The 144,179-nt window shown below is 45.2% G+C and overlaps 4 protein-coding genes across 6 annotated transcripts; 2 read left to right on the top strand and 2 right to left on the bottom strand.

Moving 5' to 3' along the window:
• Positions 1–49,526: 49,526 nt before the first annotated feature.
• On the top strand, positions 49,527–59,874 carry cyb5r4 (cytochrome b5 reductase 4). Its single transcript, XM_072461113.1, has 15 exons — positions 49,527–49,781; positions 50,419–50,572; positions 50,648–50,748; positions 50,827–50,911; positions 51,337–51,415; positions 52,641–52,698; positions 52,772–52,865; positions 53,658–53,690; positions 54,140–54,262; positions 54,832–54,972; positions 55,838–55,981; positions 56,962–57,112; positions 57,219–57,305; positions 58,013–58,174; positions 59,518–59,874. Exons 1-15 carry the CDS (start codon positions 49,692–49,694, stop codon positions 59,570–59,572), a joined length of 1,557 nt encoding a protein of 518 aa, XP_072317214.1. The 5' UTR covers positions 49,527–49,691; the 3' UTR covers positions 59,573–59,874.
• A 1,251-nt stretch (positions 59,875–61,125) lies between these two features.
• cnih4 (cornichon family member 4) lies at positions 61,126–66,143 on the top strand. The gene is made up of 5 exons (XM_072461110.1): positions 61,126–61,208; positions 62,998–63,066; positions 63,165–63,277; positions 63,788–63,928; positions 64,435–66,143. The coding sequence occupies exons 1-5, from the start codon at positions 61,140–61,142 to the stop codon at positions 64,460–64,462; spliced, it is 420 nt and encodes a 139-aa protein (XP_072317211.1). The 5' UTR covers positions 61,126–61,139; the 3' UTR covers positions 64,463–66,143.
• Positions 66,144–69,330: 3,187 nt separating this feature from the next.
• On the bottom strand, positions 69,331–104,365 carry LOC140374257 (WD repeat-containing protein 26-like). The gene is made up of 13 exons (XM_072461103.1): positions 103,718–104,365; positions 101,663–101,762; positions 99,447–99,503; positions 98,417–98,553; positions 94,166–94,263; positions 93,138–93,294; positions 92,329–92,467; positions 89,915–90,055; positions 87,869–87,988; positions 83,076–83,221; positions 81,111–81,319; positions 75,574–75,768; positions 69,331–74,712 (listed from the first exon to the last, which is right to left on the bottom strand). Exons 1-13 carry the CDS (start codon positions 104,053–104,055, stop codon positions 74,690–74,692), a joined length of 1,860 nt encoding a protein of 619 aa, XP_072317204.1. The 5' UTR covers positions 104,056–104,365; the 3' UTR covers positions 69,331–74,689.
• A 5,387-nt stretch (positions 104,366–109,752) lies between these two features.
• adcy3a (adenylate cyclase 3a) lies at positions 109,753–141,301 on the bottom strand. Of its 3 annotated transcripts, none has more exons than XM_072461093.1 (21): positions 140,601–141,301; positions 136,016–136,165; positions 133,833–133,963; positions 133,609–133,720; positions 132,535–132,662; positions 129,946–130,104; positions 128,268–128,433; positions 126,584–126,703; positions 124,774–124,916; positions 123,779–123,820; positions 122,404–122,565; positions 119,185–119,272; positions 115,672–115,788; positions 115,039–115,280; positions 114,216–114,297; positions 113,978–114,136; positions 112,592–112,738; positions 111,671–111,784; positions 111,451–111,577; positions 111,243–111,367; positions 109,753–110,135 (listed from the first exon to the last, which is right to left on the bottom strand). In XM_072461093.1, exons 1-21 carry the CDS (start codon positions 141,273–141,275, stop codon positions 109,956–109,958), a joined length of 3,369 nt encoding a protein of 1,122 aa, XP_072317194.1. In that variant the 5' UTR covers positions 141,276–141,301; the 3' UTR covers positions 109,753–109,955. The 3 variants fall into 3 exon arrangements, with proteins under 3 accessions (XP_072317194.1, XP_072317196.1, XP_072317195.1); XM_072461095.1 differs by lacking the exon at positions 123,779–123,820 and adding an exon at positions 115,511–115,601 and having other exon boundaries at positions 115,039–115,225; XM_072461094.1 differs by lacking the exon at positions 123,779–123,820.
• Positions 141,302–144,179: the final 2,878 nt, after the last annotated feature.

Genomic DNA, 144,179 nt, shown 5'->3' with positions numbered 1-144,179 from the left:
TCATGATGGTGATGACACGCCCACTCGGCCTGTTTGTGCTGCAGGGAACTTGGTGCTCTCAGTAGTCGACTTGTGACTGTGGTGATGGTACTTCCTGTGATTTTTTTCTTAATATTTTAGACTAAATCAAAGACCTTTCTGGGTAAAGTCTTGGCACCAGCTGCAACTAAAAGGGCCAAAAAGACCAGGGAAATGGCCCAGAGTCTAACCTGTATCAAAACCCCTTTTGGGCTCAGACCTGGCACCAGCCTGGCCCCAAAAGGGCCAAAAGGTTAGCCTCTGGGGCCATTTCCCTTCTCCTTTTCTATAACTACTTTACTATACTATAATATCTTTGCAATCCTTTTGGAGGATGCTGGACATAAAAATGAAGAAAAGGAAGAGACTTTGTGGTGAAAATGACAGAGTGGCACATTTCTGAACTGCTCTGTGAAAGGAAACAGCAGAAGTCACTGATTTGTAGTAAATATTCATGATTATGTTTTTTTTTTTGTGTGAAAATGTTTGAACAGTGATGTTGATGCACGGTTCATTTTGTGCACCAGTAAAATATAAACCTATGATATGAATCTGAAAAAAACAAACATATTTTATGTTTCTAATTAAGAAGTGTTCAGTGAATGTGCTGCTGAGACTGATCGAGTTCAGCACCTCCAAAAGATTAAGAACCACTGCTCTGTATTATACTTCTATGTACTATACTTCTATGTACTATACTTCTATATACTATACTTCTATATACTATACTTTTATATACTATACTTCTATATACTATACTTCTATATACTATACTTTTATATACTATACTTCTATATACTATACTTTTATATACTATACTTCTATATACTATACTTCTATATACTATACTTTTATATACTATACTTCTATATACTATACTTTTATATACTATACTTCTATATACTATACTTCTATATACTATACTTTTATATACTATACTTCTATATACTATACTTCTATATACTATACTTCTATATACTATACTTTTATATACTATACTTTTATATACTATACTTCTATATACTATACTTCTATATACTATACTTTTATATACTATACTTCTATATACTATACTTCTATATACTATACTTTTATATACTATACTTCTATATACTATACTTCTATATACTATACTTTTATATACTATACTTTTATATACTATACTTCTATATACTATACTTCTATATACTATACTTCTATATACTATACTTTTATATACTATACTTCTATACACTATACTTCTATATACTATACTTTTATATACTATACTTCTATATACTATACTTCTATATACTATACTTCTATATACTATACTTTTATATACTATACTTCTATATACTATACTTTTATATACTATACTTTTATATACTATACTTCTATATACTATACTTTTATATACTATACTTTTATATACTATACTTCTATATACTATACTTCTATATACTATACTTTTATATACTATACTTCTATATACTATACTTTTATATACTATACTTTTATATACTATACTTCTATATACTATACTTTTATATACTATACTTCTATATACTATACTTCTATATACTATACTTCTATGTACTATACTTCTGTACTATACTTCTCTGTACTATACTTCTATGTACTATACTTCTCTGTACTATACTTCTCTGTACTATACTTCTCTGTACTATACTTCTATGTACTATACTTCTCTGTACTATACTTCTCTGTACTATACTTCTCTGTACTATACTTCTCTGTACTATACTGCTGTACTGCTATACTACATGTATACTACATGTGTACTACATAACCCAGGTTGTGGATAGAAGCACATTCCTAGTTGTGTTTAGTCACTTACAAAGGCAATGGAAATGTGTTTATGGTCTTAATCCTCGTCTTCATCACAGCTCGTCCTTCTTAGTCTTCTTCTTGTCTTTGTCTTGTTTTTGGAAAATCTTTCCGTCTTTTCCTGTTTTCCAGCTCAGTTTGACGTTGAGGTTCTTTTCTTTGAACTTCTTCTCCATCTGAAGAAAAAGGAGAGAAGTAAATTTTTCTGAGACTGAGAAATGAGAAGAATAAACACAGACACTGGAACTAAAGACCATAAAGGAAAACACACAGATTGATTCATTTGTGCAGGATTTTAAACCAATGGCTTTTGTGATGCAGAAAGAAAAGCCTGAAAAGGATTCTATAAACGACTTGAACAAAGCTGCAGTGAATCAAAGTCAGATCAAAATCACCATCGATGGCGTTGTAAACGTGTCATTTAGAGCTTCAAACATGTTCTGAAACTCATGGGATTCTTGTGTTAGTTTAACACTTCATGTTTCTCTCTCTCAAACGTTAAAGCTCCTGGATGTGTTCCATCCCATTGTTTTATAAATATAATACTACACAACTACAAAGAACTACACGTACTTCCTGTTTGAGGAGTTCAGGGTCGAGTGAGTTGAGATCTACAGCTGAGAACAGACTTATTTTCACCAAAGTCTTCAGAATCTTCTCATCTGCAATAACAAAGTTTAAAAAAGTCATTTCAGAGGTAACAGTCTGTGTGGGAGGGGCTTCATGTGGGAGGGGCTTCATGTGGGAGGGGCGTCGTGTGGGAGGGTTGTCATGTGGGAGGGTGGTCGTGTGGGAGGGGCTTCATGTGGGTGGGTTGTCATGTGGGAGGGGCGTCATGTGGGAGGGTGGTCGTGTGGGACGGGCGTCATGTGGGAGGGTGGTCGTGTGGGAGGGGCGTCATGTGGGAGGGTGGTCGTGTGGGAGGAGCGTCATGTGGGAGGGTGGTCGTGTGGGACGGGCGTCATGTGGGAGGGTGGTCGTGTGGGAGGAGCGTCATGTGGGAGGGTGGTCGTGTGGGAGGAGCGTCATGTTGGAGGGTCGTCAGGTGGGAGGGTCTTCATGTGGGAGGGGCGTCATGTGGGAGGGTCGTCATGTGGGAGGGTCTTCATGTGGGAGGGTCTTCATGTGGGAGGGGCGTCATGTGGGAGGGGCGTCATGTGGGAGGGTGGTCGTGTGGGAGGGGCGTCATGTGGGAGGGTCTTCATGTGGGAGGGTCTTCATGTGGGAGGGGCGTCATGTGGGAGGGTCGTCATGTGGGAGGGTCTTCATGTGGGAGGGTCTTCATGTGGGAGGGGCGTCATGTGGGAGGGGCGTCATGTGGGAGGGTGGTCGTGTGGGAGGGGCGTCATGTGGGAGGGTGGTCGTGTGGGAGGGGCGTCATGTTGGAGGGTCGTCAGGTGGGAGGGTCTTCATGTGGGAGGGGCGTCATGTGGGAGGGTCGTCATGTGGGAGGGTCTTCATGTGGGAGGGTCTTCATGTGGGAGGGGCGTCATGTGGGAGGGGCTTCACTCACCTCCGTGGCAGACAAAGGGTTTCTTCAGGTCACAGGCGTCGCTCTCCCATCGGCCTTGAGCTCTCAGAGCAGCACATTTATGGTTCAGTGGATTTACATCAGAGTTCCAGTTCCTGAAGGAGGCGTCGCTTCCATCTGACCACGCCCACGAGTCCCGGGACAGACCAATCCAATAGTCGGAGGAGGAACGGTCTGGATATTTGTCTATGAACTGTCTTATCTGGTCCAGTCCACTTATCAGGTCAGTGTGGTGTTCTCTGCAGAACTGCTGAGCCTCTGTCCAGGGTCTGACCTCCTGGATCACGACACTGGAGCTGGAGGACTCTGTAGAACAAGAGATTTGATTAGAAATAATACAGTGGATTTTACTGTAATTATTGTTCAAACTCTTATATATAAGTATAATATAAACTTGTACAAACAGACCACACAATAGTAACATTTTAAATGAATAAAGGATTTACTATAAGATTTATTTTATTTTGAAGTGTAATAAAAGTAAAAACAGTCTTCACCGTTGTAGCAGATGAAAGTAAATGTCCAATCACGTGGTGCATCAAACCATTTGTTACTGGGATGAAGCGCCACATAGTTTTCAGCTCCTATATTATCATTAGGTTCCCCTGTCAACCACTCAGCTTCAGCCTCAGTTTCATTGAACTGGACCTCGGGCTGAGACCAGAGCCACTTCCTGTTTGGGTCCAGGGCGTCGTCGCTGGTTTGATGAAGTCCGATCCACACGTCTGTTCCTCCGTCTGTTCCTCCGTCTGTTCCTTGGTCTGGTTCTGTCAGTCTCTCCAGCTCCTTCAGGTTCTTCATGTTCCTCACTGTTGCCAGGTCTGTGTAGAACTCTCTGCAGAACGTCTGAGCTTGGTTCCAGGTCTTAGGGTCTTTTATAAAGAGGTACTTGAGGTCTTCAGACGCAGAGAGAGCCATCTGACCTTTGAAGAAGAAGAAAACATGACACGTTACACGCGCTTCTCCCTCCTCTTCTCTCTCCTCTTCTCTCTCCTCTCTCCTCTTCTCTCTCCTCTTCTCTCTCCTCTTCTCTCTCCTCTTCTCTCTTCTTTTTTTTCCTTCTCTTTCATTCCTAAATAAAACTAAATCGAACATTTAAATTTTGCTCTTTCTTTCTTTCTCTCTTTCCTCTTCTCACATTTGTCCTTAAAGGTGCAGTTTGCTCATGTTTGCTCATAAAACACCTGGTTCTTCTTTGGTGGTTGATCACATAGTTTAGTTCAAATGGAGTTCTGATGGAGCCGGGCATGAACAATGACATCAATCATCTATTTACACTATGACTTTTTAAACTTTTCAAACAGAAAAAACATCAAAACAGAAAAATGATAAACTCACTGAGCAACAGCACGAAGATCCACGAAGACTGGTCCATGTTCACCTGGAGAGACAAAACCAGGTCTAAACCAGGTCTAAAGCAGGTCTAAACCAGGACTAAACCAGGTCTAAAGCAGGACTAAACCAGGTCTAAAGCAGGTCTAAACCAGGACTAAACCAGGTCTAAAGCAGGACTAAAGCAGGTCTAAAGCAGGTCTAGACCAGGACTAAACCAGGACTAAAGCAGGTCAAATGTACCTGAAGCTGTCTTGAAGTGTCTCTTGTGTTCTTCGTCTTCGCTTTATCAATCATCTCTTCTTCTGATTTTGAATATGGAAATACTCGCTTGCGACGCAATCAACCTTTCGTCCTCTCTTGTTTCCACAAACATCGATATTTGTTTAAGTCATTACATTATTTCCAAGTCATTTGTTTCTAGATTTCCAGTGACCTTCATGTCACACAAGTCATTAAAGGTACAGTGTGTAGCTCTCCTGAAGCAGGGCTCACCAGCTGCTGGTTTCTATGGAGATGTTTTTTTTTTACCAAGAGCCAAGTTACAGGTCAGATCTGTGGAGAGGCGACCCCGCTCACAGATAGAAGTGTTTAAAGCCACACAGAACACTCCAGGCAAAGCAGCGTCATCTCCATGGAGACGAGCAGGTGAAAGAGGCCACACCCCAGAAAAGTGACACAGTGCACCTTTAAAAGGATTGAACTATTTATAGAAACTGTCTATGATCAAAACACTGACCTTTTGTACTTTTAAAGTGAATCCTGCCAAAAGAAAGAACATTACACTCTATTCATTTTATTTAGTTAGTTTAATAATTACGTTTCAGTTTGTTTAATCGTTGTATTTAGTTTAATCATTATATGTAGTTTGTTCAATAATTATAATTTGTTATCCTTAGGCAGATTTGTATCATTAGAAAAACTAGTTTAGCCACTTAAGTTTCAGATGTGAGATCAATATGTGTAGAAACAAGTATTTTACCACTTTTTGTAATACTTTATCCAGGCGTTAGTTAAAAGGGCCTTTCCCTCCTCCAAATCTATTCAAATCTATTCAAATTGGATTCATGTGGAAAACATTTGACTTTTGACTTCTTCAGCCTCCAAACATCAATAGGGCTCTAATGAGGCTGACAACGAGAGGAATCCATTTCTTTACAGAGACACTACATTATGTTATTGAAATTCTATTTCTAACTATCCACACTTGAAGGGGTCCACCCACACTTGAAGGGGGTCTACCCACACTTGAAGAGGTCTACCCACACTTGAAGAGGTCTACCCACACTTGAAGGGGGTCTACCCACACTTGAAGAGGTCTACCCACACTTGAAGGGGTCTATCCACACTTGAAGAATACCCACACTTGAAGGGGGTCTATCCACACTTGAAGGGGGTCTATCCACACTTGAAAGGGTCTACCCACACTTGAAGGGGGTCTACCCACACTTGAAGGGGTCTACCCACACTTTGAAGAGGTCTACCCACACTTGAAGTGGGTTTATCCACACTTGAAGTGGGTCTACCCACACTTTAAGGGGGTCTACTCACACTTGAAGGGGTCTACACACACTTGAAGGGGTCTCCACACACTTGAAGGGGGTCTACCCACACTTGAAGAGGTCTACCCACACTTGAAGGGGTCTACCCACACTTGAAGTGGGTCTACCCACACTTGAAGGGGGTCTAGTCACACTTGAAGGGGTCTACACACACTTGAAGGGGGTCTAACCACACTTGAAGGGGGTCTACCCACACTTGAAGAGGTCTACCCACACTTGAAGGGGTCTACCCACACTTGAAGAGGTCTACCCACACTTGAAGGGGTCTACCCACACTTGAAGTGGGTCTACCCACACTTGAAGGGGGTCTAGTCACACTTGAAGGGGTCTACACACACTTGAAGAGGTCTACCCACACTTGAAGGGGTCTACCCACACTTGAAGAGGTCTACCCACACTTGAAGGGGTCCCCCCACATATGAAGGGGGTCTACCCACACTTGAAGGAGGTCAACCCACACTTGAAGGGGGTCTACCCACACTTGAAGAGGTCTACCCACACTTGAAGGGGTCTACCCACACTTGAAGGGGGTCTACCCACACCTGAAGGAGGTTTACCCACACTTGAAGGGGGTCTACCCACACTTGAAATGGGTCTACCCACACTTGAAGGGGTCTACCCACACTTTGAAGAGGTCTACCCACACTTGAAGTGGGTCTACCCACACTTGAAGGGGGTCTAGTCACACTTGAAGGGGTCTACACACACTTGAAGGGGGTCTACCCACACTTGAAGGGGGTCTACCCACACTTGAAGAGGTCTACCCACACTTGAAGGGGTCTACCCACACTTGAAGAGGTCTACCCACACTTGAAGGGGTCTACCCACAATTGAAAAGATCTACCGACACTTGAAGGGGGTCTACCCACACTTGAAGTAGGTCCCCCCACACATGAAGGGGGTCTACCCACACTTGAAGGAGGTCTACCCACACTTGAAGGGGGTCTACCCACACTTGAAGAGGTCTACCCACAATTGAAGGGGTCTACCCACACTTGAAGGGGGTCTACCCACACTTGAAGTGGGTCTACCCACACTTGAAGGGGTCTACCCACACTTTGAAGAGGTCTACCCACACTTGAAGTGGGTTTATCCACACTTGAAGTGGGTCTTCCCACACTTTAAGGGGGTCTACTCACACTTGAAGGGGTCTACACACACTTGAAGGGGTCTACACACACTTGAAGGGGGTCTACCCACACTTGAAGAGGTCTACCCACACTTGAAGGGATCTACCCACACTTGAAGTGGGTCTACCCACACTTGAAGGGGGTCTAGTCACACTTGAAGGGGTCTACACACACTTGAAGGGGGTCTACCCACACTTGAAGGGGGTCTACCCACACTTGAAGAGGTCTACCCACACTTGAAGGGGTCTACCCACACTTGAAGAGGTCTACCCACACTTGAAGGGGTCTACCCACACTTGAAGTGGTCTACCCACACTTGAAAAGATCTACCGACACTTGAAGGGGGTCTACCCACACTTGAAGTAGGTCCCCCCACACATGAAGGGGGTCTACCCACACTTGAAGGAGGTCTACCCACACTTGAAGGGGGTCTACCCACACTTGAAGAGGTCTACCCACAATTGAAGGGGTCTACCCACACTTGAAGGGGGTCTACCCACACTTGAAGTGGGTCTACCCACACTTGAAGGGGTCTACCCACACTTTGAAGAGGTCTACCCACACTTGAAGTGGGTTTATCCACACTTGAAGTGGGTCTACCCACACTTTAAGGGGGTCTACTCACACTTGAAGGGGTCTACACACACTTGAAGGGGTCTACACACACTTGAAGGGGGTCTACCCACACTTGAAGAGGTCTACCCACACTTGAAGGGGTCTACCCACACTTGAAGAGGTCTACCCACACTTGAAGGGGGTCTACCCACACTTGAAGAGGTCTACCCACACTTGAAGGGGGTCTACCCACACTTGAAGTGGGTCTATCCACACTTGAAGGGGTCTACCCACACTTGAAAGTGGTCTATCCACACTTGAAGTGGGTCTACCCACACTTGAAGGGGTCTACCCACACTTGAAGGGGGTCTACCCACACTTGAAGTGGGTCTATCCACACTTGAAGGGGTCTACCCACACTTGAAAGGGGTCTACCCACACTTGAAGAGGTCTACCCACACTTGAAGGGGGTCTACCCACACTTGAAGAGGTCTACCCACACTTGAAGGGGTCTACCCACACTTGAAGAGGTCTACCCACACTTGAAGGGGTCTACCACACTTGAAGAGGTCTACCCACACTTGAAGGGGGTCTACCCACACTTGAAGTGGGTCTACCCACACTTGAAGGGGTCTACCCACACTTTGAAGAGGTCTACCCACACTTGAAGTGGGTTTATCCACACTTGAAGTGGGTCTACCCACATTTTAAGGGGGTCTACTCACACTTGAAGGGGTCAACACACACTTGAAGGGGTCTAAACACACTTGAAGGGGGTCTACCCACACTTGAAGAGGTCTACCCACACTTGAAGGGGGTCTACCCACACTTGAAGAGGTCTACCCACACTTGAAGGGGGTCTACCCACACTTGAAGTGGGTCTACCCACACTTTAAGGGGATCTACTCACACTTGAAGGGGTCTACACACACTTGAAGGGGGTCTACCCACACTTGAAGAGGTCTACCCACACTTGAAGGGGTCTACCCACACTTGAAGAGGTCTACCCACACTTGAAGAGATCTACCCACACTTGAAGAGGTCTACCCACACTTGAAGGGGGTCTACCCACACTTGAAGAGGTCTACCCACACTTGAAGGGGGTCTACCCACACTTGAAGTGGGTCTATCCACACTTGAAGGGGTCTACCCACACTTGAAAGTGGTCTATCCACACTTGAAGTGGGTCTACCCACACTTGAAGGGGTCTACCCACACTTGAAGGGGGTCTACCCACACTTGAAGTGGGTCTATCCACACTTGAAGGGGTCTACCCACACTTGAAAGGGGTCTACCCACACTTGAAGAGGTCTACCCACACTTGAAGGGGGTCTACCCACACTTGAAGAGGTCTACCCACACTTGAAGGGGTCTACCCACACTTGAAGAGGTCTACCCACACTTGAAGGGGTCTACCACACTTGAAGAGGTCTACCCACACTTGAAGGGGGTCTACCCACACTTGAAGTGGGTCTACCCACACTTGAAGGGGTCTACCCACACTTTGAAGAGGTCTACACACACTTGAAGTGGGTTTATCCACACTTGAAGTGGGTCTACCCACATTTTAAGGGGGTCTACTCACACTTGAAGGGGTCAACACACACTTGAAGGGGTCTAAACACACTTGAAGGGGGTCTACCCACACTTGAAGAGGTCTACCCACACTTGAAGGGGGTCTACCCACACTTGAAGAGGTCTACCCACACTTGAAGGGGGTCTACCCACACTTGAAGTGGGTCTACCCACACTTTAAGGGGATCTACTCACACTTGAAGGGGTCTACACACACTTGAAGGGGGTCTACCCACACTTGAAGAGGTCTACCCACACTTGAAGGGGTCTACCCACACTTGAAGAGGTCTACCCACACTTGAAGAGATCTACCCACACTTGAAGGGGGTCTATCCACACTTGAAGAGATCTACCCACACGTGAAGGGGGTCTACCCACACTTGAAGTGGGTCTATCCACACTTGAAGTGGGTCTATCCACACTTGAAGGGGTTTACCCACACTTGAAAGGGGTCTATCCACACTTGAAGTGGGTCTACCCACACTTGAAGTGGGTCTACCCACACTTGAAGGGGGTCTACCAACACTTGAAGTGGGTCTATCCACACTTGAAGGGGTCTACCCACACTTGAAAGGGGTCTACCCACACTTGAAGAGGTCTACCCACACTTGAAGGGGGTCTACCCACACTTGAAGAGGTCTACCCACACTTGAAGGGGTCTACCCACACTTGAAGAGGTCTACCCACACTTGAAGGGGTCTACCACACTTGAAGAGGTCTACCCACACTTGAAGAGGTCTACCCACACTTGAAGGGGGTCTACCCACACTTGAAGGGGGTCTACCCACACTTGAAGTGGGTCTATCCACACTTGAAGTGGGTCTACCCACACTTGAAGGGGGTCTACCCACACTTGAAGGGGGTCTACCCATACTTGAAGAGGTCTACCCACACTTGAAGTGGGTCTATCAACACTTGAAGGGGGTCTAACCACACTTGAAGAGGTCTACCCACACTTGAAGGGGTCTACCCACACTTGAAGGGGTCTACCCACACTTGAAGTGGTCTACCCACACTTGAAAAGATCTACCGACACTTGAAGGGGGTCTACCCACACTTGAAGTAGGTCCCCCCACACATGAAGGGGGTCTACCCACACTTGAAGGAGGTCTACCCACACTTGAAGGGGGTCTACCCACACTTGAAGAGGTCTACCCACAATTGAAGGGGTCTACCCACACTTGAAGGGGGTCTACCCACACTTGAAGTGGGTCTACCCACACTTGAAGGGGTCTACCCACACTTTGAAGAGGTCTACCCACACTTGAAGTGGGTTTATCCACACTTGAAGTGGGTCTACCCACACTTTAAGGGGGTCTACTCACACTTGAAGGGGTCTACACACACTTGAAGGGGTCTACACACACTTGAAGGGGGTCTACCCACACTTGAAGAGGTCTACCCACACTTGAAGGGGTCTACCCACACTTGAAGAGGTCTACCCACACTTGAAGGGGGTCTACCCACACTTGAAGAGGTCTACCCACACTTGAAGGGGGTCTACCCACACTTGAAGTGGGTCTATCCACACTTGAAGGGGTCTACCCACACTTGAAAGTGGTCTATCCACACTTGAAGTGGGTCTACCCACACTTGAAGGGGTCTACCCACACTTGAAGGGGGTCTACCCACACTTGAAGTGGGTCTATCCACACTTGAAGGGGTCTACCCACACTTGAAAGGGGTCTACCCACACTTGAAGAGGTCTACCCACACTTGAAGGGGGTCTACCCACACTTGAAGAGGTCTACCCACACTTGAAGGGGTCTACCCACACTTGAAGAGGTCTACCCACACTTGAAGGGGTCTACCACACTTGAAGAGGTCTACCCACACTTGAAGGGGGTCTACCCACACTTGAAGTGGGTCTACCCACACTTGAAGGGGTCTACCCACACTTTGAAGAGGTCTACCCACACTTGAAGTGGGTTTATCCACACTTGAAGTGGGTCTACCCACATTTTAAGGGGGTCTACTCACACTTGAAGGGGTCAACACACACTTGAAGGGGTCTAAACACACTTGAAGGGGGTCTACCCACACTTGAAGAGGTCTACCCACACTTGAAGGGGGTCTACCCACACTTGAAGAGGTCTACCCACACTTGAAGGGGGTCTACCCACACTTGAAGTGGGTCTACCCACACTTTAAGGGGATCTACTCACACTTGAAGGGGTCTACACACACTTGAAGGGGGTCTACCCACACTTGAAGAGGTCTACCCACACTTGAAGGGGTCTACCCACACTTGAAGAGGTCTACCCACACTTGAAGAGATCTACCCACACTTGAAGGGGGTCTATCCACACTTGAAGAGATCTACCCACACGTGAAGGGGGTCTACCCACACTTGAAGTGGGTCTATCCACACTTGAAGTGGGTCTATCCACACTTGAAGGGGTTTACCCACACTTGAAAGGGGTCTATCCACACTTGAAGTGGGTCTACCCACACTTGAAGTGGGTCTACCCACACTTGAAGGGGGTCTACCAACACTTGAAGTGGGTCTATCCACACTTGAAGGGGTCTACCCACACTTGAAAGGGGTCTACCCACACTTGAAGAGGTCTACCCACACTTGAAGGGGGTCTACCCACACTTGAAGAGGTCTACCCACACTTGAAGGGGTCTACCCACACTTGAAGAGGTCTACCCACACTTGAAGGGGTCTACCACACTTGAAGAGGTCTACCCACACTTGAAGAGGTCTACCCACACTTGAAGGGGGTCTACCCACACTTGAAGGGGGTCTACCCACACTTGAAGTGGGTCTATCCACACTTGAAGTGGGTCTACCCACACTTGAAGGGGGTCTACCCACACTTGAAGGGGGTCTACCCATACTTGAAGAGGTCTACCCACACTTGAAGTGGGTCTATCAACACTTGAAGGGGGTCTAACCACACTTGAAGAGGTCTACCCACACTTGAAGGGGTCTACCCACACTTGAAGGGGGTCTAACCACACTTGAAGGGGGTCTAACCATACTTGAAGAGGTCTACCCACACTTGAAGGGGTCTACCCACACTTGAAGGGGGCCCACCCATACTTGAAGGGGGTCTATCCACACTTAAAGGGGTCTACCCACACTTGAAGGGGTCTACGCACACTAGAGGGGGGTCCACCCACACCTGAAGGGGGTCTACCCACACCTGAAGGAGGTCTACCCACACTTGAAGGGGGTCTACCCACACTTGAAATGGGTCTACCCACACTTGAAGGGTTCTACCCACACTTGAAGTGGGTCTACCCACACTTGAAGGGGGTCTAGTCACACTTGAAGGGGTCTACACACACTTGAAGGGGGTCTACCCACACTTGAAGGGGGTCTACCCACACTTGAAGAGGTCTACCCACACTTGAAGGGGTCTACCCACACTTGAAGAGGTCTACCCACACTTGAAGGGGTCCCCCGACATATGAAGGGGGTCTACCCACACTTGAAGGAGGTCTACCCACACTTGAAGGGGGTCTACCCACACTTGAAGAGGTCTACCCACACTTGAAGGGGTCTACCCACACTTGAAGGGGGTCTACCCACACCTGAAGGAGGTTTACCCACACTTGAAGGGGGTCTACCCACACTTGAAATGGGTCTACCCACACTTGAAGGGGTCTACCCACACTTTGAAGAGGTCTACCCACACTTGAAGTGGGTCTACCCACACTTGAAGGGGGTCTAGTCACACTTGTAGGGGTCTACACACACTTGAAGGGGGTCTACCCACACTTGAAGAGGTCTACCCACACTTGAAGGGGTCTACCCACACTTGAAGAGGTCTACCCACACTTGAAGGGGTCTACCCACACTTGAAGAGGTCTACCCACACTTGAAAAGATCTACCCACACTTGAAGGGGGTCTACCCACACTTGAAGTAGGTCCCCCCACACATGAAGGGGGTCTACCCACACTTGAAGGAGGTCTACCCACACTTGAAGGGGGTCTACCCACACTTGAAGAGGTCTACCCACACTTGAAGGGGTCTACCCACACTTGAAGGGGGTCTACCCACACTTGACGTGGGTCTACCCACACTTGAAGGGGTCTACCCACACTTTGAAGAGGTCTACCCACACTTGAAGTGGGTTTATCCACACTTGAAGTGGGTCTACCCACACTTTAAGGGGGTCTACTCACACTTGAAGGGGTCTACACACACTTGAAGGGGTCTACACACACTTGAAGGCGTTCTACCCACACTTGAAGAGGTCTACCCACACTTGAAGGGGTCTACCCACACTTGAAGAGGTCTACCCACACTTGAAGGGGGTCTACCCACACTTGAAGAGGTCTACCCACACTTGAAGGGGGTCTACCCACACTTGAAGAGGTCTACCCACACTTGAAGTGGGTCTACCCACAATTGAAGGGGTCTACCCAAACTTTGAAGAGGTCTACCCACACTTGAAGTGGGTTTATCCACACTTGAAGGGGTCTACCCACACTTGAAGGGGTCTACCCACACTTGAGGGGGGTCCACCCACACCTGAAGGGGGTCTACCCACACCTGAAGGAGGTCCACCCACACTTGAAGGGGGTCTACCCACACTTGAAATGGGTCTACCCACACTTGAAGGGGTCTACCCACACTTGAAGTGGGTCTACCCACACTTGAAGGGGGTCTAGTCACACTTGAAGGGGTCTACACACACTTGAAGGGGGTCTACCCACACTTGAAGGGGGTCTACCCACACTTGAAGAGGTCTACCCACACTTGAAGGGGTCTACCCACACTTGAAGAGGTCTACCCACACTTGAAGGGGTCCCCCCACATATGAAGGGGGTCTACCCACACTTGAAGTGGGTTTATCCACACTGGAAGGGGGTCTACCCACACCTGAAGGAGGTTTACCCACACTTGAAGGGGGTCTACCCACACTTGAAATGGGTCTACCCACACTTGAAGGGGTCTACCCACACTTTGAAGAGGTCTACCCACACTTGAAGTGGGTCTACCCACACTTGAAGGGGGTCTAGTCACACTTGAAGGGGTCTACACACACTTGAAGGGGGTCTACCCACACTTGAAGGGGGTCTACCCACACTTGAAGAGGTCTACCCACACTTGAAGGGGTCTACCCACACTTGAAGAGGTCTACCCACACTTGAAGGGGTCTACCCACACTTGAAGAGGTCTACCCACACTTGAAAAGATCTACCCACACTTGAAGGGGGTCTACCCACACTTGAAGTAGGTCCCCCCACACATGAAGGGGGTCTACCCACACTTGAAGGAGGTCTACCCACACTTGAAGGGGGTCTACCCACACTTGAAGAGGTCTACCCACACTTGAAGGGGTCTACCCACACTTGAAGGGGGTCTACCCACACTTGACGTGGGTCTACCCACACTTGAAGGGGTCTACCCACACTTTGAAGAGGTCTACCCACACTTGAAGTGGGTTTATCCAGACTTGAAGTGGGTCTACCCACACTTTAAGGGGGTCTACTCACACTTGAAGGGGTCTACACACACTTGAAGGGGTCTACACACACTTGAAGGGGGTCTACCCACACTTGAAGAGGTCTACCCACACTTGAAGGGGTCTACCCACACTTGAAGCGGTCTACCCACACTTGAAGGGGGTCTACCCACACTTGAAGAGGTCTACCCACACTTGAAGGGGGTCTACCCACACTTGAAGAGGTCTACCCACACTTGAAGTGGGTCTACCCACAATTGAAGGGGTCTACCCAAACTTTGAAGAGGTCTACCCACACTTGAAGTGGGTTTATCCACACTTGAAGTGGGTCTACCCACACTTTAAGGGGGTCTACTCACACTTGAAGGGGTCTATACACACTTGAAGGGGGTCTACCCACACTTGAAGAGGTCTACCCACACTTGAAGGGGTCTACCCACACTTGAAGAGGTCTACCCACACTTGAAGAGATCTACCCACACGTGAAAGGGGTCTACCCACACTTGAAGTGGGTCTATCCACACTTGAAGTGGGTCTACCCACACTTGAAGTGGGTCTATCCACACTTGAAGGGGTCTACCCACACTTGAAAGGGGTCTATCCACACTTGAAGTGGGTCTACCCACACTTGAAGGGGTCTACCCACACTTGAAGGGGGTCTACCCACACTTGAAGTGGGTCTATCCACACTTGAAGGGGTCTACCCACACTTGAAAGGGGTCTACCCACACTTGAAGAGGTCTACCCACACTTGAAGGGGGTCTACCCACACTTGAAGAGGTCCACCCACACTTGAAGGGGTCTACCCACACTTGAAGAGGTCTACCCACACTTGAAGGGGTCTACCCCACTTGAAGAGGTCTACCCACACTTGAAGGGGGTCTACCCACACTTGAAGTGGGTCTACCCACACTTGAAGGGGTCTACACACACTTGAAGTGGGTCTATCCACACTTGAAGGGGGTCTACCCACACTTAAAGTGGGTCTATCCACACTTGAAGGGGTCTACCCACACTTGAAAGGGGTCTACCCACACTTGAAGAGGTCTACCCACACTTGAAGGGGGTCTACCCACACTTGAAGAGGTCTACCCACACTTGAAGGGGTCTACCCACACTTGAAGAGGTCTACCCACACTTGAAGGGGTCTACCACACTTGAAGAGGTCTACCCACACTTGAAGGGGGTCTACCCACACTTGAAGTGGGTCTACCCACACTTGAAGGGGTCTACCCACACTTTGAAGAGGTCTACCCACACTTGAAGTGGGTTTATCCACACTTGAAGTGGGTCTACCCACACTTTAAGGGGGTCTACTCACACTTGAAGGGGTCTACACACACTTGAAGGGGTCTACACACACTTGAATGGGGTCTACCCACACTTGAAGAGGTCTACCCACACTTGAAGGGGGTCTACCCACACTTGAAGAGGTCTACCCACACTTGAAAGGGGTCTACCCACACTTGAAGCGGTCTAACCACACTTGAAGTGGGTCTACCCACACTTGAAGGGGTCTACCCACACTTGAAGGGGTCTACCCAAACTTTGAAGAGGTCTACCCACACTTGAAGTGGGTTTATCCACACTTGAATTGGGTCTACCCACACTTTAAGGGGATCTACTCACACTTGAAGGGGTCTACACACACTTGAAGGGGGTCTACCCACACTTGAAGAGGTCTACCCACACTTGAAGGGGTCTACCCACACTTGAAGAGGTCTACCCACACTTGAAGAGATCTACCCACACTTGAAGGGGGTCTATCCACACTTGAAGAGATCTACCCACACGTGAAGGGGGTCTACCCACACTTGAAGTGGGTCTATCCACACTTGAAGTGGGTCTACCCACACTTGAAGTGGGTCTATCCACACTTGAAGGGGTTTACCCACACTTGAAAGGGGTCTATCCACACTTGAAGTGGGTCTACCCACACTTGAAGGGGTCTACCCACACTTGAAGGGGGTCTACCAACACTTGAAGTGGGTCTATCCACACTTGAAGGGGTCTACCCACACTTGAAAGGGGTCTACCCACACTTGAAGAGGTCTACCCACACTTGAAGGGGTTCTACCCACACTTGAAGAGGTCTACCCACACTTGAAGGGGTCTACCCACACTTGAAGAGGTCTACCCACACTTGAAGGGGTCTACCACACTTGAAGAGGTCTACCCACACTTGAAGAGGTCTACCCACACTTGAAGGGGGTCTACCCACACTTGAAGGGGGTCTACCCACACTTGAAGTGGGTCTATCCACACTTGAAGTGGGTCTACCCACACTTGAAGGGGGTCTACCCACACTTGAAGGGGGTCTACCCATACTTGAATAGGTCTACCCACACTTGAAGTGGGTCTATCAACACTTGAAGGGGGTCTAACCATACTTGAAGAGGTCTACCCACACTTGAAGGGGTCTACCCACACTTGAAGGGGGCCCACCCATACTTGAAGGGGGTCTATCAGCACTGAAAGGGGTCTACCCACACTTCAAGGGGTCTACCCACACTAGAGGGGGGTCCACCCACACCTGAAGGGGGTCTACCCACACCTGAAGGAGGTCTACCCACACTTGAAGGGGGTCTACCCACACTTGAAATGGGTCTACCCACACTTGAAGGGTTCTACCCACACTTGAAGTGGGTCTACCCACACTTGAAGGGGGTCTAGTCACACTTGAAGGGGTCTACACACACTTGAAGGGGGTCTACCCACACTTGAAGGGGGTCTACCCACACTTGAAGAGGTCTACCCACACTTGAAGGGGTCTACCCACACTTGAAGAGGTCTACCCACACTTGAAGGGGTCCCCCCACATATGAAGGGGGTCTACCCACACTTGAAGGAGGTCTACCCACACTTGAAGGGGGTCTACCCACACTTGAAGAGGTCTACCCACACTTGAAGGGGTCTACCCACACTTGAAGGGGGTCTACCCACACTTGAAGGAGGTTTACCCACACTTGAAGGGGGTCTACCCACACTTGAAATGGGTCTACCCACACTTGAAGGGGTCTACCCACACTTTGAAGAGGTCTACCCACACTTGAAGTGGGTCTACCCACACTTGAAGGGGGTCTAGTCACACTTGAAGGGGTCTACACACACTTGAAGGGGGTCTACCCACACTTGAAGGGGGTCTACCCACACTTGAAGAGGTCTACCCACACTTGAAGGGGTCTACCCACACTTGAAGAGGTCTACCCACACTTGAAGGGGTCTACCCACACTTGAAGAGGTCTACCCACACTTGAAAAGATCTACCCACACTTGAAGGGGGTCTACCCACACTTGAAGTAGGTCCCCCCACACATGAAGGGGGTCTACCCACACTTGAAGGAGGTCTACCCACACTTGAAGGGGGTCTACCCACACTTGAAGAGGTCTACCCACACTTGAAGGGGTCTACCCACACTTGAAGGGGGTCTACCCACACTTGACGTGGGTCTACCCACACTTGAAGGGGTCTACCCACACTTTGAAGAGGTCTACCAACACTTGAAGTGGGTTTATCCACACTTGAAGTGGATCTACCCACACTTTAAGGGGGTCTACTCACACTTGAAGGGGTCTACACACACTTGAAGGGGTCTACACACACTTGAAGGCGTTCTACCCACACTTGAAGAGGTCTACCCACACTTGAAGGGGTCTACCCACACTTGAAGAGGTCTACCCACACTTGAAGGGGGTCTACCCACACTTGAAGAGGTCTACCCACACTTGAAGGGGGTCTACCAACACTTGCAGAGGTCTACCCACACTTGAAGTGGGTCTACCCACAATTGAAGGGGTCTACCCAAACTTTGAAGAGGTCTACCCACACTTGAAGTGGGTTTATCCACACTTGAAGGGGTCTACCCACACTTGAAGGGGTCTACCCACACTTGAGGGGGGTCCACCCACACCTGAAGGGGGTCTACCCACACCTGAAGGAGGTCTACCCACACTTGAAGGGGGTCTACCCACACTTGAAATGGGTCTACCCACACTTGAAGGGGTCTACCCACACTTGAAGTGGGTCTACCCACACTTGAAGGGGGTCTAGTCACACTTGAAGGGGTCTACACACACTTGAAGGGGGTCTACCCACACTTGAAGGGGGTCTACCCACACTTGAAGAGGTCTACCCACACTTGAAGGGGTCTACCCACACTTGAAGAGGTCTACCCACACTTGAAGGGGTCCCCCCACATATGAAGGGGGTCTACCCACACTTGAAGTGGGTTTATCCACACTTGAAGGGGGTCTACCCACACCTGAAGCAGGTTTACCCACACTTGAAGGGGGTCTACCCACACTTGAAGGGGGTCTACCCACACTTGAAGGGGTTCTACCCACACTTGAAGAGGTCTACCCACACTTGAAGGGGGTCTACCCACACTTGAAGGGGTCTACCCACACTTGAAAGGGGTCTATCCACACTTGAGGTGGGTCTACCCACACTTGAAGGGGTCTACCCACACTTGAAGGGGGTCTACCCACACTTGAAGTGGGTCTATCCACACTTGAAGGGGTCTACCCACACTTGAAAGGGGTCTACCCACACTTGAAGAGGTCTACCCACACTTGAAGGGGGTCTACCCACACTTGAAGGGGTCTACCCACACTTGAAAGGGGTCTACCCACACTTGAAGAGGTCTACCCACACTTGAAGGGGGTCTACCCACACTTGAAGAGGTCTACCCACACTTGAAGGGGTCTACCCACACTTGAAGAGGTCTACCCACACTTGAAGGGGTCTACCACACTTGAAGAGGTCTACCCACACTTGAAGGGGGTCTACCCACACTTGAAGTGGGTCTACCCACACTTGAAGGGGTCTACACACACTTGAAGTGGGTCTATCCACACTTGAAGGGTGTCTACCCACACTTGAAGTGTGTCTATCCACACTTGAAGGGGTCTACCCACACTTGAAGGGGGTCTACCCACACTTGAAGTGGGTCTATCCACACTTGAAGTGGGTCTACCCACACTTGAAGGGGGTCTACCCACACTTGAAGGGGGTCTACCCATACTTGAATAGGTCTACCCACACTTGAAGTGGGTCTATCAACACTTGAAGGGGGTCTAACCACACTTGAAGAGGTCTACCCACACTTGAAGGGGTCTACCCACACTTGAAGGGGGTCTAACCACACTTGAAGGGGGTCTAACCATACTTGAAGAGGTCTACCCACACTTGAAGGGGTCTACCCACACTTGAAGGGGGCCCACCCATACTTGAAGGGGGTCTATCAGCACTGAAAGGGGTCTACCCACACTTCAAGGGGTCTACCCACACTAGAGGGGGGTCCACCCACACCTGAAGGGGGTCTACCCACACCTGAAGGAGGTCTACCCACACTTGAAGGGGGTCTACCCACACTTGAAATGGGTCTACCCACACTTGAAGGGTTCTACCCACACTTGAAGTGGGTCTACCCACACTTGAAGGGGGTCTAGTCACACTTGAAGGGGTCTACACACACTTGAAGGGGGTCTACCCACACTTGAAGGGGGTCTACCCACACTTGAAGAGGTCTACCCACACTTGAAGGGGTCTACCCACACTTGAAGAGGTCTACCCACACTTGAAGGGGTCCCCCCACATATGAAGGGGGTCTACCCACACTTGAAGGAGGTCTACCCACACTTGAAGGGGGTCTACCCACACTTGAAGAGGTCTACCCACACTTGAAGGGGTCTACCCACACTTGAAGGGGGTCTACCCACACTTGAAGGAGGTTTACCCACACTTGAAGGGGGTCTACCCACACTTGAAATGGGTCTACCCACACTTGAAGGGGTCTACCCACACTTTGAAGAGGTCTACCCACACTTGAAGTGGGTCTACCCACACTTGAAGGGGGTCTAGTCACACTTGAAGGGGTCTACACACACTTGAAGGGGGTCTACCCACACTTGAAGAGGTCTACCCACACTTGAAGGGGTCTACCCACACTTGAAGAGGTCTACCCACACTTGAAGGGGTCTACCCACACTTGAAGAGGTCTACCCACACTTGAAAAGATCTACCCACACTTGAAGGGGGTCTACCCACACTTGAAGTAGGTCCCCCCACACATGAAGGGGGTCTACCCACACTTGAAGGAGGTCTACCCACACTTGAAGGGGGTCTACCCACACTTGAAGAGGTCTACCCACACTTGAAGGGGTCTACCCACACTTGAAGGGGGTCTACCCACACTTGACGTGGGTCTACCCACACTTGAAGGGGTCTACCCACACTTTGAAGAGGTCTACCCACACTTGAAGTGGGTTTATCCACACTTGAAGTGGATCTACCCACACTTTAAGGGGGTCTACTCACACTTGAAGGGGTCTACACACACTTGAAGGGGTCTACACACACTTGAAGGCGTTCTACCCACACTTGAAGAGGTCTACCCACACTTGAAGGGGTCTACCCACACTTGAAGAGGTCTACCCACACTTGAAGGGGGTCTACCCACACTTGAAGAGGTCTACCCACACTTGAAGGGGGTCTACCAACACTTGCAGAGGTCTACCCACACTTGAAGTGGGTCTACCCACAATTGAAGGGGTCTACCCAAACTTTGAAGAGGTCTACCCACACTTGAAGTGGGTTTATCCACACTTGAAGGGGTCTACCCACACTTGAAGGGGTCTACCCACACTTGAGGGGGGTCCACCCACACCTGAAGGGGGTCTACCCACACCTGAAGGAGGTCTACCCACACTTGAAGGGGGTCTACCCACACTTGAAATGGGTCTACCCACACTTGAAGGGGTCTACCCACACTTGAAGTGGGTCTACCCACACTTGAAGGGGGTCTAGTCACACTTGAAGGGGTCTACACACACTTGAAGGGGGTCTACCCACACTTGAAGGGGGTCTACCCACACTTGAAGAGGTCTACCCACACTTGAAGGGGTCTACCCACACTTGAAGAGGTCTACCCACACTTGAAGGGGTCCCCCCACATATGAAGGGGGTCTACCCACACTTGAAGTGGGTTTATCCACACTTGAAGGGGGTCTACCCACACCTGAAGCAGGTTTACCCACACTTGAAGGGGGTCTACCCACACTTGAAGGGGGTCTACCCACACTTGAAGGGGTTCTACCCACACTTGAAGAGGTCTACCCACACTTGAAGGGGGTCTACCCACACTTGAAGTGGTCTACCCACACTTGAAAGGGGTCTATCCACACTTGAGGTGGGTCTACCCACACTTGAAGGGGTCTACCCACACTTGAAGGGGGTCTACCCACACTTGAAGTGGGTCTATCCACACTTGAAGGGGTCTACCCACACTTGAAAGGGGTCTACCCACACTTGAAGAGGTCTACCCACACTTGAAGGGGGTCTACCCACACTTGAAGGGGTCTACCCACACTTGAAAGGGGTCTACCCACACTTGAAGAGGTCTACCCACACTTGAAGGGGGTCTACCCACACTTGAAGAGGTCTACCCACACTTGAAGGGGTCTACCCACACTTGAAGAGGTCTACCCACACTTGAAGGGGTCTACCACACTTGAAGAGGTCTACCCACACTTGAAGGGGGTCTACCCACACTTGAAGTGGGTCTACCCACACTTGAAGGGGTCTACACACACTTGAAGTGGGTCTATCCACACTTGAAGGGGGTCTACCCACACTTGAAGTGTGTCTATCAACACTTGAAGGGGTCTACCCACACTTGAAAGGGGTCTACCCACACTTGAAGAGGTCTACCCACACTTGAAGGGGCTCTACCCACACTTGAAGAGGTCTACCCACACTTGAAGGGGTCTACCCACACTTGAAGAGGTCTACCCACACTTGAAGGGGTCTACCACACTTGAAGAGGTCTACTCACACTTGAAGGGGGTCTACCCACACTTGAAGTGGGTCTACCCACACTTGAAGGGGTCTACCCACACTTTGAAGAGGTCTACCCACACTTGAAGTGGGTTTATCCACACTTGAAGTGGGTCTACCCACACTTTAAGGGGGTCTACTCACACTTGAAGGGGTCTACACACACTTGAAGGGGTCTACACACACTTGAAGGGGTCTACCCACACTTGAAGAGGTCTATCCACACTTGAAGGGGGTCTACCCACACTTGAAGAGGTCTACCCACACTTGAAAGGGGTCTACCCACACTTGAAGCGGTCTAACCACACTTGAAGTGGGTCTACCCACACTTGAAGGGGTCTACCCAAACTTTGAAGAGGTCTACCCACACTTGAAGTGGGTTTATCCACACTTGAAGTGGGTCTACCCACACTTTAAGGGGGTCTACTCACACTTGAAGGGGTCTACACACACTTGAAGGGGGTCTACCCACACTTGAAGAGGTCTACCCACACTTGAAGGGGTCTACCCACACTTGAAGAGGTCTACCCACACTTGAAGAGGTCTACCCACACTTGATGGGGTCTACCCACAGGGGGTCTACCCACACTTGAAGGGGGTCTACCCACACTTGAAGGGGTCTACCCACACTTGAAGTGGGTCTATCCACACTTGAAGTGGGTCTATCCACACTTGAAGTGGGTCTATCCACACTTGAAGGGGTCTACACACACTTGAAGGGGGTCTACCCACACTTGAAGAGATCTACCCACACTTGAAGGGGGTCTACCCACACTTGAAGGGGGTCTACCCACACTTGAAGAGGTCTACCCACACTTGAAGGGGGTCTACCCACACTTGAAGGGGTCTACCCACACTTGAAAGGGGTCTATCCACACTTGAAGTGGGTCTACCCACACTTGAAGGGGGTCTACCCACACTTGAAGTGGGTCTATCCACACTTGAAGGGGTCTACCCACACTTGAAAGGGGTCTACCCACACTTGAAGAGGTCTACCCACACTTGAAGGGGGTCTACCCACACTTGAAGAGGTCTACCCACACTTGAAGGGGTCTACCCACACTTGAAGAGGTCTACCCACACTTGAAGGGGTCTACCACACTTGAAGAGGTCTACCCACACTTGAAGGGGGTCTACCCACACTTGAAGTGGGTCTACCCACACTTGAAGGGGTCTACCCACACTTTGAAGAGGTCTACCCACACTTGAAGTGGGTTTATCCACATTTGAAGTGGGTCTACCCACACTTTAAGGGGGTCTACTCACACTTGAAGGGGTCTACACACACTTGAAGGGGTCTACACACACTTGAAGGGGGTCTACCCACACTTGAAGAGGTCTACCCACACTTGAAGGGGGTCTACCCACACTTGAAGAGGTCTACCCACACTTGAAGGGGGTCTACCCAGACTTGAAGTTGTCTACCCACACTTGAAGTGGGTCTACCCACACTTGAAGGGGTCTACCCAAACTTTGAAGAGGTCTACCCACACTTGAAGTGGGTTTATCCACACTTGAAGTGGGTCTACCCACACTTTAAGGGGGTCTACTCACACTTGAAGGGGTCTACACACACTTGAAGGGGGTCTACCCACACTTGAAGAGGTCTACCCACACTTGAAGGGGTCTACCCACACTTGAAGAGGTCTACCCACACTTGAAGAGATCTACCCACACTTGAAGGGGGTCTATCCACACTTGAAGAGATCTACCCACACGTGAAGGGGGTCTACCCACACTTGAAGTGGGTCTATCCACACTTGAAGTGGGTCTACCCACACTTGAAGTGGGTCTATCCACATTTGAAGGGGTCTACCCACACTTGAAAGGGGTCCATCCACACTTGAAGTGGGTCTACCCACACTTGAAGGGGTCTACCCACACTTGAAGGGGGTCTACCCACACTTGAAGTGGGTCTATCCACACTTGAAGGGGTCTACCCACACTTGAAAGGGGTCTACCCACACTTGAAGAGGTCTACCCACACTTGAAGGGGGTCTACCCACACTTGAAGAGGTCTACCCACACTTGAAGGGGTCTACCCACAGGGGGTCTACCCATACTTGAAGGGGGTCTACCCACACTTGAAAGGGTCTACCCACACTTGAAGTGGGTCTATCCACACTTGAAGTGGGTCTATCCACACTTGAAGTGGGTCTATCCACACTTGAAGGGGTCTACACACACTTGAAGGGGGTCTACCCACACTTGAAGAGATCTACCCACACTTGAAGGGGGTCTACCCACACTTGAAGGGGGTCTACCCACACTTGAAGAGGTCTACCCACACTTGAAGAGGGTCTACCCACACTTGAAGGGGTCTACCCACACTTGAAAGGGGTCTATCCACACTTGAAGTGGGTCTACCCACACTTGAAGGGGTCCACCCACACTTGAAGGGGGTCTACCCACACTTGAAGTGGGTCTATCCACACTTGAAGGGGTCTACCCACACTTGAAAGGGGTCTACCCACACTTGAAGTGGTCTACCCACACTTGAAGGGGGTCTACCCACACTTGAAGAGGTCTACCCACACTTGAAGGGGTCTACCCACACTTGAAGAGGTATACCCACACTTGAAGGGGTCTACCACACTTGAAGAGGTCTACCCACACTTGAAGGGGGTCTACCCACACTTGAAGTGGGTCTACCCACACTTGAAGGGGTCTACCCACACTTTGAAGAGGTCTACCCACACTTGAAGTGGGTTTATCCACACTTGAAGTGGGTCTACCCACACTTTAAGGGGGTCTACTCACACTTGAAGGGGTCTACACACACTTGAAGGGGTCTACACACACTTGAAGGGGGTCTACCCACACTTGAAGAGGTCTACCCACACTTGAAGGGGTCTACCCACACTTGAAGAGGTCTACCCACACTTGAAGGGGGTCTACCCACACTTGAAGTTGTCTACCCACACTTGAAGTGGGTCTACCCACACTTGAAGGGGTCTACCCAAACTTTAAAGAGGTCTACCCACACTTGAAGTGGGTTTATCCACACTTGAAGTGGGTCTACCCACACTTTAAGGGGGTCTACTCACACTTGAAGGGGTTTACACACACTTGAAGGGGGTCTACTCACACTTGAAGGGGTCTACCCACACTTGAAGAGGTCTACCCACACTTGAAGAGATCTACCCACACTTGAAGTGGGTCTATCCACACTTGAAGGGGTCTACCCACACTTGAAAGGGGTCCATCCACATTTGAAGTGGGTCTACCCACACTTGAAGGGGGTCTACCCACACTTGAAGAGGTCTACCCACACTTGAAGGGGTCTACCCACAGGGGGTCTACCCACACTTGAAGGGGGTCTACCCACACTTGAAGGGGTCTACCCACACTTGAAGGGGGTCTACCCACACTTGAAGTGGGTCTATCCACACTTGAAGGGGTCTACCCACACTTGAAGGGGGTCTACCCACACTTAGATAGGATGTCATGTCATCCTATCTATGCTATTTTACTGTGTGCAGATGATACATGTGAATATAAGAATATGTGTTACTGATACATGTGAATATAAGAATATGTGTTACTGATACATGTGAATATAAGAATATGTGTTACTGATACATGTGAATATAAGTATATGTGTTACTGATACATGTGAATATAAGTATATCTGTTACTGATACATGTGAATATAAGAATATGTGTTACTGATACATGTGAATATAAGTATATGTGTTACTGATACATGTGAATATAAGTATATCTGTTACTGATACATGTGAATATAAGAATATGTGTTACTGATACATGTGAATATAAGTATATGTGTTACTGATACATGTGAATATAAGTATATCTGTTACTGATACATGTGAATATAAGAATATGTGTTACTGATACATGTGAATATAAGAATATGTGTTACTGATACATGTGAATATAAGAATATGTGTTACTGATACATGTGAATATAAGAATATGTGTTACTGATACATGTGAATATACTTATATTCACATGTATCAGTAACACATATTCTTATATTCACATGTATCAGTAACACATATACTTATATGTGTTACTGATACATGTGAATATAAGTATATCTGTTACTGATACATGTGAATATAAGAATATGTGTTACTGATACAACTCTTCTGAAGCAGGGCTCTTCAGCTGCTTGTTTCTATGGAGATCTTTTTTTTACAAAGAATATTGCAGAGCCAAGTTACAGGTCAGATCTGTGGACTGGCGACCCCGCTTACAGATAGAAAGCAGATGATGGTACAGTTCTACACGGCCATCATTGAGTCCATCCTCACCTCCTCCATCACGTGTGGTACGCTGGAGCCACAGCCAGGGACAAACTACAGCACATTGTGCGCTCTGCTGAAAAAGTGATCGGCTGCAGACTTCCATCTCTGCAAAATGTTTAAAGCCACACAGAACACTCCAGGCAATGCAGCGTCATCTCCATGGAGACAAGCAGGTGGAAGAGGCCACACCCCAGAAAACAGCTTTTAGAGGATTGGACTATTTATAGAAACTGTCTATGATCAAAACACTGACCTTTTGTACATTTAAACTAAATCTGTTCAACTTTAATAATTATATTTAGTGTAATAATAATAATTATGCCGCGTTCAGACCAGGGCGGCCAAAGCGTCCAGTTTTCATTCAAAGTCAATGTAAACGTGCGTCGAACACGATTTTTGCTTTTTTGCGGCGCAATTCCTGCTTTTTTGGCGTGAAGCGCGGCGTGGAGCGTGGCGCAGCGGGGGCGCTTCTGCATTTTCCGCTCTAGATGCTGTGACGGCCGTATAAGCTTCAAGGCGTTAAAATTGTTCTCCGCAAATAAGTTCAGATTTGTCCATCTTTTCTGCGGCATGGCGGTGCAGAAGCCGATCAGAGATGACGCTTCAGTGACGTACGTACGCATTTCCCTGCCCGAGAAGAAGAACCCTGGCACCACAACAATGACAGACGATAAACTATAGTGCGGTGTGTCAACACAAGGAGCTTTATGGCGTGTCTTTGGTGGAATACAAGAAGGACCGAGCCTGGAGGAGGATCAGAGGAGACTGGACTGTGGGGTAAGTTATTATAACTTTGAGACGATTCAAATCTACGTGTTGATAGTGTTGTGTTGATGCGGTCCAAATAATTTGCGCTGGTTTGTGTTTGACGAGTTCATGTGTTTATTTCGAGGACATCTGCAGAAGAGTAGGGACACATTATATGAAGGAGACAGAAGAAGCAGCAGCAGGGCTGTCAGAAGAGTTGTTGTTCTGCTCAACTAGCAGAGAACTAGGCTACGAGCTAATGCTAACAAGAGATCTCATCCACTTTGAAATGAGACTTTAAAAATACTTTGATGCATTGGAGATCACATTACGTAGATACAAAACTTAAATAACTGACTCGAACAGCGAAATGAGTGACTACAATCTAATGTCAGGACTATTTAATTGTCCGACAGCCTCAAAGAAATGTTCACGCAATCAGCTGTGCCAGAGCCAGAGTCCTGGAGCCAGAGTCCTCCAGCTTTGAGAGGGAGGTCCTGGAGCCAGAGTCCTCCAGCTTTGAGAGGGAGGTGCTGGAGCCAGAGTCCTCCAGCTTTGAGAGGGAGGTGCTGGAGCCAGAGTCCTCCAGCTTTGAGAGGGAGGTGCTGGAGCCAGAGTCCTCCAGCTTTGAGAGGGAGGTGCTGGAGCCAGAGTCCTCCAGCTTTGAGAGGGAGGTGCTGGAGCCAGAGTCCTCCAGCTTTGAGAGGGAGGTGCTGGAGCCAGAGTCCTCCAGCTTTGAGAGGGAGGTGCTGGAGCCAGAGTCCTCCAGCTTTGAGAGGGAGGTCCTGGAGCCAGAGTCCTCCAGCTTTGAGAGGGAGGTCCTGGAGCCAGAGTCCTCCAGCTTTGAGAGGGAGGTTCTGGAGCCAGAGTCCTCCAGCTTTGAGAGGGAGGTCCTGGAGCCAGACTCCTCCAGCTTTGAGAGGGAGGTCCTGGAGCCAGAGTCCTCCAGCTTTGAGAGGGAGGTGCTGGAGCCAGAGTCCTCCAGCTTTGAGAGGGAGGTCCTGGAGCCAGAGTCCTCCAGCTTTGAGAGGGAGGTCCTGGAGCCAGAGTCCTCCAGCTTTGAGAGGGAGGTGCTAGAGCCAGAGTCCTCCAGCTTTGAGAGGGAGGTGCTGGAGCCAGAGTCCTCCAGCTTTGAGAGGGAGGTGCTGGAGCCAGAGTCCTCCAGCTTTGAGAGGGAGGTCCTGGAGCCAGAGTCCTCCAGCTTTGAGAGGGAGGTGCTAGAGCCAGAGTCCTCCTGCTTTGAGAGGGAGGTGCTGGAGCCAGAGTCCTTCAGCTTTGAGAGGGAGGTCCTGGAGCCAGAATCCTCCAGCTTTGAGAGGGAGGTCCTGGAGCCAGAGTCCTCCAGCTTTGAGAGGGAGGTGCTAGAGCCAGAATCCTCCAGCTTTGAGAGGGAGATCCTGGAGCCAGAGTCCTCCAGCTTTGAGAGGGAGGTGCTGGAGCCAGAGTCCTCCAGCTTTGAGAGGGAGGTGCTGGAGCCAGAGTCCTCCAGCTTTGAGAGGGAGGTGCTGGAGCCAGAGTCCTCCAGCTTTGAGAGGGAGGTGCTGGAGCCAGAGTCCTCCAGCTTTGAGAGGGAGGTGCTGGAGCCAGAGTCCTCCAGCTTTGAGAGGGAGGTGCTGGAGCCAGAGTCCTCCAGCTTTGAGAGGGAGGTCCTGGAGCCAGAGTCCTCCAGCTTTGAGAGGGAGGTCCTGGAGCCAGAGTCCTCCAGCTTTGAGAGGGAGGTCCTGCAGCCAGAGTCCTCCAGCTTTGAGAGGGAGGTTCTGGAGCCAGAGTCCTCCAGCTTTGAGAGGGAGGTGCTGGAGCCAGAGTCCTCCAGCTTTGAGAGGGAGGTCCTGGAGCCAGAGTCCTCCAGCTTTGAGAGGGAGGTGCTGGAGCCAGAGTCCTCCAGCTTTGAGAGGGAGGTTCTGGAGCCAGAGTCCTCCTGCTTTGAGAGGGAGGTGCTGGAGCCAGAGTCCTCCAGCTTTGAGAGGGAGGTCCTGGAGCCAGAGTCCTCCAGCTTTGAGAGGGAGGTGCTGGAGCCAGAGTCCTTCAGCTTTGAGAGGGAGGTGCTAGAGCCAGAGTCCTCCAGCTTTGAGAGGGAGGTTCTGGAGCCAGAGTCCTCCTGCTTTGAGAGGGAGGTGCTGGAGCCAGAGTCCTCCAGCTTTGAGAGGGAGGTCCTGGAGCCAGAGTCCTCCAGCTTTGAGAGGGAGGTGCTGGAGCCAGAGTCCTCCAGCTTTGAGAGGGAGGTGCTAGAGCCAGAGTCCTCCAGCTTTGAGAGGGAGGTCCTGGAGCCAGAGTCCTCCAGCTTTGAGAGGGAGGTGCTGGAGCCAGAGTCCTCCAGCTTTGAGAGGGAGGTCCTGGAGCCAGAGTCCTCCAGCTTTGAGAGGGAGGTCCTGGAGCCAGAGTCCTCCAGCTTTGAGAGGGAGGTGCTAGAGCCAGAGTCCTCCTGCTTTGAGAGGGAGGTGCTGGAGCCAGAGTCCTTCAGCTTTGAGAGGGAGGTCCTGGAGCCAGAATCCTCCAGCTTTGAGAGGGAGGTCCTGGAGCCAGAGTCCTCCAGCTTTGAGAGGGAGGTGCTAGAGCCAGAATCCTCCAGCTTTGAGAGGGAGGTGCTGGAGCCAGAGTCCTCCAGCTTTGAGAGGGAGGTCCTGGAGCCAGAGTCCTCCAGCTTTGAGAGGGAGGTGCTAGAGCCAGAGTCCTCCAGCTTTGAAAGGGAGGTGCTGGAGCCAGAATCCTCCAGCTTTGAGAGGGAGGTGCTGGAGCCAGAATCCTCCAGCTTTGAGAGGGAGGTCCTGGAGCCAGAGTCCTCCAGCTTTGAGAGGGAGGTGCTGGAGCCAGAATCCTCCAGCTTTGAGAGGGAGGTCCTGGAGCCAGAGTCCTCCAGCTTTGAGAGGGAGGTGCTGGAGCCAGAGTCCTCCAGCTTTGAGAGGGAGATCCTGGAGCCAGAGTCCTCCAGCTTTGAGAGGGAGGTGCTGGAGCCAGAGTCCTCCAGCTTTGAGAGGGAGGTGCTGGAGCCAGAGTCCTCCAGTTTTGAGAGGGAGGTCCTGGAGCCAGAGTCCTCCAGCTTTGAGAGGGAGGTGCTGGAGCCAGAGTCCTCCAGCTTTGAGAGGGAGGTGCTGGAGCCAGAGTCCTCCAGCTTTGAGAGGGAGGTGCTGGAGCCAGAGTCCTCCAGCTTTGAGAGGGAGGTGCTGGAGCCAGAGTCCTCCAGCTTTGAGAGGGAGGTCCTGGAGCCAGAGTCCTCCAGCTTTGAGAGGGAGGTCCTGGAGCCAGAGTCCTCCAGCTTTGAGAGGGAGGTCCTGGAGCCAGAGTCCTCCAGCTTTGAGAGGGAGGTCCTGGAGCCAGAGTCCTCCAGCTTTGAGAGGGAGGTCCTGGAGCCAGAGTCCTCCAGCTTTGAGAGGGAGGTGCTAGAGCCAGAGTCCTCCAGCTTTGAGAGGGAGGTGCTAGAGCCAGAGTCCTCCAGCTTTGAGAGGAGGTGCTGGAGCCAGAGTCCTCCAGCTTTGAGAGGGAGGTTCTGGAGCCAGAGTCCTCCAGCTTTGAGAGGGAGGTCCTGCAGCCAGAGTCCTCCAGCTTTGAGAGGGAGGTGCTGGAGCCAGAGTCCTCCAGCTTTGAGAGGGAGGTCCTGCAGCCAGAGTCCTCCAGCTTTGAGAGGGAGGTGCTGGAGCCAGAGTCCTCCAGCTTTGAGAGGGAGGTGCTGGAGCCAGAGTCCTCCAGCTTTGAGAGGGAGGTCCTGGAGCCAGAGTCCTCCAGCTTTGAGAGGGAGGAGCTGGAGCCAGAGTCCTCCAGCTTTGAGAGGGAGGTGCTGGAGCCAGAGTCCTCCAGCTTTGAGAGGGAGGTCCTGGAGCCAGAGTCCTCCAGCTTTGAGAGGGAGGTCCTGGAGCCAGAGTCCTCCAGCTTTGAGAGGGAGGTGCTGGAGCCAGAGTCCTCCAGCTTTGAGAGGGAGGTTCTGGAGCCAGAGTCCTCCAGCTTTGAGAGGGAGGTCCTGGAGCCAGAGTCCTCCAGCTTTGAGAGGGAGGTGCTGGAGCCAGAGTCCTCCAGCTTTGAGAGGGAGGTGCTGGAGCCAGAGTCCTCCAGCTTTGAGAGGGAGGTGCTGGAGCCAGAGTCCTCCAGCTTTGAGAGGGAGGTGCTGGCAGCGCTCTGGGACTGACCCTCCTCATGTTCAATCTGCTTCCTCTCCTGCAGAGGGTTCCAGCTCATTCAAAAGAATGTGTAAAATAACAAATAGTTCATTTGATTTCAATCTGGAACCATTGGAGCTGAAGATGAGATGAATGAGCTGCATCTTCTATAGGAGAGGAAAGACTTATTTTTCCTCTGTGTCCCCCACTCTTCTACAACTCCACGCTATGGTCATTTTTGTTCCTGTTCAGTATATATATATATATATATATATATATATATATATATATATATATATATATATATATATATATATATATATATATATTATTATTTTTTTATATAGTTATTGTTCTATGTTTCCACAAAATAAATTATTTTATATTATAAAATTTGTGTCCTGTTTACATGCACCTTTTTCATATATATAATACTGGGTAGTTTGTGGGAAAATCAGTGGCTATTTAAAGATGTACTTTACCACAATTTAAGATCACAAACAAAAACAAACAAGGACAAGATGAGATAATCCTTTATTAGTCCACACAGTGGGTAAATTTCAGTGTTACAACACAAAAGTAGGTGCAGACGTAAACAAAACAGATAACTTAAGAGCTGAGAAGCTTCTCACTGTTTTATTCATTTAACTTTGTCTCATTCTGTGTAAACGACATGGCATTTGGGCTCAATCTTGAGTGAGTATGTGATCTTTGCTATAAATATGAAAAACACTTTATCAAAAACACTTCTCTGTGTTGTGGACGTCCAGTCCTCTGTATTGTGGACGTCCAATCCTCTGTGTTGTGGACCTCCAGTCCTCTGTTGTGGACCTCCAGTCCTCTGTGTTGTGGACGTCCAGTCCTCTGTGTTGTGGATGTCCAGTCCTCTGTTGTGGACCTCCAGTCCTCTGTGTTGTGGACCTCCAGTCCTCTGTTGTGGACCTCCAGTCCTCTGTGTTGTGGACCTCCAGTCCTCTGTGTTGTGGACGTCCAGTCCTCTGTGTTGTGGACCTCCAGTCCTCTGTGTTGTGGACCTCCAGTCCTCTGTGTTGTGGACCTCCAGTCCTCTGTTGTGGACCTCCAGTCCTCTGTGTTGTGGACGTCCAGTCCTCTGTTGTGGACCTCCAGTCCTCTGTGTTGTGGACCTCCAGTCCTCTGTGTTGTGGACCTCCAGTCCTCTGTGTTGTGGACCTCCAGTCCTCTGTGTTGTGGACCTCCAGTCCTCTGTTGTGGACCTCCAGTCCTCTGTGTTGTGGACCTCCAGTCCTCTGTTGTGGACCTCCAGTCCTCTGTGTTGTGGACCTCCAGTCCTCTGTGTTGTGGACCTCCAGTCCTCTGTGTTGTGGACCTCCAGTCCTCTGTGTTGTGGACCTCCAGTCCTCTGTTGTGGACCTCCAGTCCTCTGTGTTGTGGACCTCCAGTCCTCTGTTGTGGACCTCCAGTCCTCTGTGTTGTGGACCTCCAGTCCTCTGTGTTGTGGACCTCCAGTCCTCTGTGTTGTGGACCTCCAGTCCTCTTTTGTGGACTTCCAGTCCTCTGTGTTGTGGACCTCCAGTCCTCTGTGCTGTGGACCTCCAGTCCTCTGTTGTGGACCTCCAGTCCTCTGTTGTGGACCTCCAGTCCTCTGTGTTGTGGACGTCCAGTCCTCTGTTGTGGACCTCCAGTCCTCTGTTGTTGACCTTCAGTCCTCTGTGTTGTGGACGTCCAGTCCTCTGTTGTGGACGTCCAGTCCTCTTTGTTGTGGACGTCCAGTCCTCTGTTGTGGACCTCCAGTCCTCTGTTGTGGACCTCCAGTCCTCTGTGTTTTGGACGTCCAGTCCTCTGTTGTGGACCTCCAGTCCTCTGTTGTGGACCTCCAGTCCTCTGTGTTGTGGACGTCCAGTCCTCTGTTGTGGACCTCCAGTCCTCTGTTGTGGACGTCCAGTCCTCTGTGTTGTGGACGTCTAGTCCTCTGTTGTGGACGTCCAGTCCTCTGTGTTGTGGACGTCCAGTCCTCTGTTGTGGACCTCCAGTCCTCTGTGTTGTGGACCTCCAGTCCTCTGTTGTGGACCTCCAGTTCTCTGTGTTGTGGACGTCCAGTCCTCTGTGTTGTGGACGTCCAGTCCTCTGTTGTGGACCTCCAGTCCTCTGTTGTTGACCTTCAGTCCTCTGTGTTGTGGACGTCCAGTCCTCTGTTGTGGACGTCCAGTCCTCTTTGTTGTGGACGTCCAGTCCTCTGTTGTGGACCTCCAGTCCTCTGTTGTGGACCTCCAGTCCTCTGTTGTGGACGTCCAGTCCTCTGTGTTTTGGACGTCCAGTCCTCTGTTGTGGACCTCCAGTCCTCTGTTGTGGACCTCCAGTCCTCTGTTGTGGACCTCCAGTCCTCTGTTGTGGACGTCCAGTCCTCCTGGAGTGGCTGGGAAGTCCCACGTTATGTTTCACACTCGGCAAGACATGTGAATTGAATTAATGCAAATGTTATGTATTGTCTCCTTCCTGAAACCACTGTTTCTTTGATGTCCCATTTGCTCCTGTATTCCTTTGTACCTGAGAGAACAGTGACCAGGAACTTCTGTGTGTGTGGTCATGTGACTACGGGTGTAAATATGTAGGACATGGGACAAGAGGGAGCTCGGATCATATAATGAACCAGAGAGAGAGAAACGCCTGATTAAATCACCTTAACATTGAGACAAAGCAACTCGCTTCATTGCCTTATTTCTGCTACTACAGACCTCCAGTCCTCTGTGTTGTGGACCTCCAGTCCTCTGTGTTGTGGACCTCCAGTCCTCTGTGTTGTGGACCTCCAGTCCTCTGTGTTGTGGACCTCCAGTCCTCTGTGTTGTGGACCTCCAGTCCTCTGTGTTGTGGACCTCCAGTCCTCTGAGTTGTGGACCTCCAGTCCTCTGAGTTGTGGACCTCCAGTCCTCTGTTGTGGACCTCCAGTCCTCTGTGTTGTGGACCTCCAGTCCTCTGTGTTGTGGACCTCCAGTCCTCTGTGTTGTGGACCTCCAGTCCTCTGAGTTGTGGACCTCCAGTCCTCTGAGTTGTGGACCTCCAGTCCTCTGTGTTGTGGACCTCCAGTCCTCTGTGTTGTGGACCTCCAGTCCTCTGAGTTGTGGACCTCCAGTCCTCTGTTGTGGACCTCCAGTCCTCTGTGTTGTGGACCTCCAGTCCTCTGTGTTGTGGACCTCCAGTCCTCTGTGTTGTGGACCTCCAGTCCTCTGAGTTGTGGACCTCCAGTCCTCTGAGTTGTGGACCTCCAGTCCTCTGTGTTGTGGACCTCCAGTCCTCTGTGTTGTGGACCTCCAGTCCTCTGAGTTGTGGACCTCCAGTCCTCTGAGTTGTGGACCTCCAGTCCTCTGTTGTGGACCTCCAGTCCTCTGTGTTGTGGACGTCCAGTCCTCTGTGTTGTGGACCTCCAGTCCTCTGAGTTGTGGACCTCCAGTCCTCTGTTGTGGACCTCCAGTCCTCTGTTGTGGACCTCCAGTCCTCTGTGTTGTGGACCTCCAGTCCTCTGTGTTGTGGACCTCCAGTCCTCTGTTGTGGACCTCCAGTCCTCTGTGTTGTGGACCTCCAGTCCTCTGTGTTGTGGACCTCCAGTCCTCTGTTGTGGACCTCCAGTCCTCTGTGTTGTGGACCTCCAGTCCTCTGTGTTGTGGACCTCCAGTCCTCTGTGTTGTGGACCTCCAGTCCTCTGTTGTGGACCTCCAGTCCTCTGAGTTGTGGACCTCCAGTCCTCTGAGTTGTGGACCTCCAGTCCTCTGAGTTGTGGACCTCCAGTCCTCTGTGTTGTGTGGATATTGATCAAATTATTGTCATGTCTGTGTCCTATTTATCATGAGTCAAGACGATCTTGCTGCATATGGGTCACAATGAACTATTCTGTGTATTTTAACTATTCTGTGTATTTTCTAATCATCTGTGGACTAGTCTAAACAATCTTAAAGCAGACGTCATAGCGAAGGTCAGGCCATGTTTATCAGACCCAAGCAACAGCGATATAAAACACAGCTAAATCTTGTGAAGAGTCGAATCTCAGCTGCAAGACGAACAACACGCTGCTGTTTTGCCGGTTTTTCCATGTTTTCATCAAATAAAGAACTTGAGAACGATCTTCGCCTCTCGCAGTCTGTATAGACTAAACTTCGACAGAATTGGTGGAGGATGCGGGTCTCTCATTGTGCTTGGAAAGGAAACATCTGAATTTTGCTCTAAACGATTCCCTTCTGGATGTCGGCTGACGACGCATAGCGTCCAGTAACGGTTCAGCTGGGAATGATGGGAGAACAAGGACACCGAGCCGAGAGAGAGACAAGAGGAGTCGATTGCCAGTTTATTTTTGACTCACAATTGTGACTGGGACATTCAACAAAAGTAAGGCAGGTATTTATTACGAAAATCTGCACATTGAAAATGCTAAATTTGCCAAAACGTGACCTAAATTTTCCAAATTGTATGAATTTAGTGAATGTTAGCTCATTAGTTTAGACAATCAGTTGGACTGATTTAAAAGGGAGTTGGACTCCTCAAAAAAACAAAAAACAAAAACGTGGGAACTAAGAAAGCTACTACTTGGCTTAAAGCACTCTACTGACAAAATTAACTACCCTCTGTGGCTAGGTGATTTTTTTATTTATCTAGTTATTTTTTTTTTTTTTTTTCAATTTTGTATTCTATTTAAATTTTTGTTTTAAAATTAAATTTATTTTTTTATTTTAATTTTAAATCTTTAATTTTAAATTTCAAAAATACTTTTTTTCCCTAAACGTATTTTATTTCATTATTATTGTTATAATTATTGTTATAATTATTTATTTGTTTTATTTTTTTGTTTGTTTTTGAAATACCACTGACCACTGATAATCAAAAATTAAAAATTAAGATATAGATAAATTAAATAAAATGTACCTTATTCCATTCAAAATGAATACTTTTTGAAGGATCTCGAAAACACAATCCGTGCAAATGAACAAAACCCAAAGGAAGCAAAAAAGCAAATAACACAAATGAAGAACCTCTTCCAAAAATATGCAGAGAAAAGATTGATTAATCACGATGATGAAGCAGTGGCTCCCACAGAACAACAATGGAATTGTATTCATGAATATCATCAATCTAAGGTCCTGCTTTACAAAACACATCAGATTTGGACAGTGAAAGGAAAAACTGTTGACAAAAAGAAACTGAAAGAACATGAAGAAAAATTATCATTTTCAGGGAAACTACATAAAATGGCAAAAGACATTTTAATCAGAAGAGAGAGACTATTTTTGGCCAATATTCAGGTGAAACCAGAAGAGCATCAAACAATCAGAAAAAACAAAATGAAACAGAAAAACAGAGCCGATAAGCGCATTCCTTTTGGAGCGAATAACAAAGATGAAGACTCTAGAACAGATGAGGAGAGCGAGCAGACTGGGGTACAAGGTCGACGTCACAGCTATAGTGCCCCCCCCACCTCTGGCCAAAGGAGAACTGCAGTGCCCCTCCGCTGAAAACAAACATCATAGCGCATATGCACAACTGGCGAAAGAACTGAAGAAAATTATGACAGAAAAGGAACAAGAAAAACCAGCTCTACTCTTCTACTACTACTTCTACTCCAGCGGCTCCTCCCCTGCAGTGCTCATCCATGGATTTATCTATGATAAAAGGTACAACCAGAACCATACCACAGCTGCCAACGAAACATGCTGTAGTCTCGGGTACTCTGACTATGGTCCCGTCAGAACCCACTCAAGAACAAAGACAGATGCAGGATTTGAAGGAACAGGTGTTAGCTCTGACAACATTGGTTTCCAGCCAAAATCACATCCCCAAATTCATGCTCGAGCAAACAGTGGCTCAAAAAGAACAACTTGCCACCAATTCATGGTCACCACCTGGATTGGCTTCGGACTCAGATGAAGAAAGAAGATTACAACAACTACTGGAAGGAAAGGAACGGGAAGTGGCGGCTGAGCTACGCAGGAAACAAGAAGAAAAACAGCTTGGACGAAAGGGGGAACCAGTCACAGTCCTAGGAACTGGGCTAATAGAAGCTAAAAGTAAGCAGCAAGTACAGCAGAAACTCCACATTCAAAGAGGAGTGGAACAACAGAAGAAAACAGGTTCAGACTCACTTATGTCAACACCAAATCAATATGTGGTGGGAGCATTCACAGGAATGGTGGCTGAGCACGGATACGATGACGCTTTCCTGAGTGGAGAACTTCACCCGCTCCCCGTCCACAAGGGTACCAAGGAAGAAGATGATGAGGTTTCTAGCACTGAAGAAGCTCCTCCTCTCATTGCACCTCTCCGAATGACTGCAAGTAACCAAGAAGTGTACCAACCATTCGCACTGAAAGATCTAGAAGGGCTGATGTTAAAACTGCCCAAACTGACACAAGGTGCACCGGCCTTCCTCAGAGCATTGACCACGAATACAGCGGGAGAAACACTTTGCTGGGGAGATGTGTCTGCAATTCTTATAAGAGCAACAGATGAGAATACGGCGGCCGGGATCCGTTCTGAAGTATCCAAACATATTCATGCTCCAGTTAGATCATCCACATCATTTGCCACCATAAAGCCTCAGTTAACTCAGGTACTTAAAGGAATGTATCCCACCTGCCTTCCTGACGCACTGTTGGCTCTGGAAATGAAAAATGGTGAAGACTACTTTGCATATAAGCAAAGAGCTAAAGCACAGTTCCATGATGCAACTGGAGAGCCCATACAACCTGGTACTGGCAACACTATCATGTTCTTTTCTACTCTGGTGAAAGGACTACCCAAATGTGTCCAGGATCATTTGGCTGATGTTGTTGGTCTTTACTCAAAGACAGAAAAAGAGTTTGATGCCAACTGCCAACATCACGTTGCTAAGTACCTGAAGGAAAAAAAAGGACGGAATGAGGATATGGAAAAAATGAAAATGGCAAAGATCAAATTACAACTCAAAAAGCTCCAAGAAGAGGTGAATGATAAAAAGAAGGAAAATAAGTCTGCCAAGGTAATGGCTGTGGCAACAGAAGATAATCCAGTGTCAGACAGTACCCAACAGATTGCTATGGCGGTTAAAATGGTCATGGGACAAGTACAACCCATTATGGCACAACCACAGGCCGTCCCATCCGCCACAGGACCAAAGAACAACACACCTGCTTCAGAAATCATCTACAATCAAGGACGTGAACGTAATTCATTCTCTCATGGAAGAGGACGTGGGGCAGGAGCTGGAAGAGGACAAAACAGGTTCAGCGTGACTCCTGATCAGTGCTTAAACTGCTTTGGAACTGGACATTGGGCTCGAAACTGCCCCCAAGGGCAAACACAAAGAGGTCAACACCAAATGGCCCCAAACCAACCTGGCCAATTTCAAAGACGGCAAAGGATGAATATAAGTCAACCCATGTCAAGCCAGAATCATCTACCACCACCCTTCCCCCTTGTGGTCTCCCTGGTTATACCACATCTTTGGGCCCTGGGCTGGCACTGTTTCTGTTTTTCACCATTATTATTGTTATTGCCTGTGTATTGATTATTATTGGATAATGTGCTGTCTTAGATCACTTATAGAACGCTTGATTGCATCTGCTCTTACTAAATAACCTGCACATCTTTTGACCTTGATTAAACACGCTATTACTCTGCCAAACACAAATCTAACTCTGATAGTGACAAGACTCCTATACTTTTTCCTGAATCTGACTAATCTGATTACTACAACCCACCATGTGTTTACGCTAACGGGGGATGCTCCTTGTCTCACACCGATTTTTATTAAACGTTTTTTAAGGATTTGCTTGATTATATAATGATATAAGTCAGACTTGGGAGTCGGACTTGGGGGTCGGACTTGGGGGTCGGACTTGGGGGTCGGACTTGGGGGTCAGACTTGGGGGTGAGACTTGGGGGTGAGACTTGGGGGTCAGACTTGGGGGTGAGACTTGGGAGTCGGACTTGGGGGTCAGACTTGGGGGTGAGACTTGGGGGTGAGACTTGGGGGTCAGACTTGGGGGTGAGACTTGGGAGTCGGACTTGGGGGTCAGACTTGGGGGTGAGACTTGGGGGTGAGACTTGGGGGTCAGACTTGGGGGTGAGACTTGGGAGTCGGACTTGGGGGTCAGACTTGGGGGTGAGACTTGGGGGTCGGACTTGGGGGTCAGACTTGGGAGTCTCTCTGGTCCTACATCAGGTCAACAGCCTCTGACCTCAGCGTCGTCACAGAGGTTCAATAAACAGATAAATGCCGTGTTTAAACTGGTTTTGATCTGAAATGTGTTTTATCCTTGAGCGTCCTGAAGAGGGCGATACGTGCTTTTATCTCCACACGTCTTGACCACTGCAATGCTCTGGACACTGAGCTGACCACGCCCACATCAAGTTAAAAATACACTTTTATTCACTAACATTTAACCTCTTTATTATTGCTATATTTCATATTGTATTTAATTTGTTTGTATTTGGTTTGTAGATATTTATCAATTTAACTGTTTAAACATATTTTACGTTTGAGACTTTGTTGGTTAAAATTCACAGAACAAATAAAGTTGTGTTGGATTGATACAGAGCAGTTTAAAGGGTTTGAAAGAAATACTTTTACTGCAGTTTCACAATAAGGCCACAAGAGGGCAGTGCAGACTAACCGGAAATTCATCTGACTAATAAAACCAGGACTAAACCAGGACTAAACCAGGACTAAACCAGGTCTAAACCAGGTCTAAACCAGGACTAAACCAGGACCTAACCAGGACAAAACCGGGTTTAAACCATATCTGTCGGCTCTACCTCCTGAGGAGACTCAGGTCTTTTGGAGTGACAGGGCCACTCCTGAAGACCTTCTATGACTCTGTGGTGGCATCAGCTCCTGTAGGTGTGGCCTGCTGGAGCAGCAGCATCACAGAGAGGGAGAGGAAGAAGCTGGACAAAGCTCTGTCCTGGGCTGCGCTCTGGACTCGGTGCAGGAGGTGGACCATGAGTGTCGCCCCCTGCAGGACACTCTGTCCACTCTGGAGAGCAGCTTCAGTGAGAGACTGATCCACCCTCGCTGTGTGAAGGAAAGGTTTCGCAGGTCTTTCCTTCCTGCTGCTGTCAGACTTTATAACAAACACTGTTAGTCCTGAACACTCGCAATACTGACCTAACCATGTGCAATTCTGTCATATGTGCAATTACTGTCGTGATTGTATTATCTTGTCTTACGCTAGCTGTTTATTTATTTATTGTTATCTTTATTTATTTTCCTCTCCATCCCTTGTTGGGAAATGGGAGGTTTTGTCTATTGGAGTTTTTGTTTATAAGAGTTCTTCTATTGAGAGTGTTTTTTTTTAAACTTCTTATAAGTGATCTGTTCTTTTCTTCTGTATCTACCTGCGTTGCAACAATGAAATTTCCCCATGTGTGGACAATAAAGGAATATCTTGTCTTATCCAAACCAGGTCTAAACCAGGTTTAAACCAGGTCCAAACCAGGACAAAACCAGGTTTAAACCAGCTCTAAACCAGGACTAAACCAGGTCCAAACCAGGTCGAAACCAGGTTTAAAGCAGGTCTAAACCAGGTCCAAACCAATTTTAGACCAGGTCTAAACCAGGTTTAAACCAGGACTAAACCTTACCCGCTCGTCACTCCCCATCCCGTCAGGTCCACTCTCCATAGACTTCCATTCTTTAGCCTGGACTCTGGCGTACTGCACGATGCAGGAGTGTTTTCAGAGTTTTTAGAGGAATGCAGCGCTTTGTGCTGCTGTCGTCAACTATTGTAGACTTTTTTCTGTCATAGCAGGAGTAAGTCTGCATGATCCGTGCCTTCAGCAGCGCTGCAGGACCAATAGGCCATGCCACGCCCTGCTGGGGCTCAGGCCTAATCAAGCAATTAATTAATTAATTTAGCACAGCAAGTTTCAGACTAGTTTCAGTGGGACTGGGTGTTATCTTTTATGAAGAATGAGAATATGAATCAAATTTCTCAGATTAAGCCTGACTCGTATTTTGTTTCCCCATCTGTGTGATGTGACTACAGAAATAGCACTAGGGGGGAATGTTTTTACATATTTTCCTGTATCTTTCCCAGGCTTGTGTCCTCATTGTCACTCATTTGTTGTTCATATTTTCTGGGATTTTGTGGGTCAAATGATATTTTTAATGCTAGTTTCTGCCACAGTGAAGCGAGCGCGTGCACACAGCTCGTCACCATAACCGGAAGTTGCTTTGACCCAGTTTTATCAGATAAATATTAGATTTATTCTTAACTTCCCTGTTTGTATTGGTTCCATCAGGCCGGGCTCCTCCCACTAAAGCCCAAACCTGTGACACGTAGTTCCAGCTGAGTCAGTTCTTTCTGATCAGATTGTGTGGTGAGTGAGTCACAGTCTCAGACAGAGCAGTGCCTCCAGTTAGATTCACTCCCCACAATGTTCACATCACATGAAACCTAAAGAGAATTATCAAGTCAACCACTTCCCCAACATGTTTTCTGTTTAGCCTCTATTATAATTGTCAATAAGCTCGTATTAATATAAGTGTATTTTCATTTTTATACAGATTGTGAAATGTTAAAAGTTTGACATTTGTCTGTGTTTGAAAGACAATAAAAATAACACCATCATGTTGGCTTTAGAACACACTTTATTAGACTTTATGTTAATAATCTTACATTTTTCAAACAAATCCACGTCTAAAACAGATTTAAAAATAAATGATAAAATAAAATGAACAATCTCTGAATTATATTTTTAACAAGGAAAAAGTGTAAAATGTATAATGTCTTAAGAACAGGTGCTATAATAATAATAATCATAAATATAGCCGCAAGCGGCAATGATCGGCCCTCGCCACGCCGCCGCCACGCCGCAAGAGGAGAGGGCGCTAACGCGCCCCAATTGTCCTTTTATTATGCCTACTGCTGAATCTGTGACGCTGTCACATCTTCTCCCCTTTGTTTTACCATCAAAAAGCAATTTTATTTTGAATTCTTGGCAAAATGTGCGGCTTTGCCGCACAGACACCGTGACTCTTTGAATAAAAATGTGGATAACTTTTGATGGTCGACCCCTGAAGATGAGTCTCACCAAATTTCACGTTGATAGGGCTAACGCCCTGGGAGGAGTTGGTGAAAGTCTAAAGTGTAAACATGTTCTGGTGATTTCCCCATTGGAATAACATGGGAGGTTTTGGTCATCGCTACAGCAAAGCCATAACAATTATGACATGAGTCATTGACTTTTTTGATAAAGATGCTAAAATTGAGGTGTGTCAAATTTCATATAATTTCGCAAAACTAAACATTTAACCTCCATATAAAATCTGTAGGGGGCGCTGTGGCGCCAAATTAATTTATTTCACTTCAATTAGGTTTAGTGCAAAGAGTTTAACAACTGATTCTAATTTGACGCAATTCAGACTTTATCTGCGCAAACGGGAGAAATGTTAAATTTGGGAGATTTCTGAAATTCTAGCTAAAGTTTGCGGCTTCGCCGCTCAGAGACCGTGACAGGTATCAATGTAATTTGGATAACTTTTGATGTCCCACTCCTCAGTACCATTTTCACCAAATTTCAGCTTTTTAGAGCCAACGCCCTGGGAGGAGTTCATAAAAGTACGACGTTTGGAAAAACTCCCTAGTCATGCTTAGCCATTTTTGAACCAATATGGCCGACATTTGGTTGGGCGGACAGCGTTGCTGTAGTAATATTTTTTACTTCTCTTGTCACCATCTACCTCTGCGCCAAATTTTATGATTCTACGATCAGATTTTTTTGGGGTTATTTCCTATCTCTCAATGCATTTTTGGTACATTTGGGGGCGCTGACACGCCAATTTTTTTTATTTTAGAAAAGGGAAATAGCCAGAATGTAGAGAGGCACGATTTTTAGAGGTGTGCATATTTTTGTGACTTTTCGTCAATGTTCACTGGGTGAAAAATAGGGGGGTTGGTCCCAATATTCCGATGCGAAATATTCCGATGCGAAAACAATGTTTCCCATTTTTCAAATATCATAAACTATACATTTTCGGAAAGCGCTCGCGCTTTCCTACCTCATGGTGTGGGTCCCTGGTCACTGACGGGTACTTTCGTTAATTTTGAGTGGGCTCCGCCCACTTTGTGTTTTTGGCCCTCTATACAGTAATAATGTTCAATTTTTGCATTACATGCTTATATGCACGGAACATGCAAGAGATGGGGAACGTATTCGTGAGCTACTTAGCGCAAATGAGTGCTTTATATGGGGATGACGACCGCGAATGTAAAGTGCTCGTTTAGTGCTCACTTTTGCACGGGCTTCGCCCGTTTACAACGGCAATGTTCCATTTTCCTACTACTAATTAGTATGCACGGGGCGTGCGTGAGTGAAGGAGTGCGTTAGTGAGTGTTTGGAAGTGGGTGAGCGCTTCGTGCTCGATTTCGTGCGCACCACGTGCGCACTTTCGCAGCCGTGCTTCGCACGGCCTTACGAGACTAATAGGCCTCTCGCCAGCTTGTGGCGCTCGGGCCTAATAATAAAGGCACAATGATGAAACAAACATAAAAACATAAAAAGTCCAACATTTAAGTCCCATTTAATCCAAAGTTCCTGAAATTTGTCCGTTTTCAAATAAGGTCTTTCCATCTGTCTAATGTCCCAATTCAATTTATTTCCACAGCACAATTCATGCAAAAAGCTATTCAAAGAACTTTAAGAAGATACAATATACAATCACAATATGCTCTGGTGTCGCATGTGTAAAAACAATAGGCCACAAGCTCTTTACAAAACCATCCATCCATCCATCTTCTGCCGCTTTATCTGGGGCCGGGTCGCGGGGGCAGCAGTCTGAGCAGGGACTCCCAGACTTCCTTCTCCCCAGACACTTCCTCTAACTCCTCCGGGGGGATCCCGAGGCGTTCCCAGGCCAGCCGAGAGACATAGTCTCTCCAGCGTGTCCTGGGTCTTCCCCGGGGCCTCTTCCCGGTGGGACATGCCTGAAACACCTCCCGAGGGAGGCGCCCAGGAGGCATCCGAAACAGATGCCCGAGCCACCTCAGCTGGCTCCTCTCGACGTGGAGGAGCAGCGGCTCTACTCCGAGCTCCCCCCGTGTGGCCGAGCTCCTCACCTTATCTCTAAGGGAGCGCCCAGCCACACGGCGGAGGAAACTCATTTCGACCGCTTGTATCCGCGATCTTGTTCTTTCGGTCACTACCCAAAGCTCATGACCATAGGTGAGGGTAGGAACGTAGACCGACCGGTAAATAGAGAGCTTTGCCTTTCGGCTCAGCTCCCTCTTTACCACAACGGTCCGATGCAGCGACTGCATCACTGCAGCCGCTGCACCGATCCGCCTGTCGATCTCACGCTCCATCCTTCCCTCACTCATGAACAAGACCCAAAAATACTTCCTCCACTTGGGACAAGGACTCCCCAACCACCCAGAGAGGGCAAGCCACCTTTTTCTGGGTTGAGAACAATGGCCTCGGATTTGGAGGTGCTGATTCTCATCCCAGCCGCTTCACACTCGGCTGCAAACCGTCCCAGTGCATGTTGCAGGTCCGGGTTTGATGGAGCCATCAGGACAACATCGTCTTCAAACAGCAGAGATGAGATCCTGTGGTCCCCAAACCGGACACCCTCCGACCCCTGACTGCGCCTAGAAATTCTGTCCATAAAAATTATGAACAGAACCGGTGACAAAGGGCAGCCCTGGCGGAGTCCAACATGCACTGGGAACAGGTCTGACTTACTGCCGGCAATGCGAACACAGCTCCTGCTCCGGTCATACAGGGACCGGACAGCCCTGAGCAAAGGGCCCTGGACCCCGTACTCCCGGAGCACCCCCCAAAGAACACCCCGAGGGACACGGTCGAAAGCCTTCTCCAGATCCACAAAGCACATGTGGACTGGTTGGGCAAACTCCCATGAGCCCTCGAGCACCCGATGGAGGGTATAGAGCTGGTCCAGTGTTCCACGACCGGGACGAAAACCACTCTGCTCCTCCTGAATCCGAGGTTCGACTATCGGTCGGATTCTCCTCTCCAGTACCTTGGAATAGACCTTACCCGGGAGGCTGAGGAGTGTGATCCCTCTGTAGTTGGAACACACCCTCCGGTCCCCCTTCTTGAACAGAGGGACCACCACCCCGGTCTGCCAATCCAGAGGCACGGTCCCCGAACGCCACGCGATGTTGCAGAGACGTGTCAACCAAGACAGTCCTACAACATCCAGATACTTTAGGTACTCAGGGCGGATCTCATCCACCCCCGGAGCCCTGCCACCGAGGAGTTTGCGAACAACCTCAGTGACTTCAGCTTGGGTGATGGATGAGCCAGCCTCCGAGTCCCCGGTCTCTACTTCCTCTTCGGAAGACGTGACTGAGGGATTAAGGAGATCCTCAAAGTATTCCTTCCACCGTCCGACGACATCCCCAGTTGAGGTCAGCAGGCCTCCACCCGCACCGTAAACGGTGTTGGTGAGACACTGCTTCCCCCTCCTGAGGCGCCGGACGGTTTGCCTGAATTTCTTTGGTGCCGACCGATAGTCCTCCTCCATGGCCTCCCCGAACTCCTCCCAGGCCCGGGTTTTTGCCTCTGCGACAGCACGAGCCGCGGCTCGCTTGGCCTGCCGATACCCGTCGATGACCTCCGGAGACCTACAAGCCAGAGTGGCCTGATAGGCCTCCTTCTTCAGTCTGACGGCATCCCTTACTTCCGGTGTCCACCACCGGGTTCGGGGGTTGCCGCCACGACAGGCACCGGAGACCTTGCGACCACAACTCCGAGCAGCCGCATCAACAATGGAGGCGGAGTACATGGTCCACTCGGACTCAATGTCCCCAACCTCCCCCGGGACATGGGAGAAGCTCTCCCGGAGGTGCGAGTTGAATACCCTACTGACAGAGGGCTCCACAAGACGTTCCCAACAGACCCTCACAATGCGCTTGGGTCTGCCAAGTCTGTCCGGCTTCCTCCTCCGCCAGCGGATCCAACTCACCACCAGGTGGTGATCGGTTGACAACTCTGCCCCTCTCTTCACCAGAGTGTCCAAGACACGCGGCCGGAGGTCTGATGACACGACAACAAAGTCGATCATTGACCTCCGGCCTAGGGTGTCCTGGTGCCATGTGCACTGATGGACACCCTTGTGCTTGAACATGGTGTTCGTTATGGACAATCCGTGGCTAGCACAGAAGTCCAATAACTGAACACCGCTCGGGTTCAGATCGGGGAAGCCGTTCTTCCCGATCACCCCTCTCCAGGTGTCACTGTCATTGCCCACGTGGGCGTTGAAGTCCCCCAGTAGAACAACGGAGTCCCCGGTCGGTGCACTGTCCAGTACCCCTCCCAAGGACTCCAAGAAGGCCGGGTACTCTGCACTGCTGTTCGGCCCGTAGGCCGCCACAACAGTGAGAGACCTGTCCCCCACCCGAAGGCGGAGGGACGCGACCCTCTCGTTCACCGGGGTAAACTCCAACACGTGGCGGCTGAGCTGAGGGGCTATCAGCAAGCCCACACCAGCCCGCCGCCTCTCCCCGCGGGCAACACCAGAGAAGTGGAGCGTCCAGCCCCTCTCGAGGAGATGGGTTCCAGAGCCCAAACTGTGCGTGGAGGTGAGGCCGACTATATCTAGTCGGTATCGCTCAACCTCCCGCACAAGCTCAGGCTCTTTCCCCCCCAGCGAGGTGACATTCCATGTCCCCAGAGTTAGTCTCTGTGTCTGGAGATCTGGTCGCCGAGGCCCCTGCCGTCGACTGCCGCCCAGATCTCTCTGCACCGGCCCCTTATGGATCCTCCTGCGGGTGGTGGGCCCACGGGAGGGCGGCCCCACGTCGCTCTTTCGGGCTGTGCCCGGCCGGGCCCCGTGGGGTAAGACCCGGCCACCAGGCGCTCGCCATGGAGCACCCATCCCAGGCCTGGCTCCAGGATGGGGCCCCGGTGACGCCGATCCGGGCGACGTAAACGGCCTTGTTCGTGTCGTCGTCATAAGAGGCTTCTGAACCGATCTTTGTCTGACCCGTCACCTAGGACCTGTTTGCCTTGGGAGACCCTACCAGGGGCATGAAGCCCCGGACAACATAGCTCCCGGGATCATTCGGGCACTCAAACCCCTCCACCACGTTAAGGTGTCGGTTCAAGGAGAGGTCTTTACAAAACCATTATATAAATACAATAAATAAATCTAATTCCCCGCTGCAGTTTTCAGTTCAAAAGCAGCTCTTCTTCTTTGCTTCTCCACAGGGAGCGTCTCCTGAGCTTTTAATGTGAAATGTGAGCAGGGAATCCTCTTAGCAACAGAAGAAGAAGAAGCAGCAGAAGAAGATTAGAGCTGGTGAGACCGGGGCCTTGAGCTGCCACACTCACACCACACGATGTAAAGAAACAGAATGTGTTTGTCGTTTTACCATGAACGACAGAACACAGAGCGAGGAAGAGGAAGACGAGGACGACAGTGACAGTGACAGTGACTCGAGCGAACAGCGAGGGCCCATATCAGCCTTCTGCAACAAACTGTTTACAGGTGAATATGTAGCAGGTCTTTATTGGACAAATGTAGAGAACCGGCCATAAAAAGAGTGTTTGGATGTAATAGACAGAAAATAAAGTCAGTTTGCCTATTTACAATATGTAGATTTTCTAATACGTCTTATAGTTCCATATTATAATGCTCAAGTTTAGAGGTTTGGAATGAGTTAAATTGTAGTTGTTGTGTTGAACTTGTGATTTGAACCTTTAGAATATAAATATGCGTGAGATAAAGTACTTGAAGATGTCTCACAGCGAGAATAAGACAACGTTATTGATATCACAAATACAGCTCTATAATGTAATAAAACTGTGCATTGAAAAAAAACAAAATACAATAGGAATTAGAATGGTCATATTTAGCCTTCAATTGAGAACAGTGATTTAAAAATACAAATGATCAAATGTAGTAAATAACTAGATTATTGACGTTTGATGTTGGGCAGTACATTATAAAGTTGATTACGGTTAAGCTATCTATACAATATTGACTTAGCTGATTGAAATATGCCCACCAAAATAATAATATGCAAACTGTACATTAGAAATAGAGCTGAGATACTGTCAAATAATGTTACCTGCTTTAAAAATACAGACAAATAATCAGAAGTTGATACATTTCATGACTCTCAGCTCCTCTAGTGTTTGTTTGTTTGTTTGTTGTTGTTGTAAATTATCATTAATATATATATATATTTTTAGTTCATGAGATGTGCGTTTTCTTTTTGTTTTAAAGTACTATAAACAAAGCACTTTCTTGACACAAGTCTAACTGTAAAATCTGCCACTCTCGTTTGATTATAATATTTAATAATTAATTTAAATGTGGTGTAGTTCAAAGTGTGAGTAAATGCAGCATATATCTGAAATAACGAGTTAATTGTGAGCAAATAATATGTAGAAATAAGTCACTTGATCCGGCAAACCTTACGTCATCTCTCTTGTTAATTTTACGTAAGCCGGAAGTCTCTGAAGTGACGCAACCACGCACCGGAACTACTTAATTACTCCTCAAAACTGAAGCAATGCGCTGTTATTATTGTCTGTAATTACGACAGGCGCGTGTTTAAACCCGAAAACCACCTTGAGGACAACGTGTAAAATGTTTAATTTACTTTAGTTTAGGTCCAATTAAATGTTAGCTTAGCCTAGCCTAGCCGTGATGCTAACAACATTGCCCGAGACGGAAATGTATCACGTAAAAACCACGACAATGAAGAAGTTGAAGCCCGGAAGCAGTAACGGAGAGCGCGGTTTGAACTGAGGGTTTTGGGGGTTTGTTTTGGGCAGATTTTCTACGCATTTGGAGCCGTTTTCGACGCAACATGTTGAACGTTCCGACCCAGTCTTTCCCGGCTCCGAGCTCCCAGCAGCGGGTTTCAGCGGGAGGATCCGCCGCCACCGGGAGGAACAAGGTGCGCGACCCCCGGGTTTGACACGGACACTGACCCCCGGGTGTGACACTGACCCCCGGGTGTGACACTGACCCCCGGGTGTGACACTGACCCCCGGGTGTGACACTGACCCCTGGGTCTGACACGGACCCTCGGGTCTGATACTGACCCCGGGTGTGATACTGACCCCCGGGTGTGACACTGACACTGACCCCCGGGTGTGACACTGACACTGACCCCCGGGTGTGACACGGACACTGACCCCCGGGTGTGACACGGACACTGACCCCCGGGTGTGACACGGACACTGACCCCCGGGTGTGACACGGACACTGACCCCCGGGTGTGACACGGACACTGACCCCCGGGTGTGACACTGACCCCCGGGTGTGACACTGACCCCCGGGTGTGACACGGACCCCCGGGTGTGACACGGACCCCCGGGTGTGACATGCTGTTGTGCTGTTTTCATGGGTAATAACGTGCTCTAAATGCTCTGTAAATAGACTTTAACTGTCACTGGCTTTGTTTACAGGCACAACAAAATGGCCCAGTTATTACAGATATCATCATTTAATATTATTTGATTGATGAGTGAGCTCTCTTTGTTATCCCTGATATAAGCGTATGACAATGACACAACTGTTGTTTTCGCCAGGTTGCTCTGAAGCCGGGCCACAGTTTGATGGACTGGATCCGCTTTGCGAAGAGTGGAAAAGATCTGACGGGTTTGAGAGGGCGACTCATCGAGGTGACGCCGGACGAACTGAAGAAGCACAACACGAGAGACGACTGCTGGACCTGCATCAGAGGTCTGAGCTCACAAACCTGCATTTTGTATTACTACTACATGAAGGAGCCGAACTGAGTCTCCTCTTTCCTCTCAGGGTTCGTCTATAACGTGACTCCGTACATGGACTACCATCCCGGAGGCGAGGGCGAGTTGATGAGAGCCGCGGGCATCGACGGCACCGACCTGTTCGACCAGGCGAGTCTCCGAGTGACCAAACGCTGAGAACATGGAACAAAGACGTCTTTTTTTTTACCGCCGAGCGTTTGTGTCCAGGTCCATCGCTGGGTGAACTACGAGTCCATGTTGAAGGAGTGTTTGGTGGGAAAGATGTCCACGAAGCCCGTCATCGCGCTCAACGGTATTTAAGACCCTAAACCAGGCATGTCCAAACTAGGGCCCGGGGGCCAAATGCGGCCCTCAAATCAATTTTTGTTGGCCTTCCAGCTTCCTGCTATGTCGGCCCAAACAACAAAAAGTAGTACTTTTTACTGTGAAATTGGGGAAATTTAGGCATATTGATGTTATACCAACTTACTATTAATATTCTAGGTCTAATTAAAGGTGTGGAGGCTCATCACAATTAAGTCAAATGCAAAATTTTGAATGATTCACTTTGTCATTCAACAAATTCGACATTGTCAAGTTTTTTGTGGCCCTCTGCCCCGTTTAAGTTTCAAAATGCGGCCCTTGGTGAAAAAAAGTTTGGACACCCCTGCCCTAAACGCATCTGTGCTTCAGGTTAAAGCCCGTTTACTATTTACACGTCTCATTTTGTGTCCTCAGCCGTCTTCGCTCCTCCTCCTGCGGCCCTCGGCCCGCCTCCCTCGGTCGCTCCGCCTCCAGACAAAGATGGCCGACCACGGTACAAAACATTAAATAATATCATGGAGGAATGGTCCAATATTGGGTTTTTAGAGACAGTACCGACATCAGGAGGAATCAAACTGTTGTTAAATCTAGTCAGAGAAAAGCACAGGCCTGTCCAGACTACGGCCCGGGGGCCAAATACGGCCCTCAGACCAGTTTTGTTGGCCCTCCAGCTTGCTGTTTAGTTGGTCAAAACAACAAAAAGTAGTACTTTTTACTGTAAAGTTAGACAAATTTAAGCGTTTTGATGTTATACCAACCTAATATTCATGTTCCAAGTCTTATTTAAGGTGTAGAGGCATTGAAACTATGTCAAATGCAAAATTTCAAATGACTCACTTTGTAATTTGGCACATTCAACATTGTCTGTTGTGTTTGTGGCCCTCTGTTCTGTGTAAGTTTTAAAATGTGGCCCTCGGTGAAAAAGTTTTCACACCCCTGGCCTAAATATTCTTAAATTTGTCAGCGTCGCCGTATTTGTTTACGTTTGCCCTCTTGACCTCCGCCCAGACTACAATGCTGCGCTGTGATTGGTTCGTCTCACAGCTGCCGGCTCAAACCCAAACGTTGGAGACGAGTCAAACGCTCAAGAGTTTGAGAACTCGCACATATTGTGACGATTCGTCTCGATGTAAAGCGTTTTGAGCCTTGAAAGTAGAAAAAGCGCTCAGTAAATCAGTAAATCACATTTAACATTTCAGGTAAAAATAATGTATATATCTGATGTATAAAGTTATTTGAGTAAACGTACGGCCACATGTTTAGCCTGATCACTCTTCTATGTTCATATTTACTCATTAGTCTGTTCAAAAGGACAAATGTATTTTCCGATACCGATACTGGAATCATTATATCGCCCTATATCCTTAATCGACTGATCTGGACGAGGCGACTATAGAAAATAACGATATGTCAAAAAAGAATAAACCATTTTAGATTTCCTTCACTAATAAACCTTATCTGTAAATATCCTCCGACTAGACTCATTCAATCAGTTCAGCCTTGATGTGATGGAAATATAATTCATCGTTTGACCAGTCGACTAATAAAATAATCATAAGTTAAAACCCTGATGACGATCGAGATATGACTCACAATAACCTCCGATCATATTTGAAACGAGCACATTGAACTGCAGTACTTTAGGTGTTTCATTCAGTAGTATTCTGACATGTTTTCCGTGCCTCAGAGTTACGGTAACGTGCGTGTGTTCTCCTCAGGTACGACTGGTTCCAGACAGACTCCACGGTCCATCTTGTCATCTACGCCAAAAGAAAGGTGAGGCGATCGCAGTCGACGGTGACGTTGTGTCAGGGCAAAATAAAGGTTTCTAAATGTTTCTTCTCGACAGCTCCCGGCCTCGGGCTGCGCGGCGGTCGACCTCCGGGACGGCGTCTTGCGAATCGAGGTTCTTCTGCAGAAAATGTCCTACGTGGTTCATCTGAGTGAGCGCTTTGTTTCACACCAATCTACTCACAAAACAAACGAGTGCAACCTAGAATACCGTATTTTCCGGAGTATAAGTTGCACCTTTTTTCATAGTTTTGGCCCGGGTGCGACTTATACTCCAGAGCGACTTATATGTGATATTATTTGTTATTTTCCCACTTGCAACCACAAGAGGGCGCTCTAGGCTCTAAGCGACGCAGAAGAAGAATCTGCACTTCCTCTTCCTCTGGAGTTTGTGGAGTTGTTTAGAAGTGACACAGAGGAAGAAGAATTCAATGGATTTAGTGATTTGGGGTAAAACTGATGCTTTGGTAAACTTGTTAGCATGTTCTTTATGCTATAGTTATCTGAATAACTGTTCATATGTTACGTTAACATACCAGACACTTACCACAGTTCTGTCTGTGCCTCATGTAGCTGAAGGTGTTAGCGTTAGCATACGTCATGTAGCTGAAGGTGTTAGCGTTAGCATACGTACACCTATTCACCATGTTCTCTCATCTGTTATTATTTTAAACTGCATTTCAAGATGAAATGTCTGTTCTTGGTCCTGGATTTTATCAAACAAGTGACTAAGATGATAAATAATAAGAGTGCGTTATGTTTTTAATCTTCTCTATTGTGCATTTTTTGGCTGGTGCAACTTGTACTCTGGAAAATACGGTGATGTGTACATGTGTAAGAAGCGTGTTATGTCTCCAATAAACTCTTATTACCTTAAAAAAACTGAAAAACAACTGTACATTTGGTTAATTTAGTTTGTGTGGTGTTTTCTGTGTCATTTCCAGGACTCGCAGAGGAAGTTGAGGAAAATGTTTCAGGTACAAAACGATACTTTATACACATTTTATTAAAGGTGCTCTATGCAACTGTGTAAATGCCTCATGCTTTTAGGGATGTCACGATTTCTAATGTTAGCGTATTGATTATAGTGAGCGTAAATGTAGCGGTTATTGACATCGCGGCCAAAATGACATTTTCTTCCATTTTTGTTTCCTTCACACGTTAACGCTTCCCAACATTTGACCCGCTTATGAAATCAAACTCTATGAATAACAAATTTGGCATAAACAACAAAATATTAAGTTTTTTGAGGAAAAGCAGCATAAAAATACTTCATTTTGATGATAAAATTGTCACATTTCTTTTAATTTAATGGGGGGAAAAAAGACCTGATTTAGTTAATAAATTGTCACTTTTCTATAAATTTTAAAAATAAATAAATGCATGTTTCTTCTAAAAGTAAATGTCTGGTCGACTCTTTCCTCAGTTAAAACGGCGTTCTCCGTGGGAAAGATCCAGGTCGCGTGTCGCAAACGGACGGCGGGAAAGTGGGAGAGTCTGGGCCGAGCGCTGGAGTCGCACAACACGTTCCTATGCAAACAAGACAGAGGTGAGAATGTTTTATTATTATTATTGTAGGTGTTTGTGGAGAAAACGCTGAAAATTCTGTATAAGATGACCAGTCAAAGTTTATGCATAACTTACACAAAATAAACACCCTTTTTCTGACTCTCTAAACATTCTTCAAAATAAAGTCGTATATATATTTTTGTCAAATAAAACAAATTGTGACATTAGATGAGTTTTGGCCCAGTGTTTGCTGGTTAACGTCCCAATGTGATGTCATCAATTTGAAACAGGAAGTAAAATTATAAACTTAAAAAATGTGCTTTTCTGCAATAATTTTTTCAATGATTTGTAGCTGAATTAAAAACCTTTTTTACTGTGTTTTAGTTCAACGAGTCGTCCGACCTGTAGGGGGCGCTTTAAATCATTTTGTCAACACTTTGTCAAACTCTCAGATCCTCACGTACATTTTTAAGCTTCTAATCGCACACACGTTGACGACTGTATCCGTTTCTATAATATTTTCTGGCATAAATCCCGCGCTTTAGTCATAGAGCTGATCCGTTTCATTATTTTACATGACTTTGCTGAATCCTGTCGTCTGTTTCTCAGCCGTGTTTTACAGAGAGTGCTCGCTGGTGTCCCGGACGGACGTGAACCACAACACGCAGCTCTACAGACTGCGGCTGCCTCCAGGCTCGGCCGTGCAGGTTCCTGTGGGGAAACACGTCTACCTCAAAGACAATATTCAAGGTGCGGCCGCAAATCGCAACTAGATTTGACTTCACCGCACCACAGACAACGGTGTGGTGGAGAAGCATGTGTAATAAACTGTTAAAAGAGTGAAAAATGGGTAATTCCTTCATTTTTTTGCCGCCAGCAGAGGACGCAAGCACTGAAAGCGGTTTAAAACGGCTGAAAAAACGATAGCTACTTGATATTAAGACGTTGTTGCGATCACTGAAGCGCTCTGGTGTTCATGCTAGCGCTATAAAGGGGCGGAACCTTATTTTTTTACTGTCTTAAAAACGGGAAAAACTTCACTAGTTCATTTGAAATTATTTGCGACGGCGTCGTTCTCCTCCGCAATGAGGCTGTATGGGCTTTTCACTCCCAGAGAGCATCGACTAGCATGCAGCGGCGCACTTCCTGCTTCTCGGCCAATGAAACGCTCGGTAATTCGATGCAGACGGCGCACGGCGATCTTATTCTGACCCTGAAACATGCTTTTACAATATATCTGCGCTGGGGCAAAACAGATTTTACAGGCGCTTTAACTGCAAATGTACTAAATGCAAACTCTGGGATATTATGTTTTTTTCCGGTATTTAGTCATAAACATGTGTAGATTATTTGACACTTTGTCGCATTGTAAACTTGTATTGTATTGTATTGTAAAAAAAATCGTCAGAATCGGATCAATTGTCATAAATCTGTCTCAACAATACAATGTCTCTATTAAAAACATCACAGTGAGCGTTACACTGCTCCATTTGACAGTTTTTTGACCGTTTCCTGGTCGTTTCCTGACTGTTTCCTGACCGTTCCCTCACTGTTACCTCAATGTTTCCTGACCCTTTCCTGACCCTTTCCTGACCCTTGTCTCCTCCGTGCTCAGATGCAGAGGTGGTGCGGCCCTACACTCCCGTGGACCGGACCCTCTGGACGCCTCAGGACTCGGACCCAGACCCAGATCTCTACCTCATGGTCAAAGTTTACCCCGACGGGCTATTCACGCCGCACCTGCACCGCATGAACCCGGGTAATGTCCCGCTCTCTGCGCCGCATGAACCCGGGTAATGTCCCGCTCTCTGCGCCGCATGAACCCGGGTAATGTCCCGCTCTCTGCGCCGCATGAACCCGGGTAATGTCCCGCTCTCTGCGCCGCATGAACCCGGGTAATGTCCCGCGCTCTGCGCCACAAGAACCCGGGTAATGTCCCGCTCTCTGCGCCGCATGAACCCGGGTAATGTCCCACTCTCTGCACCACGTAATGTCCCGCTCTCTGCGCCGCACGAACCCGGGTGATGTCCCGCTCTCTGCGCCGCATGAACCCGGGGAATGTCCCGCTCTCTGCGCCACAAGAACCCGGGTAATGTCCCACTCTCTGCGCCGCATGAACCCGGGTAATGTCCCACTCTCTGCATCACGTAATGTCCCGCTCTCTGCGCCTCACGAACCCGGGTAATGTCCCGCTCTCTGCGCTGCACGAACCCGGGTAATGTCCCGCTCTCTGCGCCGCATGAACCCGGGTAATGTCCCGCTCTCTGCGCCGCATGAACCCGGGTAATGTCCCGCTCTCTGCGCCACAAGAACCCGGGTAATGTCCCACTCTCTGCGCCGCATGAACCCGGGTAATGTCCCACTCTCTGCACCACGTAATGTCCCGCTCTCTGCGCCGCACGAACCCGGGTGATGTCCCGCTCTCTGCGCCGCATGAACCCGGGTAATGTCCCGCTCTCTGCGCCGCACAAACCCGGGTAATGTCCCGCTCTCTGCGCCGCACGAACCCGGGTAATGTCCCGCTCTCTGCGCTGCACGAACCCGGGTAATGTCCCGCTCTCTGCGCCGCACGAACCCGGGTAATGTCCCGCGCTCTGCGCCGCACGAACCCGGGTAATGTCCCGCTCTCTGCGCCGCACGAACCCGGGTAATGTCCCGCTTATGTTTAAAAAGTCTCCTGTTAATTGTCAATATCGGAAAACACAGATTCCAGGTGTAATTGCCTCTCGTGTCCTGCAGGCGACAGCATCGGTGTCAGTGGTCCAGAGGGCAGCTTCAGTCTCCGCCCCCTCCGTGACATCACTCACCTGTTCCTCGTCGCCGCGGGAACCGGCCTCACGCCGATGGCCCGCCTCGTTCACACGGCACTGAGCGACGTCGAGAGCGTCAAGTGAGCAACGCACAACACTGTCACAACACTGTCACAACACTGTCACTCAGGGTTTTGCATGTGATGCTCGTGGTAAATTATAATAAACATGTTCTTGTGTTGCCAGGGAAACAAAGCTGCTGTTTTTCAACCGAAAGGAAGAAGACATTTTGTGGCGTAGTGAACTGGACGAACTGGCAGCTATAGACGAGAGGTACACGGGTTCATAATGTCCTGACCGTTTCCTGACCATTTCTTGGACATTTTCTGACCGTTTCGCAAACCGTTTCCTGACTGTTTCACCGGTTTATAATGTCAATACTAGATACTAAACAATACCTAAACTAGTATCGTGATCCAAACCCGCGCTGTACGTTTCAATCAAAGAGTTCGCCCAATTCTCAAATCACGACAGCGACAATCATAAAGTGTTCCCACAAGAATATCCCAAGGGCCACAATGAGACCCGACAGGGACACGCAGACCCCACTTTGAGAACCACTGCTGTAGATGATAAACTGTCCTGTGCAAAGAGCCAAATATCCTGTCTTCTACAAAAATCTGGTTATTCCTGCGGTTTCGACCTCTCCAAACACAAGGGTTTTTCAGTCTTCTTTCAAACGTGGATGCTCCTGGAGTTGATTACAACGTGCACTCTCGACGGAATAATACTTTTAAAAACATAAGTCGCAAATCCAACCGCAGTAGTTGTAAGAAAAGTAGTTGTTTTCCAGAATCGTCCCGTCGTACTACATACTCGTTTGAACAAGAAAGTCAGACAAAGTTGGTCCTTTCCTGAACAGTTTTAGAACCATCTGCATCTGCCTGACACGAGCAGGTTCAGACGGTGCAGATGTGAACACACTGTCGCCGGGTGAACGACGGCGATATTTGTCATTTTTACGTGTGTGTTTTTGTCAGGTTTCAGGTGGAGTACGTCTTATCGGAGCCGTGCGAGAGCTGGAGCGGCGCGAGAGGCCGAGTGAACGAGTCTTTGCTCAGAGGAAGTGTCTCGAAACCGGACGGGTCCAAACGCTTCGCCTGCGTCTGTGGTCCCAGTGCGTTCACAGAGCTCACTATAGGGTACGTGCGCCTCTATTTGGCATTTTTACAAAGAAATCCTTTAACTTTAACAAAGACCAACGACACCAAATTAAAGTTCCCTCATCAAAACCTCATCTGGGGTTGTATATAACTTCCTTAGATATTTCATTTATTGATCTTGTTTTTGAGGTCGTCTTCTTCTCTTCTCCTTCTCTAAGCCTGACAAAGACTCATGTTTTCAAGATTTGTGTGTTTTTAAGGCCATAAATCATTGCGAGACTCGTTTTTGACTATTTCTGCCTCAAATCAATTAATTACAACTGCGTGCCTACATTAGCACTTGTGTGGCGAGCTAGCATTTGTTTATCATGGGGTTAGCTAGCTTTTGTTAATAGTGTGGCGAGCTAGCATTTGTTTATCATGGAGTGAGCTAGCTTTTGTTAATAGTGTTGCGAGCTAGCTTTTGTTAATATTTTGGCGAGCTAGCTTTTGTTAATAGTTTGGCGAGCTAGAATTTGTATATCATGTGGTGAGCTAGCTTTTTCTAATAGTGTGGCGAGCTAGCTTTCCTAATAGTGTGGCGAGCTAGCAGTTGTTTATCATGTGGCGAGCTAGCAGTTGTTGTGTGGTGAGCTAGCATTTGTTTACCATGTGGCGAGCTAGCTTTTGTTAACCAAATGCTAGCTCTCCACATGGTTATCTCCCTATGGTAATTTAATTTGAAGTGATGGTTCACGCGATCAATCATAGCTACGACCAAAGTGTGTCAGCGTGAATATCAGGCTCCAGTGAGAGTTTTACCTGTTAGCAAAGTCAAGTGTGACATGCTAGCATTTTGCGCTTTTTACAAAAGTTTGTAAATTAAAGAGAAATGATGAGTAAACGGTGCAGCTCTGTGCACTTTGAAGAGCACTTGTGTTTACATGTTTGACAGAGATTGATCGTAGACGCAGCGACAGGAGGGCTCACTCTGCCACGGAGATTAGAAAATATCAACATTTCGAAGTTAAATCTTTCTTTGTCTCACTGGGAAACCTTCGATTTTGAGCCACGACTTGCAGTTTTCCCCATGAATCTTTTGTTGTAGGACAAAATCGTGCAAAGGTAATTAACAATCCAAACAACACGCGTCTTTTAAACACTTGAAATAATAAAATCGACCTAATCTATCGGCAATAGAAAGGCAAAATATTTAACAATCAATACATTCCTGATTCAGATTTTCTTTCTCACAAAAGTGGCCTGACCAAATAAACCGCATTCTAAGAAGTCCCTGAATAAACTGTATATATTGTATTGTATGTGATATTTGCCCCAGTTGAGGGCATGAAAACAGTTCTCCACCGTACACATCTATCCTCTTCTTTTTCTGTTCTGTGCAGGCTGTTGAAGCAGCTGGGCTTTGAGGAACAGGAGCTTCACGCCTTCCAGGGCTGAAGATGGTTCCCACGACGACACGGGACTTCTTTTAAAAGACTTACTGTAATCTGTCTATGCACGGAGCGAGAGCGAGAAGACACTGCCGTCAGTAAACTGGGACAAAACAAGAAAAAAAGAACTATGACAATTTTCAATATGCAACTAGATACAACCTAATGTCTGCTCTGCACTTTTAAATATCGTTTTGTGGATTCTGTCAATTAAAAATGCATTACGGGAAACGGATTTGTGTTTTGTTCCAATATATCTTCAGTAGATGTCTAAAACGGATGATACCAGGTCTATTTAAATGAGTTTAACTTAATAAAATGTGAAAAGTGCAATTCTGAATGCGTTAGGAGACAGACGTGATTTCAAACATGGAATTGTTTGACAAGCTTCTGTTTTGTTTTTTTTTAAAACATCAGAAACCATGTCAGTTACTTGTGAATTGTTTCCGATTTTTATATATGTATTTTCTTTATAATGACAAAACGTCACAAAAATCAACACAACAACAATACAATCACAAAACAAAAGTACCCCACCTCACATTCACGTACAAAAACTCAAAAAACAAATGACAAAAATAAAAAGAATCCTGAAAACAACACCAGTGTTTCCAATGTGTCTTGGTGTATTCCAGTTAATTTCTTCTTCAATTCAGCAAATACTCTTGTCTATTTTATTTTATGGTTAATTGCCATTATTGATTATTATTAATACTATTCCTCGTGATGACTTTTGATGACATTGAGGGAGCCCGTTTATTTCTTGTCATTTTCAAATTTTAGTTGTCACATTTTCTTCACAAACTGCCACTCGACTGATAAAAACCTACGAAGTATTCACGACACTGATATTGCCACCAAATGTACCCCGAAAACCATGAGAACCTGTCGCATGCTACTTTTACTTGCGTAGCTAATATTTAACCCCTGTACTTTTACTCCAGCGGTGAAACTGATCCACCCTCGCTGTGTGAAGGAAAGGTTTCGCAAGTCTTTCCTTCCTGATGCTGTCAGACTCTACAACAAACACTGCTAGCCCTGAACATGTGCAATACTGATGTAACCATGTGCAATACCTGTAAATAAGAGTGTTCTATTTTGTCTTTATTCGGTTTACTTACCTGCTAATAGTATTACCTAGTCTTGTGCTAGCTATTTTTACTTTATTTTTATTTGATTCTATTATCATTATTTTATTATCTTATTTTTATCTTTATCATTTTATTTTTATCTATTTTATTTTATTTCCCCCCTCCATTCCCTATTAAGATAGGAGTTTTGTTAATAAGAGTTTTTTGTTTTTGTTCATAAGAGTTTTAATTAAGAGTGTGTTTTTGAAACTTCATATAATCTGTCCTTTCCTCCTGTTCTACTGCGTTGTAACAACGAAAGTTCTCCTTGTGTGGATATTAAAGGATTATCTTATTTTATCTTAAACTGCAGTACAGTGACCACTGTTTGAATCGTGCGCGCGCAACCAAAAGGACATTCCCGCTTTGCTCCAGTAGATGGCGACAGAGTTTCGGTCATGCCTCATCCGGCAGCAGCAGACGAAGAAGAAGACGGTCCCAAACATGGAGGCGGCCGTGTTCATCCTGTCCCTGGTGGACTGTTGCGCGCTCATTTTCCTCGCCGTTTACTTCGTATCCTTTCGCGGCGACGGCGGCTCCGGGTCGCGCCGAACAAACTGCGTGAACTTTGTGTCATTGTCCGCTCGAATTCCCCTTGTTTTTGACAGAAGTTAGCGTCCCGGAGCTAGCCCGCGTTAGCATTAGCCGCCGGGTGCTAGCCGCGTTAGCCGCCGGGTGCTAGCCGCAGGTTTAAACGGCAGCGAGTTTACGACGAGGCGTGGTCCAAATGCAGCTGAAGTTTATGTTTAAAAGCTAAAGACAAACGCGTTGCAGGTCAATGGAAAGTTTGAAAGTGTTAGGGTTAGGGTTAGGGTTAGGTTATTAGGTTATTAGTGAAAGGTTTAAACGGAAATGCGATCACGAGTTTTATTATTTATCAGTGTTAAGAATAAGATTTGCTGCTGTGGAAGTGAAAAGAGTCGTTTTTTAAGGCTTTCTTCAAGTACTCTTTGTTATTGTGGTTTATCTGGTCATTTCATGGTGTTCTGATAAGACACAATCAGTTTTAAATTAAATTGATTTTCCTTGATTTTAAGTAGTACCTTTTAATTTGTAAATCAGAAAATACTATCATTAAACTAGATTAAATTCAAGACCTAAGCACAAAACAGAGAAAAACATTGACACAGAAACTCCTTTTTTTTAAATGTGTTTTAATAACACTTTGAATTCAAGATTACTTTATATTATTGTTAAATGTTTAGGTTTTTAATGCAATTGGCAGATGCTTTCCCCTCCACAAAGTTACAGTAGAAATCAAATTTGAGAAGTTTTAGTGACAGAAGTTGACCGTTATCTAGTACAAGATCACATAGCGACAACGATAATGGTTTCATTTTGAGTTAAATTGTTTTTTTTTTTATAATCATCCGTATTGAGTTTTGAGCCCGTTTCTTAGTTTTTAAATTGTAGTTTTGTCACAAGCCGAGACACGACGACTCCTGAATAATGCAGGAAGTGAACGTAAAAGTCGCTCGAGCACCAATAATCGGTCTATTTCGAATGCATAGATTTAGGGTTTGTGTAAAAGTCGCTGCTCTGTTTTGTACCGTTTTATTTGTAGTTTTCTTTTGTTTTCCGCGGTCGTATAGGACCGCGCAGTCGGACAATAATCACAGTTTTGTTATATCGGAGTTTGTGCTAATGTGTAGTATTAGTAGTAGTATGTGTGTAGCTTTTCCTGTTTTGGCACAATTGTATATGTTATGATTATAAGAATGCACTGCTACTGTATCCATTCAAGAAATAGATCATTTTATTCATAAATTTAGCGAGAGTTCTTTTGGTAATTGTCCAATGTAGTTTACCTCCTTTAGCTTACCAAACATTTATCCTGTGTAAAAGTATTAGAGTATATATTTACATACTTTTAGCATACTTCAGTCTGTTTTTTATATTGTGTTGCAGAGCTGTGCGATTAACAAATATAAAATTGTGATTTAAATGTCAAAAACAACAAAAACCCAGGGGAGCTTTTACAACTTAAAGTGTTTTGCCTTTCTCGTACGTTGACAATCCGATGACTTCAAAGTATTACAGAGTATGACTGCCTGAGGTCCATGAAGTGTAGTCTTTGTTTCGTCGATGTTGTCAAAATACAATGAGTTAACCTTTTTTTGCTCCTCTAAACGTTCGGCTAATCCACTTTTCTTTAACAAAGTGTCAAAACGTTGAATATATGGGTTATAACCTTATTTACAGGCAAATTATGACATTGTGGAAGTCATTTTGATTTGATTGCAAAGATGTTTTCTGCCGCTTTGTGTTTTCCCCTCTGTGTCGTCCTTAACCACACGCTCAGATCATAACTCTGTCCGATCTCGAATGTGACTATATTAACGCCAGAGCCTGCTGCTCCAAACTCAACAAAGTGAGTCAGACTTTGTCCAGTTCAATCACGGTCTCAGCACGCCCGTATTTGTCATGGGCGTGGACTTGATTTCATTGTTGTCGTGGTGATGTTTGCAGTGGGTGATTCCGGAGATGATCGGGCAGTGTCTGTCCACGATGCTCATGTTGGTGTCCACGCACTGGTTCATTTTCCTGCTCAACTTCCCCGTCGCCATCTGGAATATTTACAGGTAAAAGGCCGACACAATCGAGTAAATAATGAAAAGATAGATGGATTGTTTGAGCAGAAGGGCGTGTCTGTGATAAAGGTACAGGTGTGTCTGATAAAGGTACAGGTGTGTCTGTGATAAAGGTACAGGCGGGTCTGTGATAAAGGTACAGGCGCGTCTGTGATAAAGGTACAGGCGCGTCTGTGATAAAGGTACAGGCGCGTCTGTGATAAAGGTACAGGCGCGTCTGTGATAAAGGTACAGGCGCGTCTGTGATAAAGGTACAGGCGGGTCTGTGATAAAGGTACAGGCGCGTCTGTGATAAAGGTACAGGTGTGGTACATAATGTGAACGGCGCAGGAAATGTGCCAGAAAAGGACAGAAATATCTCTTTATACTCTGGGCGATTATGGTGTGTTTCTGCGCCTTTTCATGTAAGAAATGTTGCAGCTCCAAGAATAAGAATCTATCCTAACTGAAAATCGAAAATATGAAATACTACTGCTACTGCGAGTGTGTTTATGGTTGCAGGTACGTGAAGGTGCCGATGGGGAACATGGGCGTGTTTGACCCGACAGAGATCCACAACCGTGGACAGCTCAAGTCTCACATGAAGGAGGCCATGATCAAACTGGGCTATCATCTGCTCTGCTTCTTCATCTACCTGTACAGGTGCGACCAGCGGGGCGGGGCAAAGGGACAGGGGGGCGGGGCAAAGGGACAGGGGGGCGGGGCAAAGGGACAGGGGGGCGGGGCAAAGGGACAGGGGGCAAAGGGACAGGGGGCGAAGGGACAGGGGGCGAAGGGACAGGGGGCGAAGGGACAGGGGGCGAAGGGACAGGGGGCGAAGGGAGGGGCTTTGGTAATCTGCCCCAGTTTCACTTTGCCATGAACTACAGATCTAAACAAACAAATATAAATAATTGGAAAAAAAAGATTCAGTTGTTTCATCTGGACACAAGAGTCATTATCAATCTGTGAATCAAGACCGGGAACTCAGATTTTTATCGTACTCTGAGTAGGCCCTGCCCACTGGGCGGGATGTCCTGATGAAAAGGTGTTATTATTGGTTTCAACAGAAACTAAACCTCTTTGTTTCCCATCAGTCTCCTATTGTAAATATAAATCCTCGTTTACTCTCGGCGATGTCTAAATGTCTTTGTTTGTTTGTTTCACAGTATGATTCTCGCTCTCATCAACGACTGAGGATCCAGCTCTGCTCCAGACGCCTGCTTTTTGTTTGTTTTTTGCTGAAGACCCCGTCCGTCTCGACACTGAACGTGGACTGAGGAGTGGTTCTCAAACGGTGGGTCGCGTCCGTGCCAGCGAAAAACCTGAGAAATGTCTAAATTGTACAAAAAATGTGATGTAACGACACGTGCCATAACGATTGTAGCTTTAGAGACGATGTCACTGTTTGAGAACCACTTCGTCTGTGGCGTCCGGTCGTGATTAAAGGTGCTCTGCGGAACCTTTCTGGGCGTGTCGGCACCGGGAACATCACGTAGTGCACCTTTTAATAATCCTATACGATTGACAGAAGACGAGACGGCTTCATGGAGCTCAACTGTGCAGTTTGTGTTCGTTTTCCCCAAAGACGTTTGTGTTTATATTGTGCAGCTTCAATGGAGGCGAAACTCTTTTTATTATTTAAAAAAGGACTTACAAAATTGATAAACAGGCAAAATACATTTCCTGTATTTTCGTTTTGTTGCCATTAACCACCAAGCTGACGATCCCTTTTCCTTTCTTTTAAACTCCAAATATTTTGATTCTTGTTTTTAAAAGTCGATGGGGGGAAAAAAGAGGTAAAAGTGCACAGTCGGGCTCCGGGTCGGACTCCGGGTCGGGCTCCACGGTCGGGCTCCACGGTCGGGCTCCACGGTCGGGCTCCACGGTCGGGCTCCGGGTCGGGCTCCACGGTCGGGCTCCGGGTCGGGCTCCGCTCTGGCTCCGGGTCGGTGCTCGAGTCGAGCGTGTTTTAAAGCGTCATGATCAAACAAAGTGTGTATTAAACTCTTAAGATCTCATCAAAAAGGAACAAACAGGGCTACGACATCTACTGAGCTGAACACAATAAACATTTATACAAGCGACCACAAGGGGAACTAAACCCGGACTAAACCGGGTCTAACGCAGGACTAAACCGGGTCTAACGCAGGACTAAACCGGGTCTAACGCAGGACTAAACCGGGTCTAACGCAGGACTAAACCGGGTCTAAACCAGGACTAAACCGGGTCTAAGGCAGGACTAAACCGGGTCTAAGGCAGGACTAAACCGGGTCTAAGGCAGGACTAAACCGGGTCTAAGGCAGGACTAAACCGGGTCTATAGCAGGACTAAACCGGGTCTAAGGCAGGACTAAACCGGGTCTATAGCAGGACTAAACCGGGTCTAAGGCAGGACTAAACCGGGTCTAAGGCAGGACTAAACCGGGTCTAAGGCAGGACTAAACCGGGTCTAAGGCAGGACTAAACCGGGTCTAAGGCAGGACTAAACCGGGTCTAAGGCAGGACTAAACCGGGTCTATAGCAGGACTAAACCGGGTCTATAGCAGGACTAAACCGGGTCTATAGCAGGACTAAACCGGGTCTATAGCAGGACTAAACCGGGACTAAAGCAGGACTAAACCAGGTCTAAAGCAGGACTAAACCAGGACTAAACCAGGTCTAAAGCAGGACTAAACCGGGTCTATAGCAGGACTAAACCGGGTCTATAGCAGGACTAAACCGGGTCTATAGCAGGACTAAACCGGGTCTAAAGCAGGACTAAGCAGGACTAAACCAGGACTAAACCGGGTCTATAGCAGGACTAAACCGGGTCTAAAGCAGGATTAAACCGGGTCTATAGCTGGGCAAAAGTGTTTCAAAACCAGGACTAAGCCAGGTCTCAAAGACAGCGCTAAACTAGCTCCAAATCAGAGCTAAACCAGGTCTAAAAAGAACCCTTGTTGGACCAGGAGCACCTCAGAGGTTTAACGTCGCCTGTCGCTGGACTTTAGGTTTAACGTCGCTGGACTTTAGGTTTAACTTCGCTGTACTTTAGGTTTAACGTCGCCTGTCGCTGGACTTTAGGTTTAACGTCGCCTGTCGCTGGATTTTAGGTTTAACGTCGCCTGTCGCTGGACTTTAGGTTTAACGTCGCCTGTCGCCTTCACCCTGAAGCAGGAGACGCTCGCTCCTGTCGCACTGAGGCCTTTTCTCTTCTGTATTCAATGTGAACAAACCGACACTCCTGAAAACGACTATAATATATGCAGTTTCATCACAGACTTCAGCGTGTGAACAAAAAGATGTGTCGCGTCCACATTTAACTTGTCATATAATGTAAATATTTTTACGGTTTTAAATGGTTGTGGTTGGTGTTTGTCAGATGAAAGACAATCCAAACTTGGCTCTGAAGTGTAAAATAAAATATCTGCTGATTTTGAACGTCTGTGACACTCGAAGAGCGTTTTTTGTCTCATTTCTTACGTAGAGCGCCCCCTACGTTTGTTTTTGTCATTTCTTACGTAGAGCGCCCTCTACATTTAATTTTGTATTTTTCTTGGCTTAAACGTTTAAGGCGCAATGGATGATTTTTCGGCGATTTGAGAACGCATGCGCAAGTGCGCATGTGCATTCCCCCGTGCGGACTGATACAACACATACGTGGGTTTGTTTATTAGCGCGATGGATCACATCGCATCTCTCGTCTCCCGTAGATTTCCGTCTCTTCTGTGTCAGCTCGAACTGTCTTTCTCCGTCTTCATTTTGTCCCGTACACTGGGGGAACTATATTATGATAGATCAATGCGCTTAGACACGCGGAACCGTGCTGCTCTCATGGGGACGAGCCACACGCGGCTGCAGGTGAGCGATAGGTGAGTTTTATGATTGATACGTGGCAGGACAAATGGTCAGTCCACGCCACGAGGAAATAAGACTCGGATTTGGGCCAAAAATATCGTCCATTCAACCTTTTAAAGAGCAAACGTTGACTTTCGAATACATTCTCAGAATTACAGACATGAGGACGAGAATGATAGTTTTACCTTGAACGCTAACTATAGCTGCAGGATAAATGCTAGCGCCGCCGGCATCACTCCATCAGTAACTTCTGTCGTGACTCGACTTGAATTAGTTGTGCTTAAAATAAACTTTCGGTGAGAATTGTGACGCTAACGGCCGTGCGTGGCAGTAGTTTCGGCAACAGTTGATCACATTTTGCATCACTATGCTGTAGACATCGCCATAGCAACAGGTAAAGGGAGGGACTAGCTTAAACTGAAATGACTGATCCCTCGGACTGCAGTTGGTGTGACGGCGGTATGAGCGGATGACAGTTTTAACTCCACTGTGCAATTATGACATAGTTTGGTGGTAAAGAACCTGTTGAAAATATGTGTAATTTTCTTATTTTGAAAAATAGGAGTTTAAATGACAGGAAGTAGAGCCCCGTTCTAAACAGAATCCCTCTGTGATGTCATCAATGTGCGACGTGCCATTGAAAACTGACAATTTACACTTAAATTGACACTTTTCTGACAGTGCGCGGGTCAAAAACACTTTATTACTATTTATTTTTTACACCTAAAACAAAATAAAGGTGTTATTGTGTGTCAAATCATAACTGTTGTGTTATTTATATGGTTCTTTGTTTACAGTCTGGTTGCTAGGTAACAGTTGCGAAAGTACGAAACCTCTACCTATGTCATATTTGCTGCTCGCGTCCAACCAGAAAGTGCAGTTCTAAAGTTCACACAAATGGTCAAACTTGGGACAAATGTTGAAGTAAAATCTGAAATTGAATTGTGTTTTAGTGAAATAAACACACTTTTTAAACGGTGCAGCGCACGGCTCCTCGTCAAACTATTAAAAGAGTGAAAAATCTGCATTTCCTGCAACGCGCCGTCGCTTAGTTACCTGGAATATTCCGCAGTTTGGCATTAAACCGGCCCGTCTCGCGTCTTTACCGCTGGGAAACGCCTTTTGGGTGTGAAAAACGATGCGACTGGGCTCACTTCTCCACAGAGCTGACCTGTAACGTCACCGGCGCCACCTTCTCGTCTCCACGGAGGCGGTTTAATGCTGCGCCGCGGAACATTCCGGGCGAAGCAACGAGACGAGCGAGTGCGCGGCGCTTTTTAAACTTCCGTCTGATGCTAATATGAACAAACTAACCATTTTGAACACTTTGATTATTTAAAATGTGGATTTCACACTAGATCAAGTTCAAATTTTGTTATATTTTAACCTAAAATATGAACGTTGACGCTAATTTATTTCTCACACTGCACTTATTTTGTCCTGCTCAGAGAAGTGAACGATTGTGGCTTAGGATTTTACATTTACTGACTTAAAATCCACTTTACTCTTCCACCCTCAAAGTTTGAATTAACACAAATCAAACATTGGACAGATTAACAATGCTTTTTTAATGAGTCTGAAAGAGCAGAAACGATGATTTTTATCTAGAATACTTGATTGACTCTCGCGCTTCCTCATTTGTTTTTACATTCCTTTAAACGTGTTCATTAAAATGTGAATTTATTTCTCTTTTCTGTGCGTGAAGCGTTTCATGAAAAAGAGCGGTTTCATAAATAAATGAATAAAAAACAAACAAATGGAAAGTTTTGTCTTGTCTCGTGATTTTGAAAGAGGAAATGATCCAGGAGTTTGACCCTATTTTACGTTTTTAGACAGAGATTTTTTGCCAGAATTAATTAATCTATCACAATTGTTTTTACGTGTATTTTTCATGATTTTAGAGGAAAAAAGAAGATTAATCAGTCCAAAAAGTCCAAATTTCTTTCGCTAAAATCCGATTTCTTCTCCAAACCTTTTGCTTTTTCTGAAAAAAATACCATATTTTCCGGTGTATAAGTTGCACTGGACTATAAGTCGCCCCAGCCAAAAAATGCACAATAGAGAAGAAAAAAACATACAAGTTGCACTGGAGTATGAAATGCAGTTGCAAGTGTGAAAATAACAAATAAGATCATATAAGTTGCTCTGGAGTACAAGTGTATATAAGTATAAATATAAGTATACGGCTCACATATTATACATTAAAAAGACAAAAAAAGCGCACTCTTCTTTTTCTTTAAACCCCTGAATACTTTATTTAAACTCTGTTACATGACACTTCTCCTACAGAACGTTACAGAACAATCACTTTTGTAATAACACGGTTAAAATGCAAAATGGAGGCAAACGGTTTGTCTGCCGTCTTTAGAAAACACCGGCTCCTGATTTCAGACACACACACAACACAGACACACACAACACACACACGCACGCACAAAGACACAGTCGCACTCACACATACACACACACACACACACAGACACAGACACCGCGTATACGCACACACACATATGCAGCGTCAGACAAACAACACACACATGCACACCCAGTCGCGCACACACATACAGTCGCACACACACACTCACACACATACGCAGCGACACACACACATACATACACTCACACAGTCGCACACACACATACATACATACACTCACACAGTCGCACTCACACACAGTCGCACACTCAGACACATACATACACTCACACAGTCGCACTCACACACAGTCGCACACTCAGACACACACACACACTCTCACACACACACTGACACACACACACTGACACACATAACACACACACACACACAGGAACGCCGCGGTGAAACTCAAACTAAAAGACTCACAGGTGTTGGGACGTCAGCCGTGTTTAAACGTTAGAGTTTGAAGCTGACGCTCCGGAGGCTCCAGCTCCTTCCACGTTATCACGTTTTTATCACACTTTTAAACACGTTTTATCACATTTATTTAGCTCGCATTTGGACTTTGTGTTCGTTTCGGTTCCAGCTCGAGACGGAGAACATTTGTGTCGTGTTTTTAACGTCGGATGCCCTTTCCATAGCGCACGAGGTCGCGCCCCCTTTAATGTCACAGGTCATTTAGTGTGAGAACGGGCATCAGGCGTAAGTACGATTTGGTGTGAAGTTTAGTATTGCAGTTTTAGATCGTACGTTTTTCCAGCGTGTTGTGTTCGAGGCTAGTCTTAAATAAGACAATACGTTAAAAAGTAAGTCTTATTTATCTTGAATTTAGTTTATTTTAATTGCAGTAGCATTTTCTTCTCATTTCAAGCTAAAAAATGCTATTATGATATTTTATACATGTTCCATTGACAATCTTACTTTAAAGTTGTCAAAATATACTCAAAACAAGATAAATACGACTTATTTTCAGCGCTTTTGAACTTCTTTTTTTTTTTCCAGTGTAGTCAAACTTTGCTTAAATTCAGCTTTTCCACAAACATTTCATGCACAAACAATTCAGATTTCTAGTTTTCTTAAGTTATTTACACAAAAAACCTCTTGAAATGTAATTTTTCAGCGCTGATACGGCAATAAAACTGCCACGTAAATCTACTTTAGAAGCAAAATCAGGCGGCGACAGGCAATTTTCGAACTTTCTTTCATTTTGTTCTGATAAATCATGTTCTCGTGAGGAAATTACAACGAAACGACACGATTACGTCCAGATCCGAGTCCAAAATAAAAATCTTTATGCGAAAACCGACGCGTTCATATGGGAGTCGTTCCGGAGCGTGTTTTCGGTGTAACGAGCGGGAGCCTGGAGCGTAAACGCCGCCCCGGGGGAACATGCCATGACGGAGGAAACGACAGCACGGCTCACGCACACATCAGACTTCAGGAGAATCTCTGTACAAGTCATTTATGTTACTAAAGTATTCACAAACGGCGGCGCGCGGACGACACACTCAACCCGGACGCGCTGAAACCGGCAACGGCGGAACGGCCACGGCAACGGTCCTGATCGTTTTGGTCAGTCTGTGGGATCGTAAAGGCTGAGGATGTAATGATCGGGACATTTTTAGAACAATAATTGATTTGTTTTTTGATTCAATTCATAAAAAAAGTGAACATATTTGAACAAAATGTGGTCTTCTTTTTTCAGTGCAATTGAAAGAAATGTGATGATTTTAAAAGCAAATTGAAGTTTCTCCTTAAACTAAATGTAAAGTGCTTTTTTATCGTGTTTGTGTCAAATTGATCACAAGAAGTAAAGGGAATGCAAATCAGAATTTTCAAGGCAAAATGAAGTCGAACTTTGCACATTTACACAAAAGAAGCAACTTTTTTGACTCTAAACATTAATTCAACAAAATAGTCGCTCTCGTATATTTCTATTTGTCAAATAAAAAAAGTGTGACGTTAGATGAGTTTTTGGCCCAGTGTTTGCTGGGTAATTTCCGAGTGTGATGTCATCAATTACAAACAGGAAATACATTTATAAACCAAAAAAATTTGCTATTCTGGGTTCAAATGTGTACATATTTTAGAAAATGTTCTATATATTAATCTTTAACTGCATTTTAATTGAATGAATGGTCTGACCTGTAGGGGGCGCTTTACGACGCATTATTTTAAGTCTTTACAGCAAAAAAAGCAGCAATTTTGCATAGAAATGTTTGCTTTTCTGTAACATATGAGGACAAAAACTAAGTTGTGGTTAAGTATGAAATATATCTGAAAATAACACTACTAACTATAGTATTTCTTGTACATTTCTATTATCTCCAGTTAAATGAACTAATGATGTAAAACACAATCTTAAATGTGTTTAAACCAGGCTCCGGTATCACTTTTATCACTTTAATTGGCCAAAACCACCTGGATTTTTCATATTTTCTGATATTCTGAGGTTAATCTAAGTTTTCCAGTGAAATCACATTATGTTCTGACTGGAAAATGGAAAATAAATCCCAGTTGGACTTTTTTAAATGGACAAATCTGACAGACCCAGCGGGACATTTACTTTGAAAAATATGTGCCTTTATTTAGTTTGGATTTCTTCTGCCTTTTCCCACTTTTCCTGCTCATTTTCTGTCTTATTTTATGTTTTATACATTTGAAAACTGAAAAAAACACATTATGTTCCACGTCACTTTTGCCTCTTTTCCAAAATGTGAACAACTAGACATTTCTTTGATTGTGGTCACGTTCTTTTGTGACAGCTTTTTTGACAATTATACAAATTTACGATCCACAAATGTTGATTTTTATAATTTTATCAAGTTTTTGGGTCATTTTTTCGACTCTAAAACCAGAATATAAAAACGATAAACATGTCGTCACGTTTGTTCCGCAGGAGCCAGCGTTCGTGGACGTTTGTTTGAGAAACGCATAAAACGACCAAAGCCAAACAATCGTGATCAAACAAACGCCAAGAAATAAATGAGGAAAGTGGACAAAAATTGCACATCTATAATAAATATTAATTTTGTCTGGACACACAGACCAGCTGTGTGTTATTTACATGACATTTTGGGTCATTTTACTCTTTGGATCGTACAAAAATAAAGCTTAAAACTCGTAAAAATCAATCCTCTCATTCATATCTTTTTGAACAGGTTCTTTTCTTTGTTTCTAATAATTTTTCAAGAATAAATGCAATAATTTCACGGCACTTCATGGTATTTTATGTCAAAGGTTACAAAGTGCACCTTTAAATGTCACGTTTTAGGCTAAGACTCGATCAAAAACCGTCCAATTAAGTAAAAACGTTTGGACCGTTTGATTTAAATCTGACGCACTCTTTTACCCGATAAATTACTCAAAGTTTGAAACAGAAATGGCACAAAATTGTCTTTAAAACGAGTCACATTTCATCGGCTTTGGTCCATTTTTTCAGGCGAGTGTGTCGTCCCGAAACCGAAACCGCTCCACCGAAAACGCAAACAAACGTCAAACTAAAGCAGAAACTCAAACACAAACGCCAAAGAAAACCCGTGTAACATGAGAAGCTACGTCGAAGAAGAAAAGCATAGATTTGGTGAAAAACGAGGCGTAAATAAATAAATAAATAAATAAAAGGCCAAAACTCGAAGCGCAACGTTCAGACGGAGGCGGGAAAAGCAGCGGCGATTTACAGCGAAAAAACCCTAAAACCTTTGATATAAAGAGCTCTGAGAGACATTCAGCGGCAACAAGTTTGTATTTTTATTCCTGCTGAGGTGGAAAGTAACAAAGTAAAAGTACTCAAATCATCTGTGCGTCACTTAAGTACATTTTACTGAGCAGGAATCTGTACTTTTACTGCATTTAACATTATTGACAGGACTGAAAAGTAAAAAAGTACTTTATCCGAATTTAAAAAGTGATTAAATTAAGTTGTATTCATCATGATTTGAGTTTATCTTTTACTTTCTTAACATTTAATTTGCCAAAAGAACTGGTTTGTTCAGATTTTTTTTAATACAATAGAAATGTATTTTATTCGTTCTATTGACAATCTTTTAACACAATCAAAATATACTGCTAATTTCAAGTACTTATTAACGTGTCCATTATTAATTGTCTTATTTAACGTGGTTTTAAATAACATTTCACATTCTCTGGTTCAGAGCCAAACACGAGCTGAACTTAAGATTTGAATTAATTACTAGAGCTGCGGCTAACGATCTGTTGACTAATCGATTATTCTAGCCATTACTCTTTTGATTAATCGATTTGTTGTTTAAATTTGATCCAGATGAAGCTGAAGTGAGGATCTGGTGGAGCACATTTATGGACTAAGTGCGTTTTCATCAAATACACTCAATTTAAACATTTTACACGTCATTTTCACATAATTACGACTCAATTTCAGTCATAAAACTACATTTCTCAGCTCATGGCATGTTTTGGAACCTGCGTTAACGACTAAATTAATTGACGACCATTTAAATAAGACTTGTTGACTAATAAGTAAAAAATTCAAGTAAAAATATACTCAAAAAGGTACAATTACCCCAAATAAATCTACTTCATTACAGTAATTTGTTACTTTCCACCTCTTTCCACAACAAAACTGAGAACTTCTTCCGCCGCTTTAGAACCGAAATGATGGATATTCCTGCGCTGGACTTCCTGTCACATGTAGGGGGCGCTGTTTAGAAGAAGAAGAAGAAGAGAACGTTAGCGCCTTCACTTCCTGCGCTCCGTCTGAACTCGTAGTGACGTCTTAAAGTCGATCTCGCTTCCGGAAAACGCGCTCGGGCTTCGCACGTCCAAATCCGGGACAAAAACAAACAAAAAAAAAGGTTAAAAGTGTTTCTTGGAGCGGGCGTTGCGTCTGTCGGCGACGCCGCGCGTAGTTTCTCTTCGGAGGTCCTGCAGTTTAAATAACGTCGGTAATAAATATTTAGGATTCGTGTCTCGTGGCCCGTGAAGGGGGCGGGGCTTTGAAAAAAACGGCGTCATTGACATCATTGTTTTTTTGTTTCGTTTTTTTAATTTGTTCATAGTTTTGGCGACTCCGTTTTTTTGTCGTTGTCGTCGCCCCGCCCCTTCGCCAGCCGCCGTCCAATGGCTGTGGAGGATGCATCCCCTTCGTCCAATCGGGAGAGGGAATAGTCCGAGCGGCGGGAGCGACTATCAGCTGTCCATGTTGCAGCACTCTAATGCAAAAAACACAACGTTTAGCAAAAAGTGTCACATTTTGAACGAATGCGCCGCAGTCACAGTAAAAGTACAAATATATAATAATGTATAAAAATGACAAAGATGGTTTCAGTCCGTCTGGTCTAAGTCTTGTGTCAGTCTTGATCTTTAAAAGTCTCGGTCTCGGACTCAGGACTTTATGGTCTTGGACACGGTCACGTTCGGCGATGAACTACCATAATTTCCGGAGTATAAGTCGCACCAGCCCAAAAATGCATAATAGAGAAGAATTAAATATGTATAAGTTACACTGGAGCATGAAATGCAGTTGCAAGTGTGAAAATAACAAATAATGTCACATATAAGTCGCTCCGGAGTATAAGTATATAAGTATAAATATAAGTCGGCGCGCCAAAACTATAAAAAAAGGTGCGACTTACAGTCCAGAAAATATGGTAAATATTTATCGTCGATTAGGGATGTCAAGATTATTCGGTTCAAAATATAATCGTATGAACCATAATTTTTTTTTAATTGCAATAATTTTTGTATTTTTTGTTCAAAAGATAGTCAACAAAATAGATCTAAATGCAAAGAACTTTATTTTAACTGTCTGTTTTTGTCACATTTAACTTCTGTTCTTAAAAAAGTTATATTTGGTAAAGCCAGGCACAAACTAGAGGAAAAGTAACGAGAATTAAAGAAAATCCAATACTTCACTGTTGTTTGGTCAGTCTCAATAATCATGAATTATCGTTAAATCGTTTTTAACGTAAAAGTTTTTTCCCTAAAACTCTTAATTTGACATGGTGACATCCCGAGTTGCAGCTCTCACGCGCCGCAGTCGCCGCAGTAAATATCGTGAGCGTCGGACGTACCGCTGAGGCCCTCTGCGTCGGGCAGGTCCACGAAGGGCGCAGGGCCCCAGATCCGGACCGTGCCGTCGTCGGAGGCGCTGGCCAGGAGCCCGGGCACGGCGGGGTTCCAGCTCACGCAGTTCACCGTCCGGGTGTGGCCCGTCAGCTCGGCGATCGGCAGCTCACTGCGCCGGTGCCACACGTACACTTTGTGATCTGAGACGCACCAGACACGGGCCCTTCAGTAACCTTAGCAACCACCGCTAACTGTTGTACATGTCATCGAGCTTCAGTAACCTTAGCAACCACCGCTAACTGTTGTACATGTCATCGAGCTTCAGTAGCCTTAGCAACCACCGCTAACTGTTGTACATGTCATCGAGCTTCAGTAGCCTTAGCAACCACCGCTAACTGTCGTACATGTCATCGAGCTTCAGTAACCTTAGCAACCACCGCTAACTGTTGTACATGTCATCGAGCTTCAGTAACCTTAGCAACCACCGCTAACTGTTGTACATGTCATCGAGCTTCAGTAGCCTTAGCAACCACCGCTAACTGTTGTACATGTCATCGAGCTTCAGTAGCCTTAGCAACCACCGCTAACTGTCGTACATGTCATCGAGCTTCAGTAACCTTAGCAACCACCGCTAACTGTTGTACATGTCATCGAGCTTCAGTAACCTTAGCAACCACCGCTAACTGTTGTACATGTCATCGAGCTTCAGTAGCCTTAGCAACCACCGCTAACTGTTGTACATGTCATCGAGCTTCAGTAGCCTTAGCAACCACCGCTAACTGTCGTACATGTCATCGAGCTTCAGTAAACTGTCACAGTGCAGTAGAGCCCTCAATCCCAGCTACACTTAGCTCTGATGATTTCCTCCTATTTTTTAATAATAAAATAAAAACAATCAGAGATAAATTAGATGAAATTACCCCCGCTATTAGCCCTGAACTAGCCCAAGCTGTAAATCTAACGTCCCATATAAATCCACCTGTAAACTTAGAAAGGTTCACAGCTGTTGATCAAGCAGAGATAACTTCAGCCATTATGTCCTCTAAAAGCTCAACTTGTGTCCTAGACCCCATTCCAAGCAGACTCCTCAAAGACATTCTTCCCCTAATTATAGACCCTATTCTTAATATAATAAATACTTCACTCCAAAGTGGCTATGTTCCACAGTCCTTCAAACATGCAGTCATTAAACCTCTTCTGAAAAAGCCTAATCTAGATCCCGACCTATTGGTAAACTACAGACCTATTTCAAATCTTCCCTTCGTCTCTAAAATCCTTGAAAAAGTTGTAGTAAAACAGCTTTGTCGCCACCTGCAGGACAATAACTTATTTGAAGTTTTCCCGTCAGGGTTCAGAGCCCACCACAGCACTGAAACTGCACTAGTTAAAGTCACAAATGATTTGTTATTAGCCGCTGACGATGGACTGGTCTCAATCCTGGTTCTGTTGGACCTCAGCGCAGCGTTTGACACCATCGACCACAACATTCTACTGCAGAGGTTAGAATGTGATGTAGGTGTTGGAGGAACAGCCCTCAGCTGGTTTAAATCCTATCTATCTGATAGGTTCCAATTTGTTAATGTAAACCAGAGCTCCTCACCAAGCTCTAAAGTAATTTACGGTGTGCCACAGGGTTCGGTACTCGGTCCAATTCTGTTTACTCTTTATATGCTACCATTAGGCAACATTATCAGAAAGCATGACATTAACTTCCACTGCTATGCAGACGACACTCAGCTGTATTTATCAATGAAACCTGATCAGAGCGATCAAGTAGACAGACTTAGTACTTGTGTGAAGGAGATAAAAACCTGGATGACACTAAACTACCTGCTTCTTAACCCTGAAAAAACCGAGGTCATTGTGCTTGGCCCTAAGCATCTACGAGACGCTCTATCTGAGCAGATAGTCACACTGGACAATGTCAGTGTAGCCTCCAGTTCTACTGTAAGAAACCTTGGAGTCTTATTTGACCAGGAGCTCTCATTTAAAGCTCATATAAATCAAGCTTGTAAAACAGCCTATTTCCATTTGCGCAACATCGCCAAAATCAGAAGAATCCTGCCTAAAAGTGATGCCGAAAAACGTATCCATGCATTTGTAACGACTAGATTAGACTACTGTAACTCCCTGCTTGCAGCGTGTCCTAAAAGCTCCATAAAAAGCTTTCAACTGGTTCAAAATGCAGCAGCAAGATTACTAACAGGAACAAAAAGAAGAGAGCACATTACGCCAGTGCTGAAGTCTCTTCACTGGCTCCCCGTCGAGTCCAGAATCAAATTCAAAATTCTACTCTTGACCTACAAAGCCATAAATGACATGGCCCCATCCTACCTCAAAGATGCTATAGAACCATATCATCCAAACAGAGCTCTTCGCTCTCAGAATGCCGGCCTTCTGGTGGTGCCAAGAGTCTCTAAAAGTACTGTAGGAGGTAGAGCGTTTAGCTACCAAGCCCCTGTGTTATGGAATCAGCTCCCGACCCATGTTAAATATGCTGACACAGTCTCTTCATTTAAGTCCAGGCTTAAAACGTTCCTCTTCGAAATCGCTTATGGTCAGAGTAGTTAGGAACAGAAAGATAAACCCACAGCTTCAGCTATGCTGCCCTAGGAGTAACTGTGCTGGGGAAGTATGACAGCTTGAGCACTATCCTCTTCTTCTGACTACTTATGCTATCAAACAATATTTATTTTTTAATTCCACTTGCAAACTGTTCACCGCCTTCTTTTTCTTTCTCTCACTCCTGAGGACCTGTGGACCCAGATGTCCCTCTCCTGGTGAAGTGGTCCCTGCCCCATGTGGACGGTCCCTCATCTGCCTGAGGAGTGGGTCCAGTTCGCCTCCGACGGTGCCTCATCTGCCTGAGGAGTGGGTCCAGTTCGCCTCCGACGGTCCCTCATCTGCCTGAAGAGTGGGTCCTGCTCGACTCCGACGGTCCCTCATCTGCCTGAAGAGTGGGTCCAGCTCCAGTCTCCTCGTGTCCGTCTGTCCGTCTGTGAGAGTCGGATCTCTCCTTCACTGGAACTCCTCCAGGTTTCTACGCTTTTTTCCCAAAGAGGTTTTTTTTGTAGTTTTTCCTGGCCGAGAAGGAGAGTCTAAGGACAGAGGACCCTGGGACATCGTCCCTCGCCACCACAGACATTGTCTGACTTCATCGCCACCACAGACATTGTCTGACTTCATCGCCACCACAGACATTGTTGATTCATTTCTCCCTGTGGCCCTCAGAGGCAACTGTTGTTGTGATTTTGGGCCTTACAAAAATAAATTGATTTGATTTGATTTGACCTTAGCAACCACCGCTAACTGTTGTACATGTCATCGAGCTTCAGTAACCTTAGCAACCACCGCTAACTGTTGTACATGTCATCGAGCTTCAGTAGCCTTAGCAACCACCGCTAACTGTTGTACATGTCATCGAGCTTCAGTAGCCTTAGCAACCACCGCTAACTGTCGTACATGTCATCGAGCTTCAGTAACCTTAGCAACCACCGCTAACTGTTGTACATGTCATCGAGCTTCAGTAACCTTAGCAACCACCGCTAACTGTTGTACATGTCATCGAGCTTCAGTAGCCTTAGCAACCACCGCTAACTGTTGTACATGTCATCGAGCTTCAGTAGCCTTAGCAACCACCGCTAACTGTTGTACATGTCATCGAGCTTCAGTAACCTTAGCAACCACCGCTAACTGTTGTACATGTCATCGAGCTTCAGTAACCTTAGCAACCACCGCTAACTGTTGTACATGTCATCGAGCTTCAGTAACCTTAGCAACCACCGCTAACTGTTGTACATGTCATCGAGCTTCAGTAACCTTAGCAACCACCGCTAACTGTTGTACATGTCATCGAGCTTCAGTAACCTTAGCAACCACCGCTAACTGTTGTACATGTCATCGAGCTTCAGTAGCCTTAGCAACCACCGCTAACTGTTGTACATGTCATCGAGCTTCAGTAACCTTAGCAACCACCGCTAACTGTTGTACATGTCATCGAGCTTCAGTAGCCTTAGCAACCACCGCTAACTGTTGTACATGTCATCGAGCTTCAGTAACCTTAGCAACCACCGCTAACTGTTGTACATGTCATCGAGCTTCAGTAGCCTTAGCAACCACCGCTAACTGTTGTACATGTCATCGAGCTTCAGTAACCTTAGCAACCACCGCTAACTGTTGTACATGTCATCGAGCTTCAGTAGCCTTAGCAACCACCGCTAACTGTTGTACATGTCATCGAGCTTCAGTAACCTTAGCAACCACCGCTAACTGTTGTACATGTCATCGAGCTTCAGTAGCCTTAGCAACCACCGCTAACTGTTGTACATGTCATCGAGCTTCAGTAACCTTAGCAACCACCGCTAACTGTTGTACATGTCATCGAGCTTCAGTAACCTTAGCAACCACCGCTAACTGTTGTACATGTCATCGAGCTTCAGTAACCTTAGCAACCACCGCTAACTGTTGTACATGTCATCGAGTTTTCTGCCAGTCTCAACAGCATTCTTGAGTAAAAGTCCTGGTTCCTCCTTCAACTGTGAGACCTTTACAAGTGTCACAAGTTTTATGTTGACAATCGTAAATCATGTGACCTTTGTGTCTGTGTAAACTTCTTAGTAAACATCTTTAGAAACTTCTTTGTAAAGGTCTTTCTTTCTTTTTTTCTTTTTCTCATTTTTTTACAGTAAAGTGTAAAACACATACTTTGAAGACGTATAACTCCTGACAGTAGGTGGCGGTAAATGCACTTTTCAGTTTGCACAGAACAACAACATCTTTGTAAACGTCTTATTAAAGGTCTTTCTAAAGGTCTCAGTAAAGGTCGTTTTAAAAGTCTTTGTAAAGGTCTTTGTAAAGGTTGTTTTAAAAGTCTTTCTAAACGTCTGTGTAAAGGTCTTTGTAAAGTCTTTCTAAACGTCTTAGTAAAGGTCTTTGTAAAAGTCTTTGTAAAGTCTTTATAAAGGTCATTTTAAAAGTCTTTCTAAACGTCTTTGTAAAGGTTGTTTTAAAGGTCTTTGTAAAGGTCGTTTTAAAAGTATTTGTAAAGGTATTTGTAAAGCCCTTTGTAAAGTATTTGTAAAGGTCTCAGTAAAGGTCTTTGTAAAGCTCTCTGTAAAGCCCTTTGTAAAGCTCTTTGTAAAGGTCTTTGCAAAGGTCTCAGTAAAGGTCTTTGTAAAGGTTTTTGTAAAGTCTTTGTAAAGGTTTTTGTAAAGTCTTTGTAAAGGTCTTTGTAAAGGTTTTTGTAAAGTCTTTGTAAAGGTCTTTGCAAAGGTCCCAGTAAAGTTCTCTGTAAAGCCCTTTGTAAAGGTCTCAGTAAAGGTCTCTGTAAAGGTCTCAGTAAAGGTCTCAGTAACGTTATCTGTAAAGGTCTTTGCAAAGGTCTCAGTAAAGGTCTCTGTAAAGGTCTCTGTAAAGGTCTCTGTAAAGGTCTCAGTAAAGGTCTCTGTAAAGGTCTTTGCAAAGGTCTCAGTAAATGTCTCTGTAAAGGTCTCTGTAAAGGTCTCAGTAAATGTCTCAGTAAAGGTCTCAGTAAAGGTCTTGCCTTCGCTGCCGCTGGCGATGAAGTCCTCGTTGTGTCCCCCGAAGCAGGAGTGGATGGTGTAGAACCCCTGGGTGACGCCCTGGTACTTCCGCAGCAGCACCCGGTCCTGCAGGTCCCAAAGGTGCACGCCCTGAGTCGCCACGTTCAGCAGCGCCAAGCGGCCATTTTTAGAAACGGTGAAGGACATTATGGGATGGTCCTCTTGCACTCTGAAACACACAAACGTCCAGTGTTTAAGTCAACGTTCACGTTTAGCGCGGCTGCAGCTAACGACGATTTCAGCGGTCGATGAGGCGGCCATTTTGTCGTTTCTGTTCGCTTGGTTGACGATTATTTCTATTGTACATATTTAATACATTTCTGACCAAATAAAGCTATGGCGAGGCTTCTAGATGAAGTATATTTACAAATGAAGTGTATTATTTTTTACATTTTGGTTTAACAATGCCGCTGTGTGAGTCTGTATCGTCCAGATGATCAAAACATGACTATGATTATTTTGTCTAATGGATTAGTATGTTTTTTTTTTCTCTTTTAAGCTCTTCAAAATGTTAGTTTCAAATTCATTTATCATCATTGTTAGGCTGCCCCAAATAAATTGTATGTTTGCAGTAACCCGACTCAACATTTTTCAAGTGGGTCGGTTGTTGGGTAAATTATTATTTTTTTTACTTTGAAGGCTTTGAAGAAAAAAAATCCAAATTGTCGTTTTTTTTTATTCTGGCAGTGACCCGCAGTGACCGTCAGGGGTCAGGCTTCAACAGTCAATGACGGAGAGTTTGTGTTAAGTTTCATTTCATTTTGGCTTTAAAATATAGCGAGTTCCAGTGATACAAAATTATTTAACACAGCGCTTTTTTGAAAGTCGGCGAGATATAAGACAAATGCCATATTTTGGCATCATTTTGACAAAATGCTGATAATTTTTTTTCCAGTCGGCTCATTTTTCACCGGGGCGGTCGGGTTACAGTAAACAGACATATTTTTTTGCTCAGCCTTATGACATATCCTTTTTATATGATTTTTAAATGTTTTGTTTTGGTGTCATACTCTGAAAACATAATTGTGCAGGAGGTTTTGTTGTTAGATGTTAATGTCCCTCCTCTAGTGTGTGTGTGTGTGTGTGTGTGTGTATGAGAGAGTGTGTGTGTGTGTGTGTGTGTGTGTCTGTCTGTGTGTGTGTGTCTGTGTGTGTGTATGAGAGTGTGTGTGTGTCATGTGTGTCATGTGTGTCGTGTGTGTGTCATGTGTGTGTGTGTCATGTGTGTGTGTCATGTGTGTCGTGTGTGTGTGTGTGTCATGTGTGTGTGTGTCATGTGTGTGTGTCATGTGTGTCATGTGTGTGTGTCATGTGTGTCGTGTGTGTGTGTCATGTGTGTCGTGTGTGTGTGTGTGTGTGTCATGTGTGTCATGTGTGTGTGTGTCATGTGTGTGTGTGTCATGTGTGTGTGTCATGTGTGTCGTGTGTGTGTGTGTGTGTCATGTGTGTGTGTGTCATGTGTGTGTGTCATGTGTGTCATGTGTGTGTGTCATGTGTGTCGTGTGTGTGTGTCATGGGTGTCGTGTGTGTGTGTGTGTGTGTGTCATGTGTGTCATGTGTGTGTGTGTCATGTGTGTGTGTGTCATGTGTGTGTGTCATGTGTGTGTGTGTCATGTGTGTGTGTGTCATGTGTGTGTGTCATGTGTGTCATGTGTGTGTGTGTCATGTGTGTGTGTGTGTGTGTCATGTGTGTGTGTCATGTGTGTCATGTGTGTGTGTGTCATGTGTGTGTGTGTGTCATGTGTGTGTGTGTCATGTGTGTGTGTGTGTCATGTGTGTGTGTGTGTGTGTGTGTGTGTGAGTGAATATTTGTCAAAGTATGAATCTGGGTACTGACCTTTTTTATGTCTTAAAATGTAGTGTAAGTAAGTTCTAGCCTATTTCTGATGCTATTCGATATTTGCTACAGAAAAGTGGTGTCTCACATGTTTCTGTCGGTCAGGTCCTCGAAGTTGTATCCCCGGATGCGCTGGTGAGTGTCCGAGGCCAAGACGGTGCGTCCGTCGCCCAGACACCACAGACACTGCACTCTGACGCCCTCCCACGAGTCCAGCAGGTTTCCATCCAGGTCCTGAGAGACGCAGAGGAGTGAGGCTGTCAACCCGCCCCGCTACGACCACCGCACCCACCGCACAACCGCAACACACCGACCGCACAACCGCAACACACCGACCGCAACACACCAACCGCACACCGACCGCACAACCGCAACACACCAACCGCTCAACCGCAACACACCAGCCGCTCAACCGCAACACACCAGCCGCTCAACCACAACACACCGACCGCAACACACCAACCGCACAACCGCAACACACCAACCGCTCAACCGCAACACACCAGCCGCTCAACCGCAACACACCGACCGCACGACCGCACAACCGCAACACACCAACCGCACACCGACCGCACAATCGCAACACACCAACCGCTCAACCGCAACACACCAGCCGCTCAACCGCAACACACCAGCCGCTCAACCACAACACACCGACCGCAACACACCAACCGCACACCCGCAACACACCAGCCGCTCAACCGCAACACACCAGCCGCTCAACCACAACACACCGACCGCAACACACCGACCGCACAACCGCAACACACCAGCCGCTCAACCGCAACACACCAGCCGCTCAACCGCAACACACCAGCCGCTCAACCACAACACACCAACCGCAACACACCAACCGCAACACACCAGCCGCTCAACCGCAACACACCAGCCGCTCAACCACAACACACCAACCGCAACACACCGACCGCAACACACCGACCGCACAACCGCAACACACCAACCGCACAACCGCAACACATCAACCGCTCAACCGCAACACACCAGCCGCTCAACCGCAACACACCGACCGCACGACCGCACAACCGCAACACACCAACCGCACACCGACCGCACACCAACCGCACACCAACCGCACAACCGCAACACACCAACCGCTCAACCGCAACACACCAACCGCAACACACCGACCGCACAACCGCAACACACCAACCGCTCAACCGCAACACACCAGCCGCTCAACCGCAACACACCAGCCGCTCAACCACAACACACCAGCCGCAACACACCAACCGCACACCCGCAACACACCAACCGCTCAACCGCAACACACCAGCCGCTCAACCGCAACACACCGACCGCACGACCGCACAACCGCAACACACCAACCGCACACCGACCGCACACCGACCGCACAACCGCAACACACCAACCGCTCAACCACAACACACCGACCGCAACACACCAACCGCACACCCGCAACACACCAGCCGCTCAACCGCAACACACCAGCCGCTCAACCACAACACACCGACCGCAACACACCGACCGCACAACCGCAACACACCAGCCGCTCAACCGCAACACACCAGCCGCTCAACCGCAACACACCAGCCGCTCAACCGCAACACACCAGCCGCTCAACCACAACACACCAACCGCAACACACCGACCGCAACACACCGACCGCACAACCGCAACACACCAACCGCACAACCGCAACACATCAACCGCTCAACCGCAACACACCAGCCGCTCAACCGCAACACACCAGCCGCTCAACCGCAACACACCAGCCGCTCAACCGCAACACACCGACCACACGACCGCACAACCGCAACACACCAACCGCACACCAACCGCACAACCGCAACACACCAACCGCTCAACCGCAACACACCAACCGCAACACACCGACCGCACAACCGCAACACACCAACCGCTCAACCGCAACACACCAGCCGCTCAACCGCAACACACCAGCCGCTCAACCACAACACACCAGCCGCAACACACCAACCGCTCAACCGCAACACACCAACCGCTCAACCGCAACACACCAGCCGCTCAACCACAACACACCGACCGCAACACACCGACCGCACAACCGCAACACACCAGCCGCTCAACCGCAACACACCAGCCGCTCAACCGCAACACACCAGCCGCTCAACCACAACACACCAACCGCAACACACCAACCGCAACACACCAGCCGCTCAACCGCAACACACCAGCCGCTCAACCACAACACACCAACCGCAACACACCGACCGCAACACACCGACCGCACAACCGCAACACACCAACCGCACAACCGCAACACATCAACCGCTCAACCGCAACACACCAGCCGCTCAACCGCAACACACCGACCGCACGACCGCACAACCGCAACACACCAACCGCACACCGACCGCACACCAACCGCACACCAACCGCACAACCGCAACACACCAACCGCTCAACCGCAACACACCAACCGCAACACACCGACCGCACAACCGCAACACACCAACCGCTCAACCGCAACACACCAGCCGCTCAACCGCAACACACCAGCCGCTCAACCACAACACACCAGCCGCAACACACCAACCGCACACCCGCAACACACCAACCGCTCAACCGCAACACACCAGCCGCTCAACCGCAACACACCGACCGCACGACCGCACAACCGCAACACACCAACCGCACACCGACCGCACACCGACCGCACAACCGCAACACACCAACCGCTCAACCACAACACACCGACCGCAACACACCAACCGCACACCCGCAACACACCAGCCGCTCAACCGCAACACACCAGCCGCTCAACCACAACACACCGACCGCAACACACCGACCGCACAACCGCAACACACCAGCCGCTCAACCGCAACACACCAGCCGCTCAACCGCAACACACCAGCCGCTCAACCGCAACACACCAGCCGCTCAACCACAACACACCAACCGCAACACACCGACCGCAACACACCGACCGCACAACCGCAACACACCAACCGCACAACCGCAACACATCAACCGCTCAACCGCAACACACCAGCCGCTCAACCGCAACACACCAGCCGCTCAACCGCAACACACCAGCCGCTCAACCGCAACACACCGACCGCACGACCGCACAACCGCAACACACCAACCGCACACCAACCGCACAACCGCAACACACCAACCGCTCAACCGCAACACACCAACCGCAACACACCGACCGCACAACCGCAACACACCAACCGCTCAACCGCAACACACCAGCCGCTCAACCGCAACACACCAGCCGCTCAACCACAACACACCAGCCGCAACACACCAACCGCTCAACCGCAACACACCAACCGCTCAACCGCAACACACCAGCCGCTCAACCGCAACACACCGACCGCACAACCGCAACACACCAACCGCACACCGACCGCACACCGACCGCACAACCGCAACACACCAACCGCACACCGACCGCACACCGACCGCACACCGACCGCTCAACCGCAACACACCAACCGCTTGCACACCGCCCGCACACCGACCGCACACCGACCGCACAACCGCAGTCATACAGAGCAATGTGGTGGAACTGTGGCGGATGTGCTTGATTGATATGACGTCTCTGACAGCTCCTGCGATCACATCCATCATTTGTTTGTCCTCGAGTGCAGCGGCTTTGGGGAAGCAACCGCTTGTTTTGCTGCAACCAAAGCTTGGAACACTTTACAAACTGACTTTTTCCTCTAAGGCGGAGCTATTCAACTTCACTTTCCTGAGGGCCAAAGCCTCAGGGGCCCGAGGTGCACAACACAACACTGTAACTAAAGTCTGGGTCGCACAAAATATCCCCAACACTGTTTCAATAACTTGAGTTGGTACAATAAAATACTCCTGATGGATTCTTTTTCAGAGAAATAAAATACAAAAGGCTGTACCAACATTGATTTGACAAACTGCCCGTCCAGAACTGAACCAGGATGAAACTAGGACCAACCAGGTCTGAACCAGGTCTGAACCAGGACTAAAGCAGGTCTAAACCAGGACTAAACCAGGTCTGAACCAGGTCTGAACCAGGCCTGAACCAGGTCTAAACCAGGTCTGAACCAGGTCTGAACCAGGTCTGAACCAGGACTAAACCAGGTCTGAACCTAAACCAGGTCTGAACCAGGTCTGAACCAGGACTAAACCAGGTCTGAACCTAAACCAGGTCTGAACCAGGTCTGAACCAGGACTAAACCAGGTCTGAACCTAAACCAGGTCTGAACCAGGTCTGAACCAGGTCTGAACCTAAACCAGGTCTGAACCAGGTCTGAACCAGGTCTGAACCTAAACCAGGTCTGAACCAGGTCTGAACCAGGTCTGAACCAGGACTAAACCAGGTCTGAACCTAAACCAGGTCTGAACCAGGTCTGAACCAGGTCTGAACCTAAACCAGGTCTGAACCAGGTCTGAACCAGGTCTGAACCTAAACCAGGTCTGAACCAGGTCTGAACCAGGACTGAACCAGGACTGAACCAGGTCTGACCCTGGATCAAAACGCGTCTGAAGAAGAATGAAACAAGGACTAAACCAAGACCAAACCAGGTCAAAACTAGTGCTAGCCATTAAACCATTACAAGATTTTTATAATATTTTTTCAATATCTGGGCCGAATTAAATGGCTTGGCGGGCCCGATTTGGCCCCCAGGCCTTGTGTTGAATCCCTGCTCTTCTTCTTTTTCTCTATTTAAAAAAACAAGTTGCACAAAACCAATGATCATTGTTTGTGCTTTTGAAATCCAGCCCAGTTGACTCAGCTTTTATTCCTGGTTTCCCCTCCTGCCTCACTTCCACGCGCCAACACTTTGTGAAAACTCGACCGTCGCCCGACACAGACACGATCTTTGCGACCTCGCGCGTGTTGGCGTTGATTCCCCCGACACTCACACACTGGTAGAACTGGCCGCGCTGCCCTCCGGTGACGAAGCGCTTCCCGTCCGGGTTCCACGACACGCTGGTCAGACTGTCCTCGTGCGACTGCGACATCTTGGTCCTCAGCTCGCCCGTCTGCTCAGAGAGAGAGGGAGACACACTGACCACAGGCTTTTATTGAGGAGAGTGCAGTGTGACGTGGGGTCGGGAGCAGGGAGGACATTCGGCAAATTGTCAGAGGCAGGAATCTAGCATTTAATCAATTTAAAGGCCAGTGGTTCTCAGCCTGGGGAGGATCATTACAGTGTATTTATATGAACATGTCGGCAATAGTCTTTACTCAAGGCTTTAGATTCCTTTTTATTGGCCAAACAGATTAACTTCCTGAAAATACTTTATCATTTTGCAGTGTCTGTTTTTTGTGTTTGGGGGTCGCGACGAGGCTTGTCACAATGTCAAATTTCACCGTCACAATTCAACGATTATTCGCGATTATCCGAACGCGACAATATAAAAGCCTAAATTTTCTTTCAGCTTTATTCAATCAAACTTTCTGAATGCAAAAGTGAAGTTATCGTGATGTAAACTGCCACTTAAAACATAAAACTCACATTTGGGTGCACGTTTTGGGCTCCGGATTGAAGAGAAATGACACACTTTTGCTTCTAAAATAGTCATGATTATTAGTTTTAAATTATTACGGTTATATTGTTCCCTGAATAATCATGATTATTGATAAACCGGTTCATCTTGACGTCCCGTGTCGCAAGTTAAAAAGATTGAGAACCACTTTTTGTTAAAGGTTGAATGGACGATTTTTTTGGCAAAAATCTTATTATGAGTCTTATTTCCTCGTGGCGTGGATAAATCATTTGTCCTGCCACGTGTCAATCATAAAACTCACCTATCGCTCACCTGCAGCCGCGTCAGGCTCGTCCCCATGAGAGCAGCATGTTTCCACGTGCCTAAGCGCATGGATCTATCATAATATAGTTCCCTCAGTGAACGGGGCAAAATGAAGACGGAGAAAGACAGTTCGAGCTGACGCAGAAGTGGACAGAAATCTACGGGAGACGAGAGATGCGATGCGCTCCGTTGCGCTAATAAACAAACGCACGTGTGTGTTGTATCAGTCCGCACGGGGGAGTGCGCATGCGCACTTCCGCCTGCGTTCTCAAATCGCCGAAAAATCGTCCATTGCGCCTTTAAAAAACTGGGAATAAACGCGTCATGATTTCTGTTTTGATGCCGAGCACAAAAGAACGAGCGTTTGGTGAAGTGTGGTGAACATGGCAGGTGGTCGTCATGGAGAGCTGGGCCGCGCCCCGTTTCCTGTGCCCGTCTTCCTCCTCGAAGCCTCGACTCCCCCCCAGTCAATCCTGAGGAGAGAGGAAGCTCGCAGGCTCCTGGCTCCTCGGACTGACAGCCGAAGGAAACGACAGGACAAGGCTCTGAGGAGTGAAACGGGATGCGGCCCGGGACGCACACAGCCTCCTTTCAGGACTGAAATAATAACAAACTGAACAAATCAGCATTTAATTGAATTGTGTTAATTGAATTTAATTGAATTTAATTGAATATAATTGAATTTAATTGAATTAATGACTGTATTTTCCAGACTATAAGTTGTACCAGCCAAAAAATGCATAATAGAGAAGAAAAAAACATATATAAGTCGCACTGGAGAATGAAATGCGGTTGCAAGTGTGAAAATAACAAATAATATCACATATAAGTCGCATATAATTATAAATATAAGTACAAGTCGCACCGTGGCCACGGTGCGACTTGTACTTATATTTTATGTATTTTCTGGTCCAGTCTGGGTTATATTATAGTCCAGAAAATGCAGTATTTTATTTATTTTAACCAGCGCTTAGCAACTGCAGATTTGAGCTTCTTGGGTTTGTATCTAAAGGCTGAACTCTTAAAACTGTTCACTTCCTGGAGAATTTAAACTTGAAAATCCAACGCAAAGACACTTAAATACATAATAATAGTGGTAGAGCTCGGCCGGCGCGCGTCACCTGCCGGGGCGTGTTACCTGCCGGCGTGTGTTACCTGCACGTTCCAGAGCCAGAGTTCGGAGCAGTCGTCGGGGCCACAGGCGATGAGGTACACGTCGTCCGGGCTCCAGGACAGATACGACACTCCGTAGGCGTGGCCCTCCAGCGTCTTCAGCATCTTCAGACTGTGACTCTCCTGTCCAACAAACACGTGTACGTATTTATTATTTCACACATTTGACAGAACGTGCAAGTTTATATATGTTGAAACCAGCGAGGAAAAAAATATGTCAAAAAATATATGAGATTATCACAATGGAAAAAGTAACTTCTGGACAAAAAATAGAAAAAAACATGGACAAAATGTAACATTTATTGGACTTAATATTCCCTAATTAGGCCCGAGCGCCACAAGCTGGCGAGAGGCCTATTAATCTCGTAAGGCCGTGCGAAGCACGGCTGCGAAAGTGCGCACGTAGTGCGCACGAAATCGAGCGCGAAGCGCTCGCCCACTTCCAAACACTCACTAACGCACTCCTCCACTCATGCACGCCCCGTGCATACTAATTAGTTGTAGGAAAATGGAACATTACCGTTGTAAACGGGCGAAGCCCGTGCAAAAGTTCGCACTAAACGAGCACTTTACATATAAAGCACTCATTTGCGCTAAGTAGCTCACGAATACGTTCCCCATCTCTTGCATGTTCCGTGCATATAAGCATGTAATGCAAAAATTGAACATTATTACTGTATAGAGGGCCAAAAACACAAAGTGGGCGGAGCCCACTCAAAATTATCGAAAGTACCCGTCAGTGACCAGGGACCCACACCATGAGGTAGGAAAGCGCGAGCGCTTTCCGAAAATGTATAGTTTATGATATTTGAAAAATGGGAAACATTGTTTTCGCATCGGAATATTATTCTTTCTTTCTTTCTTTCTTCTTCTTCTCGGGACCAACCCCCCTATTTTTCACCCAGTGAACATTGACGAAAAGTCACAAAAATTTGCACACCTCTAAAAATCGTGCCTCTCTACATTCTGGCTATTTCCCTTTTCTAAAATAAAAAAAATTGGCGCGTCAGCGCCACCAAATGTACCAAAAATGCATTGAGAGATGGGAAATGACCCAAAAAAAATCTGATCGTAGAATCATGAAATTTGGCGCAGAGGTAGATGGTGACAAGAGAAGTAAAAAATATTATTACGGCAACGCCGTCCCCCGAACCAAATGTCGGCCATATTGCTTCAAAAATGGCTAAACATGACTTCGGAGTTTTTCCAAACGTCGTACTTTTACGAACTCCTCCCAGGGCGTTGGCCCTAAAAAGCTGAAATTTGGTGAAAATGCTACTGAGGAGTGGGACATCAAAAGTTATTCAAATTACATTGATACCTCTCACGGTCTCTGTGCGGCGAAGCCGCAAACTGTAACTAAAATTTCAGAAATCTCCCATATTTAAAATTTCTGCCGTTTGCGCAGATAAAGTCCGAATTGCGTCAAATTAGAATCAGTTGTTAAACTCTTTGCCCTAAACCTACTTGAAGTGAAATAAATTCATTTGGCGCCACAGCGCCCCCTACAGATTTTATATGGAGGTTAAATGTTTAGTTTTGCGAAATTATATGAAATTTGACACACAACTCAATTTTAGCATCCCCATCAAAAAAGTCAATGAGACCCATGTCATAATTGTTATGGCGTTGCCGTAACGATGACCGAAACCTCCCATGTTATTCCAATGGGGCCAGAACATGTTTACACTTTAGACTTTCACAAACTCCTCCCAGGGCGTCAGCCCTATTAACCTGAAATTTGGTGAGACTCATCTTCAGGACCATCAAAAGTTATCCACATTTTCATTCAAAGAGTCACGGTGTCTGTGCGGCAAAGCCGCACATTTTGCCAAGAATTCAAAATAAAATTGCTTTTTGATGGTAAAACAAAGGGGAGAACATGTGACAGCGTCACAGATTCAGCAGTAGGCGTGATAAAAGGACAATTGGGGCGCGTTAGCGCCCCCTCCTCTTGCGGCGTGGCGGCGGTGTGGCGGCGGCGTGGCGAGGGCCGATCATTGCCGCTTGCGGCTATATTTTAATTATTATTATTTTTTACCATTCCCTTATTTATTTTTTTACCATTCCCTTATTTTCACATTTTATTATTCTACTTGCCTTATGCTCTCCCTGGTCCTGTGTGTGTGTTTTTAAATTATTATCGTTATTTTTTTGTTCTATTTTTGAAAAAAAAAAAAAAAAATGTATATAGATATTTATTAGGTCTTGATTATAATAAAAAATATATAAACCTAACAAATAAATGTGAACAACTTTAAAAGGACACACTTTATGTATTATTTGTATTGTTATTGGCCCCAATTAAACATGAATCAAACGAGCGTGAATGAGGCTAAACACACGGCCACATATATAGTATTTCTGACATAAGTTAAACGGCGCGGCAGACTCACCAGGTCGACCTGCCACACGATCACGGTCGTGTCCTTGGAGCCCGTGGCCAGTTTGGAGCCGTCGTTGGAGAACTTGCAGAACCAAACCTCGTTACAGTGTTCAGTCAGGATCTGCCGAGTGGAGCACGGGAACTGCTTTCTGCAAAAACCAGAACAACAGCACGTTGCTTGAGGTTTGGAGCAGAGTTGGAACTTTGGAGGAAGACGTTTGATTTTTTTGTGCTGAATTGTGTGGATTATAAAAGTCTGTATGTTTTGTGGACAGGAAAGGAATATTGAGATACGTTTTAATTTGTTTTTTTATGTCATTTTTTCCATTATTTGTTGAAAATGAAAAAAACATCATTAAATAGAAACGGGCTTAAGATTCAACATTCCTGTTGTTTATAATGGAATTTTGAATCCCTGGAGAGGTCAACGCCTACGGCATTCGGCTCATCAGTCACTCAAGGAAGAGAGAGAGTGTGAGCCAGGTTACAATAGGAGGCTGATAGCCCATTAAAGGACAGATAGGAAACAAATAGGCTAGTTTGATAGAAAAGTTTAGTTTCTGGTGAAACCAATAAAACCTTTTATCCGGTGGGCAGGGCCTACTCAGCGTAGTTCCCGGTCTTGGTTCGCAGAGTGAGAATGACTCTTGGATGAGAACGTATCGTTTTAAAACAGTGTCCAGATGAAACAACTGAATCTTTTTCTACAATTATCAAAATGACTGCTCTGGATCCACAATATTGTTAAAAACAACAGCAAACCGGCCAAAGATCTACTTTTCATCCTCTTAACGCGTGTGTGGTTGTTGTCGTGGTTACCGGCTGCAGGTGTGGTCGAGCAGCAGAGACACAGAGTCCAGGCCTGAGACAGGTTTGGTGTTGTGGTACAGGCAGCGCTCCCTCTGCAGCTCCACGGCCTGTTTCAGCAGGTTCTGGAGCCGTCGCGGTGGGAGCATCACCGATGGCGGCAGGTACGCTGTGGACGCAAGGAGCGCACCGCTTAATGACCATTCAAAACAGTCCACGCCCATCGTGACGAGGCGACAGTGAAAAATAACACTAGTTGCGTTGTGATCGTCGTCGTGTACTTTCCAGACTCTAAAACGCACAACAAAAGAGCTTTTTTATAATGAAGACAATGTCGTTTTTTTAAATCAAGATGTCAAAAAAGGATAAACAACATCGGCTTTTCATCAATAATACACTTTAATCGTAAATATTCTCTATTTAAAAAGTCTTCAATCGCCATATTTTATCATTTTTATTTGGTTGATCATGTCTTTAAATAGACATAATTGTCGACTGCTAAAATAACTGTTAGTGACGGCTTAAATCGAAAGTATAGGGGATAAAAATTTGAAGAATTTATACTGAAAAAAAGCCCATTAACAGGAGTAAAATGAAACCTGAATCACTTCTACTATTACTTTAAAATGATGTTATTATTGTCTAGAAAGTGTGTTTTTATTGTCCTCGCACTATTAAAATAGAGACCTGCGCAGACACGGGGAGAACATGCAAACGCTGCCAGAAATCTGGGAACGAGGGGCACCCAAAGGAGACCTGCGCAGACACAGGGAGAACATGCAAACACCACGAGAGGTCTGGGAACGAGGGGCACCCAAAGGAGACCTGCGCAGACACAGGGAGAACATGCAAACACCACGAGAGGTCTGGGAACGAGGGGCACCCAAAGGCGACCTGCGCAGACACAGGGAGAACATGCAAACACCACGAGAGGTCTGGGAACGAGGGGCACCCAAAGGCGACCTGCGCAGACACAGGGAGTACATGCAAACGCCGCGCGGAAAGGCCACGTCTGTCGAAAGAAAAGCTGAACGTCTCACTCTGCAGTTTGTCCAGGAGTTTGGTGCGAGACGCGGCGCCTTTTCCCTCCCAGTCGGCTTTGGCTCGGAGGTCGTCGGCGTGACTGCACATCAGGTACCTGCGACACACAATTGTATACGTTTTAAAGTTTAAAGTCTATACCACAGGTTTTATAATTTTCTAGTTTCTAATTTTGTGGTGTAGAACCTGTGGTAAATATTTGACATGGTTTTACTTTCGCTAAGTGTCAGTTTGTGAAGAAACTTTGAAAAATAAAAAGTTTAGCATGACAAGTAGAGCTGAATCCCTCTGTGATGTCATCAATGTGCGACGTGCCGTTGTAAACACAGAGATCTAAACAAGGTCTGACCAAAGACTGACCAAAGTTTTACGAAAAACTTAGCCTCGTTGTTAGCCTCATTGTTAGCCTCTCTTTTAGCCTCTCTCTTAGCCTTATTGTTAGCCTCGTTCTTAGCCTCATTGTTAGCCTCGCTCTTAGCCCCGCTCTTAGTCTCTTTGTTAGCCTCACTGTTAGCCTCATTGCTAGCCTCATTGCTAGCCTCACTGTTAGCCTCACAGTTAGCCTCACTGTTAGCCTCACTGTTAGCCTCACTGTTAGGCTCACTGTTAGGCTCACTGTTAGGCTCACTGTTAGGCTCACTGTTAGGCTCACTGTTAGGCTCACTGTTAGCCTCATTGTTAGCCTCACTGTTAGCCTCATTGTTAGCCTCACTGTTAGCCTCATTGTTAGCCTCATTGTTAGCCCCACGGTTATCCTCACTGTTAGCCCCACTGTTAGCCTCACTGTTAGCCTCACTGTTAGCCTCACTGTTAGCCCCACCGTTAGCCTCACTGTTAGCCTCATTGTTAGCCCCACCGTTAGCCTCACTGTTAGCCTCACTGTTAGCCTCATTATTGTGCTGCGTTCCCTTTCCTCAAGGACATAACCTTCACTTTCTGCCTTGTTCATTCCACCTACAAAGTGGTCCCATGAGTCTTTTATTGTTTCTTTTGTTTGCTGTATTACTCAGCCCGGCAGAAACAGTGACTCATTGATGCCACACTTAAAAAAGAAAAAAACATACTACTCTTTTCAACAGTTTCCTCAAACACTCGCCCCCACAGCGTGAATACGTATTCATTTACAACGTTGCACGATGTACGAGCTGCGATGTAGTAGTGAATAAATAACAAGCGGATAGAAGAATACAGTCATGGCAAACACGTACGCTCAAAGTTCACCATGAAAGTGGAAATAAAACTGGCAAAATAAAAAGAGATGAGACTTTGTTTGATCAGTTAAAGGTGCCATAACATGCTTTTTTTTCACGTTTCGTAGTCTATCCTAAGTGTATAATTGATAATAATAAGGGTTGTGCATCACCCTTAACATAATAGTTAAGAAATATCACCCAGACCTTGGACCCCCTCACCAACCCGGGAACCCTAGGCGGGAGGCGGGAGGGGAGGGTGAGGGGGGAGGGGGGTGGAGAGGGGGGATGATGACACGTGCTTGCCCTTATGACGCAGTCTTGCACCCACCGCCCGTCAGTTTGGAGATTGGAGGAAAGGAGATAGTCTGTAATATAGCTAAACACTGCGGAAATCAATCAAAAAAACACTCTGGGTACAAATATGAAGCACAAATAGCAATGTAAGAAGGTTAAAAGCTCTGAAAAGTCGATTTTGCATGTTATGGGACCTTTAAAGGACACATATTTAGTTTAAGCCGTATTATAATGTCGACACCTCGTGCAGGTCAATGACAGAAACACGCTCACAGGATGAATGCGAATGTTTTTAAAGCTATTTTTTGAACAATTAAAAAACTCCTAAATACAAGATATGTTTAAAGTGCCCCCTACAGGTCGGACGACTGATTGAACTAAAATGCATGTACCGGTAAGATAAATAAATTTTGCTAAATATTATCCCACAATAGCTAGAAAACTCTGGGCCAAAACCCATCTAATGTCACAATTTTTTTTTTTTTTTTTTTATATTAACTTTATTTTGTTGAATTAATGTTTAGTCAAAAAAGTTGTTTCTTTTGTGTAAATTCTGCATAAACTTTGACTGGAATGAGTCACTTCCTGTCACTTTCTACAGATTTTTCAACGTTTTCTCCACAAATACCTGCTCGACTGGTGTAAAACTATAATTTATACGTACGACAGGGACAAATACACCAAACATTATATAAAGTCTAAATTAGAAAATCGTAAAAACCTGTCATACGTCACTTTAATGCCACACTGCAGAACATTTCCGCAGAGAGAAGCAAACGAAACACAATTATGAAGCGCCTTTGAAAGAATGTTTTGTTCTCTGAGGTATTTTGTTCCTCCGCTTTCCTAAAAAAAACAATGCGTCGTTTTGGTTCTGGTGTGTTTCCTGCTACGCAATCACACGGCTGAATGTGATAGACTGTTTACAAAGGCTGGAAAAAGAGGAAGCGATAGACCGGCCTCTGTATTACAGACTGTATCCTGGGGAAGCCATGCCTTGCATTTATGGCCTTCCAAAAATACACAAAAAGGATGTTCCACTCAGACCCATAGTGTGCAGCACAGATTCCATCACCTACAATGTGGCCAAGCATTTAACAACTATATTGGCTCCGCTTGTGGGGAATTTGGAACATCATGTGGAAAACACGCACAACTTTGTGGATAAAGTGAAACATCTCCAACTGGACCCAGATGACCTCATGATTTCATATGATGTTGTGTCCCTGTTCACCTGCATCCTGACCTCTGATGCAGTAGCAGCAGTGAGGATCAGACTGCAGGAAGACTCCACCCTACAGGAAAGGACCAAACTGACACCTGAACACATATGTAAACTGTTGGACATCTGTCTGAACACCACTTACTTTCAATTCCGGGGACAATTTTACAGACAGATTCATGGCTGTGCCATGGGCTCGCCCGTCTCTCCCATAGTGGCCAACCTGTACATGGAGCACTTTGAGAAGAAGGCACTGTCCTCATTCTCAGGCATAGCCCCAAAACTGTGGCTCCGCTATGTCGATGATACTTTTGTAACAATTAAGAAACAAGAGCTGGAAACCTTCTCTGATCACATCAATGCTGTGGACCCACATATCAGGTTTACAAGAGAAGACGCTAAGGAGAATCGCTTGGCCTTTCTTGATTGTGCCACGATCAGAGGAGAGGACGGGAAACTCCAAATAGAAGTATATAGGAAACCTACACACACGGACCAGTATCTGCTCTTTGGTTCCAACCACCCACTACAGCACAAGCTGGGGGTGATCAGAACCTTACAACACAGAGCTCAAGGTGTGCCCACCAGCTCAGAGGGCAAGAAGAAAGAGGAAAAACATGTCCGAAATGCCCTCTCAGCCTGTGGTTACCCCGCTTGGGCTCTCAACAGAGTGAAGAGAACCAAGAAGCAGGACAAAAGGGAAACTGAACAGGGAAGGAAGGGTGTTTCTATCCCTTATGTGTCTGGCCTGTCGGAAAAACTGCAGAGAATTTTTAGACAACACGAAGTCCCTGTTTATTTTAAACCAGGAAACACTTTAAGACAAAAACTGGTTCACCCTAAGGACAAGTTGCCGACTCAAAAACAGAGCAATGTAGTTTATTCGATCCAATGCAGTGAAGAAAGCTGTAAAGAACGGTACATAGGTGAGACGAAACAGCCTCTACACAAGAGGCTTTATCAGCACAGAAGAAATACTAGTTCAGGACCACAGAGTGCCGTGCATCTCCATCTTGAAGCCTCTAATCACTCGTTTGAAGACGGTGAGGTGAAGGTTTTAAGCAGGGAGAAAAGATGGTTTGAAAGAGGAGTCAAGGAAGCTATTTTTGTTAAAAAAGAAAGACCTTCTTTAAACAGAAATGGAGGGCTAAGGTTTAATCTTCCTGTTATTTATAATGGGTTACTGAACCCCTGGAAAGGTAGAGGACATTCAGATGCTAATCAGGTACTCAGGGTGGTTGAGCCAGGGTCTCACAAAGACAAAGAGGATTCTAATAGCCCATTAAGATTCTGAATAGGCTAGCTCGGTAGATACAAGGGGGAGTTTCTGTTGAAACAAACAACTCTTTCTACTTCAGGAAGGCTCCTCCCAATGGGTGGGTCTTACCACAGAACAGTATTAATATCGGAGTTCTCGACCTAAATTCTGTTATTGACAATGACTCTTGGATGAGAGTCGAAACGTCTATTTTTTCAAACTGAGTCCAGATGACTACAACTGAAGCTTTTTCTACTATGTTTGACATTGAAGTGTGACTGACCCGCTGAGTATGTGGATCCTCTCGGTGTTGTACTTCAGAGGCGTGAGTTCGGCCCTGAGAACCTGCAGAGCCTCCAGAACCTTCCCGTCCTCCAGGAACTCCAGATACTTCTGCTGCAGCAACAGGAACTTCATCCGCTGCAAACACACGGACAGAATACGACCGGAACGATCACGTGACCCAACAACTAGACGTTTGGTGCGTGTTTACGACAAATCTGATGAGCGAAAACACCTTCAGCCGTGAGTAACGGTTTTATTTGTAGGTCAAAAGTACAATCGGAAATAAATCCAGCAACTCGCATCGATTGAACCATTTTCAATGATTTGATCGCTCTATAAATCAGGCAACGGTCAGATTTTCAGAGCGACCAGACGTTTCTTTGTGGGTCAGTCCCGTCTTCTGTAGACCGTAGCCTCACTGTTAGCTTCTCTCTTAGCCTCGCTCTTAGCCTCGTTGTTAGCCTCACTCATAGCCCCGCTCTTGGCTTCACTGTTAGCCTCACTGTTAGCCTCACTGTTAGCCTCACAGTTAGCCTCACAGTTAGTCTCGCTCTTAGCCTCACTGTTAGCCTCGTTGTTAGCCTCACAGTTAGCCTCACAGTTAGCCTCGCTCTTAGCCTCACTGTTAGCCTCACTGTTAGCCTCGTTGTTAGCCTCATTATTGTGCTGCGGTCCATTTCTTCGAGGACAAAACGTTCACTTTCTCTCTCGTTACGTTCACATACCAGACACTTACCACAGTTCTGTCTTTGCGTTATGTAGCTGAAGGTGTTACCGTTAGCATACGTCATGTAGCTGAAGGTGTTAGCGTTAGCATACGTACACCTATTCACCATGTTCTCTCATCTGTTATTATTTTAAACTGCATTTCAAGAGGAAATGTCTGTTCTTGGTCTTGGATTTTATCAAATACATTTCACCAAAAAATGCGACTTATACTCCAGCGCGACTTATATATGTTTTTTCTTCCCTATTTTGCATTTTTTGGCTGGTGCGACTTATACTCCGGAAAATGTCTCTAAACTTACCACGATAGCGCTGGGAGAATGCATCAGCGCCTTCAGCTCGTTCAAGTCACTCTCGGCCTGAAAAAAACACACAATATTTATTCTTAATTATATCATTTTAATTGGTAAAGCAGAGATCATACGACACAGCGATGAAACGGATCTGATTGTGTTTTACAAGCTCAACAAATATATATATATACACAGTCTAAAGAGAAACAAGTCACAAATAGAGATGGGACGGTGTGACATTTACGCAGTACCATAACAACTCAAATATCATGGTATTTTATTAAACGTGACAGAAACGAGGGACTTCTTATGCCCTACTGTGATGTGCAGAGATTTGTGGAAACACTCTGCGTTAAGTCGATTAATCGGTTGATGGTGTCATGGTTGTCCAGGAGTTTTATTAGTCGAATAATAATTGTAGTGATATTAAACATTAGCATGGACCACAGCAGAAAGGATGATGTTAGGATAATGTGAGTTTATTTTGCCTTTTTTAAATATAAACATTATAATTCCGTTGAGTTTGTGGATACTTAATTCATTAGTTTCAGGTTATTACTGTAATGCAACATTTTGTGGACTTTTTCCTTATTCAAAAAGACATACAATTTTGTTTTAAAATGCTAATGATTAAGGTTTTATTTGGTTAATAATTTATTCCAGTCACAATATAAACATCAGAACCAAAAACATTAAATCGTGACAATTTTAGAAGCTAAATTTAATGTTTTTTGTTCAATATATACTGCCTAAAAAGTAGACCTAAATGTAAATAACTTAATTTTAATACAAAATAATCACTTTAAAAGGACAGAATTTGACCTTTCTTGACTATTCTTGACCTTTATTGGAGCTATTATAAGAAAACATGGCAAAATATGAAAATAACTTCCGTCTATTGTGTATAAAAAGAGCATTTTAACTGTATTTTGATACTAGGGTAAAGGCTCGATACTTAATACCGCGATGATAATAAAATAATGCTCTTTTTATGCACAATAGAATGTCATTTCCGACACAACTCAACAGTACGTTCTTTATTCCACACGTCGTCTTGTACTAGCTCCAGATCAAAGTCACGTTTTGTCCTGTTTATTGATTGTCATTCGTTTAAGTATCGATTAGTATGTGATTTCTAGTACTTTTCACAACCCATTCCCTCCGTATCAAAGTATGTAACGATGTCAACACCGTCAGGAGCTCATCGTCGCGGCGATGACAAAGTGGCATTTTAATAAACACTGGCACTAGTAAACGGCGTGTTCCCATCAGAGACAGCTGCCTGGTGCAAGGGGAGACGTAAAAGTCTAAAGATAATTAAACATGACCTTGACCTCACAGAACAAGGGCAATTTTCCTCCATTTAATTCTGCCAGCTCAGAGTTTAAAGCGCACCCTACAGGTCGGACGACTCATTGAACTAAAATGCAGCTAAGATGAAGATATTTTGAATTTTGAAAATAAAATAAAAATAAAAATCATCACAGAATAGCACATTTTGTAGGTTTATAATTTCACTTCCTGTCTGTAATTGATGACATCACGATAGGAAATTACCCAGCAAACACTGGGCCAAAACTCATCTTTTTATTTGACGAATAAATATATATAAGAGCAATTTTATTTTGTGGAATTCACGTTTAGAGAGTCCAAAAAGTTGTTTCTTTGTGTAAATTATGCATGAACTTGAATGAATGTCCCTGGTGTGATGTCACTTCCTGTCATTTTCTACAGATTTTTCTACGTTTTCTCCACAAATACCTGCTCGATCGGTGTAAAACTATAATTTATATGTACAACAGGTACAAATACACCAAATAATGTCAATATTAGAACATCGTAAAAACCTGTCATAGGCACTTTAAGGACATTATTATTATTATTAATCTTTCATTTTTATTATTATTAATATTTTATTATTTATTTATAATTACTATTAATCTTTCATTTGTATTATTATTATTAATTTATTTTTATTCATCTTTCATTTTTATTATTGATTAATATTTCATTATTATTATTCATTTATTATTATTATGATTATCTCGCTCTGCTCTGTTTAACAATTATATTTCATACATTTTACATTGATATAAACATGAAATAGCAGCCGAGGGGTCAAAACGTGTGTAAAAATGCCAGAGTAGTGCATTATTTATGGGACTTGGATTGGTGCGGCCGGTGAGTGTGATAAATGATGTTAAATGTGTGCGTTCTGGTCTCACCTTGTCCCACTCGCCCTCCATGACGTGGTTCCGAAACTTTGTGGCCGACGGGTGCTCCAGACGACAGCCGGACTCCTGCATCAGGAGGTCCACCGTCTGACTGGAACCAACACACACCTCACACTTTAAAACACTGTCTTTTCAGCAGTGACCGACGCACTGGACGGGACGGTAACAACCAACCCACAAAGGTCCAAACAAACGTCCAAACAAAAGTCAGTAGAAGGTGCAGATACTGGAAGATTCAATAATATTTCAAATCTGCCCTTTTCATTTAAAAAAAACAACAGTCAAAACAAAACATACTGTATTTTCCGGACTATAAGTTGCACCTTTTTTCATAGTTTTGGCCAGGGTGCGATTTATACTCCAGAGCGACTTATATGTGAAATTATTCATTATTTTCACACTGGCAACCACAAGAGGGCGCTCTAGGCTCTAAGCGACGCAGAAGAAGAATCTGCACTTCCTCTTCCTCTGGAGTTTGTGGAGTTGTTTAGAAGTGACACAGAGGAAGAAGAATTCAATGGATTTAGTGATTTGGGGTAAAACTGATGCTTTGGTAAACTTGTTAGCATGTTCTTTATGCTATAGTTATCTGAATAACTGTTCATATGTTACGTTAACATACCAGACACTTACCACAGTTCTGTCTGTGCCTCATGTAGCTGAAGGTGTTAGCGTTAGCATACGTCATGTAGCTGAAGGTGTTAGCGTTAGCATACGTCATGTAGCTGAAGGTGTTAGCGTTAGCATACGTACACCTATTCACCATGTTCTCTCATCTGTTATTATTTTAAACTGCATTTCAAGAGGAAATGTCTGTTCTTGGTCCTGGATTTTATAAAATTAATTTCCCCCAAAAATGTAACTTATATATGTTTTTTTCTTCTCTATTATGCATTTTTTGGCTGGTGCGACTTATACTCCGGAAAATACAGTAAATATTTCCATCGGACACTGATCGTTATTGTGATAGATTTAGTTTGTCGTGTTGTTTATACGTTTCAGTCGCACGGGGACGAACAGGATTCAGGATCATTTAAACTCTTTCTCCTGCAGAAGCTTCAGTTTGACAGTTTTCTCCTGTTAAAAACCCAGAATAAAACAAAACAAATGACTAAACCACAAAACACATTGTACCATGGTTTAAACATTAAACAGAAGTAAATTAAACGAGCCCTGGAGCTGCTCCTGAACTCTTTGGAGTCATTTCCTCACATCGTCTTGACTCACATTGATTTAGTTGCTGATTATAATTCAGTGTAAATCTGTGGACGGAGCGTTTGTTGCATTTGGACAGTTTCCAGTTCAAAGCTGAAGCCGATTCCACAAAAACATGGATTTAGAGACTTGTAATAAAAGCTTCTAAAAGGCTTATTAAAAGTGTAAATGTTCAGCTTTTTCACCCGACACAAGTGAATTGAGCTTTATTTTCATGTCTCGCACTTTGACAATTCTTTTCTCTCGGCTGATTTTACACAAAAGATTTAAAAAACACCAGAAGTCAAATAAATTAGACCTAAAATCTATGAGCAACATTTCTACATCACAATTTAGCCAAAATATGACGTTAAACTATTGAAAAGAACACGACAACTACAGATGCCAATGATAATAATAATTATAATAATAATAATTGTCACAATTTTCGAAGCAAAAATAAGTTTTGTTCCATTTACAACATGAAAAATAGACCGAAATGTAACTTTATTTTGTTTTTCAGAAAATAACATTCTGTACATTTTAGAGCACGAGAATGAAAGACAATGTAAAGATTTCACTGTTAATAATCGTGAATAATCGTGAAATCATGATATTTTTCCTCACAATAATCGTGACACAAACACGTGATACCGTGACGTCACGAGTGTAAACATGACACTCGCCGCCGCTGTCACTGTCCCAATGTCAACCCAACGACCCCGGTTGCCCCCCCCTCCGGTCCTCCGGTAGCCCCCCCCCCACCCCCTCCGTCTCCCTCCTCACCCCCCTCCGGTCCCCGGTCGCCCCCCTCCGGTCCCCGGTCGCCCCCTCCGGTCCCCGGTCACTCACTTGAGTCCCAGATCGTGTAGATGTTGACCGATGAGCCTGATCACGTCCTCCTCCGACTGCGACAGCCGCTTTTTCTTCTTCCCGACGTCGAGCTGCGGACTCCCGCTCCCGCCGCCGCCGCCGATCTCTCCCGTGGCTGTCACTCCATTGTTGTTACTGTTGCGCACGGAGTTGGCGTTGTTGTTGCAGACGGAGACGGCGGCGGCGGCTGCGGCTGCGGCTGCGGGCGGCGGGAGCCCGTTGGAAACCTCCGCTCCTCCCGCCGCGCTCGCGTCTCCGTTCTGGGCTGCGCTGCCGCGGCACGACAGCTCGGTCTGGCCCGCTCCGTTCGCCTGCATCTCGACACCGGACGCGACTCTGCGCTCGTCGCCGCGTCTCTCGTGTTATTTCCCCGTGCGCCGCGGTGCGTTCGGTGGTCGCGGGAGAGCGAAGGAGGCGCGCGCGGGGCCCGAGACTCGCGCTGACCCAGATGAGCGCCTCCGCTGCCGTGTTGACGATCCCGGTGCGTACGGGAGCGCGGGGCCGGAGCGCGGGGCCGGGGCGGAGGACGCGTCGTTCAGTCCAAACGCCGCATTTCGTCGCGCTGTCACGGGCCCGGTTCGTCGCGCGGGAAGTGTCCGGACCGCCGCTTGTTATTGTTGTTGCCGCAGCTCTTGTTATGGACCGACGCAGTGACGTCAGCGGAAATTCCTGCACGTTTTCTCTTGTTTTTTTTGTGTGCCGTCGAAGCGCTGCGTCACCTGCAGGGGGCGCGCGCGGCTCCTGCAGGCGGCTCCTGACGGGCCCTTTAAACGCGTGTCAATGTTTTCTAATAATCTGTTATGGACTAATAATGTGTAAAATGTGTAAGAACATGACGTAAGTGAACAATAGCATCAGAATAAGGAATATCACAAGGAGGAATTATGCTTTTCTATTATTATTGTTATTAAGTGGATGCTTTTACTGCCCTGTTTTTATATTATTTACCAGAAAACACCATTTGATTTACCATCTCTACCTCCAGAGTCGGCTCTACCTCCTGAGGAGACTCAGGTCTTTTGGAGTGACAGGGCCACTCCTGAAGACCTTCTATGACTCTGTGGTGGCATCAGCTCCTGTAGGTGTGGCCTGCTGGAGCAGCAGCATCACAGAGAGGGAGAGGAAGAAGCTGCTGCGCTCTGGACTCGGTGCAGGAGGTGGGGGACAGAAGGGTCCTGGCTAAACTCACATCTATGCTGGACCATGAGTGTCGCCCCCTGCAGGACACTCTGTCCACTCTGGAGAGCAGCTTCAGTGAGAGACTGATCCACCCTCGCTGTGTGAAGGAAAGGTTTCACAGGTCTTTCCTTCTGCTGCTGTCAGACTTTATAACAAACACTGTTAGTCCTGAACACTCGCAATACTGACCTAACCATGTGCAATTCCGTCATATGTGCAATTGCTGTTGGAATTCATGTGCAATTACTGTGAAATTCATGTGCAATCTATGTGCTGTCGTGACACATATTCATGTGCAATTACTGTCGGGATCACATGCAATGGTATTTATGTATTTATTTGTCTATGGGAGTTTTTGTTTATAGGAGATCTTCTACTGAAAGTGTTTTTCAGACTTCCTATAAGTGATCTGTTCTTCTGTATCTACCTCTGTATCTACCTGCGTTGCACCAATGAAATTTCCCCATGTGGGACAATAAAGGAATATCTTATCTTCATACGGATTTAGAACTAGAAGTGGGAATAATCAGATCACCAGATATAATACAAAAATAATAATACAAATAAAAGCTATAAAATATTTTTACATGAAAATTAAGTGAGGCATTTAAAACAAAAGAAAACTAAATGCTCAGGCTGCTCAGAACAGACGTGCAGATGGACACGTGCTGTAAAGGTGTTATACAGGGTTTGTCTCAAAATCACATGCCACAAATTATTACAAAATATTTATTACATTTTGTATTTTTGTTTGGTCTAAATCGAAAGCAAACGTGAAGTGCAACAACTGCAACGTGATTTTTATGGTGAATTTGGGAATAAATATAACAAAATACAGACTGAATGAGACTAAAGCGGTTTAAATATGAGCTTCATTTCAGCAGATCATGTGTTTTAACTCAACAGGGCTATTATTGATGTAGAAGTTATTATAAATGATTATTATTCTTTGTATCACGCAGACTTGGTTGTGATGTGTTGATGAATATAATGGGATAATGAACTTTGTGACTAATGTTTTGTGCATTTAATTTTAAAACACACAAAATATGGCGAAAGTGACGTTGCAATTTCACTTTTTCTTTGCAAAATAAAACGCATAAAAATGACACTCACACGGTTTATTAAAATGCTTTATTTATCTCACCTTAAAGAAGACGTACAGTATAAGTTAAAAGAAAGAAGAGTCACACAAACAGAATCTCTACAACTCAAAGAGCGACATGAACCTCCTTCAAACCGGCTCAAAAAACGGGAATAAAACTCAAGACGAACTCAGGACGATGCAGTTCTGCTCTTTCACCATCGGGGGCGCCGTGGACCCATCGCCACACCACACCAGGCTGGCGCAGAACAAACCCCCGACTACGATTTACCTTTTTTCGGGTGCGTTTCCGCGGCGATGCCATTGCGCAGCCCGGAATGTTCCACAGCGTGACTTTAAACTCGTCGTTTGCTCTTGTAAAAGGTATTTTTTAAGCGACGAACTGCAAACGCCGGCAGTCAAAACGGACGAAGTATAAAAGCCTTTTAACGCAGAACCGTGGAACATTCTGGGCCAATAACATCGCCATGGAAACGAGCTGGCGGCGAAACCCTTTTGACAAAACTGCGACGGAAAAAGACCAGGTTCACGGACACGAAATGCGGGGTTTTTTTAAAAAAAAAAGGGAAATTTGAACACTTTGAATTTAAATATATGCGAATCCGCGAACACGTTTTGTTTATTTGTTTAAATTTTGGTTTATTTTTAGAGCATATTTGAAGTCTTTTAAACGCGACAAACGGCACCTCCCGCAGCTCGTTTTTCGGCGCTCGCGGCGGCGCGTCGTCAAGTCGACCAATCGTCAAATTTCCCTCAAAACCCGGGACAAAAACCAAAGAACGGGATGCGTCTCCAAAGTGCTATTGTCGTGCCCGAGCCTGAGAATTGTGGCACTTTTCGCACATTTTCGTAGCGTAAGAAAAAACATCGTAATAAATAAAATCTGCGCCCATCGACCAACTCTGTATATTTACACGGCCTTTTCGCGTCCATAAATACAACTAAATTACAATATAAAAATACGGTTTAAAGGGGAAGAGATGGTGCGAGAGAGAGAGAGGGGGAGAGCTATTGCACGTGCCCCACTTTCACCTGACGGCGGCGGCGGGTTTTACAATCGCCACGGACCCCGAGGCCGCCGCCCACCACGTTCTCATTCGAGCGCTTCACGACGTCAGGGCGGTTTAAACACGACTTATGTTTATCGTGGAAGGAGAACGAGACCGGGTTTGTACGCTTTCTGTAATGATTTAGACGCCAAAAGGTAATAGTACCGTATTTTCCGGACTATAAGTCGCACCTTTTCCCATAGTTTTGGCCGAAGTGCGACTTATACTCCAGTGTGACTTTTATGTTGTTGTTTTTTTCTTGATTATGCATTTTTTGGCTGGTGCGATTTATACTCCGGTATTTATACGGTATTTATGGACCTTTAAGATGATTTAAATGCGATCCAAACCACAACGTTTGAGAAAGCAAAAGGACCAAGATCAGAAAGACACGATATCATTTTAATAATTTGAACTCGTGTTGCAGTAGCTTTGATGTATTATTTAGTCGTTATAGTTACAGTTTGTTTAGTCACACACGCCTTGGGGCAGAGACTTTAGATAACGAACCATTTCATCTGCAGCTTTATCCCTTTATAGCCAAGACTTTTGACCACGAAAACATGATTTAAAATTTAGAATATTAATAAGTTATTCTATTCAAAATTCAACGTTTCAAATTCCATCCCAAAGTCACGGACGATGTTTCTTTTGTCTTAATCCACAGAAAGATGCTCGATCAACATCAGCACATTCTCATCTCCATGGAGACCAGCAGGTGGCGCCACCAAGCTAAGTTACAGGTCAGATCTGTGCAGAGGCGGGGTCAGGACAAATGTGACCTTTCCTGAACAGTTTGATCAGAAGACAAGAAATACCGTATTTTCCGGACTATACGTCTTTTTTCATAGTTTTGTCCGGGGGGCGACTTATAATCCAGAGCGACTTATATGTGATATTATTTGTTATTTTCACACTAACAACCACAAGAGGGCGCTCTAGGCTCTAAGCGACGCAGAAGAAGAATCTGCACTTCCTCTTCCTCTGGAGTTTGTGGAGTTGTTTAGAAGTGACACAGAGGAAGAAGAATTCAATGGATTTAGTCAATTTCCCCCAATTTTTTGTCTTATACTCCGGTGCGACTTATAGTCCGGAAAATACGGTAACTGTTTATTGTGTCGTCTAAAACCTGGAGCTATAAAGACATGTTTAAATGACGATAATGGTCCAACACTGGCTGTAAATGTGACATAAATCATTTAAACTTAACTCTTTTAGCGCCTGATGCTAACGACCGGGTCACGTGCTCCTTCCACAGGCACTTTCACCTTTGAACCCCGCGGATTCTTCTGAGCTACAATCCGAGACCGACCTCGTACATTCATGAGTAATCTGTGTCCTTGGCGTTCCGGCCCGACCTCGCCCGCGTCCAAGCTCCGCCCACTAGCGCACATGTGCAGGCCGTCCTCTGCCACCCGGAAAACTAACATCTTTATTTGTGGAAAGACGGAACCGACGACGGATATTCTCGACGCGGTCGCTTTGAAAAATGGCAAATCGGAAAATGTCAGAGTCGTTTTGAATACTAAAAAGGAACAGAATTGTAAAGTTTATCGGTTATAATTTTACACTTCGATCAGTCTTTGTGCGCATTTGAACCCGTTTTATCACTTTTCTGATGGATAATATGAGCAAAAAGAGGTTGTAGCTCATATTTATATCAAATCAATGAACTAAAGTTGAGTAATTGTAATAAATTGTAATAAATTTAGATGATTTTGCAGAATATTTAACCTAAAATAATACCGTACTTTTTTCATAGTTTTGGCCGGGGTGAGACTTATACTCCAGAGCGACTTATACTCCGAAAAATACAGTAACACAAACTGGCTGAATAAATGAACTCATGTTAATAATAATAATTTAACCTGTACATTGAACACTTCTGCACAAATCTATCAGCATATTCTCGTCGTCATAGAGACCAATGCTATAAAATGGTACAATTGTTTTTAAAAATAGCGAGTCTAGAATGAATATTGAAAACTTTAACTCACTTTTGGTTCTCCGATTTTCAAAACATATGATTTGGACAAAATAAATAGGCTTTTTAACAGAAAGGTTGTGTTTTTGTAAGTGTGGATTGTAAATGTTTCCCGATGGCGCCGTCTTTCCACAAAAAGAAACAAAAAACATACATTTTCCGCTCGGCATTGTGCGTGTTTTAAAGGACACATATTACGCGTTATTTGTGTTCTTCGTCAGTAGCTTTGCTTTGGCATCTCGTGTTTTCGAACTCAAAACAGACGGCACACAATACTTTAAACCCGTGAGGCGTTCCCCCGTGAGGCGTTCTCCCGTGAGGCGTTCTCCCGTGAGGCGTTCTCCCGTGAGGCGTTCTCCCGTGAGGCGTTCCCCGTGTTGGCGCGCCATCTACTGGCAGCGGAGGGAACTGAACAAAAGCTCTGACGTGGCATCGTGAGCGCGCGGTTTCTACATTAGAAACAGTAGAAATGCTCAGAAAGAGTCTGGCGATGATTTATGGACTTAAAAAAATGGCACAAAAGATCTACCTGTGATGTCACAAATCAATAACAATTCAAACTGAGTGTTTTTCCGAGGCTCAGAGGGAGAGGACTTCGTGAGACGAGCGTGAATCAAACGAAATGCAACTCCGGGTGTGTGTTTTTTGACGAGGAAACGCCGTTATAACATGGTAAAAAAAAGCATAATATGTGCCCTTTAAAGTAAATACATCTCTTTAATATTACCTCTTCGCAAGTTTTACCATTTCCGCTGGTCGTCCTTTAGTAAAAATGGCCGCCCACGTCTTGCAAACGGTTAAGGAAACAGTGGTTGATTGGTGTGAGTCGGACTTCGCAGTACGGTCTATTATTTTGTACGAAAATGATCGTCATCGTCTTTGGGTCAGTCCGTCCGGCCCTTAGCTGTCCACCACCTGATGCGGCAACGTGACGGACGAGCCGTTAATGAAGGAGCCCTGTTTGTCCCGCCCCTTCAAGAAGTACGTGAGCAGCTCGCCTTTGCCCTTCACGAAAATGGGCCCCCGCCGCACGAACCGGAACCCGTACTCCTTCAGGATGTTGTAGCAGTCCTCCACCACCTGAGGGCGACACACGCGTTAGCGCAACGCGTTCAAATGACAAGAGCTTGGCGACACTGACGCAACATTAAACGTATTCATTCTGTTTTTACAATGTAGTTTGTTAAAAAACTAGTGACGTATCGAAGAATAGTATGTGCGATATATCGATTATCGCGCGTATCGCAACATCGTGGCGTTACTGTATCGCGAGCGCTGATTTAGTCAAAGTTGTGGCAATTTGAGTAAGAATTGCGCTATGTACATTTTTTTTGTCGTTTCTCGGTCATAATTAAACATCAGAGGGAAAGAAAATGATCGACTGGGCGTGGCCAACTGGTCGTTCGTGTTTTTCACTGACGGCCCTTTAAAGTCTGTACGACGTTTGACTAAAACGCACCGAACACAATTATATTTCAGATCTTACGAAACATTTTGCCCATTTGTCCAAAGTTTCACCGTTTGTGTAAAGTTCAAAATTGTACTTCCTGGTTGGACGTGAACCGCAAATGTGACATAGGGAGAGGTAATTCCACGACTGTTACCTAGCAACCAGACTGTAAACAAGAGCCAAACTCCACACAAGTGAGACAACAGTTACGACTTGACACACAACAACACCATGTAGCGCCTTTATTTTGTTGAACCATGTAGCGCCTTTATTTTGTTGAACCATGTAGCGCCTTTATTTTGTTGAACCATGTAGCGCCTTTATTTTGTGGAACCATGTGACGCCTTTATTTTGTCGAACCATGTAACGCCTTTATTTTGTCGAACCATGTAACGCCTTTATTTTGTTGAACCATGTAACGCCTTTATTTTGTTGAACCATTGTTTAAAACCGCCTCTGCGTTTCCAGCGGCACGTCGCACACTGATGACATCACAGAGGGAGTCAGCCGTTTTAGAACTCGGCTCTACTTCCTGTCAAATTTCTTCGCAAACTGCAACTCAAAACGGACGTAAAACTATGATCACCGGCTCTTTACCACCAAAACGGAGTCACAATTATAAAAACAGAAGAACACGTCACGTAGACAGACTCAAAGTGTAGTCATGGTACCACAAAACGACACAAAACGACACAAACCCTCACGCCACAAAAGGATCTCGAGTACAAAAGCCAAACCTGTATGTTTCCCATGACTCCCGTGGACTCCATTCGACTGGCCACGTTCACAGTGTTTCCCCAGATGTCGTAGTGCGGTTTACGGGCGCCGATCACGCCCGCCAGCACGCCGCCTTTATTCAGACCTGAGGACGCGCGGGAGAGAGAATCACAATCGTTAACCGCTCATCGTGGGCGAATGACCGGACGAATGTGACGTCTGGGGCACCTATTCGCAGCATGAAGTTGTTGAACGACTGGTAGTTGATGTTCATGAGCGTGACCTTCATGGCCAGGGCGAAGTCGGCGAGGTCGGCCAAATGCTGCCAGCGCTCGCGGTCCGACAGCTCCTCCTTCTGGACGGAAAAACACAGCAGAACGGTATTTACAGGCGCTTTCTGTGACGCGCCGGGGGGGGGGTCTTTAAAAGGAGGCGCGAGGGGGCGGACCTTGACGCAGGAGTATCCGTTGGAGACGTCGGGCGTGACTCCGGACGCCGCCATGTACGTGCTGCCGATCGTCTTGATTTTGGTGATGCAACGGAACTGCGGCTCGTCCAGCAGCTGAAACGAGGAGAACAATGACATTAGGTTATTGCTGCTGGTGCTGCTGCTGCTGCTGCTGCTGCGCATTCTGAGCGTCGTCGCCGTTTGTTGCCATTTTAAAAGATGTTATAGCGAAACTGCGCCATTTATGTCTCACGCGCATATTTTATTGTGAAGGGATTGAGTCAGGAAGTTGATCAGTTTTGGCGGATGCTGTAGTTTGAAAAGGGCCCATGACAGGTTTTTACGATTTTTTTATTTTGACTTTATTTGGTGTATTTATACCTGTTGTACATATAAATGATAGTTTTACACTAATCGAGCAGGTATTTGTGGAGAAAAATGACAGGAAGTGACATCACACCAGGGACTCTCATTCCAGACAAAGTTTATGCAGAATTTACACAAAGAAACAACTTTTTTGACGCTCTAAACATTAATAAAAATAACTGTGGTCTATTATATTTTTATTTGTAATTGCCCAGTTTTGGCCCAGTGTTTGCTGGGTAATTTCCAAGTGTGATGTCATCAATTACAAACAGGAAGTATAATTAAAAACCTAAAAAATGAGCTAATCTGGGATAAAATGTGTATGATTTTTGCCAAAATATAATATAGATTTATCTTAACTGCGTTTTAGTTTAATGCATGGACCGACCTGTAGGGGGCGCTTTAATTCAGTCAGCTGGAAGTGGGTAAAACAGTTACAAACTTCCACAATGTCACACAAACTCGACGCTTCTTCTAAAATCTCAACTGACGCTCAAACAAAGAACAGAAATAAATGCTAAAGTAAGTGCGAGACAAACGGTAAAAACGTCCTACGCTGTCAAAGTCGGAGATGATCTCGTTGAGGAAGCGCAGACACTCGATGCCGCCGTTGTTGATGCTCTCCTCCGTGTAAAAGTCAGAGAAGTTTGGGATCGACGCGAACATGACGCCGATCTCGTCGTACGACTGACTGTACAGCTCCTGCAGGAGGAGGGGGAGGAGGAGGGGGGGAAGGGGGAGGAGGAGGGGGGAGAGAGGAAGAGGAGGAGAGGAGGAAGAGGAGGGGAAGGAGGAGTAGGAAGAAGAGGAGGAGGGGGGGAGAGAGGAAGAGGAGGAGAGGAGGACAAGGAGGAAGAGGAGGGGGGAGGAGGAGAAGGAGGAGGAAGAAAGAGGAGGAGGGGGAGGAAAGGAGGAGGGGAAGAGGGAGGAGGTGAAGAGGAGAGGGAGGAGAGGGGAAGGAGGAAGAAAAGAAGAAGGAGGAGGAGGAAGAGAAGAAGAAGAAGGAGGAGGAGAAAGAAGACAAATAAGGAGAAAGAAGAGAAGAAGGAAGAAAGAGGAGGAGGAGAAGGAAAAGAAGAAGGAGGGGAAGGAGAATGAGGGGGGAGAAGGAGGAGGGGGAAGAGATGAAGAAGGAAGGGGAGGAGAAGGATGAGGAGGACGAGGGGGAAGAGGAGGAGAAGGATGAGGAAAAGGGGAAGGAGAAGGAGGAGATGAAGGAGGAAGAGAAATCACATAAATGAGGTGTTGTGGTGAGGGATTCTGTCTGTGTTATGGGAGGAGGAAGCGTCTCGCCTGAGGGAAGTCTGTAGCTCCGCCCCTCTGTCCCGGGCGACATGTGCATAAGACTCACACAAATTCACTGTGACGCTTCATCTTCATTATGAAAAGAGCTGCAGCAACTTCATCCATTCATCTCAACTCAATCCATCATAGAAATAGTGGATTCAGTGTCGAATAATCGTTAAAGCAGAATTAAGGAACATTTTCACCTTATTGAACGTCTTTGTAAGTCGCTGTGATGGTTAAATATGTATTTTAAGGGCTTTTGAAGTGTCCTTTGTCGCCCCCTGCTGTCTCTGGGCGGAAAACCAGCCTCGAGACGTTGGCCAAGTGTATTTGTTTGTGATTATACCGTCTTATCATGAGAAAGAAAGAAAAACCTGTATTTTCACACGGGAGCTGCAGGGGGCGCTCCATCACCAGAGTAACTTAGTTCTGGAGGTTTTATTACTCAGACAGAGCAGGAATCCCACAGAAATGACATGATAAACGTGTAAATCCAGTGCTTTAGATGAAAACACGCTACAGTCTGTAAATACTCTCCACTGGGACGTCCTCAAATGGCTTCGATAAAATGGAGTAAAATTCTCATATTCATCCTAAACAACTAACGGCTATAATATAATATGAGTTGCACGTCGGCCTGCTCCGCAGACGTACCTCGTCCCTCTTCTTGGAGCCGAGGAAGTGGCGGGCCACGTGCTCCGGTAACATGTTTGTGACCAGAGCCTCGTTCCAGCGCCTCATCTCGTAAACCTTCTCCTTCTGCTCGTGGACCTCGATCTTCCACAGGAACAGCGTCCGCGCCAGTTTCTCCACCTGCAGGACAAAAGAGGAAGTGACGCCAACGACCACCAGTGCAAAAGGACAAGAGTGACCGCGGCGCCGCTGGACGTACGTGTCTGGAGAAGTAGTAGAAGCTGACCATCATGATGAAGATCATTATCGTCATGGTGAATTTGGAGGGGACCAAATACGGGCTGCGACCAAACAAAAAGAACACGTTAAAATGCAGTTTAAAACATTCTTTATTTTAGTATCATAAATTCACAGGCCATAAATGTTTATTTGAATTATTATTATGTTACATTTATTGTTATTATTATTTTTTTAATTTACTACTATTTTTAATTTACCAATCTTTTTTTTTTAATTTATATATTCTTTTTAAATGTATTATTATTTTTTTTGTTATTATTTAAAATGTATTATTTGTATTTTGTTTTATTTTTATGCATTATTATTTGCATAAAATAATAATGCAATATATATATTTTTAAATGTATTATTATTATTTTTAATTTATTATTATTTTAATTTATTATTATGTTTTATGTATTATTTTTATAATAAAAAAAACAAATATTGTATTATTATTTTTAATTTATTATTTATACTACTGCTACTAAATGTAACTCGACTAATCATTTTAAAATCAAACATTTTAATTGCGTTTGAGTCTCGGGACGTCAAGATTATTCCCATCATTGACAATCGTGATTATTCAAATTAAAATATAATCGTAAATACGGCGGGCGACGTCTCGATGTTCTGGATTATTTCAACAGCGATATATTCAGACAATTTATTTCAGATTCATCAGGAAAACCTCAAATTAAATACGATCGTCACGTTTCTTTTCACGGCGATCGAAACCCCCCAAACCCGTCGCATCTCGCCCACTTTAGCGTCATTTCATAAACCCGGCTCCCGTCCCGTACCTGTACTCCTGGAAGCGCTCGCGGTCGTAGCGGTCGAAGATGTCCCTCCAGCTGTAGATGTTGACCACGCCGGTCGCCGCGGTGATGAGCAGCATGAGCGTGAGCTTGACCATGTGGCTGACCTGCACCAGCATCGTCGTGGCCATGAGCGCCAGCACCGCCACATAGCTGTAGTACTTTGGGTTCTCTGGGCAGGCGGAGGGCGGGGCCGCGGGGTCCGGAGGGCGGGGCAAACAGCTCAACTGTTTGACACGAGAGGGAGAGGGGGGAGGGGGGTAAGTGAGACCACGCCCCTCAGGAAACACACTCTGCATTTGGGGCGTTTGCATGTTCTCTTTATGTCTAATCTATTTATTTTTATTAACATACGTCACATTATAGTTCAGTCAGGTTTGTCAAAGAAGATTAAATATAAATATATACACATTATCTGTACTACTACTACTACTACTACTACTACTACTACTACTACTACTACTACTACTACTACTACTACTACTACTACTACTACTACTACTACTACTACTACTACTACTACTACTACTACTACTACTACTACTATACTTTTTACTCTTTTACACTTGGTTAAAAGAGAAAAAAAGAGGTTTTGGGACCAAACAAGTCCGAGTTCACCATGTCCACGATGTCGGCCAGAGTGAGGATGAAGATGGCCGCCATGGCCCAGGTGTTTCGGGCCCAGCGGGTGTGGTCGATCCACGTGGAGAACGTCACCAGCTTCTTTGGGAAAACCTGAAGACAAAAAAGGACATTGCCTCGTTAAAGTGCCTATGACGGACTTTTACAATGTTCTAATTTTGACTTTATTTGTGGAGAAAACTTAAAAATGACAGGAAGTGACATCACACCAGTCAAAGTTTATGCAGAATTTACAACTTTTTTGACTCTCTAAACATTAATTCAACAAAATAAAGTCATTCTATACACTTTTTCTCAAATAAAAATAAAGTGACATTAGATGAGTTTTGGCCCAGTGTTTGCTTGGTAATTTCCTAATGTGATTAGGAAATTAAATTCAATTTCCTAATTACAAACAGGAAGTGACATTATAAACCTAAAAAAATTGCTATTCTGTCATAACATTTTTATATTTTTTAACAAATTTCAAAGTATCTTTATCTTAACTGCGCTTTAGTTCATTGAGTCGTCCGCCCTGTAGGGGGCGCTTCAAAGACCCATTTAAAGTGGATCATGGGCCCATCATTTACCCATCGACATAAACATCACTGAACTGGCTGTATATTGTGAGGTCTGTTCAGCACCGCCCTCTAGGGGTCGGTCATAGAACTGTAGTTAGTTTTATTTTTAGGCTTTTAAGGCGCAAATGCCACATTTCAACCTGCCCCAGGGCAACAAGGACTGCCTGATCAGCGTGTTATTATCTGAGAATAATTAAATGTAATTTTCATAGTTCTAAAGTATATACCGTATTTTCCGCACTTAAAAGCCTTTAATTTGATTTATTTTTAAACGACGATTAAAGTGCGCCTTATATATGGATTCCTTCTGGTTGTTTTGTGTGGTACACATTTTGTTTGGCTTAATACGCCTTATAGTCCGGTGCGACTTATATGTGAAAAATGATCCAAAATAGACCATTCCTCAGTGCGACTTGTGGAATAATGTGGAAAATACGGTAGATGTTTGTGCTGAAGAACCCACCGGACAGTAGCATCATACAATTGTGTTTGTTTGTTTCATGATTGCTTTTCCAGATCCAGAACATCCATCCATCCATCCATTTTCTACCGCTTGTTCCCTTTCGGGGTCGCGGGTGACTGGAGCCTATCCCAGTGACTTCGGGCCTTAGGCGGGGTACATCCTGGACAGTGGCCAACTCGTCACAGGGCCAACACAGAGACATAGACATTACAGACAGTTCACGCTCACATTCATTCACTAGGGCCAATTTAGAGTCACCAATCTTACCTAACACATGCATGTCTTTGGACGGTGGGAGGAAGCCGGAGAACCCGGAGAGAACCCACGGTAACACGGGGAGAACATGCAGACTCCACCCAGAGAGATCATGTGATGTTGATCCAGAACAATTTACTGTATTTAACCTTTATGCATTACTTGTTATGAAGGACCCTGATGTCTAATAATCAGCCACGCACGTCCTCTAAAAGTGATTTCAGCCGATGTAATTCAATGCCAGCGCTGACCGTCCACATCGAGTCCAGCGGTCGACAGTTTCCAGTGACCGTCCCGCGCTTCACTGGAAACAAACGCGCTGCGACTGTCGCACGTTTCACGATCTGAATCTTTATTGACTCGACTTTCAAACGCCCACAGCTTCATCGGCAGCATCTTCACACTCTCGGTCAGCGGGGTCAGCGGTCAGCGGGGTCAGTGGTCGGGTTCTGCGCGGTGAGATCGATTCCGGCCCCGGCCGCTTTGCGACGCGTCGATATATCAGTTTCCACAAAAGGGAAGTTGCCAAAACCATAATGATGTGACGGTCGATGCACTGGCACAGTTGCCTGACCCGCCAGCCCCGCCCACATTCTGTTCGAATGCGTAAGGGTCTGGAATCGGAGTCCGAGCCAATGAAATCGTCGGTGATCCAGTTACCGACAACGCATCACACTGAGATACGGAAGTAACGCTTTCCACCCCAGTTCCAAAACATTCAAGATGGCGGACCCGGCTCTTGACCCGGCCCGTGACCCGGCTCGTGATCCGCCTCGTGACCCGGCTCGTGACCGAGTGTTTACTTCTGCTCTCGCTTCGGTTTGAACAATCAGGAAAGTCTGCTCTACTCGCCGTGATGAACGTGCGTTAGATGCGGTTATACGAAGGGCGTCATCGCGATTCAGGAGACATTTTCTGCGTTCGAGGACGGATAACGCCGAACACGCCTTGTTGACATGGGACATTATTGTGACTCGTGCTACCACTTGTTTTCTTGATCTAGTTTAAAGTGTGAGAAAATGTGATCAATGAGTTTGTCTAAATAACACCAACAGTATTAGTGGCTGTAAAATATGAATAATTTGGGGGAAATAAAGTAAAGAGTAAATTAAAGTTTATTGTATAAGATTTGTTTGAAAGAATACGTACTCGAGTATATACTGCATTTGATAACTTAAAAAATGAGTGGAATACATTTACTTCAACACATTACTACTACTAACTAACCTACTACTACTACCTACTAACTTACAACTACAACTAACTACAACTAGTAACTACAAGTAGTAACTACAACTAGTAACTACAAACTACCAAATACTACTACTACTACTACCATTACCACTACTTGTTTTCTGATGGAGAGTCAGATCTGTGGTAATGTTGTTTCAAGGTATTTTCGAGCAATAAAAAACATTTAAATGAATAAATGCAGCTAGAGCAGTTTAAAGTTACACATTGCACCTTTAAGTCTGCCTTAAACACACTGCATCTAGTGTTACTACTACAACCACCACAACTTTGCATCTGTAGTCACATTACTACATTTGTTACTTAAGATAGTACTACCAGACAGAGGTGGGACATGTATAATATCGCAGTAGTCGTTTTGGATATGCACATTTAGAAGAGTATAATCTAACATTTAAAGTATTAAAAATAGCAAAAAAAAAGAGAGAGAAACGTCAAGATTAATCTCCCATTTTTTTTCTTTTTTTTTGAAATTTTGTGTAATTTTTTTAATATTTTTTTTCAATTTATTATTATCATTTTTTTATTATTCTTTTACAAAACAACAAGAATATAGAACCAGACTCGGAGAGCTAACACATAAACTGTATAAATAGTCCTAAATGTGTAATATGAAGACCTGCAGTACTATTACTTCATGTATATAACGCGTATAACTCACTAAACGGTTCTGAAAGTGCATTTTAAACCTCAAGTCGACGTGTCGTTTTTGGACACATAATTAGCTCCAAAAAAGCTCTGCAATAGTTTAAAACGGCGTGTTTGAAATTAGACTTTCAGATGAAGCGGACAAGTGTCGTTTATGATGCTGATTATTGCACGGCAGGATTTGAAGAGCGCTTGAACTTGAATCCACTCGAGCGACAACAAAGTCACCCATTCACAGTCGTTTAGTCAAGCGGCACAATTGATCTTTTCCCGTATAAATCGCCGTGACGACCTGGCGTGGCGTTCACTGACCCTGGGAAAGATGGCCGCCAGCGAGCAGACGGTCAGGATCAACAGCAGAACTTCTCCCACCGCGAACGTGATGTAGTTGGCCATCAGCCTATGAGGAGAGAGCAGAGGAAACGCACACTTTTGAGCAAGAAAACGCACACATTTGAACCATAAAAACATAAATGAAATCGTAACGCGTCGAGGGCTAAAAAACCAAGGAAACAAGGCCAGGTTTTCACCGAGACAGAAACAAAGTCAAATTGTGAATCGACAACATAAAAATCAACTAAAACTGATCTAAAAGTCGGAAGTTTAGCAAAAAAATTTCAATATTGCAATTGTTGTTTTGGTGTTTGGCATAATTAGATTATTACATACATAGTAGTTAATAAAACTATTAAAAACGAACATTAAAGTAAAAAGAGAGATATACACCTGGAATAAATACTCACAAATGTAATTAATAATGATCAGACAGGATTTATTAACAAAAGGCAAGTCGTGTGAGTATCTTCCGATACCGAGTCCCGATCCGATACTTTTGTAACACATTAAAAAAATGCACAAATGCAACATAAATGTTTTTCTTGATGAAATCCGTCTGAATGTCTTGAGAGTAAGCCAGGGGCGAGTGTTCTGATCCTCGCGGTCGCCACGGTGACTATCACGCCGCGCTATCACGCCGCGCTATCAGCCCACACTCCGCCCCCCTGTGTCTGTGCTCCGCCCAAACAACACCCCTGTCTGTGCTCCGCCCAAACCACACCCCCGTGTCTGTGCTCCGCCCAAACCACACCCCCGTGTCTGTGCTCCGCCCAAACCAGTGTCTGTGCTCCGCCCAAACCACACCCCCGTGTCTGTGCTCCGCCCAAACCACACCCCTGTCTGTGCTCCGCCCAAACCAGTGTCTGTGCTCCGCCCAAACCACACCCCCGTGTCTGTGCTCCGCCCAAACCACACCCCTGTCTGTGCTCCGCCCAAACCAGTGTCTGTGCTCCGCCCAAACCACATCCCCGTGTCTGTGCTCCGCCCAAACCACACCCCCGTGTCTGTGCTCCGCCCAAACCACACCCCTGTGTCTGTGCTCCGCCCAAACCACACCCCTGTCTGTGCTCCGCCCAAACCACACCCCTGTCTGTGCTCCGCCCAAACCACACCCCCGTGTCTGTGCTCCGCCCAAACCACACCCCTGTCTGTGCTCCGCCCAAACCAGTGTCTGTGCTCCGCCCAAACCACACCCCCGTGTCTGTGCTCCGCCCAAACCAGTGTCTGTGCTCCGCCCAAACCACACCCCCGTGTCTGTGCTCCGCCCAAACCACACCCCTGTCTGTGCTCCGCCCAAACCAGTGTCTGTGCTCCGCCCAAACCACATCCCCGTGTCTGTGCTCCGCCCAAACCACATCCCCGTGTCTGTGCTCCGCCCAAACCACACCCCTGTCTGTGCTCCGCCCAAACCAGTGTCTGTGCTCCGCCCAAACCACACCCCCGTGTCTGTGCTCCGCCCAAACCACACCCTTGTCTGTGCTCCGCCCAAACCAGTGTCTGTGCTCCGCCCAAACCACATCCCCGTGTCTGTGCTCCGCCCAAACCACACCCCTGTCTGTGCTCCGCCCAAACCACACCCCCGTGTCTGTGCTCCGCCCAAACCACACCCCTGTCTGTGCTCCGCCCAAACCACACCCCCGTGTCTGTGCTCCGCCCAAACCACACCCCTGTCTGTGCTCCGCCCAAACCACACCCCTGTCTGTGCTCCGCCCAAACCACACCCCTGTCTGTGCTCCGCCCAAACCACACCCCCGTGTCTGTGCTCCGCCCAAACCACACCCCTGTCTGTGCTCCGCCCAAACCAGTGTCTGTGCTCCGCCCAAACCACACCCCCGTGTCTGTGCTCCGCCCAAACCAGTGTCTGTGCTCCGCCCAAACCACACCCCCGTGTCTGTGCTCCGCCCAAACCACACCCCTGTCTGTGCTCCGCCCAAACCAGTGTCTGTGCTCCGCCCAAACCACATCCCCGTGTCTGTGCTCCGCCCAAACCACACCCCTGTCTGTGCTCCGCCCAAACCACACCCCCGTGTCTGTGCTCCGCCCAAACCACACCCCTGTCTGTGCTCCGCCCAAACCACACCCCTGTCTGTGCTCCGCCCAAACCACACCCCTGTGTCTGTGCTCCGCCCAAACCAGTGTCTGTGCTCCGCCCAAACCACACCCCCGTGTCTGTGCTCCGGAATGCTGACGACGCCCTCGCCCAAATAGCACCTCGTCTCACCCGTGGCTTTCTTCATATTAGCAGCGTTTGTTGCACAAAATGACATCGACCTGTTGCTTGTCGATGCCACAGTTATTATTATTATTGACGCTGAAAAGGTTTTTGATTCTGTTTTATTTAAAGCTCACCAAATTTAAAATGGACGATTTACCGGTAATAATACACAATATTGAGGCTCTTTACGATCGTCCATCTTTAAGAATCAAACAGAACGGTCACTTGTCAGACTCACTGACTTTGGAGAGAGGGATGAGCCAGGGCTGTGCTTGGTCCCCCCTGTTGTTCGCTTTGAGACTGAAATGTTTAGTGTAATCCTTCGAACAAAGAGTATAAAGTGATATTTCTGCTCTTTTGTGGTTGATTTTATTGTTCATTCCCATTTTGTGCGGTGCTTGAACCTCAAACAAGACGCTAACATTTCCTCAATGTTTCAGATTATAGGAACAATACAAAAGTCAATGCCATCACACACACACTACAAGTAACACATCTACAAAAGCATGCGCCGTTATGTCTTTACAAGGTCTTATTCTGTATCAAACCTGCAAAACGTGCAGTTTAGACCTCCACAAACAATGTATAGCGGTTCATATTCCAGTCTTAAGTCAAACGCTAACGCTTCTGGACACGTTTAATGTGCGAACTCTTGGTTTTAAAACATATATAGAGCAAATCTACTCCGAATCTCAGTGGTAAATCAGAAAATAGGAGTGGGTTATACTGACAAAGATAAATACGTCTTTTAACAATATTTAGCATCAGGAACGTGCTAAAATGTGTCACAAAACAAGGAAAAAAAACATAAAATGAACCACAAAAGTGCAGAAATATCACTTCTTACTTGGTTATTTGTGGAGATTATACTGGTTTCTTTAGTGGTTCTTTTTAAATCGTTTGAGGTACAGACAAAACACGCCAAAACCGACACCGCGATACTTTACGTGCGGTTTGTGTATTGGAGCTTGCGTTCTTACCGTGGGTCTATGAGGGCCTCCATGGCGGCGGTGAAGAGCAGGACGGCGCAGGAGCAGCAGAAGGCGGCGCCGCTCTGCTTCTCCTTCTCCACCGAGTAGCGCGTCTCCAGCTCCGGGTCGACGAAGCGCAGCGACAGGGCGTTCGTGTGCTTCCCCTTTAACCTGAGGGGAACGAGTCAAAACACACGGAACCAGTCAAAACTCACGTCGGATCCGGGAGCGAATGATCAAAACCGCAAGCGTCCATTTTGTGCCCCCCACGGAAACCTACGATATGGAAGAAACCCCTTAATCTTTGCCACAAGAAAGAGGGAAGGACTACCGTATTTTCTGGACAATAAGTCGCACCAGTATAAGTCGCACCAGCCAAAAAATGCATAATTGAGAAGAAAAAACGATATATAAGTCGCACCGGAGTATAAGTCGCACCAGCCAAAAAATGCATAATTGAGAAGAAAAAAACATATATAAGTCGCACTGGAGTATAAGTCGCACCAGCCAAAAAATGCATAATAGAGACGAAAAAACATATATAAGTCGCACTGAGTATGAAAGTGTGAAAATAACAAATAATATCACATATAAGTCGCTCCGGAGTATAAGTATATAAGTATAAATATAAGTATAAGTCGCACCCCGGCCAAAACTATGAAAAAAGGTGCCACTTATAGTCCGGAAAATACGGTACTCAGACATGACTTCTTTTCCATGGAGACGTGTGTTCTTTCTGTGTCTGGAATTTTCCACAGTGAGACATTTAAAAGGTATTTGTCTTGCATTAGTTCAAATTCAGGGGTAAAAGTCACGCGGGGGGTCAACAGCTCGTCTCCGTGGTGATAGATTTGCTTACTAATGCCTTTCTGTGGAACATTCCCGAGCTCCGAAAGCAAACCCTCCACCAGAGGCACTTTAAAGGGTCACATTATGCATCATTGACCTTGCGCTTCTCGACTTGGATTGGCATTGACGCGCCCTCTACTGGCCGCAGTAAGAATGAAACGGAAATGAAAAAGCTAGCCAACTGAGCAACGTGCCCGATAATGCTAAAACTCATTTATTTTGTACTGAATGGGATTTGACAGCAGATATGGACTTAAAGGACATATATTCTGCATTATTTGTTTCGTCGTCGGCCTTTAAACGTGCTCTTGAGGAGCTTCACGTTCACGTTTGGGAAATAAAGAAACTACAACTTTGACACGCCCACTTTTTGACGCTCTTCTAACCAGGATTCATCAAACTAGTGTGAACGACGCTAAATGCTCCTCCTGATGCGTTTTTGATGAGCGAACAGTGTTAGAACGGGGTTAAAAGCGAGTCAGTTTTGCATAATATGTGCCCTTTAAATAAAAAACATTGCTTTTTCCATTTCTACCTGTGACGAAACGATCCGGGGGAAATTGAAACGGAGTGATTTCTGAGGCACAGAGCAAGACGACACAATTAATGAAGAGGAATACAACTCCAGATATGTTTTGATGAGGTTATAACACGGTAAAAAGCACACAAAGGTCCATTAATGAAATTTTTTGGCACTTTTACAGTACAATACAACACAATGCAATAACGTCTGCGAGTGAACGGGAAAGGACGCCCCCTGCTGGAGCTCTGAGGAAGGAAGCGAATGAACATGGCGGATTTTACTTTACAGCTCCACTTCAGCGAAATCCAAGTTCACGTCCCGATTCGGACTGAACCCTGGACACAAACCCTGGACTAAACCCCGGACCCAAACCCTGGACCCAAACCCTGGACAAAAACCCTGGACTAAACCCTGGACCCAAACCTGGACCCAAACCCTGGACAAAAACCCTGGACTAAACCCTGGACCCAAACCCTGGACTCAAACCCTGGACTAAACCCTGGACCCAAATCCCGGACCCAAACCCAGGATAAAAACCCTGGACTAAACCCCGGACCCAAACCCCTGACCCAAACCCTGGACAAAAACCCTTGACCCTCACCCCTGACCCAAACCCCGGACAAAAACCCTGGACCCAAACCCCGGACCCAAACCCTGGACCCAAACCCCGGACCCAAACCCCTGACCCAAACCCTGGACCCAAACCCCGGACCCAAACCCTGGACCCAAACCCTGGACAAAAACCCTGGACTAAACCCTGGACTAAACCCTGGACCAAAACCCTGGACCCAAACCTGGACCCAAACGCCGGACCCAAACCCTGGCTGGACCCTAAACCCTGGACCCTAAAGCTGAACCTAAACCCCGGACCTAAACCCCGGACCTAAACCCCGGACCCAAACCCTGGCTGGACCCTAAACCCTGGACCCTAAAGCTGAACCTAAACCCCGGACCTAAACCCCGGACCTAAACCCCGGACCCAAACCCATGACTGGTCAAACACTCACGCCTGCACGGTCTCCCGCTCCAGCAGCGCCTCGTTCAGCAGCTTGTTCAGCTCCTGCTCGTTTTCCTGCGCGTCGATCACTCGCTCCGCCAGGTCGCGCAGACGCAGCCTCCTGCGCGGGTTCGGGAACGACGGGTTCACCACCTGCGAATGGACGAACACCCACAGTATCAGCAACGGACGGGACGAGATTACAAACACGCGAGTTTGACGTTTCACGCTACCGTCCTGTCAAAATAAAAGCTTCCAGGCCAGAGAGACGTATAATATTGAAGGTTTCACATGATTGTAGAGAAGCTAATGCATCAAACTGTGAGTTCCTGGGGCTGAAATGCATCGCGTTGTCGCTGCAGTAAAAGAGAACCACATTAACCATGATTCTTTGCTTTGTTTCACTACAGAAAACATGAAGAAATGAAAGTTGTTGACCTGTAAAGCTCAGTGTCAGCAGAAAAGAGGGGAAAGTACCACGAAAACAACATTTTATTTAAAGTGCCTGTGACAGACCGACACATGAGCTTCAAAAACAGATTCTGGACTATTCAGAATACTAATGGTGGAGAAAACAAAACCTTCTCAAGTTTAAAGTAACTAAGACACAAGTATGAATTATAACTGAGGTTCTCTTCATAACAAAGAAAAAAATTATAATAAATAATGTGTATGAGAATGTGTAACACGGCTTTTTCTGACCTGGTATGATTATCTTATTACTACTGTATATTTCTGTTATATTTATACACTTACAGATGAATTAATCATTTCTTTTTTCCATTTCATTATTTTTTGTTTTGCATTTTGTGCGTGATTATCTGGTAATGGTTGTTCATGTGTCGTAGCATGATTAAAGTGGAATAAACACAATAAATTGCAAACAAAAATATAAATAAATAAAGTGTCAATGACAGGAGACTCATTGAACTAAAATGCAGTTTAAGTTAAAACGATTTTAAATGTAGCAAATCATTTTAGTTATAATTTGACTTCCTGGTTGTAACACGATGGACAGAAGAAAAGTTTTAGAAAAGTGTTTTCATTTTTATTAATCTGACAAATAAAGATATATGAAAACACCTTTTAGTTATTTATTTTGTTGAATTCATGTTTTAGGAGGGTCAGAATTGTTGTTTATATTGTGTAAGTTATGCAAATGTCCCTGATGTGATGTCACTTCCTGTCATTTTCTACAGATTTTTCCACTTGTTGATTGGTGTAAAACTGTCATTTATATGTACAAAAACAGGTTTAAATACACACACACACAAAATCTAAATTAGAAAATCATTATAAACCTGTCATCGGCTCTTTAATTAATTGTCGGGTCATTAAAAAAAAAAACATTGAAAAAACACCCATATTTACATTTTACGACACTGTATTGTATTGTACCGTATTTTTCGGACTATAAGTTGCACCTTTTTTCATAGTTTTGGCCGGGATGCGACTTATACTTATATTTATACTTGTATACTTATACCCCGGAGCGACTTATGTGATATTATTTGTTATTTTTTTCACACTTGCAACTGCATTTCATACTCCAGTGCGACTTATATGTTTTTTCTTCTCTATTATGCATTTTTTTGGCTGGTGCGACTTATAGTCCAGTGCGACTTATACTCCGGAAAATACGGTAATAATAAATCACAACGCTGATGCCAACTTTTAAGAGTTTTTAACCATCTAATTGTTGTTACGGCTCTGAAAGTTTCATTCAGAGTGATTCTTTGACAGTTTTTCCTCGCCGTCGCTCTGAACGTGCAGCTTTTCCGTGTAGCGTGTAAAGTAAACGTGTGCGCGGCTGTATTTACCCTGGCGTCGAGCTCGTCCGGCTCCTCGGGCGTGGTGCAGCCCGGGATCACGCTGCCGTTACATTCCGTGGTGTTGATGAGCAGCGGGGAGTTCCCGTTGGACGAGGTCACCGACAGCTTCTGTGGAAAAACAAACCAGGACAAAAGACACACGACGACGACAAACGTTAATAAAAAGCTCCTATGCTAGGTGCCTATGACAGGTTTTTATGATTGTCTGATTTTTACTTTATTTGGTGTATTTGTACCTGTTGTACATATAAATGATAGTTTTACACCGATCGAGCAGGTATTTGTGGAGAAAACGTTGAAAAATCTGTAGAAAAAATGACAGGAAGTGACATCACACCAGGGACACTCATTCAAGTCAAAGTTTATGCAGAATTTACACAAAGAAACAACTTTTTTGACTCTTTAAACATTAAATTTAACAAAATAAAGTTGCTCTCATTTATTTCATTGGTCGAATAAAAGACATTTGTGGCGTTAGGGGAGTTTCCCTGTGTGATGTCATCAATTACAAACAGGAAGTAAAGTTATAAACCTCAAAAATGTGCTTTAGTGGGATAAAATAAAATAAAATGTGAATAATTTTTAGCAGCATTTAAAATATATTCATTTCAACTGCATTTTAGTTCAATAAGTCGTCCAACCTGTCAGAGGCACTTTAATGTCCAACAGAAGAGAGATATAATTGAACATATTTTACTCCGTCTCCATTGTTATTGTTGTTGTTAGTAATGATGTTTCTTTCACCAACGATGCTTTGTTTACTACATTTATGAGTTAGTTATATGTGACATCGTTTGTGAACAGAGACGTCCCGATGTCAAAATGTTGGTGTTTTACGAGTTGTGAAAAGAGATGAACGAGCAACAGTGAAATCCTTCATTTACGTCGTCCACAGCCGCGTTTTCAAACCTTTTATTGAGAACATTCCTCCTAAAAATATGACCAAATCACACCTTTAAGAACGATAAATGGCATTTGTTTTGGCAAAAGACATGGACAGAAAGAGAAAAAAATACTATTAGGTTTTTTCTTTTTTTTGAGTTGAATTGAATTTAAATGACTTATTTTTGCTTCTAAAATCGTCATGATAATAATTTTTTTCTTTTTTTTAATTACAGCGGCAACAATTAAATCGACTAATCACGACTGGTCAACTGTAAATAAATAATTGTCATTGTATTTTGTTATATAAGACGTTTCTATAACACACAGCGACGTTATTCAATCAATCATAAAATAATACCGTATTTTCCGGACTATAAGTTGCACCTTTTTTCATAGTTTTGGCCGGGGTGCGACTTATATTTATATTTACACTTATATACCTATACCCCGGAGCGACTTATATGTGATATTATTTGTTATTTTCACACTTGCAACTACATTTCATACTCCAGTGCGACTTATATGTGTTTTTTCTTCTCTATTATGCATTTTTTGGCCGGTGCGACTTATAATCCAGAAAATATAGTAAGTCATTTTGTACTTCATCTAGAGGCCTTCAGTCAACACCTTTGTTTGGGTAAAATGTATTTAAAAAGTTTCAATGTGCAATAAAAATAATAATTTAAGCCCTATTTTTTTAGTTTCTAATATCACAATTCTAACCACGATTATGCACTAACTGAATAATCGTCACATCTTATACTTTACGACTAGAGGTTGGACGTACGACTCCGTTGATGCCGTTCTTGCCCACGGGGCCCTTGGGCACCACCACCAGGAAGGTCTCGATGCCGCGCTCTCTCAGGTAGTCGCAGCGGTCGCCTCCGTTTCCCGGCTCCACGTCGAACTCCCCGTGAAGACACTCCATGGTGCTCTGGGAGATGTGCACGCGCCTGCCAACGGAAAGGGGCGGGGTTTAGCGGGGCGGGAGTGACCCAGGGCAACTTTGAGTGAAGAGTGGGACGTCGAAAGTAGCAAAAACTCCACGTTCCAACTGTATATGAAGTGCACTGACGAGACAAATGCATAAATGTGTGTAAAAAGGGTAGAATCCTCTCCGACAGCGTCACTTCTGCTGTTGCCCCGACGTATTCTTTAAAATCCCATTGACCTATTTATAAATTGAAGTGTTTTCCAACTGTTTTTGAGCAATGGCACACGAAAACGAAGCAGTATTCCACCTATAATGTGGTATCTACCGTATTTTCCGGAGTAAAAGTCCAACAGTTTTTCATAGTTTTGGCCGGGGTGCGACTTATACTCCAGAGCAACTTATATGTGATATTATTCATTATTTTCACACTGGCAACCACAAGAGGGCGCTCTAGGCTCTAAGCGACGCAGAAGAAGAATCTGCACTTCCTCTTCCTCTGGAGTTTGTGGAGTTGTTTAGAAGTGACACAGAGGAAGAAGAATTCAATGGATTTAGTGATTTGGGGTAAAACTGATGCTTTGTTAAACTTGTTAGCATGTTCTTTATGCTATAGTTATCTGAATAACTGTTCATATGTTACGTTAACATACCAGACACTTACCACAGTTCTGTCTGTGTGTCATGTAGCTGAAGGTGTTAGCGTTAGCATACGTACACCTATTCACCATGTTCTCTCATCTGTTATTATTTTAAACTGCATTTCAAGATGAAATACACCGGAAAATACGGTACTGTAATGTGCCCGTGTCTGTTTTCCTTCCGTTTGCCATTTTTCGTGCCAAACCAATCATCAAACAAAGCCGCGTGTGAATCTGTGAGTTCCCCCGACACTGCTTAAAAAAGAAAGGTGTTAAAACTTTAGTGTTGGTGATTATTGTGAGAAGAAACATCACAATTTAGCGATTACTGAGGCTGTGACCGAGCAACAGTGAAATCTTTCATTTTCTTTCATTCTGACGTGCGACTGTTCCTCGAGTTTGTGACCGTCTTTAGGGGATTTAACTTTCTGAAAGACTAAATAAAGTTAAATGTGACACAAACAGCCAGATAAGTCTATGTTTCGGACGATAGATTGAACTAAACAGACTTAATTTTGCTTCTAAAACTTGTCACAATTCATTACTTTTTGGTCTTTACGATTATATTGTGACCTGGATTTAAGAATGGGTCAAATGCACAGGACAAACTACCTCATGGGAACGATAAAGTGTATGTTAAATAAGTGTTTTTCAACCTTTTTTGACTGAAAATGCGTCGCCACCTAATCACATAGCAATAAAGTGAAAGGTAATGGAGCAAATATTGTCGATGCCACTGCGTCTGGTTCTTTATATTTGGCAATGGTGATGGTTTTTGCTTTCTTTTTGGTACTTAAACATGTTCAGGACGCTCTAAAATGATACATTCTTCCATTAAAAGCATGCATACATTCTTAATAAAGTTAAATTGGCAAACTCTGGTGGTTCCTCACCCCGGGATGCCTCCGGCCTCCATCTTGTTGGCCACGGTGACGTCGGTGGACCAGACGTCGTACTGCCAGCGCTTCTGTCCCAGGACGCCTCCGAGCACCGTCCCGCTGTGGACGCCCACACGCATGTCCACGTCCGTCTGCGTCTTCTCCCTCACGTACCTGTGAAGACGGTTTACGCTCAGCTCGCAGCCGCCAACCAAAGACACACAAAACACTTCTGCTACAAGAGATCACGACAAAACTAAAGACGTATGGAAAAAATACTTTCATTTGAAAATGGACAAAGTTGTAAAAAACGCCTTGTTATTAGGCCCGAGCGCCACAAGCTGGCGAGAGGCCTATTAATCTCGTAAGGCCGTGCAAAGCACGGCTGCGAAAGTGCGCACGTAGTGCGCACGAAATCGAGCGCGAAGCGCTCGCCCACTTCCAAACACTCACTAACGCACTCCTTCACTTATGCACGCCCCGTGCATACTAATTAGTAGTAGGAAAATGGAACATTACCGTTGTAAACGGGCGAAGCCCGTGCAAAAGTGCGCACTAAACGAGCACTCATTTGCGCTAAGTAGCTCACGAATACGTTCCCCATCTCTTGCATGTTCCGTGCATATAAACATGTAATGCAAAAATTGAACATTATTACTGTATAGAGGGCCAAAAACACAAAGTGGGCGGAGCCCACTCAAAATTAACGAAAGTACCCGTCAGTGACCAGGGACCCACACCATGAGGTAGGAAAGCGCGAGCGCTTTCCGAAAATGTATAGTTTATGATATTTGAAAAATGGGAAACATTGTTTTCGCATCGGAATATTCTTCTTTCTTCTTCTTCTCGGGACCAACCCCCCTATTTTTCACCCAGTGAACATTGACGAAAAGTCACAAAAATTTACACACCTCTAAAAATCGTGCCTCCTTACATTCTGGCTATCTCCCTTTTCAAAAATTTAAAAAATTGGCGTGTCAGCGCCCTCAAATGTACCAAAAATGCATTAAGACAGGAAATGACCCAAAAAAAATCTGATCGTAGAATCATGAAATTTTGCGCCGAGGTAGATGGTGTCAAGAGAAGTAAAAAATATTATTACGGCAACACCGTCCGCCCAACCAAATGTCGGCCATATTGCTTCAAAAATGGCTAAACATGACTTCGGAGTTTTTCCAAACGTCGTACTTTTACGAACTCCTCCCAGGGCGTTGGCCCTAAAAAGCTGAAATTTGGTGAAAATGCTACTGAGGAGTGGGACATCAAAAGTTATCCAAATTACATTGATACCTGTCACGGTCTCTGTGCGGCGAAGCCGCAAACTGTAGCAAGAATTTCAGAAATCTCCCAAATTTAACATTTCTGCCGTTTGCGCAGATAAAGTCCGAATTGCGTCAAATTAGAATCAGTTGTTAAACTCTTTGCCCTAAACCTACTTGAAGTGAAATAAATTAATTTGGAGCCACAGCGCCCCCTACAGATTTTATATGGAGGTTAAATATTTAGTTTTGCGAAATTATATGAAATTTGACAATTTTGGCATCCCCATCAAAAAAGTCAATGAGACCCATGTCATAATTGTTACGGCTTTGACCGAAACCTTCCATGTTATACCAATGGGGAAATCGCCAGAACATGTTTACACTTTAGACTTTCACAAACTCCTCCCAGGGCGTTAGACATATTAACCTGAAATTTGGTGAGACTCATCTTCAGGGGTGGACCATCAAAAGTTATCCACATTTTTATTCAAAGAGTCACGGTGTCTGTGCGGCAAAGCTGCACATTTTGCCAAGAATTCAAAATAAAATTGCTTTTTGATGGTAAAACAAAGGGGAGAAGATGTGACAGCGTCACAGATGCAGCAGTAGGCGTAATAAAAGGACAATTGGGGCGCGTTAGCGCCCCCTCCTCTTGCGGCGTGGCGGCGGCGCGGCGAGGGCCGATCATTGCCGCTTGCGGCTATATTTTTTAATTATTATCATTATTAAATTACTATTATTATTTTTTAATTATGATTATTATGTTTTAATTATTATTATGATTGTTGTGTTTTAATATATTTTTATTATGATTATTATTTTATAATTATTTTTTTTTATTTTTTTTTTAAATAATTATTATATTTCTTATTTAATTTTAGTCGTCTGGTTTTCGTTCTTGTTTTTTATGGTTTTGTGTAATTTTCTTGAACTAAAAACAATTTGGGGAAAAAAATCCCTTTTTTTAATTATTGAATTAATTAATTAATTATTATGAATTATAATTTATCCTTATTAACTAGGTTTTTAAAAGTATTTTTTCTCAATAATCAAAGGCACTTTATTTATAGTGGCTCTAACGTGAACTCGACCGCATAGATGAAGCGCACGTGTTTGCTAACGATCGCTGATAATTAATCAATAACGACGATAACGATGAAGCGACTCAATCTCCGCTCTGAGCTGACGGGGACAAACGAGTGCGGGGCCCACGTGACTTTAGGCTGAATTTCATCCTCCCAAAACGTCAATTTCAATCTGTGGCTGTGATCGATGAGGCCCACGTGAGCGACAGCAGACGGCACCGTCCCGCACAGAGCGATCAAAGTCCCGGGACACTCACGAAATGGCCTCGACCATGGCCAGGCCCATCATGATGGAGCAGGCGGCGTGGTCCTCCCTGTAGTCGGGCAGGCCACAGATGCAGTAGTAACAGTCGCCCAGGATCTTGATGCGCAGCTGGTGGTATTTCTGAAGAAGAAACAAGAGAAACATGAAATATATAATTTATAAACTATATTATTCACTTTATTTATTTACAGCACATTCATAAACTGAAGCGGTGCTGCAGACATTAAGAACACGAGCTCCTGACCATAAGGATGAAACATAAATAAATACAATAAAATAGTAAAATAAAAAAATAAAAAAAATAATTAAAACCTTTTTTTTTTTTAATTGTGGAAAAAAAAATTATCTAATAAAACTGTAAAATATCTGAAAAACAAAATAAATACAATACAATCATAGTTAAAAGTCATATTAATAGTAAAAATCCAAAATAAAAATTAAAAATTAAAACTGTAAACAAATAATAATGTAAAAGAATAATTTGTGGCAAAAAATAAAATAAAATAAAACTGTAAAAAGATTTTGAAAAAGTAATAAAATAAATAAATACAATACAATCAAAAATATATATATTTTAAAAAAAATAGCTAAAACCGTAAATAATGTAATACAATAATTTGTAGCAAAAAAATAAATCAAATAAGAAATAAAACTGTAAAAGATCTTAAAAAGTAATAAAATAAATTAAATAGAATACAACTGTAAAAGATAAAAAGATAAAGTAATAAAAAAAAATTGGGCCTTGAGATGAGACTTAAAAACAAGCTTTTGGTTTGGCAGCTGCACCTTATTATCCACACACTAAAAGCATTTAAACACAACACAAACTTAAACAGAAGTGACTGAGATGTGCAATGAAAAGTACTGAATAATACTGAAGAATACTAAATAATACTGAAGAATACTGAAGAATACTGAATAATACTGAAGAATACTAAATAATACTGAAGAATACTGACGACACTGGTGAAGAAAATGAGATGCCGTATTTCTTTGCTCTGGATCAACATGAGACAGTGGAAAACGGGACGTAATGAAAAGAGTCATGGAAGAAAAACAAACTCACTGCAGCCAGTTTGTCAAAGCGAGCGAAGAGTTCGTTGAGAAGTTTGACGAGCTCGTGCGCGCTGCAGGACGAGGAGAGCTGAGTGAAGCCCACGATGTCTGCGAATAAAATACTGACAGCAGACGAGACGTGGAGTTACTCATCATTTCTCGGGGAAAAGAGAGATTTATCAGCAGCAAAAGTCGGCAGATAAAGAGGAGCGAGGCCGTAGTCTGGTGTTTTACCTGACGTTCTCGTGCCTGTACATGTACATCGTGTTGAACTGCTGCATCTCCTTCTGGCTCTGCTCCTTCTTCATGTCCTGCAGCATCTCGTCTGCGATGTGCTTTGGGAGAATGGACAGCAGGAGGCGCTCCTGCAGGGACAACGCAAGCAGAGGTCACTATGATTGGACTAAATGTGCATAAACCTTTGTAGACCGCTATAGACCTGTGGTAAACTGCTATAAACCGACATAAACCTGTGGTAAACTGCTATAAACCGACATAAACCTGTGGTAAACCGACATAAACCTGTGGTAAACTGACATAAACCTGTAATAAACCTGTGGTAAACCGACATAAACCTGTGGTAAACCGACATAAACCTGTGGTAAACTGACATAAACCTGTAATAAACCTGTGGTAAACCGACATAAACCTGTGGTAAACCGACATAAACCTGTGGTAAACTGACATAAACCTGTAATAAACCTGTGGTAAACCGACATAAACCTGTGGTAAACCCCAGAGCAACTTATACTCCAATGCGACTTATACTCCAGTGCGACTTATACTCCAGTGCGACTTATATATGTTTTTTCCTTCTCTATTATGCATTTTTTGGCTAGTGCGACTTATACTCTGGAAAATATGGTATAGTTTCATATAAATTAACGTAAATGTACACGTTCACACAAGACGAGCGTTTCTCTGCCTTCCTATCGAGTATAAATACATATTTCTGTGCGTACAATCATCCGCCGTGACAAATACATGTAAAAAACCACCGTAAACACATCATGCAGCGTCCTGAACGCCCGAAAACGCCGGAGGAAACACAAGATCCTCAGACACCCCCGCGTCCTCCTCCAGAGCCCACGGTGATTGCCGATGACATTGCCGGTCTCGCGGGGCCGGTTGCCACGGCGACGTTAGCCCCATTAGCATACGCAGAGTTGAGCCATTAGCCGTCGCAGGTTTCCCGTCGACGCAAGTCCGTGGAGATGAATTTAGCTCGAAATGATTAACGCGCCAACTCCGGGAAAGTTGAGGCGCGGAGCTGGTTTTGCATCGCGACAGAACAATTAACCTCAAACGCAATTAAGGGCGAAATATTAGATTAAAACGTCCTCAGCAGAGAGTTTTAGCCCTTTTCTCTTCTAGTGAATATGAAACGTCTTGTAGTTTAAACTTGACAGTTACAAACATGTTTCTGCACCGGTTTAGTTTATTTATCACTCTTTTTAAAGCGTTAACACTCTTTAACCACAATTAAAGATTAAACTGTATTTCTAATGAGATTTAACCGTAACCACGTGAACCAAATATAGGAACTTGAACTTCTTGAACTTTCTCCATGTTTTTCTCGAGTACGATGAACATTTGAGCTGAAGGTTGAATCATTCATAACATTTATCTTATTATTATAGATACGAGTTTCACTGTGATATTTATTTATTTCTGCAGATTTTCTGTTCAAAATACAGTTCATTTTGAAAGAGTTTATCTGAGAATATCTTGCTTTATCATAATTTATACAACATTAACTATATTATTTATATAACAATAACTAACATAAATTAAATAACCAATATAATTTAAAATAACTAACATTTATTTTTATCATAATTAAAAAAACATTTGTCTATCATAATATAAATAACAATTTAAATAACTAACATTTATCTTTTAATATAATTTAGATAACGTAAATTAAATAACTAACTTTTATCTTTATCATAATATAAATAACAATTATCTTGATCATAATTTCAATAAAATAATTTAAATAACTAACTTTTATTCTTGTCATAATTAAAACAACAAAGATCATCGTTAGTTATTCAAATTATGTTAATCATAATTTAAATAACTAACATTTTAACAATTATTTAAAACGCCGTTCAAGAGGCTGAATAATCCATAACATGTGTTTTATTGTGATATTTATTTATTCCTGTAGATTTTCTGTTCAAAATACCCTTCATTTTGAAAGAGTTTAACTGAGAATATCTTGCGTTATATTTATTATTATTATAAATGACATTGTTGGTACAGTATTTATATTGCGGTTCAAAGTGTGTTACCGTGGCAGCCCTGGCTCTTAAACACAATCTTCACGGACAAGAAGAGACAGTGAAGCGATGATAATTGATAATCATAACGTAGCGTGAATGAGTTTGTGTGGACGTGGCGTGACCTCTGACCTGCTGCTGGCTCTGCTCCTCCAGGTTGAGCTTGACCTCCAGAGACTGCCGCGCCTCCAGAAACGCCTTCCTGTGTTTGCGGTCGGCCATGTAGTATGACATGATGCCCACCGTGATGGCGCAGGCGTAGATCAGCACGTTCGCCAAGAGCTGCGCGGAAAACCACACGGTGATGGCGTCGTCGGGCCGCGCCACGAAGAAAACTATCCTTTACATCCTGATTACCATATTTTCAGGACTATAAGTGGCATCTTTTTTCATAGTTTTGGCCGTGGTGCGTCTTATACTCCAGAGTGACTTATATGTGATATTATTTATTTTCGCACTGACAACCACAAGAGGGCGCTCTAGGCTCTAAGCGACGCAGAAGAAGAATCTGCACTTCCTCTTCCTCTGGAGTTTGTGGAGTTGTTTAGAAGTGACACAGAGGAAGAAGAATTCAATGGATTTAGTGATTTGGGGTAAAACTGATGCTTTGGTAAACTTGTTAGCATGTTCTTTATGCTATAGTTATCTGAATAACTGTTCATATGTTACGTTAACATACCAGACACTTACCACAGTTCTGTCTGTGCGTTATGTAGCTGAAGGTGTTAGCGTTAGCATACGTCATGTAGCTGAAGGTGTTAGCGTTAGCATACGTACACCTATTCACCATGTTCTCTCATCTGTTATTATTTTAAACTGTGTAAAAGATGAAATGTCTGTTCTTGGTCTTGGATTTTATCAAATACATTTCCCCCAAAAATGCGACTTATACTCCAGTGCGACTTATATTTGTTTATTTCTTCTCTATTATGCATTTTTTAGCTGGTGCGACTTATACTCCGGAAAATACGGTAAATATGCCCTTTCTGCAGCAAAGCCAGTCTCTCTGTAGTGGGTTTAAAACATGACTATACTGTTTAATAAGTACTACATATCATTATATTTAAATGAATATATTTGGGTAACAATGGAGCAAAACCTTCACCTGAGGTTGAAATGAGCTGAAGTTTAGGAACATGACGAAAACTGAAGTGTTTTTACCCTTTCACGTTCAGGCCAGTTCTCTGAAGTGCACTCTCTCATCCATCACCGCTGTGTCCACTTCATGCTTTTACAAAAGTGTGAGTGCATATTTTATTTATGACCACAATGATCATATTTAGTATAATTGAGCTGCCCTGTCTTTTTATACAGACAAGACTCACATCTTTATTGTAGAAACTGAGAGTGACATGTTTTTGTGATGAGGCTCATTATTATTATTATTCCCATTATTATTATTTCCATTATAATTATTATCATTATTATTTCCATTATCATAATTTTGCTATTATTATTGTATTATTATTATAATTATTATTTCCATTATTATTATTACCATTATTATTATTTCCATTATAATTATTATCATTATTATTTCCATTATCATAATTGTATTATTATTTTATTATTATTATTTCCATTATTATTATTATTATTTTTTATTATTAGGCCCGAGCGCCACAAGCTGGCGAGAGGCCTATTAATCTCGTAAGGCCGTGCGAAGCACGGCTGCGAAAGTGCGCACGTAGTGCGCACGAAATCGAGCGCGAAGCGCTCGCCCACTTCCAAACACTCACTAACGCACTCCTCCACTCATGCACGCCCCGTGCATACTAATTAGTTGTAGGAAAATGGAACATTACCGTTGTAAACGGGCGAAGCCCGTGCAAAAGTTCGCACTAAACGAGCACTTTACATTGGGATGACGACCGCTTCGCGGTCGTCATCCCCATATAAAGCACTCATTTGCGCTAAGTAGCTCACGAATACGTTCCCCATCTCTTGCATGTTCCGTGCATATAAGCATGTAATGCAAAAATTGAACATTATTACTGTATAGAGGGCCAAAAACACAAAGTGGGCGGAGCCCACTCAAAATTATCGAAAGTACCCGTCAGTGACCAGGGACCCACACCATGAGGTAGGAAAGCGCGAGCGCTTTCCGAAAATGTATAGTTTATGATATTTGAAAAATGGGAAACATTGTTTTCGCATCGGAATATTATTCTTTCTTTCTTTCTTCTTCTTCTCGGGACCAACCCCCCTATTTTTCACCCAGTGAACATTGACGAAAAGTCACAAAAATTTGCACACCTCTAAAAATCGTGCCTCTCTACATTCTGGCTATTTCCCTTTTCTAAAATAAAAAAAATTGGCGCGTCAGCGCCACCAAATGTACCAAAAATGCATTGAGAGATGGGAAATGACCCAAAAAAAATCTGATCGTAGAATCATGAAATTTGGCGCAGAGGTAGATGGTGACAAGAGAAGTAAAAAGTATTATTACGGCAACGCCGTCCCCCGAACCAAATGTCGGCCATATTGCTTCAAAAATGGCTAAACATGACTTTGGAGTTTTTCCAAACGTGGTACTTTTACGAACTCCTCCCAGGGCGTTGGCCCTAAAAAGCTGAAATTTGGTGAAAATGCTACTGAGGAGTGGGACATCAAAAGTTATCCAAATTACATTGATACCTCTCACGGTCTCTGTGCGGCGAAGCCGCAAACTGTAGCTAGAATTTCAGAAATCTCCCATATTTAAAATTTCGGCCGTTTGCGCAGATAAAGTCCGAATTGCGTCAAATTAGAATCAGTTGTTAAACTCTTTGCCCTAAACCTACTTGAAGTGAAATAAATTCATTTGGCGCCACAGCGCCCCCTACAGATTTTATATGGAGGTTAAATGTTTAGTTATGTTTAGCGTAATAAAAGGACAATTGGGGCGCGTTAGCGCCCCCTCCTCTTGCGGCGTGGCGGCGGTGTGGCGGCGGCGTGGCGAGGGCCGATCATTGCCGCTTGCGGCTATATTTATCATTATTATCATTATTATCATTATTATCATCATTATTATTATTATCATCATTATTTGTATTATTATTATCATTATTTTCATGAGGCTCATTATGTATAGTGGACATCGTCTTTTGTGAAATGTTTGTAATAAGATTTGAGCTGTAGAGATCGATAACTTCTGTTACTTTAAAGGAATTAAGCAACTGCTCACGTCTTTTTATTCATTCATTTCATGTTTTTGTTGCAGCTACTTTATTTTTTAAAGATATTGTACGTTTAGAAGAGGATTTGCTGAGATTCTTCTGCTTCAGGCTTATCGTTTGTCACAGTTGGAGCAAGACAAACGCAATAATCATCATCACACGCTGTATAAACCGGCTCTCGCTCGACTCCTCCCACTTTGCGCGAGCGTGAACTTGTTTACCGTGTGACAAAAGCTACACGCTACTTCCTCCCAGAGTTCCTGGGCGCAGTATTTGGTTATGGGCCGGTAAAAGTGAGCAAATACAGCACGTGTTTACAGATGCCAGGAAAGCTGAAGTGAACAGGGCATGAAACCTGTTTGAGTTTAAGGAGGAAGTTCCCCACGCGCCGCCGTCCGACCGGTTTCTATTGGTTTAAGATGAAGATTGTGTTTAAAGTATGAGCACGTCCTGTCTGGAGCTGCACAGTGTTCAGAAGTATTAGGATTAGGCTGTGAAGTACTGCAGTGTGGACTTTAGTGTGATATTCTAATATACTTCTTTACACAAAACATTTACTGTATGTTCATGCTTTAATGTACAAGTCAAACTGTCAAAATAAAAACTTAAAAGAGACAAAACTATGACTAAATCAACGCCGATTTAGACGATTGTCTTCGATTATTTTAGCGGAAACACAACTACCGTATTTTCAGGACTATAAGTTGCACCTTTTTTCATAGTCTTGGCCGGGGTGCGACTTATACTCCAGAGTGACTTATATGTGATATTATTCATTATTTTCACGCTGACAACCACAAGAGGGCACTCTAGGCTCTAAGCGATGAAGAAGAAGAATCTGCACTTCCTCTTCCTCTGGAGTTTGTGGAGTTGTTTAGAAGTGACACAGAGGAAGAAGAATTCAATGGATTCAGTGATTTGGGGTAAAACTGATGCTTTGGTAAACTTGTTAGCATGTTCTTTATGCTATAGTTATCTGAATAACTGTTCATATGTTACGTTAACATACCAGACACTTACCACAGTTCTGTCTGTGCCTCATGTAGCTGAAGGTGTTAGCGTTAGCATACGAAGACCTATTCACCATGTTCTCTCATCTGTTATTATTTTAAACTGCATTTCAAGATGAAATGTATGTTCTTGGTCTAGGATTTTATCAAATAAACTTCCCTTAAAAATGAGACTTATACTCCAGTGCGACTTATATATGTGTTTTTTCTTCTCTATTGTGCATTTTTGGGCTGGTGCGACTTAAACTCCAAAAAATACGGTATTATACTTAGGTAAATCTAGTTTGTACACAACCAAGCAGCTTTTTAAAGGACCTTGGTGTTTTCAGAATATATTTACTTTGTTCCAGTATTGATCCTGACGTGGACTTACTTTCACTTTTGAGTTTAGTCCTTTTGACCTTTATTTACCCAGGAAAGTCCCACTGAGCTTTAGCACCTCAGAGGGAAGGAACCTATTGCACATGCTTCTCGTGGTGGAGGGAACCTAACGCCGGCACGGGCAGAACACGCAAACTCCCCAGAGAAAAGACCCCAGTGTCTTCTCACCTGTCGTCCCAGCGAGGCGCCCTGGATGTTCTCCTGCTGCTGCTGCGCGATGGTGACCCCCAGGACCAGCGTGTGGACCCCGCAGGACACCGTGGTGATCAGCACGATGGGCGTCAGGCGCAGCGGCAGTGTCAGGAAGAAGGAGAAGCTGAAGAACGCCTGCCACCCCACCGTGTCGCTGGCCTGGTGGAACCTGGCATAGTTCAACCCTAAATAGCAAAAGATCTGCGCCGCGATGAGTACCCAGAGCGCGTAGGGCACCACCCGGCGGGAGATCCGGTCCGGGAGCAGCCCGAACCGACACAACAAGTACAGGACCACGTCGGCGGCCAGTCCCAGCGACGCCACCAGTACCGACGCCAGCTTGTCACCCGTGTAGACCACGGCGCACATGACGATGACGTAGCTGTCGAAGAGCGCGGCGAACACCACCAGCACCAGCAGCGTCTCGTGCCGCTGCCGCCGGAAGTAGGTCTGGTAGAGGTTCTCCAGCGACTCGGGGGCGAAGGTGAGGCGCATGAAGCGGGGCAGGCACAGGCAGCACCCGGAGCTGCGCACGGTCACCTCGTGCGTGCGCCCCACCGCCTGGCCCGGGTCCGACGGCAGCGTGACGGAGCAGTCGGCCGAGTACTCCGCCGAGTACTCCGGCTCCGAGAAGGCGCGGTTGCGAGGCATGGCGGCGTGGGGGCGGGAGTGAGCCAGCCTGGGGAAAGAGACGCAAGGACGTGGTTTAAGGCGTGGCCGCGGCAAAACCATGCACTTCACGGCTACATTTGTATCAGGGATGTTATGATTATTCATGATTATCGATTAACCGACTATTCAGGTCAGTATATTATCGGAAGAACCGAAAAATAATAAGCTTGACACTTTTAGTAGCAAATTAAAGTATTATATGTTCAATAAAAGCCCAAAAATAAACATAAATGTTAAAGCGCCCCCTACAGGTCGGACGACTCACTGAACTAAAATGCAGTTAAGATTAATATATTTAGAATTTGCCCAAAATTATAAAAAAAATTATCTCAGATTAACACATTTTTTTAGGTTTATAATTTCACTTCCTGTTTGTAATTGATGACATCACACTAGGAAGTTACCCAGCAAACACTGGGCCAAAACTCATCTAATGTCACTTTTTTTTTTTAATTAGACAAATCAAAATATATAAGATATTCCTTTATTGTCCACACATGGGGAAATTTCATAATTTATAAGAGCGACTTCATTTTGTTGAATTAATGTTTAGAGCTTCAAAAAAGTTGTTTCTTTGTGTAAATTCTGCATAAACTTTGACTGGAATGAGTGTCCCTGGTGTGATGTCACTTCCTGTCATTTTCTACACATTTTTCAACCTTTTCTCCACAAATACCTGCTCGACTGGTGTAAAACCATAATTGATATGTACAACAGGTACAAATACACCAAATAAAGTCCAAATTAGAAACTCGTAAAACTTAACCTAACCCTGGCTGTTTTTGTCACATTTATCTTCACTTTGTTTTTCAGAGTTACATTTTGTAAAACTGCTTACAAATTTGAAGAGAGACCATAAGTGTCAGACCATAAGAGTGAAGGACGTTTGGTCACAGACTCGTGAATAATCGTGAATAATCCTTAAATCGTGATGTTTTATCTTTCAATAATTGTAACACTGACATTCGTCTTTACATAATAATTATCAGCATTAACAGCAAACGTCCCAAACAATCATTTTCAGCATAATTCAAAGACATAAAATGGTCAAAAACAGCAGAATGTTTTCACAGATCAACTGATTATGTCTCGACTTATTTTAACATCAATACTCAAGGCTATTCCACAATGTCTTCAACAGGAATGGGAATACATCATATGATACCAGAGCATAAATCTGAATATCATTTTCCTCCAGGACAAACGAGGGAACAAAGACGGGTCTGAACGAGGCTTTTCTCTCGTGAAACACACGTAATATGTAAGAAAACTGATGTGATTATCATTCAAGCCGCTACAAAACACTTATTTTATCAGTTTATCTTCCCAGACTCATACTGCAGTCGACTTGAGGACTTCTGTTGGTTAAACACACGCCCTGTGCATCGATTACCGTATTTCCCAAACTATAAGTTGCACCTTTTTCATAGTTTTGGCCGGGATGAGATTTATACTCCAGAGCGACTTATGTGTGATTTTATTTGTTATTTTCGCACTGACAACCACAAGAGGGCGCTCTAGGCTCTAAGCGACGCAGAAGAAGAATCTGCACTTCCTCTTCCTCTGGAGTTTGTGGAGTTGTTTAGAAGTGACACAGAGGAAGAAGAATTCAATGGATTTAGTGATTTGGGGTAAAACTGATGCTTTGCTAAACTTGTTAGCATGTTCTTTATGCTATAGTTATCTGAATAACTGTTCATATGTTACGTTAACATACCAGACACTTACCACAGTTCTGTCTGTGCCTCATGTAGCTGAAGGTGTTAGCGTTAGCATACGTCATGTAGCTGAAGGTGTTAGCGTTAGCATACGTACACCTATTCACCATGTTCTCTCATCTGTTATTATTTTAAACTGCATTTCATGTTCTTGGTCTTGGATTTTATCAAAGAAATTCCCCCAAAAAATGCGACTTATACTCCAGTGCGACTTATAAAATGTCCCGAAAATACGGTAATCATCTAAAAGGGGGCGTGGCATTGGAAAAAGCACTCAAAATGATTCGATACCAGTTATTGGTGAAAAGTCAAGATTAAACTGTTCAGTCGCTGCATGAAAGAAATCCAGAACTCCGTATAATCCTAACGAAGTAAACAAAGACATTATCGGCCGATTAATCGACGAAACGCCTAAAGGCCGAGCGCTCTCGTATCACCAGCAGCTCATGGCGTGTTTCCGCTGCGGTTTAGTTTACTTTTTAAGCTCGTTTTGGACATTTCGCACACAGCCACAATCCATCGAAAGCCGCTCAATCCTTAATTAAGTCCAGAAAAATAGCACAACGCGGTGGGGAAAACGCCCGCGGGCCGTTCTCACCTGAACTTCTCAGCGAACCAGTCCCAGCAGTTTAAACCCCAGTCGTCGTCGTCCTCGCTCTCTCATGGTCGGCATCAGAACGCGCCTCGTCCGTTACATATTCCCAGCGTTCGATCCCGTGTCCCTCGAACGCGCCGCTCCGCTTTGCCCCGGGGTCCAGTCGCATTCGGCGGTTGGTCACTTTGCGCCGGTGTTTGGCCGGTTTGGCGGCTTCCGTTCGGCGCCGGAGCGGTCACTCGTTTCGCCCGGGACGCTTGGGGTCGCTCGGGGTCCGGCTTTCGTCATCGTCGCGTCGCCAAAAGTCTGAACAGAGGAAGGAGAAGATCATGAGGAGGTGGTTAATTGCAGCGGAACAAGAAGCAAACGGAACAAAAAGCAAACGGAAAAAGATCGTCTAACGCAGGGGTGTCTAACGAGGGCCACATTCTGAAAATTACCGTATTTTCCGAACTATAAGTCGCACCAGCCAAAAAATGCATAATAGAGAAGAAAAAAACACATATAAGTTGCACTGGAGTATGAAATGCGGTTGCAAGTGTGAAAATAACAAATAATATCACATATAAG

Source organism: Eucyclogobius newberryi, unplaced genomic scaffold, assembly GCF_026437365.1.
Source record: "Eucyclogobius newberryi isolate DKJ021-1_F unplaced genomic scaffold, fEucNew1.0.hap1 SCAF_3, whole genome shotgun sequence".
NCBI lineage: Eukaryota > Metazoa > Chordata > Actinopteri > Gobiiformes > Gobiidae > Eucyclogobius > Eucyclogobius newberryi.
This window is presented reverse-complemented; position numbering and strand designations above follow the sequence as displayed.

What these genes read in the sequence shown, in the direction of transcription:
- cyb5r4 (XM_072461113.1), top strand. Translation starts at nt 49,692, where the DNA reads ATGTTGAACGTTCCGACCCAGTCTTTCCCGGCTCCGAGCTCCCAGCAG. An exon ending in CCGCCACCGGGAGGAACAAG is followed by an intron (nt 49,782 to 50,418) that starts GTGCGCGACCCC and finishes TGTTTTCGCCAG; the next exon opens with GTTGCTCTGAAGCCGGGCCA. An exon ending in AGCGACGTCGAGAGCGTCAA is followed by an intron (nt 57,113 to 57,218) that starts GTGAGCAACGCA and finishes TTGTGTTGCCAG; the next exon opens with GGAAACAAAGCTGCTGTTTT.
- cnih4 (XM_072461110.1), top strand. Translation starts at nt 61,140, where the DNA reads ATGGAGGCGGCCGTGTTCATCCTGTCCCTGGTGGACTGTTGCGCGCTC. An exon ending in TTTTCCTCGCCGTTTACTTC is followed by an intron (nt 61,209 to 62,997) that starts GTATCCTTTCGC and finishes CCACACGCTCAG; the next exon opens with ATCATAACTCTGTCCGATCT. An exon ending in TTCTTCATCTACCTGTACAG is followed by an intron (nt 63,929 to 64,434) that starts GTGCGACCAGCG and finishes TTTGTTTCACAG; the next exon opens with TATGATTCTCGCTCTCATCA.
- LOC140374257 (XM_072461103.1), bottom strand. Translation starts at nt 104,055, where the DNA reads ATGCAGGCGAACGGAGCGGGCCAGACCGAGCTGTCGTGCCGCGGCAGC. An exon ending in TCGTGTGGCAGGTCGACCTG is followed by an intron (nt 90,056 to 92,328) that starts GTGAGTCTGCCG and finishes TTTGTTGGACAG; the next exon opens with GAGAGTCACAGTCTGAAGAT. An exon ending in GACCTGACCGACAGAAACAT is followed by an intron (nt 81,320 to 83,075) that starts GTGAGACACCAC and finishes TGTGTGTTTCAG; the next exon opens with AGTGCAAGAGGACCATCCCA.
- adcy3a (XM_072461093.1), bottom strand. Translation starts at nt 141,275, where the DNA reads ATGCCTCGCAACCGCGCCTTCTCGGAGCCGGAGTACTCGGCGGAGTAC. An exon ending in TGGCGGCCATCTTTCCCAGG is followed by an intron (nt 115,789 to 119,184) that starts GTCAGTGAACGC and finishes TTTTGTCTTCAG; the next exon opens with GTTTTCCCAAAGAAGCTGGT. An exon ending in ACGGATACTCCTGCGTCAAG is followed by an intron (nt 111,578 to 111,670) that starts GTCCGCCCCCTC and finishes TTTTCCGTCCAG; the next exon opens with AAGGAGGAGCTGTCGGACCG.